Here is a 144,179-nt window from a genome sequence, read left to right as displayed (position 1 = left end):
GGGTATGGTGGGGGAAGGGCTGACTTAGGAACTTATTTCAAGAGTTGGAAAGTTTTTACAACTAACAATAAAAGTGTTTACAACTAAAGATGGAAAGAAAACTTGTCTAGTGGAGTAAATATTCTTTGGTTTGAAGTCACAATCACTTTTCTCAGCTGTTTAAATATCTGAAAAGAACTTAGTGCAGATTTAGATAAAAGCAACAAAACGTTTATCAGAAGCCTACTAAGTGCTAGGCTCTCCAATTATACTAGCTCAATTAATACCTCTAAATCATTATATGGTTTTCAAATTACTGCTTCACTGACAACTATTACCAACCTCTCCTTTTTATTAACTTTATGTAAGTCCATTATCTTCTCTCCATTATTCTCAGTGTTACTGAAATACATCATGATCTTTCCTCCATATTCATCGCTGTTTTTACTCCTAACTCACAACCATTTTCTCCTTCTGACCTCATCTCAGATGACTTTGGTGTTAATATTTATCAGATGCTTACTGTTACAAGTACATCACTACTTGATAGTAAACTCCATTCCCCAAAACCACATCTTTAGTTCTCTATCTTTAGTTTCATTCTTTGAGCAAAGTCACCTCTCCAAGAATAGAGAGTTCATGAATGACATTATACACTACTTCCAATTTTACTTTTGTTCCTACTCCTCCCTCCCTACTTTCCATCTGTCATTTTGAGAAATAAATACCCCTCTTCTTTCCCAAACTTAATCTTTACCTTTGCTTTTTTGAAGGATTCCCATCTTACGTGCTTTATGTGCCTTAATCCATCATTATTCCAGTTTCCTTAGAATCTTTTTAAGTCTCTCTCTTTCTACTCTTATCCTCTCCTTTGCCTAAAACCTGATAGAAACATTCCCTGCCCTGAAACTAAAACAAACAAAATCCTTTCCTCAGTGTTTTCACATAAAACCGTCAAATGTTACTTCTTTCTTTTATTGCCACTCTATTAAGAATTGTTGTGCCTTGGATTTTGATTTCCCATGTTGTCCATTCTTTCCTTCTTTCATTGGAATATAACTCCTATGGGTTTACAAGACCATAAACTTCAGAAAGGCTGACAGTATGTCTTATTCTTAGCATTTTGCAGTATGCCTAGACAATCAATAAATATTCATTGAATAAATATATGCCATCACCACTCCTGAAACTGCCTTCACTTAGGTAATCAATGAATGACTTCTTGTAAATGTCAAAGTGACCTTTCTTTTTTCTTTGTTTGTTTCTTTTTTTTTCAACCATCTCTATGACTTTTCTGCAGCATGAGACCCTTCTGAAAACTTTGTCTTCTCAAAACTCTTTCATTTATTAATTTCCATGTTTGTATTTTCTTTGTATTTTTCTTTCTGTCTTTCTGAGTAACCTTTATATCTCTTTGGTAACTTTTTTTCTACCTGCTCCATAAAGTTTGATGAACCCCAGTATCCTTTTCTTTGTCAGGTTTATCTCTTCGCTCTGTGGATTGCTGTTGGCACATATGAAGAATATATATGAGTATGTATTAGCCTGTATACATCAATAACCAAATGTATATTTTCAAAGATGTGTAATTAAGAGAGTGTGATATTGATGTAAAGATACACGAATAGATCAATAGAACAGAATAGAGAGTATGTAAATAGATTCACCTATACAAGGTCAATTAATATTTGACAAAGGCACCAATGCAATTCAGTGGTCAATCTTTTAAAGAAATGATGCTGAATCAACTGGATAATCATATGAAAAAAAGCATTAGCCTTGACTTGTGCATTAGAACATGCAAAATATTAACTTCACATAGATTTTAAACCTAAAAGGAAAAGGGAAATAGTTTTTAAGCAAAATTTTAAAGTTACTAAACTTAAAAAGAATTAACTGGACTTCATACAAATGAAAGACACCAATTATCAGAATATATCATTAAGAAAATGAAAAAGTCTGCAGACTAGGAGGAAATATTCTTATGCATATATTCAAGAAAGGATTATCAGTAATAATTTAAAAAAACCGTAAGTGAAAGACTTAGAGTCGTTCAAAAGTAAGATATATAAATGGCCAATAAACATATGAAAAGATTATTAGCATCATTAGTCATAAAAAATGCAAATTAAAATCACTATGACCTATTACTACATACCCAGTAGAATGGCTAAAATTGAAAAGATTAATGCTAAATACTATATGTTAAAGAGGACAGAGAGCCACTGGTTTTCTAATCCATTGTGTTTCTGAGGGTAATATGGTACAATCACGCTGACAAAAATATGTTGGCAGCTACTTATAAAGTTGAACATGGAACTATATTATGATGTAGCAATTCTACTTCTTGGTATCTACTCAAAAAGAATGAAAATATTTGTCTCCTGAAAAAACTTGTGTAAAAATATTCACTGCAGCTTTACTTACGGTAGCAAAGTACTGCAAACAACCTAAATATCCATCAGGAGGAGAACTGATAAACACATTGTGGTATAGTTATATAATGGAAAATTATTCAGCAATGCATTAATTTAAAGAGTTCACTCCTAATATACAAAGGTAAATCTCAAAAACTTCATGTTGAGTGAAAGAAGCCAGACCCCAAAAGCCTATATTATTCCATTTGTATGAATTTCAAGAACAGGCAAAAGTAATGCATAGAGATAGAAATCAGAATAGTGTATGGAGATAACAGTCACCCTGGGAGGAGGGTGATTTGCTCTGAAGGCACCAACTGGGCCTTCTGAAGTGGTGACAGTGTTCTGGCTGGGTCATTGGCAAGACAGTTGTATACACTGTCACAGCTCTTAGAGCTATATATTTTACTCTATTTTATTATATTTCTCTATTTCAAATGTAATGTATTAAATCGTGGATCTTTTTCCAAGATCTCAACTATTCTCCTCCTTCTGGCTTCACTCTTTTCGGTTGATGGCACCACCGTAATCTCAGTCAAACCTCGGGGATTGTGAGCAGAGCTCTGTCTCATTGTCACTCCCTCTGTTCTGTTTGTCACGATGCCTGTGGCTTCCGCTTCTAAATCATACCTTGTATCTTATCATCTGCATAGCTCTGCTGTCACTTAAAACGCTCTGCTACTCTTACATTGATTTTGATCTAATCTCTTGCTTTGAGGATCACTTCATTCTGTCTCTCATAGGACTTGGGCAAACCAGTGATCGTGTCAGTACCTGCCTAGAAGCTGCAATGACTTTTTATTGTCTGCGGCTGATTTTGAAAACTGCTGCCCCAAAACTGGATTCAGTCAACGAACGTGTTTGTCACTCATGTTTTCAAAATGTTTGAGTTTGTTGCTAACCATTGACAAATTGGGAGACCTCATATAAAACTCTGAATATCAGCTTCTCTGGCAGAAGTCAGTCTGACAATACTGCTGGAATCCTGGAATCTTCCCAAGCAATGCTTGTCTCCAGGGGCGGTGGCGCGCTCCGCTTTCAGGCACTGTGTGCGCGATGGCTCGTCCCGCCCCCCTCGCCCTATGACTGTTCTCTTCCGCAGTCACTATCCTTGCCTATGTTTAGGCTTTAGTAAGACATGAGAGAAAAAGTCTTCACAAATTGGCTCCTGTTTTCTTTTTAATATGTATTTACATGCTCCTTGAAAGTTTGCAGGTTTCTTTGATGACTTTCTTCCCTTTCTAGAATTCTCGTCTGCATCTTTACATCACTCCATCGTTCTGCTCCTCATGCATACCAATTTCTCCTTCAGCAAAACTACAACTCCCACATATTCTTTACAGATTAGTTAAAATGTACATTTTCTCTCACTCTTCCTCCCTGAAAATCACTACTTTACTATGTCTTATGTATTTCTGAACTAACTCACGTCACAGCATCATTTTGGCCCACATTTCTGATTTCTGCTGGACTCTTAAGAATTGGGAGTAGAGTCATATCATTCTCATTCTGAGCTCTCCAGGCACCTGGTATGTGCACTGCAAATTAGCTCGCGCAATAACCCTCAAAGGTGGATATTAATATTATTGCCCTATGGTAGTTGAGACAACTGTGGCTCGGGTCATATATCTGGCCAGTGAAGAGGGGTCCCTCTGACTTGGGTTTCTGTATTTTTCCATGAAACCAAACTGCTTCATTGAAATCACAGTGAAAGACATTAATATCATAATTTTATTCTAGAGAAGACTGGGAATGAACTTAAATAATTATATTTATTTAAGTAGATGCATTTCTATGTAATGAAAGTTATTTAACTATTATCAGAAAATTTTAAAAAGAAAATAACTTGCTACAGTGTAAGCCATTTCCTGCAGAGAAGCAGGCTCAGGCCCGGCATCGGAGCCCTGTACTACCACAGAAGTGCCTGGTACACAACAGTGCACGTGACAGGGAAGTGAAGGGAACAGACTTCCTTTTATCTTGCAATTTGGACACTTTGGTGAAAAATGACTCCCCCCCCCCAAATCTTAATGTCCTTCTTTCATTATGAGACTGAGTCCTGCCCCCACCTTCCCACCCGCTCCCCAGCTCTGAGTCTGAAAAATCACTTACCTTTCCAGTTTCTAGAGCAGAGCTTGACCAATCAGACAGGCCCACCATAGGTTTTGAGCAAAGGGCAGTGACACTGAAAGCCTGGGCTAACGAATCCATCTGTCCACGGTGGGAACAGCGGTGGCCACTCAAGGGGCAGCACTCAGTGTTGGCGGCCTGTGGTGTGAGGTGCCCTGTCTGTACTGCCAGCTTCACCAGACCTGATCATAGCATGATTTTGGCAATGTTTTTGGTTGAAGAGTCTCCAAGTCTGGTCTCTTGCCTTTTTGGGAAATTCTAAGAGCTACCTAATATCTTTCTAAGGAATTCTTTTCTGCTGTAATTAGCCAGGGTGTGTTTCTGTTGCTCCTAAAACTCCTGATAAATATAGCTCTGAAATGGCAACCTTGAGTGTCTTCTTAGTAGTTCCCGCTCAGAAAGGGTGGGGGTCTGCGCTGCATACATGGTACACATACGGTTTTATGAGCTCCTGTAGGTAAAGTTTTACACAGATAATGGCTATCTTCAACATGTACTTAAATTCAACTAAGAAGATTGAGTGGTTAAGTAGGGACAACATAGTAGTAGTTTTCAGTTCACTCTGACAGTAACATCAAATACTGCTGTAGCTGCCCTAATCCACTTCCAAATAGTAAACTTGGTTAACTGTCCAGTTGGTACAAATTTATAATCCCTCTGGTATCAAAAAAGGTTAGCAACATCATTGCAATAAGTTCGCAAACTTATTTGTCATATGTCATATATATATATATATATATATATATATATATATATATATATATATATATATATATACACTGCCCTCAGTTACTAGCACAGAGCTCCTAAAATCCTGGTAGTTTCCAAAGTGATAAGAGCACTAGGAGCATCTTTTGTTCTAATATTTGATTTTTGACTGGCTCCTGACACCAAGCTCAGAAATCCCTTGGGATTTCCTGGGTAACAGGAGTGTCTTTTTTTCCAAGAAGATGAATCTGAGAGGGCTCCTGGATGGGGGCCGGTCACAGGAAAGATGGAGCCATGATTAGAAACTTGGAAGTTTAGCTCCATTCCCCAGTCTTCAGAGAACAGGGAGGGGCCGGAAGTGGAGTTAATGAGGGATCACGCCTGTGTGATGAAGTTTCGGTAAAATTCCCCAAAGTCCAGGGTTTGGAGAGTTTCCAGGCGGGTGGACGCGTGGCGGTGCTAGGAGAGTGATGCACTCAGAGAGGGCACGGGAGCCCCACGCCCCTTCCCAGACTTGCCCTGTGCCTCTCTTCCATCTGGATGTCCGTCTTATCCTTTATCATGTGCTTTTATTATAAACTGGTAAACGTAAGTGAAATATTTGTCTGAGTTCTGTGAGCAGCTCTAGCAAATCAAATCCGAGGAGGGGTCGTGGGAGCCTCCAGTTTATAGCTGACCAGTCAGAAGCATGGGTGCAACCTGGACTTCAACTGGTATCTGAGGTCGAGGGAAAAGGGAGTCTTCTGGGACTGAGCCTAAACCTGCAGGACCTGCAGCTTCTACAGGGAGACAGGCTGAGAACTGAGCCTTAACCTGCAGGACCTGCAGCTTCTACAGGGAGACAGGCTGAGAACTGAGCCTTAACCTGCAGGACCTGCAGCTGCTGTCACAGTTGCTTGGTGTGGGGAAAACCCCCAGATATCCAGCGTCAGTGTTGCGAGTGTGGTAGTGGTGTCAGCATAGAGGAAAGACTCAAGAGAAAGACTGAGTTTTATTCTCCTCAATAGCACAATACATTATTATTATTACTCCAAAAAATTGTCTATTAGCTCAATTAAGAATAATAAAAGCGGGCCGGCCGAGTGGCGCGATGGTTAAGAACTGGCTTGGGATGCCAGAGGGCCCCGGTTCGGATCCCACATATGAGGGCCAGTGACACTGCCCTCCACAGCTAAGATGCTGAACAACAGCTCAACCTGGAGCTGGGCTGCGGTGAGTCGCCGGCGACGGCGTAGGCTGCAGTCCCTGTGGCAGTGGGTTGCCATGGGCTACCGTATGTAGCCAGCAGCCAGCGTGAGCGGCCAGCAGCCGCAGTGAGCGGCCGTCCAGAAGCCGGCGACTGGTCTGCCTCGCCCGGGAAGAGCGCAATGATGGTGCCAACTTGGGCCAGTGAAGCAACGTCCTCCACAACTAGACTGAAGAACAAAACAACAGCAACTTGTCTGTTCCCCTTCCCCCAATTCCCCAGCACTGTTCCCATTCCCCCAATTCCAATAAAAAATCTTTAAAAAAATAATAATAATAAAAGCTGTTTTACCTTCACCTATTCCTTCTCCAGTGCTCTTCCTTTCTTTACGTAGCTTCCACATTTCTGATCTGTATCATTTCTCTGGTTTCTAACGAACTTCTTTTGACATTATCTTGCAGGGCAGTTCTGGCAACACATTCCTTCAATTTTTGTTTGAGGAAGTTTTTATTTCTTGCTTATTTTCTAACGATAATTCCTCAGCTTGTAGAATTCTAGGATGATGTTTTTTCAGTTAACATTTAAAAACATTTCTCTACACTTGCATATTTCTTGCGTAACTTCTGAGAATTAGGATGTAATTCTTGTATTTGTTCCTCTATAGATAAGGTGTTTTTCCCTTCTGGCTTCTTTCCAGAATTTTTCTTTATTTTTGATTTTCTGCATTTTGATTATAATATGCCTAGGTGTAGTCTTTTGGCATTTGTCTTGCTTGGTTCTCGGAGTTTCCTGGATCTGTGGTTTGGCGTCTGACATAAACTTGGAGAACTTCTCAGTGACTGTTGCTTCAAATATTCCTTCTGTCTCTTTCTCTCTCTCTTTTCCTGTTATGCATATTTTATACCTTGTGTAGTTGTCCCACAATTTTTCGATATTCTGATCCTTTTTGTTCCATCTTTTCTCTGTTTGCTTTTCAGTTTCGGAAATTTCTATGGAGATATCCTCATGCTCAAACATTCTTTCTTAGCCATATTCAGTCTACTAATTAGCCCATCAAAGGCATTCTTCCTTTCTATCACAATGTTTTTGATCTCTCATTTATTTGGTATTCTTTCTTAGATGTTCCATCTCTCTGCCTATGATACAACTATTCTTTTTTTTATTGAATAAATTTGACATGAAACATTGTGTAAGTTTAAGGTGTACAGCGGGTTACTTTGATATAATTATATATTGTAATATGATTGCCACTGTAGCAATATTTATTACATAATTAAGTACAATATTATTTTCTATATTCATTAACTGTGTGTTCATTTGTTCTTGTATGCTCTCTACTTTATCCATTAGAGTGATTAGCATATTAATCATAGTTGCTTTCAGTTCCATTCTGACAATTCGGACATCCTTGCCATATCTGAGTCTGGTGCTTTCTCTGTCTCTTCAAACTGTATTTTTTACCTTGTGGTGTGCTTTGTAATTTTTTTTTTAACTTTATTGGGGAACAGTGTGTTTTTCCCAGGACCCATCAGCTCCAAGTCAAGTTGTCCTTCAGTCTTAGTTGTGGAGGGCACAGCTCAGCTCCCAAGTCCAGTTGCTGTTTTCAATCTAGGTGTGGGGGGCCCAGCCCGCCATCCCATGTGGGAGTCGAACCGGCAACCTTGTTGTTAAGAGCTCGTGCTCTCACCAGCTGAGCTATCATCTGGCTGCCCTGCTTTGTAACTTTTTGTTGAATGCTGTACATAATGTACTAGGTAAATGGCGTTGTGTTGTTATACATGCATCTTTAGTGCTGTGTGGGTAAGATGGGAACAGAGGGAAGTGTTCTTAGTCTTCTGATTATGCCTCAGTCTCTCAATGAGCTGGTGCCTCTGTTCTGTGAACTTTACAGATGCTTATCAGGTTCCCTCTTGGTAGGAAGGGATGGCCACAGGGGCTGGGTTAGGTATTTTCTTGCCCTATGTGGAAGACTAGAGTGGGCTGGAGTTAGGTATGTCCCTTCACCCAGGTTGGTTAGACTCTGATAAATCCCCGATAGTTTGGACTCTGGTGAAATAGTTTCTCTAGGGTAGACCTTGTTAAGAAGCACCACATGCTCTGGAATATTTCCATGTGGTTCTATTTCCCCTCTCCCTGCTGGAAGCACAGGGCATTTTCCTGATATTCACTGTGAACTTTGTAGAGCTCCTGGAGGTAAAACTCACAAAAATGTCTGGGCTCCTCTATGACTGGGCCCCCTGGAGTTTTTAACTCAGGCTTGTCCACACTGAGTGCTCAGTATTCGTCAGTTACAGGTTAGGTTTTCTGGCCTTGGTACCAGTTCCTACGTAGGTTTCTGTTCATGAGTTTCTGCTTAAGTTATGATTCCCTGTATTCATCTGTCTCTCTCTCTCGCTCTCCAATTTAGAGGGTAGTGGTTTGTCCTATGACCTCATATCTCTAACAGACTTAAAATGAGTTGTTGATTTTTCAGTTTGCTCAGTTTGTTAATTGTTAGGATGGGTTGAAGACTTCCAAGCTCTTTACATGTCGATGGGAAACTAGAAAACCAAATTCTACTTTTATAGTACTGAATTAACATGACAGTTAGTGAATTTGCTTAGCTTGGAAAGACCTAATTTTCAAACTGATGTATTAATTTCCTATTGCTGTTGTAACAATTCGCCACACAGGTAATGGCTTAAAACAAAGCAAATGTATTCTATGCTAATCTGGACATCAGAAGTCTAGCTAAAGCCCAGATGTTGTCAGGTCTGCATTCCTTCTGGAGGCTGTAGAGGAATTCTTTTTCCTTCTTTTTTTTTCAGCATCTAAAAGCCACCTGCATTCGTTGGCTTGTGACCTTTATTTTCCCATCTTCAGAGCTAGCAGTGTTGATCTGTCTTTGTTAAGCTGCCATCTCTCTGGTTCTCATTTGATTTTCTCTGTCTCTCTTAAGGATCTTTGTGATTACATTGGACTCACTGGGATAATCCAGGATCATCTGTTTTAATGTCAGATGATTAGCAACCTTAATTCTATCTGCAACTTTAATTCCCCTTTGCCACATAATATACTTATTTATAGGTCCCAGAGTTTGGGATGTAGACATCTTGGGGTGAGGGCATCTTTCTGCCTATCACAACTGATATGCTCTTGCTTTAAGGACAAATATAAGAAGGACGAGCCAGTTTTATTAACAAGCATGCAGATATTAAAAGAAAATTATTTGGTTGGGAGGCTAGGGTCAGTATTTGAAAACATGTAAGTATTTTTGGAACAACTTGAGTATGTGAATTTACTATGTCAAATATGAATTTTATGATATCTAAATATAGTTCAAGTATTCCTAGTGAAAAATTTAGCACCCAAAATACGACGTGCTGTTAAGTATAAAATATCTACTGTATTAGAAAGACTTTGTATAAAAAACAATGTACAATGTTTATTATAATGTTATAATAATTATATTTTGAAATTATTGGGCACAGATTGGGATAAATATATTGCTAAAGTTAATTTTATTGGTTTCTTTTAACTTTTTCTAGTGTGGTTACTAAGAAGGTACATACGCAGCTTGTATTGTAGTTCTACTGGGCAGAATTGATGTAGAATCATCACAATTTCACATTTCTTTATATTATTACTTGATCTTCCCCATACTCATTCCATATATAATAGTAAGAAAGCTGGAATGAAGATTGGCTGTAGTGTATGAACAGGCAGGACAAGGGTGGAACACTGCTGTTGGCTGCTCTTAGGGAAGGAGTATTCGAAACAGAGCACAGAAGTCGCCTAGTCTACTCCATGTGCTGGGTATCGCCTATTGGCAGCCCAGTCCATATCCATTATCTGTAATACTGCTTTCATAGTGCAGGATTGGAAGATTGGCCACTAGACTTAGGAATGTGATTGAGGTTCTGCCAATGAGATGCAACGGTGTGATTTTTTTTTTTAGGAGGCAGAAGGAAGGCAGACGCCATTCTCTTTCCTGTGCTTGTGATTTTGAGGGAGGCCGTACTCTATATTTCATTCCCTAGTCACCAACTTTCTGGGTAATGGCGGCCTTTAAGTTGGTAGCAGTTTCCTGATCTCTGGATGGCAGCTGTAGTACTATTTCTTTGTCACCTAGTGGCAGACCTCTAATCTCCCCCGCTTGATCTTTTCCAAAAATGTTACAAGCATTTAATGATCGGTATAAAGCATTTCTTTTTCTCATTCCTAGAATTCTTTCTATTTTGTACTAAATGCTGCAGCACTCCTCACTTTCAGATGAGAAAAATGACTTTCGAGATTTAATTCAGGTTAGAAAAAGAGTTTGTGGCGGGAGCTGAACTAGAATTACGCTCTCTCATTTCCTTTAAAATATTCTACATCTGCTCAGAGTAGTAAAAATTGAATACTGTAGTAGAAAATGAATGCTTGGAGTTGTTCGAATTACAGCTTTTTTTCTTAGTAGCTGTGTGACCTTGGGTGAGTCATTTGATTGTGATTATCAATCAATTGATTATATTCTCATAATTCTTATTACATAAGGTTATTGTAAATATTGAGATAATATTTATTAAATTTCTTGAAACATTGTAAGAAATTAGTGAATGCTCTTCTTTTACTTGTGTCATGAATATGAACAACAGCTGACTGCAACACTCATTTGCACTTAGAAATAAAGACAGTAAATGAAATTCCATGATCATTGGAAAGTATTTATATACAATGTAGCTCATATAGCGCTTACACAGTCGGTAATAAGAACACAATGTAAATCCTTGTAAATTGAGTTTAAAAGGCAAAGTCCTTCCCTTATTTTAAAAACTGATGGTTTATAATATATTTATATTTTAATGTGAAAAAGTTCCTTAATAGCATTTTGTTAGCTGAGGTACCGTACCTCAGTTAGATGTTATTAAATTTTTAAAAATGCATTTAGTATGTTGATAACAGTTCCCATAATATTTATTCTGACTTTCAGACCTCAAGGAAATAAAACATAATATTTACTCACTCAGTATGTACCTGAAGCCTCTGAAGGTTTTTGTTTGTTTGTTTATTTTGTCGTTTTTTTTTGAGAGGAAATGACATTATTAAATCTGTTCTTGTAATTATATAATTATTGATCTGTAGAGATTAGAACCTTAAAGAGCAAATAGGAGACAATTGCTATGGTTCTGAGAAGTTATCACAAGGATTTAAACTAATGTGGAAAAATGTGAATGAAAAGGAAGGACTGGCATTGAGTGCCATTTTGTAATAAAAATTGATGGAAATTGGAGCTTATTGACATGAGCCATTGAGGAAGGGCCAATGTTGAGTCCAAGTTTCCAGGATTCATATTTGTTCAGATGGTAGGTAGGTCAGCAGGAGAAGGAAGAGCAAGAGTATTTTCACAATTCAGGAGTGGCAGATATAATGAATTAAATTTATGTTTGGTTGCATTTGAGGTTCTAGTGGACGATACAGATGGAGATTCTTGGCAGGAACTATGAGAGAACACAGAACAGAGACGAATTGATCCCGAGGACCATTAGTGTTTCTGAAGAAGAATAGGCTTAAAGAAATAAGGGGGTATGGCCAAAGACAAAGTCTTAGTGTTTTTTTCATATTTTGGAACCCAGGTAAAGTAAACAACTTGAAGAGGCAAAGAGAGGGCAGTTAGAAAGACAAGAAAATAGAAACTGGATAATCAAATGTTAAAGGCAGATGGATTGGGAAAATTTTAAAAATCAGACAAACCCAAGCGTTTGTGAGGACGTGGATCAACAGGAAGCATACAGGTGGGGATATACATTTTACCATCATTTTAGAAATAGTATCACATTACTTAGTAAAGTTGAATAAGTACAGTCATGTGGTCCCACAATTCCACTCCTTTATATAGTCTTGAAACACTACAGATATACCTTTACATTGTGTAGACATAGCAACATGGTTTATGATGGCAAAAATCTGGAATCCACTCAATTTTTAATGTATGGATAAATAAATTGTGGAATACTTATATACAGAAATTATTGTACCTCAATGAAAACTAAAAAACAAAACAAAACTAAAGTTATATGGACCAATATGGATGAATGTCAAAAATAACACAAAGAGGAAGGCACAAAAATAATTCATATGAGTCTGCTTTTTAAAATTCAAAAATGGCAAAACTAAATAATATATGACTTAGAGATGCATACATATTTAATACAATCATTTTTAAAAGTAGGCGACTAACAAGTTTCAGAAGAACTTCTTTAACAATTCTGAAAAATACGGTTTTATAAGTAGACATATTTTAATTCAAATATATGTAACTTATGAAGACATACATCAGATATGTAAGGACCCAGAAATCTTATCCCTCTGAACTCCTTCTTAGGGAGTGATTACAGGAAGTAGTAATGTAAACCAAGGTAGATAAAGGCATATAGATCCAGGAATGGGCGGATCTAACCCTAGAGAATGGTGACGAGAAGCCTTAAGATGAGTGGGAGTTGGGCAAATATCTAAAATAACCAGGGCTTAGGAAGGAAAGACAAACTCCAGGAAACAGACAGTTAGTAAATAGTTAACACCAGAGAGATTTCTTAGTGATTAAATGGTGATTACATACATAGAGGGGGAGGGAGAGAGGATGGGAGAGAGAAGAGAAGAGAGAGGTTGGAAAGACAAGTGAAAAAGTAGAAATTATCGATTTAAGGAAAACAAATTTATACAGATAAAACTGCAATCATAATACACTACTTGGCTCTGTAGTCAACAATGATGTATGGTTATGACATAAACACTGATTGATTTAATAAATCAATAATTATTTAATTATATTATGAGGGTAGGGGGAGGCAGGTTGAAGAAAGAGACATATCTCCATCTAGCCTAATAAGGAGTCAATAAATAAAAAGCTCACCAAATAGTGATGTAAGCTTATTATTTAGAAATGGAGAAGCAATTACCTAAAGAACCATTTAAAATTATTTCCTCTAGAGAAGTTGTCTGAGAGATGGAAAGACATAGAGTTAGTGAACACACACTTTCATATAAGCCTTTTGGTACATTTAGAAAAGGCTTTTCTAATGTAGGAAAAAGGTACATTTATGCACCAATTTTTGATATTTAAGAAAATAATTAAAATAAATAAAAATTGCTCCAATTATAAATTCTCATGTTCATTTTTGTTTTGTAAAATTTCTCTAATGTTGATTGATCTTTTTTTGGTAAATGTCTCTGTCCTCAAAAATTTACAAAACAGAATTAATAGGTAATGATTTTTTAAAAGGGATTTACTTTGCAATGGGCCACCAACATAGAAAGCACTCTACCTAGAATCCAAGGCTCAGATCTACCTTGAATATTCCATAGAGATGAAGTAAATGGATGGTTGAAGTCCAAAGATCTTTCTGAATGAGAAAGCTAAGGTTGCATGTTCAGTATCTGCAAGAAAAGAGCTTCTTTCTCTGAAATTCTTCTTCCACCCTGGTCTCCATTACCAAAGTACTTCCTTTTCATACAGTTTTCCCATACACTCTTGGAATTGTGGTGCGTTAAAAGCCCTAAATGGTTACATTTACTGTTGTTTATGGTTTGTTGTCATGGTGACAGAAATAGCAACTACAGCAGGCAATTAAACTGACTTCATGTTATGACTTTGCTGCAAGACCAAAGTTCTAATTTTCCAGTTGTACTTGGATCTGAAATTTGGCTTCATATGAGTTCAGTCTGTCTCAGGACAATGAAGCCAAGTTTACATTGTGTATCAAATGGTCTAATGATCAACACTAATTTTTCAAACATGTCACACACTTTATGGACTGGAACATAATAGGATAGTAATAAAACTGTATGATTTATTTAATTTTTTTCTTTTTCTCTTCTTTTATCCCAAATTCTTCCCTTTATAATTTTGATTTTCCTTAGTTTTTCAATTGCTATTTGTCAATAAAGACTTGTTTTCCTTAAATCAATAATTTCCTCTTTTTCACTTGTCATTCTCTCCCTTTCTCTTCTCTCCTCTCTCCTTATTCAATAAAGAAAGCAAAGGCATCTTTGACTCTGTAAAGTTCAAAGATAAGAACTAATCAATCTCTAGTAATTCTTTCCATTCATTTTGTTTACTCTCTTTTAAGTTTCTCACCATGAGTGAGTTCCACTGATCTTATGTAAAACTGCTGTTCCTTAACCACAGACGCTGTAGATGTGAGGTAGACAGCTCTGAACTTGACATAAAGTACTAGAGCTCCTAAAAAGATGGGATGGCCATTCCGTACTCCAAGAATTGCATACTAATTGTAGTCTTGCCTTTGAGCTAACTGTTTGCTACCTTCTAACAGAAGTTGGCTAAACTGTTAAAAAGTAAAATCTGATTTTCTGTTAGGAGATGAGAGTGCAACTAGACAAATTTAACATATCTGATTATATGCACTAGATGTCAATTTGAATTTGTGAATGACAACAAGGGACCCAAAGTTACTTGAAGCATTCAGTCTACAGACATTTCATCACTACCATGACTGGTGATCTTAGAGTTTCAATTGTAGTTAAATCTGTACATATGCCTGCTGAGTTATCTGGTATTTTCAGAAAGAAAGAAAACAGTGCAATTGTTTTTAAGAAGATTCTCAGCTTGATTGTATTAGACTCAGGATATCATGTTTACCAGTAATGTTGGGTTGAGAGGAATAGAGTGATGAATTTCCTTGAAGGTTTGCTTGGTCACACCTGTGACTAAGGTTTTACCTGATACTTTCTGGGGGCATGTCAGCATACATGAAAGACAAACAGATGTGTGCTTTGGCATGTCACTCAATGTTGGAATCCAATTTGGAATTAACACTGCTTCAAAGATCAAATTGGGATGGCCACGGAACAATCCCTGTACGATGCGAAGGGGCTGGAGAATTAGGGTCATTGCCGGAATGGGGAGGAGCCAGGGAGCTGTAGTCACCCCTGCATTTTCTCATGAATTCTACAACGTAAGTCATTAACTTAAAATTCAATGTATTAATTGACCATACTCATCATCTCAAGGAGACATATTTCTCTTTTAGTGGGTTTTTTTTTTTTTTACTGCTAAAGGGACCCATATCCCCCAACCAGTCAATCCTAAAACATAGAAGTAATTTTTTATTTTTTGTACTCCATCATATTTAATAATTCATCAAATTGTTTTTCCTACCTCAGAAATACATCTGAAATATTAATATTCTTTCTTATGTCATCATTATAGAAGTTTAAATAATTATTACTGTGGAAAGTTTCTAATCACTCTCTCCACGTTTGTGCTTGCCCTTACTGATTCATTCTTGACTGAGAAACCAGAGGAATCTTTGTGAAAATAACAAATCTAACCTTGTCCTTTGCTATTCTTAAAACTGTGTAGTAGCTTCACATTGTCTTAAAATATCCCAAACCCTTACAAAACTGTCCACAGTCTGGTGTGTATAGCTTCAGTCTTATTTCATGTCACTTTACCTTAGTCCTTTATGCTATGAAACATCTGACCTTCTTTCAGATTTCAAGCATTAGTTACAGAGTCTATTGGTTCTGGGATGTTTTGTGTGGGGATGTATTTGTAAAGGATGCTATTATTACTACTTCATCCTCACCCTATTCCTAGTCATCTTTTCCTGTCACTTTAAGAATTAATTATTTAAGGAAACCTTCCTCATGCTTAGACAAGTTTAAACCCCAAGTTTTAACCCAATGCCTTGTACCCAGAACCTCTTTCCTAACATACTTCACTCTTCAATTTTCAGCTCAATGTCCTTATTTGACTCTAAGCCCCATGTCTAAAGGGACTTCATCATATCTTGTTCATATGGACCTCTTTTATTTCTGTTGTAAGTCCTGGAAAATACCAGAAGCTTGATAAATATTGTTTTAATGAAGTCGTATGAAATACATCAGAATGATAAAAAAAATGTGTAGCAGCATTCTTTAAAATGCTCAAGAGTAGAGATTTCAGAGCATTCTTATCTGTATTGTCATAATCCACATTTTCTTCTCCTGGTTTGCATATCGGAATTGTTTGTGAGTATATGCATGTGAAATGTTTGTGTGGGCGTGTGATAAAGGGTGGAAAGGGTGGAGGGTGGAAATAAGCAAGTTATGAGTGACAAAGGCAAAAAACAAAAACAAAAACAAAACCCCCACCTTCTTGGCCAGTAGTATAGAAGACACTGTGGGGTCAGTCTGCTTTCCTTTCATCTAAGGTCCCGCCATGTTCTGAAATCTTTTCTAGGCTTCTTGTATACTCTAGGAAATCAAAACAAAAATGGTTATAAAATGCAAATAGAAATCCTCTGGAGAATAAATCATAGCGTACCCTGATATCTTTGTCTTCCTTTAAAGCTGTGAGGATCTGAGAGAACATATAAAACCTTATCCCTTCCTGTGGTTTTAAGAAAATACTGAGAACAAAATACATATAACCTTTGGCACATACTTGTAGTCACTCCAAAGTAAATGTTTCCTCAATACCTTGTGGAAAAGTGATTTTGTGACCCCCTGCTTTTAAAAATGAGCTAGATTGTTTTCAAAGGCCACTTCATTGAGAAGTATGAATACTTCAGAAGAGAAGCAGCATCTTTCTCAAATTCTGTAGCTTAGGATAGTATTTCTCTTGAGATGTTTATAAGTTTAAAAAAAAATGAAACCCTACATCTTTCAGGGAGGGGTGGGTCACATTTGCACTGTTTCATACTTTTAAAAATTTGAACAACACAGATTAACCTAGATTTTCCAAGTATTTTATCATATAATCGAACTCTGGGGTTTCTGTGTATTTTGAATGCCTATTCAAATCTGGGTCATTCTAAAAAAATTGGAGAAATGCTAGTGTGATGAGAAAGAAAATTAGTTCCAAACTGACAACCTTATCAGCCTCTTTTTCCCCTTTGAGTATCCTAACATCTAGTCATCATTTATAAAGGACAACAATCACACCTATTGCCTAGTAGTGTAATGAGGATTTAATGAGACACATAGACCAGATTTCCTACTGAAAAATCGCATTTGATCTTCCAGGTTCCAAACCACAGGAGAAAAACTGACAAAACATTTCATATGAAAAATGCATAGTACATTTAGTAATTAATATTTCTTCAAAAGGGAGATATCATAAATTATATGATTGTAATTGCAAATTTGTGTAAATCCTTAAACTGCAATGTTTTTGACCCTGAGGTAACTTCATGGTGGAGGTTCTGTACAAATTCTAGCTGTGACCATCAAAAGGCATATGGCGGAAGGCAGCAGTCCCACGTGCGTGCACAGGGAGAAGACTGGCACTGCAGTCCAAATTCAGGGGCATGCACCTCACAAACGCCCAAAGTCACTGCGGACACTACTCAGGATGCTCTTTTACATTCATTATCACCCTCAGCTCATCTGCAAATCGTAAATGGGCTTCAAGGAATGAAAAGTCAGAAATTGGATGTAGCAAATGGACTTCTAGACATGTCTAGGAGTGGAATTGGAAATGACTGAATTTTAATTTCTTGTCAAAATTATGCCTGCACAGGAACCTGACCTTTCCCCCCTCATCACCCTCCTCCTGCCACCCAATACGCACCGCTTGCGTTTGGTCAAGGAAAATTCAAGCTAAGAGGAAAACTCAAACACAGCAGAGTAAACACAACATCCTCCTCCACCTAGAGAGTCCCACCTTGGAATGAATGATTTTTTTCCCCCCAAGAGATTTGAGTTATCAAATATGTGACCGTTTACAGGCTGTGGCTTCATTTCCAGGGGAGCTGACTAGAAATGGGAGTTATCTACACGAGTCTCCATTATTTCAGGTTTCAGTAATTCCCCACGTGCATTTTTGAGTTAATGTGTGAGAAACAGAAAAGTCAAATCATCATTTCTGTTATTTAAAGGCAAGAAAATGGTAGTAAAATTGACAGCTTTGAAATCATACATTGCTTTCCCTGGTTAGTTTCCAGGATTCACAGATCTGATTACATGTACGTGTCTCCATTACTCCTCAAAGAATAGAACAGCAAGTTAGCAAACAGCAAACATTGTGTGTAGATCTTTGGATGGGGTAAAATGCTTCTGTTGCATATCAAGGTGAGAGGAACACGGGGCACAGGAAACGCCTCTACCACGTGTGTGGGAGAAGCAGTTCATTGGGCGATGGGATGCTTCAGCTTCCGAAGTTAACGTCTGTCTTTAAGAAAGAATCACGTGTATCTGAATTATATTTTATTGTATGTATTGATTTTTGGCATATGACAAACTATCATCTTTGGTCTGAGTGCAGGACTTTTTTATGATTTTTTTAGTTATTCACATTTTTAGTTACTCGTTTAATAATACAGTGAATCCTTATGAAACTACTGGCCAAACCAACACTAGAACCTTACTAATAACTTACTTCTAAGGGCTCCACTGCTATGCCATTTCTCCATCTCCCCTACTCCAGAGATAAACATTATCCTGAATTTTGAATTTATTGTTTGTAGTGGATGCTGAGTTTGGTACTGGGTCATTATCTAAGACAGGAATTCATTTATCCAAGTGCTGGGAGTATTGGTGACTGGCACGTCTTCCTGCATTTCCCCCTTGGAATTGCCTGAGGGCCTCCTCATCCAAGGCCACTTCCCTTCTCAGCGGCAGCATGCATCCAGCCAGTGTCTGTGTGGGGTGTGGGTGGGTATAGGGCGCTGTTGGGCCTGTGCAGGTGCAGCCCCCTAACTCAAATGCAGGAGAACTGTAGGGACCACCCCAACTCCAGAGATCTCTGTGGGAGCTGCCGAGGCTTTTTGTTGAGACCATATCTCACTCCATCCAACCTCTCCTCCTGCCTTCACTTTCCACACAGAAGTCTCCATCTCAGGTTCTGTTTTCCAGGGAACCCAGTCTTTGACATTCTTCCTGTACTTCTTTCAGCTAATGATGCAGAAGCACTTGCACATTCATAAGCAAAAGAAATAAATAAAACAAACTGTGATGTAAACCTCATGCCTTATACAAAAAATTAATTCACAATGTGTAATTGTGTAAAATGTAAACTTGTAAAAGTTTTAGAAAAAAATAGGGTCAAATATTTGGCATATAAAAAGATTTTCATCATCATCAGTCTTTAGGAAAACACAGATTGAAACCATTACACACCTATCATAGTGGCTAAAATAAGAAATAATGGCCATAACAAATGCTGGCAAGGATACAACAATACTGGGTCACTCATACCGTGATGGTGGAGTGGTGTGGCCGCTTTTGAAAACAGTTTAACATTTCCTATGATACTAAACATGCAATTACCATATGACCCAGCTATTGAACACTCAGGCATTAAACCAGAGAAATGGAAACTCGTGTTCATTAAAACAAAACAAACAAGTTATACATGAAAATTAGCAGCTTTATACATACTAGCGAAAAGCTGAAAACAACCCAGATGTCCTTCTGGGTTAAACAAGCTGTGGTGCATCCATATCATGGAATATCACTCAGCAATAATATGGAAAAACTATTGGTACAGGCAACAACATGGATGAATGAACAGGGAGTTATGGTGAAAGGGAAAAAAAAGTCCCAAATGGTTGCGTAGTATATGATTCTATAGAAATTAGTGATTCTTGAAATATCAGAACGGTAGCAATGTAGGATCAGTGGTACCAGAGAATAGGGGACAAGGTCGGGAGACATGGTCACAAAAGGGTAAAGGAGGGATCCTGGAGGTGGGATTTTGTGTGGTTGCAGTCCTCACTGCACAAACCTCCACGTGAGATAACACCCCGTAGAACTAAACACACCCACAAAATCAGCACAAGTGAAACAGGAAATCTAAGATGGGTGGTTTGGATCAGCGTTCATAGCCTGGTTGTGATATGGTCCTGTAGTATCTGGAAGAAACCACATACCGGGCACACACGGTCTCTCTGCAGTATTTTTCCTAATTTTGAATCAGCACTATCTTAACATAATGTTTAATTTAAAAACACAGTGCTTGTTTTAAAATTTTATACCAGTACATACTATATATATTGCCTTTTGAGAGTTTTTTTTTCATTCCTTCAGATACTCTGCATCTCATTCTCTGACAGGTTAGATACCCTGATGTGTTCAGTCTCGCGCATAGATTGCTTTCTTTCTTTTTTTACTGCTCTTTAATATTCCAATATGACTACAGCACAGTTCCTGTGTATATTCTCCTCCTGGTTAGCCCTGTGCCTTTCCCAGCTCTCGTTATTGTGGGCAGTGCTGTGAACAGTCTTGCCTTGGTGCACATGTGCACATGTGCAGAAATACATGTGCATGTGTTTCTAGTTCATTGGTCTGCTACCATCATTCCTTCTCATTTGGGGTTTATTCTGTGCTCCATTTAAAAGAAAGTGGATTGTTTTTCAACCATTTTTCTTTTTAGTAAAGGGGAGCAGAATTTGTCACCACCACCCATCCCCCACCCCCAACTTATTTTGTCTTGAGCTGGAACTGGTATTTAAGCTGGTCGTTTGGGCCATTTCAGGAGTTACTCAGCTTTGCTGGGTATCTTCCATGCATACGGAAAGCATACATATTATTAAACTTCTGTTTATATTTCTTCTGTTAATCTGCCTCTCTACTATGAGGCAGGGGGAGTGGTTGTCTCAGCCAAGAATCTAGAAGGGTAGAGATTTAAGGCTATGCATTTCCTTCAAAATATTGTTTCTGCATTTTCCCACAGGGTGTGACACAGTGTGGTTATTTTTAGTTAGTTCTAAGTATTCTTTTAAATTTCTATTATATCACTTTCTTTTGTCATAAGTTGTTTAGAGAAGTTTTTTTTTAATGTCCAAATATGTGGTGGTTTATTTATTCATCTTTTGTTACCTTTTACACTTTTACCTGCATTTCATTGTCCTGAGAGAACATCATCTACATGATATCTACACGTTAAAATTTGTTACCTGATTTATAGCCTCGTAAATGACAAATTTTGTGAATGTGCTATATGCACATTCAGTAAATTTAAGAAGTTGTTCATTCTAATTTGAGGGCAAGGAAATCTATGTACCTGTCTTAGAATAAACTTCCTATTTTTATCATTCAAATAATACCTTTATTTTATTTTATTTTATTTGGCTATTTCTCCTTTCAGTGATTAATAGGATATTGAACTTCCCCTTTATATTAGTATATTTATCTAAACCTACCAATAGTTCTATCCATTGTTTTATTTGTATAATTTGAGGCTAGCTTATTGGAGATAAATGAAGTTAAAATTGTTATATATTTCAGTGAATTTAAATTTTGATCATTTATGTAGTAACCCAGAAAATACGTTTTGCCTTATTGTCTATTGTTTCTGAAATCACTGTAGCTAAATCATCTTTCTTTGTTTCCTAGTTACCTAAAAATGTGAGCCAGTTACTATGAATGTAGAAAATTTTATCTCATTCCTTTTGAGATAAGAATCAGCAACCAGTACCTTATTATACTGGGATTATCACTTGTAGTTGAAGATGCAACATGATTTATTAAAGATTTTACAGTAAAATTACTTTACATTAGACTTTATTATTTGTAAATATTTGTTTGCAAGGATATTACATTCAAAATGTAGATAGTTTTTAGTCATTTCTTCAATTATTTATAACTCATCTATGATGCAGTATAAGTCCCCTTTCTTATTTCCCTCTAAGCAGTTTCTTTTTTGTCATGTATTTGGAAGCAAAAATTACCCCTCCTTTAAAAAGTAAAAGAAAGAGCGTATATTTACTTTAAAATATTTAGTGATTTTGACTTTTACTCTTAGAATGAAAAATTTCCTGAATAGGGAAAGTTAGGTAGATTTATGTACAGTAGCACATTCTACAATCCAATAAGTCTACCACCATCTTTATAATGTTCTTTAATCAGACCTTCCTTATCCTGTCCTATATTACCATATACATTTTAGTCAGATAAATATAGAAATGGAGCTATAATTGGTCATTTAAGAGGACAGGACAACTACAGAATAAACAGTTCAGTGGCTGAGTGCCTAATGCATGAATAAACAAGGAAATGAAATGGTCCTCTTTTCCATTAAAATAAGCCAGATAAGTTAGAAAGCTTTGAAAGACAATGTTTTGGGCACTGTAAAACATCTAGCTGATGTCATTCAAAGCTACCCAAGCTCTAGAATACTGATTCTTTTATAAGTAACAAATTTAGGACTCTTTGTAAATAATCAGAATATTCTGAAGCTTTCCACTTTGGCAAACTTTCAGCAAAATCTCGGCAGAAAGTAAAATCACTGCTTTCCCAATTTGGTGGCTGTTTAAGGATTCAATAAAATTTTTGACCTTGTTCTGTTTGACACATTTTTTTCATTTGTTTAAACTGCTTAATTTTAAAAGAAGCCTAATGGAAACCGAACAGACATTGCCTGTCAATATGTGTCTAGTTTAACCTGCTCTTCCAAAGCGAAGTATTTTACAAGGTTAACAGCAATTACTGCTCAGAGCCTTTCAACTTTGTCTCCCAGGCACATAGCTGCCTCATCTATCTTTCAAAAGCATGATTCTAATCATGTAACACCGCCCACCTCCATCTTTAAAAAAACATGAGTGGCTATCCATTAATTCCAGATCTATATCGGTAATGTTAGACCTATCTCTCAAAGCTAGAACACCTCCTAACCAGGTCTGAATTTACATCTACAAATTCAGTCCACACTCTTCCCTTTCACATACCTAATACATATCAGAAATGGTATATATTCTGTCCTTAAAGCATGATTTCTCTTCTTGGCGGGCCCTGTATCCCACCTGTACACACTGCATTGTTAACCATTCTTTACTGCTCCCACCTGTACACACTGCATTGTTAACCATTCTTTACTGCTCTGCTTGGATAGGAAGCCTCCTCTTCAGGGAGCCCTGCTTTAGGCCCCACATAAGCTACAGATACTCTCTCTTTACACATCAGTACATCATGTGTGAAAAATAGAAAATCTGACTTCTATTATATTATGTATTTATACATGTCTTCCATTTCCCAGCAGCCTTTCAAAAATCACATGATTATCGTAAGACAAAAAAACAAAACAAAACATTTGACATAATTCAACACCACTTCATGGGGAAAACAAAAGCAATTCAATAAACTATTATTCCACAGGGAGTTTCCTCAACCTGATAAACTGAATCTATAGTCCCCACACAGTTAATGTCATACTTAATGGTGAAAGACTGAATGCTTTGTCTCTAAGATCAGGAAAACGTGGCTTTTACTACTTCTATGCTACAATATACTGGAGATTCTAGTCAGGGCAGTTAGGCATGAAAATGATATCAGAGGCATCCAGATTAGAAAAGTAGAAGTGAAACTTTATTAATGTGCATGTGATGTGACCTTGTGAAAAAAATAAAAAGTCCTATGGAATCCACTAAACTATTAGAGATAATGATTTCAGAAAAGTCACCAGAATATAAGGTCAGTGTATACAATCAATTGTATTTCTATACAGTAACAACGACCAAACCAAAATTGAAATTAAAAATGCAATTACACTTACAATAGCATTAAAAAATAGGAATAAATTTAACAAAATAAGTGCAAAACCTATACTTTGAGAACTAAAAGATACTGTTGAGAGAGATTTAAAATAACCTGAATAAATTGAAAGTCATCCTGTGTGTTTAAGGATTGGAACTCTTAGTATTGTTACGATGGCAATACTCTTTAAATTGACCTATAGCTGCAACACAATCTCTACTAAAATCTCTACTTTATAGAAATGTATAAGCTACTCTAACATTCATGTGAAAAGTCAAGGAACTGTGAATTAAAAAAAAAACTTTAAAGAGAAGAACAAAGTTGGAGAATTCAGAGTTCTCAATTTCAAAACTTATTAAAGAAGTTACAATAATCTAGAAAGTGTGGTAATAGAATAAAGGTAAAAACGAATGGGAAATAATTAAAAGACCAGAAAGAAGCCCTCACATTTATGGTCAATTGATTTTTTACAGGGGTACCCAGACTTATAAATGGAAAAATAATATTTTTTCAACAAATAGTGCTGGAAAAATGGATATGCATATATGAGGAAATCATGTTTGTATGTCTACCTCACACCATCTACAAAAACATCATTTCAAAATGGATCAAAAGTCTATAACAGCTGGTTTTATTTTCTTAAAAAAATATAGGCAAAATCTGTAACCTTGGTTTCTTAAATATGATACTAAAAGCAAAGGAACACAAGAAACAATACATAAATAGGATATCATCAAAAAAAAAAAAAAAGCTTTGCTCCTCAAAGGACAACATCAAGAAAGTGAAAAGACAATCCACAGAATGGGAGAAAATTTTTGCAAATTATCTGTTAAGGGACTTGTATCTATGATGTATAAAACACTCTTACAACCCAATAATGAAGATAAATAGTCCAATAAGAAAAGGGAAAAAAGACATATAATAACCAAAAAGCACCCGTAAAAGGAAGCTCAACATTATTCGCAATCAGACATGCAGATCAGAATCCCATTGTGATGCACGTTCCCATCTGCCAGGGTGACTGGAATCTAAAGACAGATGATAAAAAGCCTTGGTAAGGATGTAGAAAAACTGGACCCCTCATTCACTGGTGGTGGGGATGAAAAATGGTGCAGGTACTCTGGAAAACAGTCTGGGAGTTGCTCAAACAATTAGACATACAGTTACCATATGACTTAGAAATTTTACTCCTACATATATATGGAAAAGAACTGAAAACATGTTATGAATGTTTATAGAACCATTATATGCCCCAGCATGGGGAAACCTTGAAGACATAGTGATAAGTGAAAGAAGCCAGTCACAGTGGAGAGGGATGGTTCAAGTGTGTAGAGCTTCTTTGGAGGGCTAATAAACTGTCTAAGGTCAACTGTGTTGATGGACGCACAATTCTGAATCACTAAAGTCATTGAATCATATATTTTAAGAGGGCGAATTTTATGGTATGTGAATTATATCTGAATAGAGATGTTAAAAACGTAAAGCAACAGGATAAAACGTCACTGTTTACCACTGGGTATGAGAAAATGTTCTAGAATTGTAACCTTGGGAGTGGGATGGGAGCTAGTTCATTTCACGTATTTCAAAGGAAATGGATTTCATACAGGGAGTTGGGTGCACACAGAACTGTCCGAAGGACAAGGGAAGCCACTGTGAGGCACCCATAACTAGCTTTTAGGTCACAGATGCCACTGTGATCAGAAAGTCAGGAAGCTGCTGCCACTAGAGGTCAGAAAAATGCAGAAAATGACTGCCAGCATATCAGCTGCTCCCACATTCCCAAAGTGGGTGATTGGCAGGGGAATAATTCAAGCTACCCTTGTAAGAACTCACATCTGCCAGATCCTGTGTGGCTTTCACCTCTGGTGAAGGAAAATTCAGTTGTATATTCTGCTTTTCAAATTACATACAAGCCCATCTCATTGGCAGGATCTCATACATACATACATGCATGCATACGTACATACATACACATACATACACACATACATACGTATGTATATACGGCACGTATAGGCCAGCACAGCACACATGCCAGTGGGACTGTAAATGGTCATTTAATTCCAAATTGAACTGACTCTGTATTCATCTGCGCTACAACCTTACCAGAGGGGTTTACAGGCTAAGTTTTATGGGGCACCAGAGCCCCAGGTATAATCGTTGAATGCCGCATTCATCTTAGAAGAATAGATTTAAAAGTCATTAATTTTCCTGGTGATTCACAGTTGATTTTTGTTTAGGTCTCAGTTAATGCCAAACCAGTATCCACACTATTTTCAAATTCTGTTAGTCATGATTCGTATTGTAGTAAGTGGTGTAATCGCCTGCAATAAACAATTCTTTTTACTTCCTGGGGATACATACCTGGGGGTGTTTAGGTCCCAGCGGCTATCTGGCAGCCATTGCTAAACCTGTGGTCCCTTTTTTTCCCCTCAGATTAGTCGTCATAGGAAATTGCAGAGTTCTTGTGAATGTCTGTTCTATAAATGAATGAAAAGGAGCTGAGTATGCTCAATGTCAAAGATAGGAGAACAGATGAGAGTTACTTTCAGAAGAATTGAATAGGATTTGAATAAGAGAAGCTTTAGATTTACACACACCTTCCTAACTTTTATATAATCGCTGAACATTCATGTGTGCAATTTTATCTTCATTGGCTTTAGGTAATTCATTGGCTCTGAGTCACTTGATTTCTATTTCTTTCTTTCCTTCAGTCACTCACCCCTGCACCCTCTGCCCTTCCGTTTTTATGTGTCCCCTTCCTACTTTTGGCTTGCCTGTGTGGTTCTCATCTTTATTAAGTGGATGATTTTCTCAATAGGATGCTTTTTAGTATTTCCCTGACATTGTTTCACATCCTATCCAGAGTGTCAGCTTGCATCCTTGTAGCTCATATACACAATAGAATGTTCTCTGGGGGTGATGTGGAAAGGAAACTCTTGTGTGGTAGACAGAGACATAAATACCAGGGCGGTATGGAAGTTAGCTGACTGGGGCAGCTTTTGATCCTACTTGTTTATGTCAGGAGGATCATAAGACAAAAGAATGAATGAAGCAGAAGGAAAATCAGAGGGCCCTCTGTTTGTGGAGAGGTGCTAATTAATGGTTTCCTGAATAGAGAACCAGCGTGCAGAGCTTTTGATCTTGGCAGCTCCTAAAGAGTAGGACTGTGACTTCAAGTTTCAGGTTGTAACCACCTAAACAATAAGGGCTACATCTGTGCCACTGGCTTTATACAGCCCAGGGCATGCGTGGGCGGTCACACTGTGACGGATGTAGAAAGGGCTTCCAGTTGGCTCTAAAACTACATCTAATGAGACCAGTATCTGTGATGCTTCGACAGTGCCTTGGGTGGCTATCTCTCAACATGGAAGTGGATAATACTGCCTGTATGTCTGTAAAAGTTTATGAGATTAACATTGATAAGAATGATTCAAACTACTGCCTGCATCCCAGTGATTAAAGGATTAAAGGTAAAAAAACAAACCAAGAAATCATATAGGGAAGGAAATTGAATAAATACGATGAGAAAAAGAATTTCCAGTTGTCTGTCCTGTCCTTCCAACTGTAATTTATTTGTTCATTGCCACATACTGTATTTATTATGTACTTGTCAATCTCCCCTGCAAAACTGTAAATGAGTTAAGGTAGGAGGACACTAGATCCATACGCTATGAGATGGACTAGAAAATTCTGACTAGATTATTTCAAACACAACCTATGCTCAGTGCTAGCCGTGGAGCCACTGCAAAGAGCAGAATAGTGACAAATGTGGGGTAGTAGTTTACAGAGTTCAGGCAGGGCTTTGGCAAAAGATAAATCTATAAGAAACAGGTCCCAGTTTCTTTATTTTCTTCTTCTCACTGCTTCGCCTAGCTTCCAACATACTGAATCCTTGAACGTAGGTCAGAAGAGTAGGTAGGATTTTAATGGGGAGAAATAAAGATGGGAATGATTTTGGAGGGGACATCCTGAGGATTATTATTGGTGAAGTAAGTGAGAATGGTAAAGGCTATTAAACTATGTCATCCCAGAATATGCCTCTGGCACAAAAAATTATTTTGAGCTGAAGGCCGTTAAGAAGCAGCAAATTCAGGAAAAGCTGTTTCCCCCTCTGTTTACTGCCTAAAGGCAGCATATAATCTCCCTTGTACTGTAGACAGACTCTTAGCAGCCAGAGGCCCCAGAGGAATCTGCAAACCAACCATACTCCATGAGTTTGCTCCCATATGCTTACCTTCCACAGTTTGCGGTCCTTGGAAGCAGGACGCTGTTTTCCTTTCTGTTTCTCTACAAATGTATTGTTTTTTGTTGAAGATGCTATGTAAGCCAGAGTTCTAGCTGCCACTTTGAGTTACTTTTGTCAAGATTTTCCCCATGTGGAGACCACTTCATAGTCGGTGTAGAGACCTGATCTCCGCACTGTATTTCTGAAGTTGATGTTGAATAATATTGTATGTCAACTGTAATTATATATACATATAGTCATGGGACATGGAATAGAGAGTGGGAATGGAATCAATGGAATTGTAATAGATAAGCATGATATTGGGGGTGGGAGGGCAATACATGGGGGAAGAGGGGTTGTTACTTTGTGAAGGTGAAAAGGATAACTATTGCATTGTTCTGTACACCTGAAACTAACAATAAAAAAAAATATTTTCCCCATGTGATGTGTGCAGCACACATTAGTAAGCTTTTTCTCTCATTAATCTGTCTTTTTGTTAAAGAGCCCCAGCCAAAGACCGAAAATAGAGGTAAAGTTTTGCCTTCCCTGTACTAGTTAGAATACAGGATATGTAAAAAGAGAAAGAGTTATAACCTTGGCAAGGTGGTTTTGGACTGTGTTGTGGGTAGGGAGGAAGTGGTAGGGTAGAAGTTAAACTTTTGATTGAGGAGTTCAAACTTAATTCAGTATGCAGTGAGGAGTCACTAAGTGTTTTAATTATAAGGAAGTGACGAGACACAAGTTGCGCTTTACAGAGTCTACTTTGACAGTGGTGTTTAATCATTCATACCTGTTTATTAACCAATTATTTTAATAATAAAGATATATACATTAAATTCTGTGAGAGATAAAAAAGGATGACGTCACAAGCCTTCTGCTTTCATGAGCATGCAATTTAGAGAGCCATTCCAAAATGCACACTATGGCTGTGCTGTCTAACACAAGTAATACATGTCCTAAATGTATGGGAGGAATTGAGAGGAGGAAGGAACTGCTTCTGGTCATTTGCAGGACCAATTAGGAGGCTAAAACAAGAGACCAAGTGAGAGGAACTTGAAAATGTAAACCACTGAGGTACCTGCAGTCAGAGTAGAGAATGCAGAGAAAGAGATGTAAAAGTAGCCCAAGAGACTTGGTGCACCATTTTGATTAGTAGGGTAATGGAAATAAGAGTAAAAATAATTGGTGTTTTCAAGCCTAGATAACCAGGATTTATCCATTCTGTCATTCATTAATTTGGCACAAATTTATGTAATGGTGACCATCTGCTAGCATTATTTTTGTTGGTAGGAGACAAGAATGAACAAACTAGTTCTCGTGAACCTTACTGTGTAGTAGGGTTTGATATCACGAATAGAAAAACAGCATTGTACAATCAAAACTGAGAACCAGGAGGAGAGGTCGATTGTAAACTATTTCACTATTTTATAGTATTTTGAGTTTAATGAGCTGATGAGTTATGAGTTTAGACAGAGAAGAGGGCCAGGGAGATAGACACTTATTTGTTCAGTGTAAATAGTTCAAACCGTGAGGATAAAGGGGCTCATTAAAAGGAGAAAGTACAGAAAGGCAAAAATAGGGTTTAGCATAGAATCTCAGGAAATATCTATATTTAGGAAATGGAACGTTGAATAAGAGTCAATTAAGGAGACAAAAAAAATGGGGGATAAAAATTTGGAAACAACAATGAATACTGCAAATATCAAAAAAGATAATGTTGGGAAAAAATGAGTCAGCCAAGGAGCTCACATTGTTCAGTTCAACAGAGCATGTGAGGATATACACTGATAAACATGGCAGTTACACGGAATCCAGCAGTGGGGGCAGAAGGCAGACTGCAAGCCAGCCTTAGGTGGTAAGGGAAGTAGAGACTTGATAAGGCCTTGAGGGAGAGATAAACTGTGAGAAAGTTGTTTTAAGACTAATAGTCATTTATGGTCACAAGTAGAGGAAAAGGGATTTTTAGAGCCAAAAAGAAGGAGAAAGCAAAGTGAGAAAATAGCTAATCGGTCAAGGGGAAATTGAAAGGGTGAGATTGAGTGCACACACAGCCGTGGCGAGGGAGATGGGAACCCCTTCCACAGAAGTGCATCGAGGATGCAGAAAGAGCTGGTAATCTTAAGTCTGGGGGCAGTGAGAGGGTTCATTAAAGGAGAAAGTGCAGACAGGCAAAAATGGGGTTTAGTATAGAATGTCAGGAGATATGTACATTTAGGAAACGGAGTGTTGAAGAGTCAGTTGAGGAGACAAAAGAAGAGGGGTGGAAATTTGAAAGCAACGTTGAATGCTGCAAATATCAAAGATGAAAATACTGGAAAAAAATAAAACAATCAAGGCTGAGGAAAGTGCTTTTGTCTAATCCTGATACTCCTAATAGAGGGAGAATGGTATACTGATTTGGAGGGTGCTGGGATGAGTTTCTAAACATGAAAAATGATGACAATTTGAAATAAACTACAATAGCAAATAACTATTCAAGAGATGATTCAAACAATTACTCACCAGTCAAAAGGCTCAGTTGAAATTAGAGAGCATTTATGTGGAATGGACCAATGTATATAGTTTTATGATTTCCTCTCATAAGCGTTGGCTGCCTAGTGACAGAGAAAAAGGTCTGGGGGATCCCAATTCCCCTTTCTCATATTCTACCAGTCTCGCTACTGGCGGGGACGAGGGTGATCCATCTGGTGTCAGATGAGAGACAAAGCGTTTTTCTCTTCATGTTCTCCATGGTTTGTTTTACCTCTTTGATGAAAGGAGCTGTGTGCCAAAGTGAAGAAAGAGAAGTCACCAGAACATAAGCCCACTCATCTGTCACTGACAGTGTGTCAGACTTCCTCGGCCCAGTTGTGCTGATGACCGGGGATAGAGTTGCCAGAAACCTGAGGAGAAAAGTTCTCAGAACATTAAACCAAGTGGGGGTAATTTAGTTCATTTTCCCAAACATGGAGTCAAATGCCTCTTGAAGAGCAGCAGGAAGTCACAGTCAACCTTTAGAAGCTCTCCCTGTTGCATGGCGGGAGCCCCGAGGCCTTTGCGTCACTTTGCTCACTCTTCCTGGGGAGCTGGAAGACTTGGTGCCTGTCCATGCTGGTTGACCCTGTGGACATGTCCAGCTCCGGCCTTCTGTTGATGTTCCATCTAAAGGTGTTGAGCTTTAATGTGCAGGACTGTGACTCAGAGCTTAGGCTCAGCCTCAGAGCCCAGCTGGGAACAGCGTGAATATAGCCTTGGTCAGGAGTGAATGAGTCAAAAATATATAATTCATATAATAATTTAGACAATGAAGTAGCCCAACAAAATAGGGTGTTTTTTTTAAAACTTTAAAGGATATCATCTTTTGACAACACAAGTCTGAAGGGAGGCAATAGTCATTGTAATCCGTCCACTTAAAATTCTCACCAGAGAATTTTTAAACTACTATAGTCTCTCCTCACAATTAATTTTGCCAATAGTCAAGTTCCTAAGTGAGGCTGTCTCATTCAAGCTCAGCTCTATTCTTCCCCAGCAAAGGGTCTGTTGAAAGGACGCCATAGTAAAGCGAAGATAGGGCTCCTTTGTGTCCTTTGATGGAGGGAGACAGAATGGCATCAGATTGGGCTAGCATTAAGCACTATCGCTGCTACATGAGGAGATAAAACGGAAAGCAGTCAGTGTCTTGGAGTTGTTTTGAAGCAGAGGCCTGTACTCGAGCAAGGAATATTTGTAACTGGAACCGACTGTAGTCTGAACTAAGAACTCCTTTTGGCTGTGAGTCATGAATTCTGTGCCTGAGGTTGGTGTTATTGCTTCTGTTATCCAATATCTTGGTTCCAAAGCATATGCTGTTGGACTTGGGCACATTTATAAAAGAATAGTATAGTCTGCGTTTCTAGAACTGATGGAGACGAGGAAAAGGAAGGACTGCAGTATGAAGCGGCCTCAGCCACTTCCTCTGAAGGGAGAAAGGAAGCCATATAATATGTACTAATGGCTTTCTATGTACCTCACTCTTTCTAATGTATTATGTCATCATAAATCTGCAACCTAAGACTATTAAGCTCGTTTTTAAAATGGTGAAACTAAAGCTAAGTTTTTAAGAACCTTGCTCAGTCGCACAGCTGAAAATAGCAAGCCCATTTATTGAACTTGCCAAATTCATCTTTGCTTGGTTGGTCTCAAAGTATGGATGCTGGTCCAGCACCACTGGCATCACCTGAAAACTGGTTAGAAATGAAAACCCTCAGGCCCCATCTCAGACCTACTGCTTCAGAAACTCTGAGAGTGGGGCTGAGCAGTCTATGGCTTACCAAGCTCAATATACACGCTGAACTAGTGAAAAGTCCATGTTCCCTCCCATTTTACTCCTGTCTCCCCACTATATGAGAATATAAAAATTGGAATGTTCAACTGTTATGTATTGAGGACACTTTGTACGTATTATGTGTCCATAATTCCATCATCCATTTACTATTTACTTGTTTGATCATTCCATTCATTCATTCAGCAAGCACTGTATGTATAGAGTATTTAACACTGACAACAGAAAAATAAAAAGATTAAGACAAATTGTCTCATGTTAAAGAAATAGGGCAGGCACACCTGAAACAGTTATGTAACAACAGGATCAGTACCCAATAACTGACAGAATGCAGAATTCAGAGAATTCCTCAAGATTTTCAATGAGAAAGAGATGATGAAATTGTCATAGTAAAACTCCTGTTGAATACAGGACCCTAGTATGATTTGGGAGAAGGAAACTATTGAAAGGTGGTGGTGATGTTGGGGTGAGGGGGTATTCTAGGTGGGTAAAAGCCTAGAAAAATATTTTTGTTAACTTCAGAGCAATAGCCTGTTTCTTAGATAAGGAAATTGCCACAAAGCATTCACAAGAGGCAGCTGAGGTATAAAGAGTCTTAGACTCAGAATGTAGAAGCCTGGGTTCTACCCTCTCATAGCCCATGACGTTGGCAAACCCTCCATTTCCTCATTTGTAAAATCAAAGTTTCAGTACAGCATTTGTTGACAAAGTTGCTGAAAAGATTATGGAAATAATCTCTGTCAGGGTTTTCCAGTGTGTCCTTTATGTATTTGCTGGGGGGGGGGGGCGGAAATAAATTTGGAGAACAGTGGATTAAATGATGTGTTCAAGAGATTGTAACTCTCTCATAGGAGGAATCAGTATGTGCTACACCCTAAATTTAAATTTGTTTGAGGAGAACCTTTAAACATCTTCTAAGACAAGCATTTCAGAGAGTACCGTCTGAAAAATATGGTGATCTGCCTGGTAGTGTCAGGACACAGAGTGGAGTTTATGAAATCTTAATTTCATTGGATTTTTATGCAGACCAGTTATGTTATCTTAGATTTCAGTGCATCAGAATGGAAATGACACAGTAATACGAACACAAGGCCAACCATTCTAAAGGCCCACAGCTACAGCTCAGCCTTCACTTTATATGTATCTGAAAATGTTTGGCAACTTATAGTTTGTACAAAGTGCATCTGTTTCTGAAAGTGTTAAGCCTTTTGACATTTTGAAGTTGACAAAAACATATTTCATGATTGATGCAATTGAGAAATATAATCTATTTAAGTCTCATGTGATAGCAAATGTTACATAGAAATATTATATATGTGTATAATTATATGCGCACATATATACAACATGTTTTATAGAGACAGCCATCTCCAACTGAGTAATGTGATGGGTGGACATAAATAGGACAGGAATGTGTCCTGTATTTAGTAGTCAGTAAATACTGTTCACTTCCACTCTGTGTGCCAGTCACTGGGGAGCACATTTGCAGAACACGACAGAGCATCTTCCCACAGCTATTTAGGACCTAGTGGAGGAGAGCAATGCCCACGTGTACTGGAATTGCTAGGAGAAGGGTAAGCATCCCAGGGATTCCAAAGAAAGAAACAATCTGATGGGGAGGAGGAACCATGGAAAGTTCCATCAGGAAGGAGATCCTCAATATGGGCCTCAAAAGATCACATCAGTACATTCAAGGAAAAAAAGGATAGGGAGGAATTTCAGGAGAAAAAAATTTGTAGAGAGCATGGAGGTGTCAAAGTGCAAGTCCCATACAGGAAAAAGCAAATCAATTGGTGTAACTAGAGAATAGAAAGGGAATAAGGAGTAACAGGAGACTGGGGCTAGGAGTTAATGTGAAGCAAGACCGTGAAGATTGTTAGTGATAAGGTGAGCAATGAACACTTACTGTGCAGAGCATAGGGAGGTATCAGAGTGATTTGGAACAAGAAAAACACTTCTTTCAGAAACATGTTTCTGACTTCTCATGGGAAAATATATTCTAGTTGAGTCAAATATTGGATTGTCGGAAAAGTCATGACACATTTTTGCAACAAAAAACAGAAAAAACATGTCATGACTTTTCCGACAACCCAATATTTAAACATAAAAAATAATAATAGCAAAGTATGTATCGATAGAGCCCTTATAATATGCTGGGCACAACATAGTACATACCCTATGCCAAGTACTTCATAGATAGTGCCTCCTTTAATATTCTCACAACAAGAGGGAGAAATTCTCTTCCCCATTTTAGACATAGAGTAATGAGATTAAATTCACACAGCTTACAAGTACAGAGCAGAATTCAAATCCAAATTGGTGTGAGTCAACAATCTTAAACACTATTCAATGCTACCAACCATTAAAAAATAATAAAATAGGTAAAAGGAAATATGCTGAAAAGTTTTTGTTTTTGTTTTTACATCCGTGAGGATCACAAAATGATTTTCTAAACATAATATCAAAGTCAGGAAGGAAAATGATTAAGAAAATAAATTTTGATCGATATGACCACAAACACTAACACCTTCTATATAGAATAATTATAAACAAGGTAGAAACACAAGCAATAAATTAGGAAAATACAACTTACGTGACTGAAAAATATATCAATATCAAGAATTTCTAAAAATAAATAAGCAAATTGTAACCTCCCCTAATAGGAAAATGGGCAAAGGACACAGAACATTAGTTTATAGAAGGAGGAATACTATTGGGGTTATTGAGGGATAGACAGAGCATGGGGAAATAAACATACTCATGTAAAATTGTTTGGGGTGTAACTTTGCCCCGTCTTTCTGGAGTAAAGTTTGACAACATGCATCGTAGTGTAAAATGTGTGTTCTTTGACCCAATAATTTTAGTTTTAGATTTTTTAAAAATAAATAACTAGATACAGTTGGACAGATAGCAACAAAATAATTAAATTGGTTGGGAGAAAGGAGATTTTGCAGGATTAAATCAAAGTCTCATGAGTGTGAGAGATCAATCCCATTCAAATGATTTTTTTCTTTGGAATATACTGAGTAGATCTATGGTCCTTGGTGTTTCTCTGAAATGGGAGATTATGGGTATTACAGAAAGCAGTGAGCTAATGAGGGGCCATTGTAAAGTTTGGCTTGGAGACAGAATTCAAAGTCATGGCCCCCTTTTCAGATGGGATATATTGTGCAACCCTGGAATAGTCAAAAAGTTGAAGACTGCTTGGGATTGTAAAACTGCGTGCATTTTTTAAATACCATCCTCGCCTACATTCAGACTTGTTAACCCGAGGTCAGAGCTTTGAAATTCAGGTTTTTGGATGCATTTGTTTGCGTTTTATGACTTAAGGTTATGGCTATTAAGTCTTAGTATGTACCTGTTTATTCAGTAGGCAAATACCGGATACTGGGTACCTAGTTTTCTGGTTTCCAGCAACCGCCTGCTGCATGAGTAGATATCATTGTGGCCAGGTCTCCTGGATCTCTCTGTAAAATTGCAGCGTTTTCTGGTCATTTCTTGAAGATACATTAAATAAACAGTGAAGTCAAGAGATCAATAGTATTTGAACTTGAAAGGGACTAGAGTTTATAACCCCTGTGGTGAAGGAGGCTGTGCACCAAAGACATTTAAATATCTGGAAATGTTTCGTTCTCTTAAAACGCTATCTCAATTGTTAAAAAATAAACACAACAAACATTTCTCTGTAATTTAACATCCTCTTATTCTGTATCTCTTAACATAACTTTCTCACTCATTTGAATTTTTGCCAGTTACTGTCCTTGGTTCCTTATTATCTTCTCTATTGAACTAGGAGAAACTTCTAATCTTTGCTTTTCTCCAAGAAATAACTAATGCTGCACAATAGTTGTGTTTCCTCTGTATGGAGAATAGGAAGCAAGGAGCCTGCAGTAAATACTTCTAATTAAAGCTTTCCCCTGACAGATAGGAAGCAGCCCTTTCCTGACTGTGTACCCAGGGCCATTGTCATCCGTGGAGGATGGTAACCAAAATCTCATCAAGAATCTAATACAGATGTGCACCTCCCTCCTGAATCTGAGATACTAATTTGGGTTTAGACATTTAGCCTCAGCCAGTCGTATTCAACCATGTTTGGAAGACAAAAATTGAAATGACAAAGCATTAATAAGATGAATGTATCATATTCTATATTTTCTTTCAGTTTTGGTTTTTTAGTTCCGGGATGTCCATTTCAAACGAAACAGTTATATTTAGTCAGGGGTTACTTCATGTAAACATGATTTAGCTGCTTCTTAACACCAGCTACTAACACAGCATCAATCCAGTTCAGAATCTTAGCAGTTCAGTTTGAGAGGCAGCAGGGCTGGTTCATATGTGCTCGACAGCACATCTGGTCAGCTGCCACGTGGCTTCTCCTATTTCTTTCCTCCTCTTTTGTCCAAATCACCTTTCCCTGTGAGAGCTTGTCATCACTGCCTGAATGCCACCACTTTTGCCATCTCTACTGGGCATCATTATTTTTTCCAGTAAGATCTGCTATCCAATATTTATTTCCCTCTACTCTGTATCAGCCTGTCTTTGAATCTTTCTAACTTTGAGCTTTTATTTCGAAGAGGAAATAGTTTCTCTAATTTCACAGAGAATGTAGCAGTCAAAAATGTAGTCTATTTCATGGAGGAATTCCTCTTGTTTTCTTCTATTTCCTGCCTCTCTAATGGTTGTTATTTTTCTTGGTTTCTTGATTTTTTTTTTCTTGGCACATCTGTGTGTAGGTCCCAGCATCGCTGTTTTCTAGCTGTTCTGGTGCAGATGCATGGGGGCTTGATTTCAGGACCGCCTGTTGACTGGCAGAAAGCTGGTCTAGTGGAAAGCTTGGAGATGGAGCTCTTGCCTGAGAACATGTCCTCCCTAACTTTCCTCTGCCCTTTGGAGCCAAGATTTCTTCATGCGAGCAGATAGATGGACGCCCGGCTTGAGTCAAGCTCAGGGTGCTACAAGTGCTTCATGGAGGGATTTAGTGTTTACTTTCTTTCAGAAACTTTGGAGATTGTGCTCATGTACAATCCCTCCCTTATTCTTCCTCACGAATAGTCTGCTTTTTGCAAAATGCTTGTTTGAATGAATGAATGAATAAACAATGATCCCTTGAGGATGGCAGTTTGATATATTCCTCCCTGTTCCTAACCATAACCTAGCTCCTACTCAGTGTGGAAAGTTTTAAATCTCATGTGCTTCAAGTTTAAAACAAAACTTAAAAGGAGCTCCGGCATCATAAAGGGGAAATGTTACTTGCCAAGATTTCTACCGTTTTTGACTATCATCTTTGGGTTTTTTAATTAGCTTCAATAAGCTTTCGTGGGTCCTGTGTTCACATAGTCTACCAATACCCATATTGATAACCTAGACCACTAAGCCTGAAACTTTGAATTTTAATTATAGTAATAATTGCTAACATTTATAGAGAGCTTACTGTATGCCAGGCACCCAGCAAGTGCTTTATGTGGATTATTTTTATTTAATCCTCACAACAATCCATGAATGGGTATAACAGGGAAAACCGAATTCAATGTCTGAGCTAGTAAGTGGTAAAGAGCATGATTCCAAACCAGGCAGCCTGACTACAGTGAGCGCCACATAAACCCTTGCAATAAGATTCCTTCAAATGTTTAAAATAAAGACATTGCCCTTTTCAATGTTAAGTAACAAATCGTTTGAACAATACCTTACATAAACATAAACCTGTACTAGTTTCCCATACAGTCAACTTTTTCTCATTTATTCAGTCCTTTGTGCTTATATTCCTTTATTAAATCATTTATAAAGTGTTGTTTTAGACACATCCTTCTAGTCACTAGTTCAATAACCATACTCGGGAGTAAATGTAACCTTTAGATAGTCTTTTCTTGATGCTCATCTTCATGTCAAGGGAAATATGGGCAGCTAATACAAATAAACCCTTCTTCCCACGTGCCACATTTTAGTTTGGGAATCACATACTGGGTGCAGTTGGACTCAGATACCGCTTTCGTCAAATGCCAGCAGCATCCAACATTCACGTACGGCCAACTGTGTGGAAGCCATGTACTGGGTGCTGTGAGGGAAGGAAGCCGTACCTGGCTCTCCCTGCTGGACTCATATTGAACCGAGAAGCTAGGCAGACACACACACAGACGCCAGCCACTGGAATCCAGCACTGACTCTCAGATGTGCTTCATGCTGGGGAGGTTCGGGGACAGTCTCTCACAGACGGGTGGCTTTTGAGCTGGAATCTGCAGGGTGAGTAAGAGTTTAAAAGGCACAAAGGGAAAGTCTTCTAAGACCCATGAGAAAATGTGTCATTAAACAAATTAGATGCGTCCACCAGAAAATATGTGTCTACCTCTATCCATAGTTATCTGGAGAAAAAGTCAGATAAAACATGATAACTCAATTTATAAATTTCGTGAAGAATCTAGATTTCTGTATCTGGTGTTAACATTTTCTTGTATTTTTATAAAACTTAATTTGAAATAGTGGTTCAGAGCACATACCGTATAACCAGAGGAAGATGGCGTCATTTACATCCTGGCTCTGCTGCTCAGCAGTAGTGGGTGAGGTTATGTATTAACTCTGAGCACTGTTGGTATTTCACCATTTTATATGTATATGTATCTTTAATTAGATTACTAATTACTTAGAAGATTTTTTAAATCCTCAAAATAAGAATATGTCACATCTTTCTAATCCCACTATGCATAGCAAGGTGGTCAAAAAGTGCTAACAAAAGAATGAATGAATGGATGAACATGGCATAAATGAATCGAAGGGGTGAAGGAGGAGGGGTGATTCTACCAGTTATCTTTTTCAAGAACAGAAAACTCCCCTTGGAGTATTTCTGTAGAGTACAATAAAAAATTAATGTTTTAGTCAGTACATACCTCTGTGCTATAAAGACATGCTGTTATCCTGATAGTTTGAGTATTTTGGACATAGAATCAAAATACAAATCCTGTCCTGCTCCATCGGTCCTCTTTTAGAACTCCCCGAAATTTTACCAGAGTTTAATTGTAGATATTTTTCTTTAAAACTTTATATGAATTTAAAATGAGAAGGCAGTGAATTAAAATGAAAGGTGACATTTTGGGGCAAAATTAGCTAGCATTCTAAAGTGGCATGCATTAAAACAGTTGAATCTCCTTTAGGGCATGGAATCCTGCCAAAAAAAGATGTGTTTCTCCAAGGAAAAAGTGGAGAATTGCTTTTTGGAGAACATAGCTGATACCTTGAAAGGGTCTCCTGTAAATAGTCATAAAACATTGTATTACAGTGTTCCTCAGAGAACATTGAAATATTTGGATTTAGGTATGTAACTTTAATGGAAAGGTTACCTCCCGAATTGTGTGTGTTGCTGCTACATTACCTGTTTTGGAAATCTTAGTTCCCCCCATAATGTCTCTCTTAATCATGCTAAAAGAAATGTAAGGTGAGACTATCTATGCCACCCAGACAGAAAGGTAGTGGGAAGGATATTGGCAGGAATGATAGGAAATGACATTTATACTAAGTATGAAGATGCTTGCAGGAGAAAGATTAGAGCAGCCACAGATTCATTTAAGAGGAAAGTAACAAAAGAATTGAAGATCTGTGAACATTAACCAAGTTGAAAAAGTGAAGAAATTAGATAAAGAAAGTATTTGTAGAGGGGGTGCTGAGTTTAGAACTGATGGAAATAGGTTAAGACTTAGGTGGCTATGGAAAAATGATGCTAGCTGTACAATGTGGAGCCCTGTAACAAAGGGTCAAGAGTTTGAGTGTATGAGTTTTTACAGTGAATGAGTTTTTAGCAAGGGGAGAATCCTTCTACATGCTTTATATGTATTCCTGCATGTCATCCTCATTATAAACCTATGCAGCAGGCACAATTATTTCCCATTTTGCAGATAAAAATTGAGGAACCAAGAATTAAACGACCATCCCAGGTGACCCAGTGAATTAGTTAAAGAGCGGTTTCAATTCCTGGCTTCTCTACTTGAACCATTAGCACATGGCTTCAGAGGGGTGCCTCACTAAGGCTAACTCTTAGGTACTGTCAACTTTCATTTTGGTGGAATAACAGACTGCCCTTTTTACATAATAAAGACATCTGTTTTTGCATTCGTGCAGAGGTGAACTTGGGACTTTTCTCTATGTTTCTGTTCTGAGAGAATGCCACCAGCCATGACGCAGTGCCCAAAGCCTGCGAATTAGCAGTCTTTGTAGATACACTTACCTGTAAAGTTTTCACATTCTATACATGACCAAATCTTATCAACGTCACTTTAGATCCCCTGAATCCATCCCCTTCTTTGTTCCCACTGCTTCAGACTTTCCACACTTAGACTTCTGCAGTTTTTTCCCCCTAATTCTTTCTCACTCAGCCCCAATATATTTTCCACTTTGAAAACAGAGAAATCTTTTCAAAATATTGACTTGATGATATCTCTCTGCTTAAAATCTTAAATGACTTATCATGACTTGTTATAAAGACCAAACTCTCTAGCATTAATTAGGATAAACAATCTTAGCAAAGACTCTGCTAATTTCTGTGACTTAAGATTAAGTTTAGGGCCGGCCGAGTGTTGCGATGGTTAAGAACTGGCTTGGGATGCCAGAGGGCCCTGGTTCGGATCCCACATATGAGGGCCAGTGACACTGCCCTCCACAGCTAAAATGCTGAACAACAGCTCAACCTGGAGCTGGGCTGCCATGAGTCGCTGGAGCCGGCATAGGCTGCAGCCCCTATGGCAGTGGGTTGCCATTGGCTACCGTGTGTAGCTGGCAGCCAGCGTGAGCGGCCAGCAGCCGCAGTGAGTGGCCGTCCAGAAGCCGGCGACTGATCTGCCTCGCCCAGGAAGAGCGCAATGATGGTGCCAACTTGGGCCAGTGAAGCAACATCCTCCACAACTAGACTGAAGAGCAAAATGACAGCAACTTGTCTGTTCCCCTTTCCGCAATTTCCCAGCACTGTTCCCATCCCCCCAATTCCCCAATAAAAAAAATCAACAACAAAAATCTCAAATCAATAATCTACCTTTCCATTAAAAAAAAAAGATTAAGTTTATTCCTCTCCAATGTGATAGTCCAGGACAGGAGCTCAGGTTGCCCGTGGATATTGTACAAGCATCATTCAGGGCAGTGCAGCCACCTTTATCACGCAGCTTCCAGTGGCACCCTGCTCTCTTCACTGGGACGCACAGAATGTGGAGGAAGCACACCCATTGTCTTAAAAACCTGTGTGGCATGCACTGACATCACTTCTACTTGCATTCTGTTGGAGAATGGAAAATAATCATGTGGCCACACTTAATGCAAAGGACACTGGGAAATGTAGTGTCTGGCTGGGCAGCTATGCCCTGTTAACTTTAGAAAGGAGAGCAAATTGTAGCTTCCTCTGACCCGCCTTTCCCCAACTTCAGTCTTTACCATCATCTGTCTTGTTCTCTACTCTGGTCACAATTTTACATTTGCCCGTAAACACAGTATCTGTACTGATTATCTGCTGCTACTCATACTCCAGGTGTCAGGTCAGATGTTACTTTCTCAGGGACGCCATTCATCACCTGCAGATTAGGTCAGGTCCCCCTGTATGTACAGCACGTGGCTTATGCTCCTTTCTCTCATAGCACCTACCGCAGTTCTAATTTTTCCATTTTGTGCATGATTGTTTATTTAGTATATTTCTTTGCCACTAGATGTTAGCTCCTCATAATCAAGGACCCTGTTGACTTTCTCACAGCCTGTATTTCTGCCTAGCACAGTACTGACTAGGTACATAACAACTTATTGTTTCAATATTGTTTTTGGAGTTTCCTTTAGTAGTTTTGTCACATGGCATTGTTATTCTCTCTTTTTTTTTACATGAAATTATCTTTTACCACAACCTACATATACTTATTTAATAAGTATATGTTATTCTACATTAAGCACATGAATGGTAAGTGTGGTAAGAAATGGAAAAATGTGATCTTTGATGTGAAAGTTTTTATTTTGTAGTTGGGGAAAAGGCACAAAAAACCCTTAAATATAAGACAGCAGAAAAGAAGGTGTTGCAGAACAGCATAGAATTAAGCACAGAATAAGACTGATACAAAGTGTTACAGAATCTCAGAAGGTCTGCTGAGCGAAGGCTGCTGTGCTGATGGAAAGTTCCCTGGAGGAAGGAAGGGATGGAGCCAGACCTTCCCCTGCACCTGAAGGAGCAGTGCCCAGACGTTTGGAACACCTGTGGGTCTTTAGAGGCACCAGCCAAACTCCAGTCCTGGAGCCCGAGCTAGTCTGAAGTTACCCAATGAGTCCTTAGGCATCAGGAAAGTCCTTAGGGAACATCCTCTGACCACCTGCGACCTCAGAGTTTGGACTGGAGACAGGAACCACCAGTTGTTCTGGAATGTGCCTGAGCAATTATGTGTAGAATGGTTGGCATTCTATGCTGTTTAGCCCAGAGGCCCAGTATCTTGGCCTTACTGGAATATAAAATCTCCATATTTTAGTGGATTTCTTATAGTTTGGACAAAGTCTGCAGCCCAAAGGAACGTTCATCAGTATAAAAATGACTGAATGTTTTTAGATTCTGTAGGAAGATTTGTGGCCATTGAAGTTGCTAGAGAGTAAGACCAAAAATATACAACACATGGATCGTGAAAATACAGACATGCTCATATGCATAAGGGTACACCCAAAGATGAGAAAAAACGAAGTTCTCATCCTATCCAGCCAAGATTTAGCAAATGGATAACTAATTTTCCCTCTTAGTAAAGACTAATCATGACAGACCTTCATTGGCTACCCTACATCACCACCCTTACTCCCCTTTATCTTTCCTGGCAGAGCCCACCTCCTGGTTTAGAGGGTGAAAATGCCAGGGACTGCCCACTGGGAAAGCTTGCAGCTATCATATGACATCTGACCAGTGGTGGCCAACTAGGACTTGAGTGGGGAGAGGCTTTGGGAAAAAGAACTTCCCTTAGAACAAAAGCAGAGCCCCATACGAGGGGTGACCCCTTGTTCTTCAGTGGAGAGAACATGTTTGCCTGAGATCATGAAGGGTGACAGTGCTGGCATGCTGAAGATGGCAGGGAGCTCAGATGAAAAAATGAGGATGACATCAGTGAGCCAGGGCTCCATCGCTGGGCTGGCATCCCTGTCTGGCACCCTCTTAATGTGAGAGCATAACTACCCTTATAATTTATGCCACTTTTATAGTACTTGGACATCCTATTACCCGCAGACCAAAACATTGTATCTGATTATCTAATCAATGAGCTATCAAATTCAGCTGGGTAAAAATAAAAGGTAGTATAAGGATGAAAGTAAGGATTTTAAACTTGATTTTTTCAAAACATTCACTTCATATTATATTTGCTTGTTCACTAAGCTAATTCTATCCAGGAAATACAGTGTCAAAACATCAGAGGCCAAAAAATGCCGATTAGAGTTTTTCTCATCTATCTGAGTAGCTGAAGTAAATATTCTGGTCAAATTTTAGTTTACAGCATTCCAGAATTAATTGGTCAATTTTATTCATGAAATACACCAAACCATCCTTCTTGGTTCTCTAGAAATTTAGTTGAAATGTCATGTCCTCTTTATGTTGAATGTAGTAATTTGACCTCCAGAGAGCTGGCTAACAGTTGTACCAACTACAAAATCTGTCAGTAAAAACGACGTAAGCCAAGTAGTCATCTAGTAGTCATCTGCGTTGTTTGTAACAATGTCTTTATAAATCATATTCTTTATGCAATTTGAAAGGGAATCAAAACTACAAATGCCCAGTCAGGGGCAGGGTCTTGTAAGGCCCAATTCAAGAGACAGACCCTAATGTGTCAGCTTCATTAGATGCAGGGTCCATCCAACTCAGATAATCAGTTTTGTGTGAAAACATACCAAACACTTCAATCTGGTTCCTTAGATATTGGTATGAAAATTCATGTCTTAGGTTTCAATCCTAAAAACTAAAGTCAACTTTGACCTCAAAACCTGATCTGCAGGAAAAGGCTGTTGGGTGAACGAAGCTCAAGGCGACCTTTCTTCTTTTTCTAAAACTCTGCATCCCATCATTTTTCTTCCTACGATGTCTTTTGTCTGCAGCTTGTTCATAAAATCCATTTCTGACGGAGGAAAGAAACTAGGACATAATGGCATGATTTATGCTTCCTGCCGTCCCTACTTGGGTGATGGAGGCGCTTTGGACCCTGCTGGTTATTGGATTACAGCCTCTGTCCCTGCCCCCTCCGCCAGGGAGCCCCGTGCCCTGCCTTGATTTCCTGACCTTTGTGTTTACACTGTTTCCCCTCTGTGCTGTGTTCCCCTCAGCGTTATCAAATACTTCTAATTCCTACCCGCAGCCTCAGCGCTTCCTGCCAACTCCCAGAGGCCGTCAGGACATCCCTGCCTCTTTGGGCCGCACTTCCTCCTCAGCGTTTAACTGTTTCCTACACACATATGTGCAGTTTCTATGGCACTACCTACACTGTCTCTTCTGCAGTTGAAAAGCTTTGAAACCATAAGGCGTTTACCTTTCTCTTAACTATGAAAACAGGTTTTTTTAATGCAACATCTCTTAACTCATTCAGAGGAAGCCTAAGCGTGTGGATTCTTCCAACATGATTCATTTCAAAATGGAAAGTTTTCAGGAAGACTGGACTTTACCTACTTAGAGACTCAAGCCTTGTATTTTATTCATTTGTAATGGAATGTTAAAAAGGAGTTACTAATTTATTAGGCTTTTAAAAAGTGATTTAACTAACTCTACTTTCCTGTCTGTTCCCCAGGACATCATGCACTAATCGCACTGGGCTTGGATTGCTCTTTCATAACCTCTCACCCTACTAGAGTGTTTTCTTTCTTTTTTAAACATTTTAATTTTTTTATTATAGTTGATATACACCATTGTATTAGTTTCAGGTGTACAACATGGTGATTCAGCATTTATATGCCTCACTGAGTGATCCCACAATAAGTCCAGTACCCATCTGTCACCATGCATAATTATCACACTCTTGTTGACTCTCTCCATATACCGTTAAGTTACATCCTGTGACTTATTTTATACCTGGAAATTTGTACTTCGTAATCCCCTTCCCCTTTCCTGTCCATCTCTCCACCCTCCTCCTTTCTGGCAATCATCAATTTGTACTGTGTATCTTTGAGTTTATTTCTGTTTTATTTTGTTCATTTAAAAAAAATTCCACATATAAGTGAAATCACACAGAATTTGTCTTTCTCTGTATGACTTATTTTACTTAGCTTAATACTCTGTAGATCCATCCATGTTATTCCAAATGGCAAGATTTCATTCTTTTTTATGGCTGAGTAGTATTCCATTTCATATATATATATATATATATATATATATATATATATACACACACACACACACACACACACACACACTCTCCATAATTTTATACATTCATCTATTGGTAGAGTATAGTCTTAGGGGAGAGTCAGGGTCTTATATATCCTAGTACCTGCTTAGCACCTGGCCCAGACTGAAACATAATAGGTTCTTGATAATTCCTTTTGTTATGAAAGGAAAAGTTATCTAGTTCTTTAAAATATATGTTTTTCTTAATTTTTAGAGCAATTTATATGTAAAGATTAATTCTTAAAATCTGGAAAATTTAACTCTTCTGTATAATCATAATTATTTCCTCCATTGTTGATAGTTGAAGCTATATATATTTTAAAATGTGAGTTTAAATATTATATTTCATTTACTATCTAAAATGCATGGACTGCTGATGGCTCATTTTTACTAGGTTTAACTATCTTGATGGTTTTTTAAGCAAAATTTCATTTTCTTATATATCATAGAGATGGCAATTAATTTATCATTTGAATTTTTTCTTTATGTCACCCACATTTTTCTACACTTATCTGCTCTTTTCTTTCTTCTCTTTTTAATTTTTATTAATATCACAGTGTTAAAATAAAATACATGCATTTATTATTTCCAACAAGTGAGTCTCACTGGCTATATTTTTAGTTGTATTGCATTATATTGTATTTTTAATTTAGGTATAAATTAGAAAGTGAATATGCAAATAACAAATTCTTACTATTTTCACACATGCATTTCATTAAAGTAATTAATAAGTGGAGTTGGGCAGCTCCACACATGCTTTCTAAAAGAGAGAGGAATTGGAAGGGCTGGCCTAGTGGCTCAGTTGGTTAAGAGCTTGCTCAAGAGTGCGAGCTCTGAGCAACAGGGTCGCCAGTTCTATTTCCGGCCTGAGAAGAGCTGCTACTGAGCTGCCAACAGGTGGCAGAATGGCTCAGCTAAAATAAATAAATAAATAAAATAAAATAAAAGAGAGAGGAACTGGAAAGTTTTAAATACACTCAGCTTCAAATTCAGCACTGCATTTTATAGCTGTGTAATCTTCAGCAGTTATTAACTTCTCTGAACTTCAGTTTTCTCATTTGGAAAATGGATAACGTGATGACCTCAACTGGTTGTTGAGAGGGTTAATGGTATTAAAATATGTAAAGCACCTAAGACATGGTAGATGATATATCAATACCAATTCTCTATTCTTCATTGCATCTTTTGATGGAGTTTTTTTTAAGTTAGACAATTAACTATCAATACTAGAACTTGATTTTAAAATGGAAAAGGAAAGCTTTATTTAAATTATCTATTCCAAATGGTTTGTTTGTCTGTAACTAACTTATATTAAGAATATTCACAATTTAATGTTCGTATGTAAAAATTCGACATTTCATAGTAGATAAAAAGTGAAATATATATACATATATATATATTTATATGTGCATTATGGTATTATTCCTACCTACAAAAGAATTTGTAAAACTGAGGAAATTATTTAGGGAAATCAAAGGGGAAATGCACTTCTATTTGCATTGGGTGGATGGTTCAGGCACAACCAAACCTGTGTGTAATCAGAACAGGCAGTGAACAGGCGATGTCTGATGTCATAACTTTGAAGTTCTAGACACCTTGGGCATTTTAAAAGAATTTTCGCTCTACATTGTTTTAAATTTTAGCGCAGATAATTCTTGTTTTGCTTGTGACATTTTAATCCCATGAGTGTGGCAAACGCTGTGGATTGACTATTCCAAAGCCATTTGCAACCTTTGTTATCTTCTGCTATTGTAGAGGCTCCAAAGCTAGAGTTCAGATATTTATGTTCCCATACCCATTTACAGTTAAGGTTAACCAATTGACCCAGTTCTACACAAAAAGATTAAACTGAAGTCACTGGGCTTAACTGCTGAGAAGCCTTTAGAAGGGGCCATTTATAAAGGGCACTATCCTTTGGCTTTTCTCTTCCCGCTGATTGCTGCTTCCACCTGGAGAAAAGGCGTGAGTTTGCCAAAGCAGAAGCCACCTCTCAGCCTTGAGACAACATCCGTGAGGCCCTACCTGTACATGCTGAGAATAACTTAAGAGAAAAAATTAGAGTTCCCTGGAGCACTGGACTATTAATTCCTGACATCTGGCTGTCTGAGATAAATAACCTCTATTTGTCTAAGTCACTGACTGAACAGAATTTTGGTCACTTAAATCGGAATTCAATCCTGATACAAGTTTCCATTTAAACAAGAAGACAGAAAATGATTTAAAGACTATGTTCCCAATTGTCTCAAGGAAGATGCATTACTAGTACCATTCTAGATGCATTGAAATGAAGTCAATTTATTACATAAAATGGATGACTATTAGGGCATTAGGATGTATACTTCCTTCTAGATCAGGCTGAGAAAGACTGCATTAAACACTTGCTATGTGAAATGGAGTCTGCAGACCAAACAGCACAGGCATCATCTGATAACTTTATACAAATCTAGAATCTAAGAATCCCCCTTTTCCACATACCAAAGAATCTGCATTTAATCGTTTGAGTCCTGGCTGACTCACATATATTGGGTTGTCAGAAAAGTCATGACGCATTTTTGTAACGAAAAACAAAAAAAATGTCATGACTTTTCCAACAACCCAATACATTAAAGTTTTAAAATGCTAGATAGATTGTGAACTCTTTGAGGTGAAAAGACCTGTCTTTAAAAAAAAAAAAAATCTTGGTATCACTAGTTCCTGGTATAATGTCTTGATAGAACATAATAAGCCCAACCAAATATTTGATGAATGAAACATAACACTGGCTCAGTGTCCATCATTAAATTTCATTATATATTGGATTATCAGAAATCTAACCATTATGTGCAAAGCAGAGCTTATGGCTATGAGGAAATGAGTCATGGAACAGATACGATGTGAAGCTGGAAAAGTGGTTGAAAAGTTAGGATGTTTAGAATGAAATTAACAATAGGCTCTAGTTGTGCACTGAAATGTAATGTTTTAAAGAACATGGACCCCTCTCACATAAAGACTTAAAGATAGAAAGCCAGGGGCTAACTCATGGAGAGATGCCCTTGCCAACGTTTATTATTTTGCCTGGAACCATCTTGATTGATCTATTCTAGGTCCGTGGTTCTCCTATTTGGGAGGGTGATGGACCACTTAGCTGTGAGGAAAGCTAGGAATGCTTTCCCGGGAAAGTGCATTTATGCCAACAGGCGTGTTTCATACAGTTTCTGGAAATGCATAGACTCCCTGAAATCCACGTATCAAAGGTACAAAAGGACTTCAGAAACTGCTCCCTGCACAGAGTTTGGGTTTCCTTCATTACCAGGTGTGTGGGATGATGGTCTATTAAATCTAGAAATGGTTCAGAAAAAATAGATTGAAGTTACTTCCTCACTTATCCCAAATCCTAAATTATTTCTCATTTTAACTTTGGACTGAATGGAAGCGTGAGCCTTCTACTAGATTCTGCCAGTCTATCTGTGGGGCCTGTGCTGCATAATGTAAGTTGGTGTAAGAAATGAGCTTGTAGATACGCTTAGTTGCTGGACTGAGGAACATTTGGGCTCAGGCACAGGTGGAGTTTACCCATCTTAAAAACATATGAAGGTATGTTAGAGACTTCCTTTTGTTGTTATAAGACTTGTAGTATTAGTGAATATTATGGGTTGAATTGTATCCCCTTGAAAACATATTGAAGTCCTTCAAAGTAGGACTTTATTTGGAAATAGGGTTGTTGTAGATGTAATTAGTTAAGATGAAGCCCTAGTGGGGTAGGACGGGCCCTTAATCCAGTAGGATTGGTGTCCTTACGAGAAACACAGAGACCAACATAGGAGGGAAAACATCTCGTGACTACAGTATCAGAGGTTCAATCAGCTCCTCACAGCTGCGAGTCAGGCAAAGCCTGGGGCTACCAGGATCTGGAAGCGTCAAGAAGGACCCTCCCCCAGACACTTAGGAGGGAGCATGGCCCTTAATTTCCAGCTTCTAGCTTTCAGAACTGTAGGAGAATAAATTTCTGTTTTAAGCCACCCAAGTCTTGGAAATTCTCTTGGAAGCCCTAGGAAACTAATAAAATGGAGAATCCAAATCCTAAATTATAATAATTTATCTCAAAATGTCTGTCATGATTATTAAGAAAGGCATTCATTCAGAAAGTATTCCTTGATCTTCACTATGTGTAAGATACTTAGCTGTTTAGGATATCAAAGTAAAGAAAAAGAGTACTCCATGTTTAACTTGTCAGTCATGACGAGCATGCTGGCCGTCCCATTAAAAGTCCTCTAAAGTGTGTTCCTCTCAAGAGTTTCAATGAGGTAAAGCCATTCTTCATACATGCACATGCGAGTGCATAGCCATCCTTATTGTAGGGTTCTTATTTGGAGAGAAAACAGAGCCTAATTTGTATTTAAGTCACTTAGCCAGCCTGGGTCCCAGCTCTTTCATTAATAGAATGGGCATAAAATATTAAAGATCAAAATTTTCTCTGAGTTCTAAATTTCTATCAGGTCATAGGTAATACCTGATTGGTAGCTCATTTGCTCTAGGGTCTCATCTAAAATGGACTACAACTGTCTAACCTAGAAAAGAGAAAACAGGGAAAATAGCTCTTTTCAAATAACTAAAAGACAATAAATTGGAAGAGTCACTGTTGTATGTGGCTTCAAATGGTAGATGGGGACTGATAGAAATGGAATTGGACACAATATATGGGAGAACATGTTAATGATTTGAGCTTAAACAATATATTCTGACCCTTAAATTAATAAATTCTTTGTCATAAGAAGTGTTCACCTTAAACTTCTGTAGTGCTGTATGTCAACTATATCTCAGTAAACCTGGGAAAAAAATAAATGTTTAAGATTATTAAAAAGCATCTATCTGGACAGTCATTTCCCAAGAGGGTCTGAGGGCATTTCTAGCATTCCCAAGTTGCCTGGTGGTTTCCTGGGTCTCGTTTTCCAGATGCCTCGGGACCCAGAAGGGTGTATTGGAAAGATCATTCAGCCTGGAGATGGAAGGGAATTCAAACCTTGTATCTGTCCCTTAGCAGACTTAAGCTTAATTTCTGAATCTCAGCTTCCTTACCTGTAAAATACAGATATTAATACCCATACTAAATAATTGTTCTGTATTGCAAGTAAAATAATACATATAAAGTATCTACTCACCAGTTGCTGGGTCTTTTTCTTGCTCTACAAACATATGTATGTTTATACTGGCCACTGTTTACTGTATTGGGGTTCAAAAATACACACCTAGGAGACCAACAAGAGACCAACATTAAAGAATGTTTAAGAAAATTAGGAAGACCGGCAATAAAAGCATATTCCACCACATGTTAATATTTACATACATTCTCTGACAGCAGAAAGGAGGTGGTCAGGATCAGCGCCTCAGATCCTTTAACAGCCCAGCACCTCTAAGTCACTGATAGAGGGAACCTTGGACAGGCCACACAACTCTTTGATCTCCCGCCACAAAACAGAAATGATGACACTTACTGTGACCTGCCTTTCTTAATGGATCAGTGCAAGGAGTATATAGATAAGTAGACAGTTGCAGCAGAGGTGCATAGCAGCCATGGCTGTTTAATAACAGAGATGCATGAGATGCAATTCTGTTGCAAGTAGACACTTTTCAACTACAGATGCTATCATTGGAAAAATGTAAGGTGTTTTGAAATATAAGACAGTGATCAGCTCCAAATAAGTTACTTTTCTATTAAAGGCAAAGATAACGAGTAACCCTTTCCCCTGAGTAGTAGACATTAATAAGATGAGCAGCTTTGGCAGCAGGGCCGTGTGGCATTCAAAGATACCCTATCTTCTGCAGTTCTGGCAGTGCACATACCTGGGTAGTAGCAAATGGAAATCAGATGTGAAGAGCAGGAAAAACATTTGCGTGCTATCTTTGCACCTGAACTTTGAGGACATGTGAAGGGGCTGAACCAACAGCAAGAACGATCAACTAGAAAACAGGGAATTACAGTCTCAGGTGGGCACCCAGGGACAGGTGTCAGGTGTGGTGTCATAGAGCACATAGAAACAGATGGAGTAGGAGGGGGAGACAACGGCAGAGGAAGAAAGATGCTTTGGTCTCAGTAAAGGGCCTATCCACAGGCGACCCATGCATTTCATCAACTTCCAAACAAAAAGAAATTGGTCGTAAATATTAGACATACAGGCAAAGGTGTGTGGGTTCTGTGTATTCATAGCCCCATCTAATACTGCTAGAAATCCTGTTACTACACCCGTCAGGTCAGGTATTTCAAGCATGTCCCCAGGGATGTTTTCCTGAATGGTAAACATCTCTTCTCAGCTGATTCATAGCGTTAGACATTTTGTTCCTGCCCTCCAGATATGGCCACTCTACTCTGGGTTATAAAGTGTCTTCCGGCTCTGCTTTCACGTCTGCTGCTTATCTCCATTAATGTTGCTTGCTTTTCTACCTCCATTGTGCCGAATAGCCCCGCTTTCTGGCTGTTACTGTATCCACAGTATAGCTGCCTCAGGTAATGCCACTGTCATTCCTGTTGGGAGGCCTCGAAACAAGGGAGGTACAAATATTTCCACTGCATGTAAAGTATTGTTTTCAGGCAAGACAGAACTGTATTCCAGAACCTCCGTGTGATAAAGCCCTACCATGTTCTATATAAGAGCACAGAGAATGTCTCAGACTCTTTTCACTCAAAGAACAAAATGCTGGAATTTACCAACTAATATTTGATTTAGTTAATTATAACTTAAATGACATGAATATGTCACAAATAAATCAAGGAGGAGACATCGTATAATTTAATCAAGCTCAAATAGGGTGTTAATTTTTTAATGCGAAGAACCACTAAGTAATATAATAGTATCATATCACTTCCCATATTTACTACTAACATAAAACATGAAAATAAAGTTTATAGTCAATTTGCAAGCTTTTAGTCAACTCAGGCTACATTCTGTAGTGCCCCGTGAGCCTCCTGCACCAGCTGTTTTGCAGTTGTAGTGAATTTGACATGCTCAGAAATCACCATGGAATGCTCCTTATCCTTTGGAAATGCAGGGCAAAGTCTAAGGTAAAGAATTGTAGCCTACCATGCTAGAGAAAATCAAGAAAGACATGTTTCAGAGAGTATGTGAGTACAATTATTTTAAAGAATTCCAAAAAATGAGTAGCTGTAGTATTTAATAAGATCTAATTTCATATATATGTACTATATATATGACATATCATGTATATCATACATGCTAATTATACCATTTTCAGCTACTGTGAAATTTTGGGGACATAGAGAAAAACTGAAATAATTTTACAGTGAATACCTGTATTTCAGCCACATACAACGAACATTTTACTATACTTGCTTTATCATTTTATGTGTCCAGCTATTCATTCTTCTGTCAGTCCATCTATTTCTTTTGTTTTCTATATAGCTTTGATACTTTCTTAAGTCTACATAATATGGAAGTACACAGTTTAAGAGTCTAGTGTCATCTTCCAGAATATAATTGTTAGTTTCTCATCTGAGAGTCATGGATTTTTAACACTGGAAGGACTTTTAAAGTGCCTTTATTGTAATCACCTTCGTTTTTAGCTATAGAAATTATTGCGTACTGATTTTAAAGAGCTTGAGTAAGAGCACCCAACTAATTAGTAACTAAGCCAAGATTAGAATCCTTACTCTTTATTTTACAAAAACATGTTCTTGGATAGAAAAAGAAAGTTGTGAGGGGTTAGTAAGATAAGGAGAATCATTGAATGTGCTTTGTTAGGAAGCTGAAGTGACTTTAAGTTAATAGACCGACGCACATCTGAATTAGCAGTGATTTCAGAACGAAGTAGTTAAGTGAGTTAAGAGCTAAACATCTATGAAAATCCTCCCACTGCGTAATCAGACAGAAAACAAAGTCTGCTTAGCAAGCTCTAATTCTAGCCTAAGTCTTATACATGTGCCCGGCTTCTGAAAGTATGCAGTGTCATGGGGATGAAGAATTAAAGGCTAACTGAGTATTGGAAACAGGGAATTCGAGTGGGAGACAGAGAGCATCTGCTGCCTACATCCAGCTTGACAGATTCACAGACTGTCCCAAGAAGTACGGCTTCAAGAGCATAGAAGGTATATGTGGATGTAGTTGATACACCCTGTTGAATAAGAGACCCATTGCTGGAAGGGTACTTCCAGCTAACCTTCATATGACCCACACTCAGTTTGCATCGTGTCCAGGCACGAGCTTACTTACATAAGAGTTGCAACTCTGTTCAGAGAATGACTGTGTAGCAATTACTAAATCTCTTTGTCGCTTTGGTGTTTCCATGTTTTGACGTAAATTGTTAAAGAAAATTTGAAATCAATGGGTGAACAAATGTTAGAAAATTAGTAAAACGTGGAAAATCCTTTCTATTTCAACTCATACTTCAAAGTTGGCAAGGCAGAAAATGCAAATACAGGTTTCCTCTTCTTTTTCCTTCTTCCTCTCGCCTGCTTTAAAATTTATTTCTCCAGGACTATTTCCTCAGACTCAGCTGAGCAACTAATTTGTTTTCCCTGAGACTATAGCTTTACTAATTTACAGTGCTTAAGAACTTACTGGGAAACATTTAAAAGAGAATTTCTTGAGCCCGACCTTAAAAAAGGTTCCAGTCTTCTATATTTTTTCACAAACTCTCCAAGTAGTGCTTTAGGTGATTGATAATTAAGAGCTACTAGTATGAAGAATAATACATTATAGTGGTCTGTCTTCTAGTTCTGGTCCTATAATGATTATTGATTTATTGAGTGGTCCTATGTAAGTCACTTACCTCTAGAATTTATTCCCTGTGTATGCAGTAGATGCCAGACCTGCCTATGAAGATAAAACAAATTTTACTTTTATCTTATGGAGCTCTACTCTAGCACTACAAACAATATAATGATAATGATCTTGTAGGACGTTTGCAAGATTTAAAGTGTATTTAGGAACCTAATACAATAATACTTAGTGCTTAATAAATGGTGATTATTATAATTATAAAAATGTTCAATATTTTTAAGAAATAGGAATTAAACTCTTGTACTATTCAAGACTGACCCTACAAAGTGCTGAGTTCACTGAAGTATGTATGAATAGCAGGGCCATCCTCTAAATGCCCCCATTGATCATAGCTTTATCAGATTACTCATTCAGTGTAGGGTACCATAAATGAGGGTCATGTGGTGTACAGAGAAAAAGCAAAAGATAACAAAGAACATGTTTGGGTCAGTAGGCACAGGAGAAAGGCCACAGGAAATGAATACATTTTGCCTCAAAAAGATAAGATGTGGGCGTGTCAATCTTTTTTATTCAATTTCCTCATCTTCAAAGTGGGACCAAGTATTTCCATCTTCTCGGGTTCATGAATCAGAAATGATTGTAATCAAATTTGCCACCTACTAGTTGTACAAAATTAGCCCAATTTGCTTACCTCTCTGAACCTTAATGTCTTAGTCTATAAAATATAATCAAATGCTGGGAAATATCTCATAGACTGTGAGACTTCTCGGTGCATGATACACACTTAGTGTTCAGTGAATGTTAGCTAGTGGCGTAGACTCATCTGTTAGTTCCCCAGGGCGGCCAGAACGAAATACCTCCAACTGGGTGTCTTAAAACAGCAGAAGTTTATTGTCTTATGGTTCTGGAGACTGAAGTCTGAAATCAAGGTGTTGACAGGGCCAGTATTCCGCTGACATCTGTAGGGAAACCCTTCCGTGCCTCTTCCGAGCTTCTTGTGGTTTGCCAGCAATCCTTGGCATTCCTTGGCTTGCTGCTGCATGACGCCAGCCCCTCCCTTTGTCATCACATGGCATCCTTCCTGTGTGTCTCTCTTCACAGGGCCGTCTTCTTACAAGGACAGCAGGGTTGCTGCATTAAGGGCCCACTCTACGCCATCGGGTATGTTCTCATCTTAACTGATTTTATCTGCAACTACCCTAGTTCCAAGTAAGGTCACTTTTTTAGGGACTAGAGGTTAGGAATTCAATATAGCTTTTATTGAGGAAGATATAGTTCAGTCCATACGATGCATCACTGTCTACTAGGGTTACAATGAGGAGAGCACTTCACACATAAAAATATAAACGTCATATATAGTTTTGTTGTTTTTCATAAAAGCCTTCAGATAGATGAAGAAGAATTTTTGGAATGAGAAGGAATACCAAATATAAGCACATTTAAATCTAACCAAAACGACTTGAAATGACACTTTAGAAAATCATGGTAGCAGTGGTGTTGCGGAAATGACAGACTGCACCCTGTCGTTTTCTCCTTCTTTAGAAACATGTTGTTGGTTGCTGAAGTGTAGCTCAGGGACTTATTTAGTATTGGGTGCTTATGCTGGTCTAGAAAGAGCAAGTAAGACTGTAACGTTTCCAATTGCAAAGTTATTATCTCATTCTACTGTGTATAACAGATAATGAATAATACTATTTTACATATATATATATATATATATATAGCAATATTTTTTCTTGTTAGTGATATAAACAAGATTTCCTTTACGGTACAAAGGGTAACTATTAGCATCCTATTTTTCTTCTATAAAAATGGGAAAACTGGTATGAGAAACCTTGCCCACAAGTCCATGATTAGTAAAGAAAGTTTCGTATGAAAACTTGTCTGGTTTTTTTTTTGGTTGTCCATCTGTTTTTATTTTTGTTGTTGTTTTGTTCTGTTTATTACACTGGTAGTACTAGATGTGAAGTTCAGTAGTGGCAACAACAGAAGATATGCCCCAGACCCTCAGTGTAATTCTCCAGGGATCGGAGCTCCAGATGAGAATATAAGACCATGCATTTGTCATTTCTTTCTGACTATAAATTTTTCTTGTCAATTTCTTTTGTTCTTACTGCATTTCCTAAATTAATATCTAATTACCTTATAAGAAGTGGAAATGATTCTATGATAATTGGCTCCACTGAAATGATGAAACATATATATAAAACATAAATATGGATTTGTATCCGTATACACATAGTGAAAGCACTAATGATTTAATTTGTGTGCAGCAACCAATTATATGAGTATATGACTTTGGATTTACTCAAATCCAAATATAAACTCAATGGGATATGAGCTGAAATCAGTAAATGTCAGGTGCAGGCAGAGGAAACAGCATGTCAACATCATTCTGCTTGTTCTGCTGCTTCCCTGGAGAACACTCCGCTAGATTTATGGCATAATTTTACTGTAGTGGGTTGACTTACAAAAGATCTTTCCTATACAAAAATGCAAAAAAGTTATGTTCACCTTGGGAAAACATAAAGATGTCTTTAGAAGTTGTTTGCAGCTGGCCTTCCTTAACCAAATCCCACTGATTGGACAGAAGATGTGTTATATGCTAAGATGGAGCGGAAGTCCAAACTTTCAGTCACATTTGCAGAAAAATTACAAGCCAACATAGAAACATGTTAAAGGTTATTGAAATTGTAAAGCTTGCATCCTTTGAATATTTCTGCTTTAATGGATGTTCTTTATTCATAACCTCTCCAATGCATTTTCTTTGGAACACAAAAGAATGGCTTGTATTCTATTTTTTTTATTCTCATAAATTATTCGTTATTTGTCAGAGTCTGAAGTTCTAACTGATGTTTTATTTCCATTTACACCCACTCACCTAAACCTTTAGTTCCAAAATGGAACAGCTGCAAAATTTATGCACGACACAGTTTCTACATTTCTAAAGAATTGATTGCTAAAACACGGATTGGATTTCTGAAGGTCCATGTTATATGTTTGACTATATTTATGTGACTCAGGTAAAAATACTTAGCCAAAGTGTCAAAGATGAAAGAATGTGATGCAGAGAGTCTTAGCTTATAAGAAACTTCCAATTCCATAGATCTAGTTGACTGTCCTGTCTTCAGATGGGCCTCTCTACCGTTATTCCATCTGACTCACTTTAGTTCATTCCTCAACTCTGGACTTCCTGCTATGGGCTACCAGGAGCTATGAGGACTGCAGAGGAAGTGTAAGTCATGGTTCCAGTCTTAGGAAACTTAAAATAATGGATACTTTCCTTTCAAGAGTAAAGACATTTAAACATCTTGAAACAAAACAAACAACAACAATAAAAACAACTCAAACCCATGTGACTGTCAAACCCCTGTGTTGAAATGCCAAAATGCATGGTCCAGAAAATAAATGTAAAGGGAAGATTAATGTTTCTTTTCCTACTTCTAATTTAAAAGTTCAGTGATTTAAGTAGATTTTTTATGTTCTAAAGCCATCAATAAAACATATTCTATATAATTCATTAGATACCTTTACTCAAAAGTGCTTCCTTAGCTAGATATTTAACTTATAAGCTTATTCAGAAAAAAATTCAGTATTGAGTAGTTGGAAAAAAAACATTTTAGACCTATGTTGAAAAGCAAAAAGGATTTTTTTCTCCATGTCATACATGTGTATAATGTAAACGAGTACGAGTGAAGGGAAGAACATAGGCAGGGTTAAATTAACTCTTCGTGAATCCATGATATTTACAGTTTTAAGGCTTTCTTCTCGGTTTTCATTTTTCACTACTAGAGGACAAGCCCTAGATATAAACCATGTATTTCTTCTAACCACATCTTAGCATGATTTAGTCTCCTGATTCCTGATGTAAGGGAATTGCTAGAAGTAGATTTGAGAGGCAGCAAGGAAGCAAATTGGCCTCTGGCTGTTTTTCTTAATAAGAGTCTTACATTTCCTTTAAAAGGATCTACATCTGCTTAGTTTTACCATCTTCAGTGTTTTGCTTTATTCATTCTCACTCAAGTCTAAAGTCAATGTGTTCTATTGTGTTTGGTTTTCATCAGATAAGAATAACAAGTAAGAATGGATTATCTCTAGACATCCTACCTCATTTCTCCATACACCCACACACCCCCTCATGTACCAAGAGATAATTTAAAAACTTAATTCTTCAGTTTCTTTCCTATACCACTCCTAAAAGTTCCCCTAAAGAAAAAAGCAGATACATTCACTCCCAATAAGACATGAGGTGTGGTCAAAGAATATGGTGAATGTTTACATTTAAAAGATGTTACAGTAAAAGACACATTGCCATTGATCCCCTTGGAGTATTGCCAAATACCCCCCTCGCTTCGAACACACTTATTCCATCGTTCTTGCCACTTTCTGAAGCAGCTCTGGAAGTCCTCTTACGTGAGTGTCTTTACAAGCATTTAAGAAATGATGTGTGTAGAAAACGGCCTCAGAAATGGGCAGTTTCATCCTCCATCATGACAACCCTCCGTGTCACACATCGCTTCTGGTATGGCAATTTCTGTCAAATAAAACATTATGGTGTGTCCTTATCCACCTTATTCACCGGATCTGGCACCGTGTGACTTCTGGCTCTTCCCCAAAGTCAAAATGACTCAGGACATCGAGGCAGCCATGGCAGCACAACTAAAAACACTCATGAAAGAGGACTTCCAGAACTGCTTCAGAAAGTGGCAAGAACGATGGGATAAGTGTGTTCGAAGTGAGGAGGAGTATTTAGAAGGGGATGAATGGCAATGTGTCTTTTACTGTAATAATTTTTTTAGAATTTTATTGGGGAATTGGGGGAGGGGAACAGCCAAGTTGTTGTCTTTCAATCTTAGTTGTGGAGGGTGCAGCTAGCTCAGCCCCAAGTCCAGTCGCCATCCTGCCGCCTGCCTATAGCTTGCAGCAGCTCAGCTCAAGGTGTCGTGTTCAATCTTAGTTGTGGGTGGGAGTAGCCCACCATCCCATGTGGGACTCGAACAGGAAACCTTGTTGTTAGGAGCACGTGCTCTCACCAGCTGAGCCATCCTGCCACCTATTGGCAGCTCAGCGGCAGCACAGCTCGGGTGCAGCTCACTGGCCCATGTGGGAATCGAACCAGCGACCCTGTTGCTCAGAGCTCTCTCTCTGGAGCAAGCTCTTAACCAACTGAGCCACTCGGCCGGCCCTGTAATAATTTTTTTTTGTATTTAAACATTCACTGTATTTTTTTTAATCAAATCTCATATTACTGACTGAAAAATCCAAATTCCTTACTGTTCCATGATTAGATTTGAACTATGCAGCTTTAGAACAGGGAACTTGTCCATTTTACTTACTGCTGTATCTTCATTGACTGGCATTTAAAATATGCTCACTAAATGTTTGTTGAATACATGCATTAAAGATAGTCTTTAGCCAAAGGAATTGAATCTGAAGGCATTGGGGAGAAATGTTTTTTTGTTGTTCATGAAATACTCCATTTCTGTCTTTTTGTTGTTCATGAAATACTTCTTTCAGGGCCGCTTCCCGTTTTATGTAGTGCCACACGTAGCACCCTTCCCCGTCAGCTGCCTGCCCCCGTTTGCCCATCCTGATATTAGTGTAGAAATCTTCACCTCTAACCTGAGTCCGTATACAGGCGTTAGAAACCCCTCTGGGAATACTAGAAATGCAGTGTGTTTGGTGAATTTGGACACAGAATGAATTGCCAATGCTCCGAGCTCCCAGCCCCACCGAGCCTTCCATCTGCTGAGGATTAGACCTTTGAGCAGACAGAAGACACCTCTGTGAGGAGCAAGGATTTGTGATGAAGGAAAGGCAACCTGCGTCCCTGCTAGGAGCACCTGTGTGGAGTCTTCTAAGCAGTTAACTGCACTGGCGAACAACAGCACTGAGGCAGAGAACGTGGGCTTCAGTGGTTTGGGTGGTTGGTTGGCCTTGTGCCCTGGCTCTTGGCTCCTGAGTTGGAAGAGCCTAAGGGAAGGAAATATGAAGAAATTTCGGTGTCATTCCTCCCAGGTTGTATGAGGAACTTTTACCATTGTTGTGTAAGAAGAGTGCTCACTAAATATCAGTAAACAGGGGGACTGGCAGGCACTCACAAAGCCTTTATCTCCATACTGACTTCTGGGACGAAATCGCCCTTCCAGCCCCGCTCAGGACCCCCAGGAAACAAAGATACTAACACTGAAGTTCAGTGTCTTCTGGCTCAGATTACAGCCATGTAAACCAAGTTTTCTTTTCCAAACCAAATTCTAATCTTAACTGTCTAGTCCTTTCAGCGTGTGCGTGTGTGCGTGTGCGCATGCGCACGTGTCCGAGGAGTTGCGCCTCCTGCCCCAGCTTGCTTTCAGTCAATCTCTGACACTTCCCCCCTGCCTGCCCCGCCCCCACACCTTCCTCTGCATTGTCTAAGAATTGACAGCAGCTCTTAAATGAAACCATTTCACACACAATGGAAAGCCTTGAAGTCCTTGCGTGTCTGTGTCTGCTTTTGTCAAGGGGAACACAGCATGTTTATAAACATATGGCCTGGAGAGAAGGCTCAGGCAAGGAGCGCGGGCCTGAGGCCCACCAGCTTCCTGTTTGTCTCTGACATTATGTCGCCCCTGGAAGACAGTGGGGAGGTAACCTCTGAGAGAACAGCACTCATTTTCCTTCTTATAAATCCAGAGTTTGGCAAGTAAAATAAGATAAAACCTTCTAACTGCCTTCCTAATTGTGTAAAGTTCTTATGTCCACATTCTCCTCATTTACTTCCCTTCTTCTCTCTCAAAAAAGGAGAAAAAGAGATAGAGCTAGAGATAGGGGTTGGGATACGGGTAGGGATAGGGGTTGGGCGAGGGGTTGGAAAAGGGGCAGAGAGAGTTCTGCTTCAGTATTTTAATCTGGTAAAGACTATAATGTGTTGAGTTCATAGAGGAGAAACTTCTAAAGAAGATCACACAATACCTGCAGACTTGGAATTAACAAGCTTCATTTCCATATCATAAAGTGGCACAGCTGGCTAGATCAGTGTACCTGAAATGACTTTTATTTATCACAAGTCACAGCAATCCATGCCTTCATGCGGTTGGCACCTGCAGCACAGGAGGCACTATATTGGAGGTGTACGTGCTTGTTTTTTCCCTTTGAAGTAGAGGGGAGCCCACATGGACACAACGCTGAAGAGGTGTGGTAACTTGCCCTCGGTCACATTCTGGCGCATTCAGGGCCTCAGGCCGGTTAGAGTCCAACGCCCGTGTGGTCCTCTCACTGTGCAGTCTTTCCATATAGAGGTGCCTAGTGTCTGAGGCAGTGCAGAGATAAAGTGACAGATTTTGAGGGGAATACACCAAAACAAGGAAATCATCGCTGAGAAAACTGAGCAGCTAAGTACTTAACAAGAGTTCACTGTTCTTTTAATGAACAGCAGGCAGAAAAAAAAATTAGAGACTGGGGGCTACTGATGATATTTTGGAATTTAGCACATAGATAAGTGCAGAATGGGAAGAATAGTTAGTAAAATAATCACCTGACCCATTTTTATGTTTCTTTGTCATGTTGCAAAAAACAATGAGCAAAATCTTACTTTGGAGTAGTGATTTTCAGGTCACTGTGTCATTAAACTCTATATTTTCCATCTCTTGAAAGCCATTACTTAATAAATGGTGGCCAAAAAGATTTCACCTGCATACCAATTTGCTCTTGGTATATGTCTTCTCTTTGTCAGAAGCCTTCAAACAATATTGCCTTCTATATTCAGACCTTTGATTAGCTGATGTTTGTACATTTTTTAAACCGTCTCAGGATTACCTTAATATTCTGAAAAGTGTTCAGATTTCTCATCAAGCTAGTCAAACATTTAAACATTTTATTAGTTAACTGGCAATTTGCTATACAACCTCAGCTGTAGGTAATGCCTTTTAAATATTAAAATTATTTAAAATTTAATTTGGAGGACTTAGAACCTACTAAGCTTTAAAAAAATTACTGCCCACTCATAAAAATTTTTCTTAGTATTATCATTACCGTTTATACTTTATGTTGCTACAATACATACATTATTTAAGTCAACTCACATCATTAATTATTTATTACATAACAAAAAACACCTATCTTAATTTCTATCCATATTTTACACAAATCTGTAGTTTTATTAGTTTGCTAAATTTAGCAGAGACAAATTTACCACGATTTAGCCCTTCACTTACACAGACTCTTCCCTGGAAGGAGACCTAGCAGCGTTCAAAAGGTCATAATAATTTTTGTGAAGTTTGCAGTAGCAAGTAAGGCCTGTTAACGATAATCTGTTAAGACTGAGGCCTCTTTCCGTCCTCACATCCCCCCATGGCGGGTTTAGTGGGATACCTTTATGTGGTTTATGGTCACTTTATTGTTCAGGCAAGTAAGTGCTAACTGTCCAGATGCAAAGATGGCTTCTGGGCACCCGCTAATGCTCCTTGAGTCAAAGAGCAGAGTTGGAGATCCGTAGGTTGTCATCATTTCAAAGAACATTGTGACTACACTGTATAACATAACTTGAAATGCTCTGAAATCACAAGGTTGCTATGAAAGACATTTGATAGAAAATTTCTCCTATATTTGACAGCAACCCTGTATACCTTTATTAATGATGTGTGGAGTTAAGAGAAAATTTCTAAACTATCAAAAAAAAAGTGTATTCTGTGTTTTAACAAAGACTAAATTATCTTTTTATTCTCTCTAGAGAAAATACTACAAAATTATTATAATATAAAAGAATACAGAGAAAAATATTAGGGACGGACAATAAATTAAGAAAACTATATGCTTTTTCTGACATTTTGTTTCTTATATTTGTAACCTTTGAAAAATTTGGAGTTTATTGCTGTTCTTTCTTATTCTCAGTAAATATTTACATATAGCAATTTTGTACTTGCAATTTTATATTGTTTTTCTTAAAGGGATCCCGAGTTCTATAGGCTTCCTAATGACAAAACCTGGATTCAACCCTGCATGACAGGAAACCAAAATTATTCAATTTATTTTCCTAAGACGATTACACCTTTATTTCCAATTCAGTTAACAGAAATAAAGTTTTGTTTAAAATTCCTCCTTTTTTTAATTAGATTTTTAAAGATGAAGAGCATTTAAATAGTTGCTCTTCATATGGCAATCTGTTATTTGCTCAATAACCTGATGCAGCTAAATCCAAGCAATTGGTTTAGAAATTTGTGAGGACTCAATTTGCCAAGTGATAGAAATGAATTAGATTGCCTACTTTCACTTCCTCCTGGTTTCTGGTTATGCGTTTTACTAAGTAAGAAAAAAGAAACAAACACCTATCACAAATAATGTGCAATAAAATATAGTATATATTTTAAATTAGGACAGGCTTCCAGTTTCTTGGTGGTTTCACTTTTTCAAAATAGTGTGGGACCATTGAGAACATGTCTCACAGGGAAGCTTAAAGGGTTAGTAACATAATACCAATAAAAGGGCAGGGAAGAAAAGGGGCCCCTCAGAGAAAGTAGTGTTACACATGAGGTGTCCTGAGCAAATTGGATTGTTCCAGAAAGGCTGTAGGCCCTTAGCTTCATGAATAATCCTTTAAAAGCAAAGAGATCAATTCTCGAAGTGAAGTTACAGCTTGATGAATTACTTGAAACAACTGAATTTGGAATTCAGACCGTTAGACTTCAGAGATTCGGAACCGCTAACAACTACCATTTCTTACATTGTCCAGAATAACGTCTTCTTATTTTGTCATCTCACCATAAATGGGAGCTTATTAGGCTAAGCAGCTTTTTACGTACGTTCTGCAGGCATAATACGGGGGCTGCCCCCAGATAAAAGTGGGTATTGAATACGTTTTCTTGTACCACTGGCCAGAGCCTTAATTTTTTAGTCATTTCTGTTTCTTTCCTACCCACCCAATATCTTTGTTAAAATAATGTAACATAGCAGTTAACATTTTAAACATTTACTCATACTACTTATATATTATAAAATGATAATACTGAGAACATATTGCAAAGAAGTAAAATTTTTTCATACACTTTATTTCTTACCAACCATTGTGAATTTAAATCCTACTCTCACTTATTCAAGGCACTTTCCTAAATTCAAAGTCATTCACAAACACACTTTGGACTCCCAGCATTAGCACTTTGGTGCTTTAGAACAACTTTGACAGAAGTAGTATTCACAGAAGGCTCTCTCTAAATGTATTTGGGAAGTTTTTAAGCGTCTCTAACAGCTGATCAGAGACAAGGCATAAAGTTGCCTTCGATTAGGTCTTAGCGCACCCAGGTGGGGTTTCCAAATTGCACAGCGCTCTGCGCCCTGTGGCCTCAGGTAGAAAAGAGACATCTGCCTCAATGATAAATCTTGTCAGGAGGCAGCAGTGCTCCAGATCTGCCCAAACCTCTCAGAGGGTCTCTTCTTGGTAAGGTGCTTGTTTCCTCTAATTTCTCTACTTTTCTAAGAGTTCCTGTCCTTTAAAATAGCCAACAGGCATGAAAGCTAATGTTCACTAAAGTACATTCTTATATCAGTTGTTCAGGCTTCTGCTGTTTCAAAATTATTCCTTTCCAGAACCTTCTGGCACTAACTTACTTCTTAAAGGGACTTCACATTTTTATCATAGCCTTTATTTTTAAAAAGACTTGAATAGCATACTCAACTTTTAAAGAGCTTATTGAAGTTTCCTCTCGTAACTAAAGAGCCCACAGTATAAACAAAAACTCAAATACAAAGACTCTCGTGGTCACCAGAAAAATTATATTGCTGGAAATTGTTTAAATTCTACTAATGCAACCCATTCCCAGCTAAGTATAATGAATATTCTTATGGTTATTCTGTTATGAAAATAGTTTTCCTTTGTCTTCCCTGGTATTTATTGTTTTGAGAGCTCTTGGTAAGAGAAACACAGCCACACGTATGGATATAATTTTCTTTGATGCAAATTTCTCTTCATTTATTTCCCTCAACCTCCCATTTGCAAGTATATGTTGCTTTATGGAGCATCTGTGACACTGTTAACTTTATTTCTCCAAATAAATAGGATCATTTACTCTGATTCTGCTCCACCAGCTTGAAAAGTCCCCATGTAAACACCCAGGTATCTTCCAAATTAAAGCAAATAGTGAAGCCGTAAGGGCCCAGTGGAGAATGCTTCTGATGTTTGACTCGGCGGGCACAACAGCAGCAAGGGCTTGTGCTATGCCTCGCTCCAGTACAAAGGCGTTTCTTAGAATACGAGCCACACACCTGACTGGTGTGACTTTTTCAAGAATTCCAGAAGTAGCCTTTGGCTTCTTGAGTTGGAAAAAAGCCCTCTTATTTATATGAAGAATCAAAAGCTGTAAATGAGACCTTATCTTAGGAAATTATCCTTGGAAGCTTACTGTACAATATTTTGTTGTACAAAAACCCAGTTTCAAAGTTTCTTCCAACCATCGTTAATTGGAGGAAATTTTAGTGGGGATATTGAAAATGGTCTGTCCTAAAACTCTTACAGGGGCACCACCTCAGCTGCTACTTTTGTGTTGATTCACATGGCCATGACCTCTGGCATACTCCTGGCTATAGTCCCCTTACCAGAACCAGCCATCTGCTTTTGAATCACCTCCTCACTTACGGTAACGGTGACATACGTTTCTCTTCAGGATATTAACAAAATTCCAGATTCAAAATATGTGAAAGAGGCAGGAGCTCTGTGCGCTTTGGGGTGTTTCCTGCAGGTGAGCCCACAGTTTATTACTTTTGCTCTAGCAGTCACTGCCATGCTTCATGTACAGGAGGCCAGTACTCAGGTACCTGCTAACAGTCTCCTCCTGTCCCACTGGCCTGAGCGGCTCCTCACGCCAAGCAAGCCTTTACACTGCCACACAGTCATTATCGAGCATGTGAACTGGGCTGGAAAAGTCTTCGAATGCCCTCAGTTCCTTATAGAAAAAAGCTCAGAGTCATCAACCTGATGTGCAAATCCTGATCTGGTCTGGCTCATTCCTGATGGGCCTATCTCCTAAAGCATCGCCATTCTCTTGGGGCCTAATACCCTGCCTGTCTAAACACACCCTATGTACTCCCGCCTGTGCCCCGTGACTTGGGCTGATTTTATTGTCAGAAAGGCCTTTTAGTCCATAAATACCCTTCAGGTATCAGTTCACAGAACACCTTTCATGAAGACACCTTCTCAGATATCCCTACACACAAACAATCTTTCCCTCCTCCATATCACGTGGCATTTATAAGCATTATGAATTTATAAAACCTGCTGCGCGATTGCCTTACAGTCACTGAAAGGGGCTTCTGTGTCCTCCATTGCGTCATAATCTAGAACAAAGAGTTCTGTATCTTAACCATACCGAATTTTGTCACATTCTTCTAGTGCTCCCCCATTCAAGATCTAGCAAAGAACTTTACATATAGAATTTTAAATATATTTGCTACTTAGTTGAATTATCATCGCATAGCAACTTCTGATGGTACTTGTCTATGTGCAGGTAAAAAGTAGGGTTAGAGTGCTTGAATATATAAGGAACACTGTAGTTCACAAAACAGTGCTTCTGTGAGAATATGGTTGGCAAACTTTCCTACTCTTATTTGATTCCCTATAAAGTAGAGAAGTTTTCCCAGAATGTAGAAGACCTGATTGCTCAAAATAATGCATTGTGCTGATATACTTAAATGCCATTTCTCTTCAATGTCTGCTTATTTCAAAATAACAATTAAAATAATTGTAACCAAAAATCCAAGCACACGGGATACCAAAATATAAAGATAGAAAAGAAAGTGTCTTCATCAGTTTGGGCGCTGTAACAAAGAATCATGATAGGAGTCTTATAAACAGCAGAAATTTCTCACAGTTTTGGAGACGGGCAGTGTGAGGCCAGGTGGCAGCACAGTGGGCTCCTGGTGCGGGCCGTGCTCCATTGCAGACTGCCGACTTCACCCTGTGTCCTCACAGGGCAGAGAGCAGAGGGGAGCAGCCAGCTCTCCATGCCTCACAGGGGTACTCGTTCACAAGGGCTCCAAGCACAAACCTCGTCCAACCCTAATTACACCCTGCTACCTGAGACCGTCAGGTTACGGGTAGGGTTTCAGCATATGAATTTTGTGGGGACACAGACCTTCAGTCTATAACAGAGAATAAAGTGAAAATGAAGCCTAACCCTGCTTTTGTCCCCCATTCGTCCTTCCCAGAGGCACCCTTACCAGTTTCTTGTGTATCCTTACAGACCTCTCTCTTCTCTATCAGAATTGATATTGATACTCTGTTTTAAAAGTAGAATGTTTGCTTTGTTAGAAATGTTGGTTTTCCTTAGTTCATGTGACTACCAGTAAATTCCTAAAACCCTTCAACTATTCTCTGCAAAACAAGTACGTTCTCAGAGTCATGCGCTGCACCTTTGCCCTCACTGTCTGTGTTCACACGTACACAGTTAGAGGCTATTTGTCCTCTTGCGGAATCTCTAGAGCAGACAAATAAGGAAAAAATGAAATTATCGTTGGACTATCTACCACGTAGCCAGTGTAGCACTACATCAGGCAATCTCTATATTTTATATTAATCCTCACAACAAAACTAGATATTATTGCCTCTCAACCTGCGTGATGCAGGTTGAAGTTTAAGATTGCAGGGCTGGTCAGTAACTGAAATGCAATTCAGCACAGGTTTATCAGGCTCCAATTTCTGGTAGAATCTCCAAGTGTTGGGGGGATGTGACTCCATCACTTGGCTCTGTCACTTTCTAATTCATTCATTCATTTCCTTCCTTCCTTCCTTCCACAGTTAATCAATATTAAGTTATGTCATTTACATATATTTCAGATTGCTACAGAATTATTATAAAAAGTAAATGTATTTATTAAGTTAAGGGGTATTTCTATATAGATTGGAAAGAGAAAAACTTAAAAATGTTTTGGATGAAATTTTCCTCAGTATCTCACTTCTGAATTTCAAAGCCTGTAGAAATAAATTTAACAAAAGTCTCTGGAAAAAAATAGTCTCCTTGAAATTCAGATGCATTAAATTTCTTCTAAGAATTTCAGGGTTGTAGGCTTGTCATAATAGTAGCATGAAAGCTGATTCCTTATCCTAGTCAGTAAATGACTAGGAAAAGAAAGACGGCAGTGCGATGCAGTTGTGTTTGTCCTTGCCTGAGTAACTGGCCCAGAGTCCTTTTTGAGCTCTTCGTCTCTTCCAGTTTTTCTGCTATGTTGAAATATTAAGTTGTGTTTTTCTTATTTGAAACTTAGTTATAACTAAATGAGGTATAAACCTAATATTGATGTCTTTCTCATTTTTTAAAATATGAGGCTGTAATTAAACAATTATATGTTGATTTAACAGATATTTTAAGGAGATAAAGGCAAAATGGTATACTAGAAAATGTACTGAGTTCAGTCTCAGAATGTGACATGATTAAGTTTTTTTTTCCATATTTCTTTAGTCTGCTCATTCATTCACCATACAGGTAGACTAAATCTACATAGAATATGTTATTATGCATTATTATTATTACTGTTACTATTAATTTGCACCTTGATCTCTTATCTATAGAGAACATTGAGCCAGCTGAGCAATTTCCAAGGTCGTTTTAAGGACTAATATTCCATTGTATTTATTTGTCTTGAGAACTGGTGTTTTTAGACACTGCAACCTGACAGCTGGAAAGAAGAGGGGCTTTCTTTCTTTTTTAGGGGGCACATGGAGCTCCCTAGAGGGTAGTCTTCTTAGCCTTACTGTTTCCTTGAGTTCTCAGATTGTGGTTGGTACTGAGTCCTCCATGCTGCCTGGTCTCTGATTAAAATAAGACCTCTGGTATCAGAAGAAATGAATAGCAGAGAGTTCTGGCATGGAAGACATTTCACATTTCCTTTGACATTTGGGACTTGGAGTGAGTTATGGCACCTCACCACTGGTGATTTGATGACACTATCCATTTTAAACAATATCCTTCTCCTCCCTTCATCACAGGGCTACAGTTTAGGACATCATTGTCTTGTCTGAAAGACAGCTATGACTACAAGGATTAGCTCTGATTTGTTACAGAATTCACATGAAAGGTTTTAAATATTTAAATTCAGATACAGTGGAGGGCTTCCTATAATCACCAACCACACCTGATTAATAAGCAAGTAGAAATGTTGATGGCAAAATATATAAAGCCTGTTACTATTGTAATAGTTTATTCTTCTAAATAGTTTGCACAAGACCACTTAATGGAGGGGAATCAAGACATTAATTTTAAAGACTAAAAGAGGTTTGAACTTCTTGGTTCTCTGAGCTGACAAAACAGGTCATCTAAGTATATGCTCTCTCTGCAAGAACTAGAACGTCTATGGGAGAAATCATTTCCTTGAGAATAAGATCAATTTGCAACACATCCAACTCGAACACTGCAAATTTGCTCTAGGCAAGGGATCTTACTTCACATATTTTGGACTATCTTTCATCCATAATCTGGATGCTCTGCCAAGCATTTGTTCAGTATCATTAAATTGATAAATGCTCTTCAAGATACTTTCCACAATCATTCTCTAAACTCTGCTGAAATAGCCTTTCCCAGAATACAGAGCCATGAGAGGTATTGGAATGCCAGTCAGATTTTAAGATTTAATAAAAAAAGAGTTATATACATTTAAAGTTATAGATTCTATCTGCCAGAGGCAGTTTCTTTTTACCTTTTCAGTTGGATTTCTTAGTTGTCTCTGCTGAAAGATATGTATGCTAAAGCTGTAAAAACATAATAAACTCAAGTCAGTGTGGGGGTATAATGGAATTATGCTTTAAATTTAGTAATTGACTGCTCTTCACAGAGTTCCATGACAAACTGCAGAAGCTAGAAAGCTGTGTTTATTTCTATTGTGTTTCACTGTGTTTCCTCCAATGCTGTCTGATTTTTATCAATAGGGTGTTGACATCATTTCCTTTCTAAGTGGCCATTGTTTAATTTTGGTGGAGAGGCACAGGAAGAGGGCAACATATTTATTTATATAAAAGGCTCTAGTCAGGAAAATGTTTTCTTGGGGACTTTATTTCCTTATTGTCAAATGTGAAGTTCTTATAAAGAGATAGTGACAGTGTTTTACATCTAACACAAAAGCATGGTAGTTTGTTTCTGTTCATGGAGTTTTTACCCTCATATCACTTTTGATAGTCATTTTTTTATGTTGGATATTACTTTTTATCTTTTTCTAAAATCCAGAAAGATAACTCGGGCATTAGGATCCCCTAAAATTAAAAAATAAAGAAAGAAAAGAAAAAACGAAATTCAAATACATTCGTGTTTAGTGAAAATTGAGTTGTCTTCTATAATTCAACAGTCTATTCTTAGCACAAATCCAGCTAAAATGGAAAGGATTAAACTCTGAGTTGATCAAAAGATTGGAGGAGGCTTGGAGTTTCAGCTCAACTTTGAGTTTGAGCTAGAAAGCAGCACGAATGGAATAATGATGAGAAAGTATATGATTCCCTGAAGTACACTTTAATCCCTTTTTTCTTCTCATTGCCACGGTCTCTTTTTCAGAAATAGGGTTTGGAAAATAAGGGCAAAATATGATCTTTTGGATTAGCCTGGAGGCTATTTTTCTCTCTCTCTCTTAAATGGTAGTATAGTGTGAGGCATTTCCTTGGGCATTGGTGACTCTGAGGTTAATTGTTTCACATAGTAAAAATATTAAACATTTACTGATGCCTACCATGCCTTAATCCCTCAGCCAAGTACTTGACTTGCATGGGTCATTTTATCCTCACAACAACACTGGGAGAGGTCGGTTCGATTATCAGAGGACAAGGAACACTCAGGCTTGCCTAAGATCACACAGCTGGTGAGTCTTAGAGCTGGATTGAAAGCCAGGCAGCCTGACCTCAGAGCCTGCACTCTTAAAATCGTGCCTAATGTGAGTCGCTATTTACCAAGCCTGTGTGTTCTCAATGACAATCACTGTAAATATGTTTAAGAGAGCATGATACAAAAATGTATGTACTTCCACTCCCGCTGTCACCTCTGTCCTAAGAAAACAAACTATTTATCGCCAGGGTTCCAGGCACTGGGACATAGAGGTGAATCACGTAGAGGTTTTTCTGTCTTTCATCTATCAAGTCCGATGATGGAGGAAAGTACTCTATATAGTTATTTATTGGGTTATATAATTTCTAAATGTAACTGAGTTCATCTAAGATAATAAATGTGAATACATTCAGGAATACTTCTTTAATAGCTTTACATGTAGCTAACATGAAAATCTTATTTTTATGCAGTAAGCATAAGTGATGCCTATACATGATTGCATAATGATGAATTATTCATATTGTTCCATAAAGAAAATGTCTGTGCCATTTCATCAGGCAAACTGTAATGTCTGATTGGCAGGTGAATGATCATTCTAATCCCTATAGCATCCTAATGAACTTTCCCTTTAGCTCATTGTCTCAATGACACCACCGGTACTGACAAAGTAGCCTTTTGATGTAAAGAGCTTTGCAATGGAATGGGACACAGAAACCGTAGGCTGGCCGATCGTAAGGTAGTGTTTCTGTACCTCTCTAACCTTACAGTTACTGGGAATTGAGGCTGTGTCCTCATCTGTCAGAATATGGGTACATGCCTCCTGTGTCATGTAGTAGACAGTTTTAAGGATGAAGTGAGATGTTAAGTGCTCTCAGTACCAGGAGCTAGCACAGTGTCTGCCATAGATGGGCTGTCAGTGAACACATGTCTTTTGCAAAGGCCCCACATCTCGCCATATTCATGACAACGAGGCTGGCTTAGTAGAGTTTCTACACAGAATACTGTATTCAGCTGGCTGCTCCTAGCTTCTTCAGCACATTGTCAAAGATTCTATATGAGGGCCGGCTGAGTGGCGTGTTGGTTAGGAGTTGACTTGGGATGCCAGCTCTGAGCATCAGGGCCCCAGTTCGAATCCCACATATAGGCCAGTGACGCTGTGCCCTCTACAGCTAAGATGGTGAACAACAGCTCAACCTGGAGCTGGGCTGCCGTGAGTCACCGGCGATGGCCTAGGCTGCAGTGGGGCTGGCCGGCAGCGGGTGTGAGCTTTCGTGAGCTGCTGTCCAATGGCCTGCAAGCAACTGCCTCACCCGGGAAGAGCGCAATGATAATACCAACATGGGCCAGTGAAGCAGTGTCCTCCATAACTAGACTGAAGAACAAAAGGACAGCAACTTGTCTGTTCCCCTTCCCCGAATCCCCAACGCTGTTCCCCTCCCCCAATTCCCCAATAAAAATCTTAAAAAAAAAAAAGATTCTATATGAGCGGTTGCTGCACAAATATTGTGCTTATAAGGAGAACATTTCAAAAAATTAAAATAAGCACGCACACCAGAGAAGCCCTGACCTAAGTCCATCAGCAAATCATTCTTTCTCCTTGTCCATGAGCACTGAAATCAAATCTTCTTCAGAGGTTTTAAAATCCTATCTGTCGTGCTAATACAAACACAGATAGAGAAAGTGTTTTGCTCATAACCTGGTGTGTGATGGATGTGTCCTCTCTCCCAAACCATTGTACTTCCTGGGACACACAGTCAGCAGTGTCTGCATAACAGTCTATGGCTAAGTAGACCTGTGGCCTAAGCCAGCACTGATTCACGTTTAAGGAAACATCAGTCCAACGACATGAAACAATTATATGGATCTTTACTGTGGGTTTGCCTTCACAAGAAGTTCAGAAGATTTATAAGGCTCTTACATCAGCATAGCTTCTTAAAAAATCATTTGGAGACATGACTTCCATCTCCGAAGTTTCTGTGACAGGAGCACAGATTGTGCCTGATGCCTACGCGGCCCCTCACTGCTCTTCTCTGCTGTCCCTTCATCTGCTCCTCACACACAACCGTGCTATTCCCTGTGATGGGAAGTGTCATCCTTCCAAGATGCTGATGCTTCTAGAGCGCAAGCACCCCCTCTATAATTAGGGGAATAATGCCCTTCATCTTGTGATGTAGACTTACATTTATGGTTATTGTATATTGCAGCTCTCTCCTGCAAGCTTTTAAGTATTAAAATGAAAAGTAAAACTAGTCAAGTAATTATTTTCTCAAGCACTAATCGAGGAAACTTTCCTCACTGACCTGGAGCCCCACAGCCTCATCTGAGTCATTGTTGACAATGAAATACGAGTCGTACAACAAACGGGGTATAAGGGCATAGTCGGGGTTACTAGGGCAGGCCTGGTTTGGAGTCAGGGCAACTTAGTGCATTTTCTCTCTGTTTTTTGGTTGTCTTTTTATGTGTTTGTTTCCTTTACTGGATTGTGAGATCCTTGGGGCAGAACTGTGTCTTATTCATTGTTTTGTCCCCCAGGCCTGGCGTCTAGTGTAAAATGGCTACTCAATAAATGTAATAAATGTTCAGGAGAGAATAATTGGATGAACAAATAAAAATATCTATGGAAACTAATTTTTTTAAGATATTGAGGGGGGGGGGAGTGGGAAGAAAGGGGAAGACCAAAAGGAGAAAGAATTGCCTAGATTCATAGCCTACTAGCCGAAGATGCTGCTAGAAGTCTGAGTTGAGCTGTGTTAAAGATAGCCCTCCCTCCTGAACTCAACCCACTCCTCCCCTCCCCCTTTAAAAATCCATGCAGGGACGGCAGTCCCCACAGATCCATCTCATTCACTGTCTGGGAAGGAACATCAAGGCGGTTTTCCTTTGTGGCCTGTTGGTAGAGTAAGTAATTGGAGGCTCACAGACCCCATCTGCCTGGCTCAGGGCCGTAATCCCCTTCAGTGGGCTCTCAACCTGAGGACACAGGCCAGGTGGGCAGCCATCATGCTTACTCTTCTTAGCTGCCTGTTTCCTGGAAAGCCTTCCAGGTCTCCACCATCTCTCCTGTGAGTAAATAGCTAGTCTACCAGGCCAGCCAATTCTTTAGATTTCGCACGTCCACATAATGTCAAAAGTAGCACAAATCTGAGTCTTCTACAACTGTTCTCCCCGCTCCTGTACTTCACCATCACCAGCTAACACAGGGTCTTCCTGGCCACAGAGAGCAGCCTGCAGTGCAGCCGAACAGCTCAGTGAGAGGGAGAGCATATGAAGAGATGGGGTGTGGCTGAAGCGCCTAGATGGTAAATCCAGTTTTGAGATTGCAAAGGTGCTTTAATACCATAAACAAACACTATAAACTTTTTTAAAAATTCCATCTTCCTTATCTGATTGAGGCTGATCCAGGTTATCTCAACAGCTAAATGGCAGTGTATTTTAAATGAAACAGGAGGCAAACCTAGATACTTTATGTAACCGCAAGAACAGAATAAGGAGGGAAAAAGCACTCTACTGCCTTATCTCACATACAGAGTTCTTAGAAAAAATAGTGTTGTTCTCAAAGAAAAATGTTAGCTGGCCAATTGGTAGTTCTATGGCTTTTATAATTTACATACCAAATTTTGGCTTTACAAATGCAGTGAGATAAATTTGATGTTAAACTTACTCATAGTTTGGGTCAAGATAAACTGATGAAAACACAGCAAAATAACTCAGTGCACTCAAAATTGCTTTCCACTGATATCAAAATATAAGTTGAGATTGAACATTGAATGAACTAATTTGATTTTATAACATTTGACTCCCAATGAGGCATTCCCCTTTTATAGATAAAGGGCTACCAGCTGCATATTTACACTGCATACGCACTGATGTGATTTCAAGGGTCTCTCACCAGGTGCATAGCAGACATACCTGTCCCATGGAAATTCCTAAGAAACAGGTTTTCTGTCCCCTATTTTTCTTCTTTGTCTAAAGTTAAAGCCACATTTATACAAAGACAGTGGTTCAATGAATTAGCAATTATCTACAGTAAAAGAAAACTATACTGAAGAATTCAATGCATCATATAATCATTATTGAAGAGAGGAATCCAAAAGCTAATAATTTTTAATTCCAGCATAATCATTCTCTAGTACAGACTAGTTTATAATCACCTGCTATGATTCATGACCATTTAGTAATATATCACTTTCCTGATAAAGTTATAAATCATCAAATGTACAGCATAAAGAAAACCTATCTAATTGAAAGTAGAATTAATACAGACCAATGGTATTTTTTAAATGTTGGTTCAAAGAAATTGTGGTCATTTTATATTTTCCTAAAACACACAGGAAGTAGAGGTCATTTGTAAGAACAACTTTGTGCCATAATCAGTGGACATGAATAAAAAGAAAGACATTGATTTGCACGCACTAAGCAGTTTTAGAGAACCGCTGGTCTCGGGTGCAATAAGAAAATGAATATTCAGTCTTGCATAAAATTCACAGAATTAGTCTCAGGATATTACATTGCCTACAAACTCTTGCATAGTAGAAAGCACTCTAAAATACTAAATAACATTGAAGAAATGTGTATATAATGTGAGTTCTCCATTCAAGAGTCTAAAATTGGCCTACCTATCAATGCCATGATTCTTTCATTTGATGATAGTTACTTTTCACATTAGCTTACTTCTTAGCTCTCATCTTCAGGTCTTTTCATCTCTCATTTAGCTGCTGCAATCTCTTCTAAGACAGTTTCCCCAGTTCATATCCCTGTTTTATTGTGCTAAGTTGAATGACTTTATTTACCATCCAACTATGACATTAAATGATACAGCAGCTATCTGGACTAGTCACTGTCTGGACTAGTGTTCCTTAGGCCACTGCCACCCCTCAAACATCAACTGGCAGCCTACAGCTTTCCAGCCGTTATTCTTCATAATGATACCCTTAAGGTGGTGTAAGATTTGCAAGTATTTTCATTCCTTTCTCCAGTAAACATTTGCCAATTACCTGATGTGCAATGGCATAATATTCGTATTATCACAGAAAGACAAAATTACTTTTCAATTCAAAATTAAATAAATTTTATAATTTGTAGAAAATGCAGCCACAAACATGCGGAAGGTATCTTCAATCCTGACAGTAAATAACTGCAAATTTTAAAAATAAGTAACCATTGTTCAAATATCTCCAGTGATTAAACAAAATGCGGTGTTGAGGAGCATCTGGGATTATTATAATCGGCCCACCTTTCTTGGAGAACCATTTGGTTTTATGTTTTAAAAGCATTAAAATGTGTGCTATCCTAATCCACAAATTCCATTTTTAGGAATATTCAACCTTTTGAAAATAACAAACTAGAAACACTTCCTCTCTGTGTGAAGATTTTCATTGCACTTTTTTTACAAAAGTGAAAATAGAGGCAGAAAATGTCCAAGAATAGGGAAAAAGTTAAATTATTATGAAACACCCATTCAGAGGAGTATGAGGGGGCAATTATAATGAGAATTATGGATATAAAAATTATGGATAAGAAAAAAGGACAACATTGTATACATAATATGACTGCAGCTATGTAAAGTATATGCATTTGGGAGAGCTGGGATGGCAACACTTTCCTATGAGGAGGGAGGACGCCTTCATTTCTTGCTGCTTCCATCCTGCTGTGTGGGATACGTTACAGAGGCTTCTCTCACCTGAAGGAAGGAAAGTGCTGAGGGACAGCCAGGCCTAGGACTTGACGACTGGGCCCTGAACACCTAAGAGAGCTACCTCACCAGCCAGCCTGAGGATGAGTACTTGAGACTACTTCCGTGGGCTTTTATTTATTTAAGCCTCAGCTGCTGCGTGTTTCTGTTATTGTTTGTTTTAGGTGTATGCATCTGAACCTAATCCTAACTAACATGTAATGAAAACAATCTAAGATTCATTCTATGCTTATCAATAAGCAATTCCACGTTTTTAAACTACATATTAATATTTTTATTCAGAAAGTAGTTTGTTATACTACCTCACTGAATATCATACACTATTATTAAACTGCCTTAAATGTGTTATTTATTGATGTATTTACCAAAATAAATGCTATACTGCAATATTTTGTCGTTAATAATTAAATTCAAGTTTTGAAAATAAACTGATTCAATTCTTTTTTTGTTTTGTTTTCTGGTTTCCAGCTCATTTCCCACCCTAACAATGAGAGCAGTCCTCTGTTTTCAGTTTTTCTCTCTTTGTTTCAGAACCATCATGTTCCTCTCACGGGAACTGTTAACCCTGTTTAGTTTTGGCAGTCACAAAATATGTTCCCAGGACAAATGGCCCATGTACTGTGAAGTGTACACAACTCCCAGCTCAGAATAACGCTGCATGCTAACAAGCAGATGCATACAGCTGGCTTTTTAGAAGACTTGGCAAAGCTCACTCTTTGTTCAGCTTTCTTACAGTTAATCCTTACAGGATTTTTCTGAATATTTTACACTGACCTTGTTTATACAAGAACATTTAAATTGAGAAGAAAATAAATTAAAATATTGGGTTGTCGGAAAAGTCAGGACGTATTTTTTCTGGTTTGGGTTGCAAAAATGCGTCATCATGACTTTTCCGAAAACCCAACATATACATTATGTGTGTGTGTGTGTGTGTGTGTGTGTGTGTGTGTGTGTATGCAAAAATTAAGTTCCAGGGCCTTATTTTAACTTAGACCACCAAAACCTTGGTATTACCATTTCTAGAAATAAATATTGCAGATGCACTTTTAACAAATTCAGTATAATGAGGCATTAAATGTCAGAGATGCTTATTAAAATAAGTGCTAAGTTAATGGAATAAAAAGCAAAATGTAGATTTTATTTTGGCAGGCTGGCTAGAAAATATGTGAACATGAAGAAAAGCAAACTGCAAAGTTTTCATTTGGCTATATACAAAAAGACTAACATGTAATTTTAAGTAGTATTTTGCGTTAATTCTGATTTACATGGTTAAAAGAAAAGAGATTTTCCTTAAGAATTTATAATCTAATTGGTCACAGCTCAAAGAGACAGAAGGAAGGAAAGAGGGAGAGAAGGAAGGAAGGAAGGAAGGAAGGAAGGAAAGGAAAGGAAAGGAAGAAAGGGAAGGAGGAAGGGAGAAAGACAAAAAGGAAAAACAAAAACAGACACAATGATATGTTAACTAATGTTACAGTTAATTTCTCTAGCAAACATATATAAATATCAAGTAAATGCTAAAGCTGACATTATATATAAATGTATATGTATACACATGTACAAGGTGTGATAAAAATATGGTGAATGTTTAAATAAAATATTATTACAGTAAAAGACACATTGCCATTAATATCCTTCAAAATACTCCCTCTCACTTCGAACACACCTATCCCATCATTCTTGCCACTTTCTGAAGCAGTTCTAGAAGTCCTGTTTCATGAGTGTCTTTAGTTGCACTGTCGTGGCTGCCTCGATGTCCTGAATCCCCTCAAAACGTTTACCTTTCGTGATCATTTTGACTTTGGGGAAGAGCCAGAAGTTGAATGGTACCAGATCTGGTGAATAAGGTGGATGTGGACACACTGTCATGTTTTTATTTGACAGAAATTGCTGTACTAAAGTGATATGTGACATGGAGCCTTTCATTGTGATCAACAAATACAGTGAATGCTGCTGCTGAGTGCCATCCAACAGAAAGGCAGGGATCTTCAATACAGGTGGTGGCACATGAACCTTAGTAACAGTGTGTGACAAGTTTCAGCTTGTTCATTGCAGTCGGGTGTGAGCTATGGTTGAGAGAAGATGTGTTTTAAAGTGTGCCATAAATCATTCTCCATCATGACAATGCTCCATGTCACACATCGCTTCTGGTTCGGCAATTTCTGTCAAATAAAAACATGACGGAGTGTTCTCATCCACCTTATTCACCGGATCTGGCACCACACGACTTCTGGCTCTTCCCCAAAGTCAAAATGATTCAGGACATCGAGGCAGCCATGACAGCACAGCTAAAGACACAAAAGAGGACTTCCAGAACTGCTTCAGAAAGTGGCAAGAATGATGGAATAAGTGTTTGAAGCGAGGGGTAGTATTTTGAGCAGAATTAATGGCAATGTGTCTTTCACTGTAATAAATTTTTTTTATTTAAAGATACACTGTATAGTTTGATCACACCTCGTATGTATGTACACATATGAATGTGTGTGTGTGCATGTATGTGTGTATGTGTGTATGCATAATTTTATAAGCTAAAAAAAAATCTCAGAACCACAGATGAATTCCTTATAATTTTTGTTATATATATGAGCAATTAAAAAAAGAGGTTCAATATTGAAAAATGGTCCATGAAGTATTTCTTTATATTGGGTAATTTTATCAAAATTATACACAAGATTTTGAGTCAATTGATTCTGCACAATTTTTCATGATAGGTATTCCTTTGAGAAATTATTTACTAGTAAGATAACTCAGTAGGCACTATTTATAGCAAGCTGGTATGTGATAGTTAAAAGTTTTTTGAAAACTCCAATCAGGAATAAGCTAAAAAGTAATGTGTAGGGACAGTAAATTAAGAGTTAACATCGGAGGTTCAGCTAAAATGACCTCTCTCCTAAAAAACCTATCTTGACAGCCTGACCTGCTTTCTCTGAACAAACGTGGCAGTTGGTCTGTGCCTCTGATATGACACCTGGATCTTCTAGCTCACATTGTAATTATTTATGTAATTTTCCTAGGTTATTGCCCAGCCTCTAAACAGTCTTTCTTTCTCCAATTGGGTTCCTCTTTAATCTAGTGGCTTTCAAACTTGAGCACAGGAAAGGCTTGTGAAGCCACACATTGGCGGGTCCCCACAGCCATAGATTTTATTCAGTAGTTCTGCAGTGGAGTCCAAGAATTTTCATTTTTCCTAAGTTCACAGGTGATACTCTGCTGGTCCTAAGAATATTTGGAGAATCACTGGTCTAAACTTTTCTCTATCAAGGAGACAGAGAGGATGCGAGGGCAATCTGGCTGCGACATCCGTCACCCCATTGGTCGCCAGGATTGATTTGGTGGATCTGGCTGGGCGGGTGCCCCCTTCCTCCTTCACCCTCCATGTGCATCCCTCCTGAGGCTGTGTGCTCGGTCAAAGAGGACCACCTTCCCCAATAGAGAAGAGGACCGTTCTTCGGTCAAGGGTATACGAGTAGCTGCACTCCCCTGCTAGAACCTCCAAACAAGCTCTCAAGGAGACAGAGAGGGTTTTAAAAACAAACCTCCAAGGATGTTTCAGGAGTTCTAATGTCATAAATAGTCTACACTCCGAGGTGCTTCCATTCATACCACACTTCCCTAATCTGGTGTCTTACCAGTTCATTCCTTCTCACCCCAAAACCAGTCATAGTAGAGTTTGTGTGGGATTCTCAAATGTAATAAGCTTTCTTTCTTGTCAGGACCTTTACGTCTCTTCTTCCTGGGACATGATTTCTTCCTCTACCTTGCTAACTCATACTGATGTTTCAGGTATCAGATATTTCTTCTTTCAGGAAGCATTTGTCTCCATCAGAGGTGTTGCTCCTATGTATTCCCTTAGTGCTGTATTCCTATTTTAGCCTAGAAATAACCCAGGAGCTCCGCACTCAATGATAAGAGTTGGATGGACAGAGGCAGCATCTGTTGAGTTCACTGCTGCCTACACAGGACTGAATATGCACCAGCTGCTCAATAAAAATTTGTGGAGTAACTGAGTTACTTAATGAAGGGATGCCCTGGCTAGCCTACCAGACTGTGAGCTCATGGAATACAGGATGGGGTGTCTGCATCTGTGTCTTCCTTCATAGCATCCAGAATCGTTCCTTGCATGTGATAAGCCCTACACAGTGATGATTTGGCTAAAAGAAGAGATGGATGGATGTGGGAATAGATGGAGAAAGGTTAACAGGCAGCTCGAAAGGGGCAGTGTGGAAATGACACTCAGATACCTAGAACTAGGTACAGTTTTTAAAAAAAGTAAGTTGGGATCTTATATTTACTATGACAAATAAAACAAACTCTCTGACATAGATTCATTGAAGTCAGCCATAGAAGGAAAGCAATGGCAAATATCTGTCATAGAAAATTGAGAAATACATTTTTTGAAGAGGTTTTCCATCATCTGAAAGTTCAGGATTACAGAACATTAAACCTCACTAGGAAAGTATCCCTGGGAGATGGGTAGGCAGCGATGTTCCCAACAGAAATAAAATCCATATTAATAGAGGAAATGGCAATATTGCATGACATTTATGTAAGTAAAGAACCGTAACGCAAGACTATTCAGACCTTGGCTTCAGCTGTGGCTGCCATCTGGTAGGCCACAGTGTGGGAAAAATGAGAGCAGTGACACAGGGGAATAAATCATGGGCCTGGGAACTGGGGAACCAGAATCCTGTTCTTTATTATAGCTGCTGAGTTGCTGTATGAACTTGAACATGTTGAGTGCTTTAGTTTTCTCATCTGTGGAGTGGAGCTAATAAAATCTTCATTAGGACAATGCAGGAATGAATGAATATTGGTGAATACTGAAAGCCCTCTGGACGTGTTAATATTTTGAGGAAATCTCAGAAGCTGTTTCTCCCAGTCTCAGTTTTTCCCTGTATTCAAGTGTGGCTGAACTTCCTGTTATTTTGCAGTTGTATGAAGCCTGTGTTTTATATAAAACTGAATTTCCCAAGCTGCTGAGCACAGTGATTATTCTTGCCTTCAGTGAGAAACTCTGCAGATAACAGAAATAATTGGAATTGAGCAGCTGCTAGCTTTCCCGTTTTTAAACAATTATGAATGGTTTCATTTTGTGTATTATTTGCTGCTCTTACATCTCTTTTTGTACAGCCTAGAACTAAAGACTTTCTGTTTCGAGCCTATAGAGGTTACAAATATAATTAAGAAGCAGCAGAAATTGTTGGCACAACCTCCAGCAAAGATGGCAGGAAAAACACCATTGAGCAGGAAAGACAACTTAAACCAGCAACCATCCCCAAATATGCAGTACAGAAACGGGGGGAAAGGACACCTGGGGAAAACAGCACACGGGAAAGCCTGGCTGTCCCTCGGGGAGCTCAGCCACAGAAGCAGGCAGATGCAGCTGGTATATAACGTGGGCATAGAAGTGAGTATTTCCATTCACCCCTGGCTGCTATGGGACTGGCCTTGGCTCCGGTGCTGCTTAGGTTGGGTGAGCCTTTCTCAGGGCGTTTACTCTCTACCAGGCAGAACTTCTCTTAGTGGCCTTGCTCACGTGATCACCACAGCCAGATGTGCCGTCTCTTTCCATTTCCTTTCCCCGGGTTCTTCAGCACCTCGGTGGAGATGTCTCAAACCATTCCCAGGTGTAAATATCTGTTCTGTCCTCATGTTTATAAGAGAACAAAAGTCTCATTGTATCAGGATTCTTTTATCTCTCCAGCCTTATGTGAGCTTCTTGAGAACAAGGATCTTATTCTCCTTCATGTCCACACTGTTGGTTCCTTGCTCAGTGTTCCTGCCACATAGTCGATACTTTATAAAATTGGGTGGCCTCTCAGCCTTGGACAGGAAGGCCGTTTATAAAATGAGAGAAATGTGTGACTCGGTGCCATCTGACATCATCAAGTGCCATTATCATTACCTAAGACTAAGCGCATTTCCATTTTGTTAGGAGCATCCTCTGTGTTTATGAAAGCTCACGTACTGCGGCCTTCAGAATTCATAAGTAGCTGTTCTCTCCTCATATTACTACAAAGTCAGAGCAATAAAAGCATCTTACGTCACAGACTTGGCATTACATTAGCTTAGTGAGAACATTTCCCATATAAAGATCAATGAGAAAAACCCAGAGCAATTACTAATTAAATGGAGAGAAAATGTTTTTCTGATTCAGAGCCAGTTGATCATTTTCATTGGCAGTGTGTTTCAGCATCCCCCTCCAGCAAAGTTCCCTGATTTTTAGGGCCCTAACGATGTTGAATTTTTAGAAAGACTTGGGGTATCCTAATCCAAGAGATGAATCTGGGGTGGGGAGATGTCCAGTATTAGGCTAGTACAGTGCTTTGCATAGAGTTGTAGGCTCTCTATGGACCTTAAAAATATAAGATCTAAAGAATATAAGTATTTTAAAAACTCTGGTTTAACTATGCTGAAATAATCTGGGTGATTTCGAATTGAAGCTACCAGATACATTACATTCTTCAGCCAAGTCACTAATGGCAGTACTCCATGCCAGATGCTGAATTGTAGAAATTATGATGCTCGTTTATGAAATGATTCCCATTAAATAAAGCCCTAGTTTTCAAGAATGACTAAATAAACAATAATATGGACAACTTTGCCAAAACTGCATTCTACCGCAATTTGTTGACAGTACGAGACACAATTTTATAGAAGTAAAGAAAAAATTTTGCCTTTTAACATTTTTCTTTATCATCTCCTCAAAATGTGTTTTCTTCCCTGTGTGTCCTGTGTTATATTAGGAGCTCATTGCTCTCTTCTAAGAAATGATGAGGAATAGTTCAATGAGATTTTATTTAATCTCTAAACTAGTTTGTTGTCTCTCTCAGGTGAATTCTAGAGAAATTCAAATTTATCCAGAACATTTTTAAAGACTCAGTCAAAGCAAGTGCATGGAAATGATGGTCAGGCCTAAGAGATTAACCCAGGTGGGCCCTCGTTTCCTAGAGAGGTGCCTGCGTCGTCACTGGGAGTAGAATGTGCGAGGACAGGTTGGGTCTGCCGTCGATGGGATGCCTGGAAAGTGCATGAGTAAGATGGGGCAGCTACACACAATAGCCGTTTGACTATAACATCAAGGTCAATGATGAAGGTAGTCATCTGCCAATTTTCTTGATCCATCCACACACGGCCAAACTCTGCATGTCCCTCAAATTATTTGCATACATGAGAAGTTATAAAATATCGTAGAGGGTAATGAATTTGATACATAAATGAATATATATATATCTACATCTATAGCTGTGTATATATTGTCTATATGTCTGTATCATCTAGATCTATATCATATCTATATGTGTACATATACTACATATACCTATATATCTATATCTGTCTGTATCTGTATCTATATCTGTATCTACATCTATATCTGTCTGCAATTAGTGGTACTGAATCCTAGGAAGTAGAACTTGGAGGCCACAAAGCATAAAACAGAACACACACATTCTCTGAACTTTTGCAAAAACAAATCTCTCCATAATAAAAAATAAAATTAATATTAGTTATCTTAATTTTTATTTAAAAATATTAGACTTTTTCCTAATTATAAAATGATACATTTTAATTTAGAAAATTTTGAAAATATGCAAGCTATAAAAAAGAAAATAACACTCATTTATAACTCCCGCCATTAACATTATGTTGTAAATTATACTGGCCTTTTTCCTAGTGTAATAAAGCCTCTTGCAAAAATTGTATCACATCATACATACTGCTTCATCCATATCATATCATAACAGATATCATCATATTGTATCATATCATACAGACATATATATATCCATACTCATGTCATTAAACACTCCTGATGTGATTTTAAATGAAAGTACAGTTTTCCATTGTAGACTTGACCATAATTTGTTTAATCTCTATATGGATAGCCACTTAACTATAATAGATTCTCTTTTCCTCTGTTATAAACAATGTTCTGTTGAACATCTTGTTGGCTAAGTACTGCCCTCATCCTTAATTAGTTCCTGAAGGAAAATTCCTAGGAAGTGCTTATGGTCAGATATCTTGGTAAATACTGCTAATTTTATCTCCAAAAAAGAGAAACTATATATTTTTGTTTCTATTCAATTCAGGCATTTCATTTCATTTTTCTTTTTTTCCTCTATTTTTGTTGATATTGTATTTTAAAATTACTTTTGTTTTTGTTTGTTAGTTGCAAGAGATGGTGGAGACATTAAATTTCTTCATGATAGTTAGATATGCAGCAAACCGACTCTCCATGTGTATGCTAACTCAAAATGAATTTATTTTTTAAATTGTTAACCTTAATATGCTGAAAATAACATACTTGATTTAATTGTCATGTATTTAATATTAGTGCAGTTGACATGTCTTCATGTGTCTGTGCATCTTTGTATATCTTCTGTTGGAAATTCCTGTGCTACCCTTTGAGGAAGAGTATTCATCTGTTTGTGCATTTATCATTTTTTACTGATTGACAGCTTTTATATATTGAAGCTATCAATTCTTTGTTACTGTATATCCAATAATCATATTTCCTAGTTTTCTATTTGCCTTTTAATTATTTTTATAGTATTTTTAATGAAAAAAAAGACTGAGTACCGTATTTGCCGGTGTATAAGACGACTGGGCGTATAAGACGACCCCCTAACATTTCCACTCAAAATACAGAGTTTGTTATATACTCGCCGTATAAGACTACCCCCTCTTCCGCACACCTTCCACACACCAAATAAAAGGTAAAACAATATCAGATTTGATTTCAACATTTATATTTATATTCAAATGCTTATGACATGCAGGAAAACTGTCACAAGGCTGTATGTAATCAAACATATACATAAATCGCGATTCGCGATTTTGCGCTATCATACTGGGTGTATGGTCGGCTGTGTGCGATTTTGCGAGTGTGGTAAAATCGCATAACAGCAAAATCGCATAACAGCCGAGCATACACCCAGCAGCGCTGCTGATGCCTGAACAGTATGTGGAATGAAGTGGGCGGGCATCAGGAGGCCACTATGGCACGGGGCAAGCACTATGGGCAGTCTATCTGAAGTGTACCTGGCGTATAAGACGACCCCCCACTTGGAGGCATATTTTTCAGGGCCAAAAAATCATCTTATACGCCAGCAAATACGGTAATACACAACTTTCCCATTAATTTGAAGCATATTTTTATTATATATTAACCTGCATTATTATATACTAGCCATACTTGGTTCAATTGCAGGACTTTATGATATATTTTATTTTATTATCTGTTCATTTCTATAGTACTATAAATTGATACTATTTTCTGTTTCTTTTATAGAATAGTACTAATCTTTTAATGAATTTTAGATTTATATGTTTTATTATCAGTACATTTCCCACCACTTTATTACATACTTAAATTGTTTCAGTTATTCTTGCTCATTATTTCAAATAAACTTTTAAATAATTTTGTAAAGACTACCCTCACCAAAGTCATGTTAAAATGTTAATTTGTATTGTATTACATTATGAAATAGTTTAAACAGAATTGATATCTACATAATACAGTCTTTATTTCTGATAATGCATTATGCTTTTTACTTTATTCAAATAAACTTGTATGTCATTTAATAAAGTTTGCAGTCCAGAATTTTTATAGATTTCACTTTAATATTCTCTTACAACCAAAGTTTATTACATGGCATATCTGTCATAGTACTGAAATAATCTGTGCAAATTTGACTAGTTTTGATATTGTGGATATGTAACTGTAAATCCCTTACTGTTTTTGCTAAAACCCAACAAGAATTCAATAGCAATTAGCAAGCCTAATGTGATTATTATATGTAAACATTCACATATACTTAAGCTGGAAAGTCCCCTATTTATAAAAACAGTTTTAAAAGTCATTTGAAAAGCTACTACCAGATAAATGTTACGTTTTTTAAAAAAAATGATTAATTTTACAAACATCATTTGCCAGGCATTAGGATTAGTGCTGGTGGTATAAATATGGATGAGAATTTAATCCTGGATAAGATTTTTGTTGTTGTTGTTTTTGTTTTTTTGACATTGTAATTCTTTGTTTGTTTTTTTTTTAGGATTTTTATTAAAATATAGCTAACATACAATCTTATATTAGTTTCAGGTGTACACCATAGTTTTTCAACATCTATATAACTAAAGAAGTGATCACCATAAGTCCAGCAACCATCTGACACAGTATCACAATACTGCTGACTAGATGCCCTGTGTTGTATATCATGTCCCCATGACTTACTTGTTTTATACTTGGAAATTCAGACCTCTTATTTCCCTTCCTGTTTTCCCCCATTTTAAAATTTTTCAATTACAGTTGACATTCAATATGATTTTATATTAATTTTAGGTATAAAACATAGTGGTTAGACATTTATATAATTTAAGAAATGATCCCCCTGGCTAGTCTAGTACCCACCTAGCACTATACATAGTTATTATCGTATTATTGACTATATTCCCTATGCTTTACTTTATATCCCATGACTATTTTGTACTTCTTAATTCCTTCACCTTTTTCACCCTTCCCCTCAACCCTCTCTCATCTATTACCCCAACTAATCTAGTAACAATATGACACCATACATAGTTATTTCAATACTGTTGACTGTATTCCTTATGCTGTAGCCTATATCTCCATGATTATTGTGCATCTACCAATTTGTACTTTTTAATCCCTTCCCCTTTTTCACTTGCCCCCAAGCCCCTCCCATCTGGCAATGATCAATATGTTCTCTGAATTTGTGAGTTTGTTTCTGTTTTGTTTATTTTGTTCTTTAAATTCCACTTATAAGTGAAATCACATTGCATCTGTCTTTCTCTGTCTGACACTCAGAGACTCAGTACAATACTCCAGGTCCATCCATGCTGCCGCAGATGGCAAGAACCCATTCCCTTTCCTGGCCGAGCAGTATTGTATTGTATGTGTGTACCACCTCCTCTTTATCCATTCACCCATCGACGGACACCCAGGCTGCCTCCACATCTTGGCCATTGTAAACAATGCTGCAATGAACATATGGATGCACATGTCCCCTCAAAGTAGCATTTGGGTTTCTATGGATAAATACCCAGAACTGGAATCCCTGGGTCCTTCTTTGTCTCTTGTTATAGCCTTTGTTTTAAACTCTATTTTATCTGATATAAGTATTGCTACCACAGCTTTTATTTTTTTTTTGTAATTTCCATTTTCATGAAATATCTTATTCCTCTCTTTACTTTCTGTCTGTGTGTGTGTCTTTCAATCTCAAGCGATTCTCTTGTAAGCAGCATTATGTAAGGGTTTTGTTTTCTTATCCATTCAGCCCTCCTATGTCTTTTGTTTTTTGTTTTTGTTTTTGTTTTAAGATTTTATTGGGGAATTGGGGGAGGGAACAGCGTTGGGGAATCGTGGAAGAGGAACAGACAAGTTGCTGTCCTTTTGTTCTTCAGTCTAGTTGTGGAGGACGTCACTTCACTGGCCCATGTTGGTATTGTGATCATTGCGCTCTTCCCGGCTGAGGCAGATCGGTTGCCGGCCCTTGGACAGCCACTCAAGCTGGCTGCCGGCCACTCACGGTAGCTCACGGCAGCCCACTGCAGCCTCACTGCCGTCTACACCATGGACTCATGGCAGCCCAGCTCCAGGTCAAGCCGTTGTTCACTTGTTCACCATCTTATCTGTAGACGGTGCAGTGTCACTGGCCCATGTGGGATCTAAACCAGAGGCCCTGCTGTTCAGAGCTCGTGTTCCCAAGCCAACTCTTAACCAACGAGCCACTTGGCCGGCCCAGCCTCCTATGTCTTTTGATTGGAGCATTTAATCCATTTACATTGAAAATAATTGTTGATAGACAAGTAGCTATTGTCATTTCATTATTCATAATTTTGATTTTTTTTTCCTTCTTAAAGAAGCCCCTCTAACATTCTTTGTAATACTGGATTGGTGGTGATGAATTCCTTCAGCTTTTTCTTGTCTGGGAAGGTCTTTATCTGTCCTTCAATTCTAAATGATAGCTTCACTGGGTAGACTAATCTTGGCTGTAGGTCCTTGCTTTTCATCACTTGGAATATTTCCTGCCAATCCCTTCTGGCCTGCAAGTTTCTGTTGAGAAATCAGCTGTCAGTCTTATGGGAGCTCCCTTGTAGGTAACTAACTGCTTTTCTCTTGCTGCTTTTAGGATTCTCTCTTTGTCTTTACTCTTTGTCATTCTAATTATAATGTGTTTTGGTGTGGGCCTATTGGGGTTTTTCTTGTTTGGGACTCTTTGCACTTCCTGGGCTCGTATGTATATTTCCTTTGCCAGATTAGAGTTTTCAGTCATTATTGTTTCAAATAGGTCCTCAATCTCTTGCTGTCTGTCTTCTCCTTTTGGTACCCCTATCATGTGAATGTTGTTACACTTGATGTTGTCCCCGAGGTCTCTTAAACTATCCTCATTTTGGGGGTTGTTTTTTCTTTTTGTTGTTCTGATTGGGTGTTTTCTGCTACCTTTTATTCTAATTGCTGATTTGATCTTCTGCTTTCATTAGTTTGTACTTTGTGTCTATGAGTGTGTTCCTGTTTTGTTTTGCTTCCTCATTTGTTTTGTCCTGCAGATTCCACATATAAATAAAACCATGTGGTATTTGTCTTTATCTGACTTATTTCACTTAGCATAATGCCTTCTGGGTCCATCCATGTTGTTGCAAATGGCAGGATTTCGTTCTTTTTCTATTGCTTAGTAATATTCCAGTGTGTGTGTGTGTGTGTGTGTGTGTGTGTGTGTGTGTCTGTCACATCTTCTTTATCCATTTATCTGTCAATGGACATGTTTCCATATCTTGACTATTGTAAACAATGCTGCAGTGAACATAGGAGGTGCATATGTCTTTTCAAATTAGTGCTTTGTTTGCTTAGGATAAATGTCCAGAAGTGGAAGTACTGTATCATATGGTAGTACTGTGTCATATTTGTAATTTTTTGAGGCAACCCTGTAAGTGTACTGTTCTCCACAGTGGCTGCGCCAATTTAATACAATCCCACTAACAGTGTGTAAGGGTTCCCTTTCTTCACATCCCTGCCAACACTTGATATTTGTTGTCTTTTATAATTGCCAGTCTGACAGGTGGGAGGTGATGTCTCATTGTGGTTTTGATTTGCATTTCCCTGATGATTAATGATGTTGAGCATATTTCATGTGTCTGTTGGCCAATTGTATGTCATTTTTGAAGAAATGTCTGTTTAGGTCTTCTGCTCATTTTTCAATAGAATTGTTTTCTTGTTTTTTGATGTTGAGTTTTATGAGTTTTTTATACATTTTGGATGTTAACTCCTTATCACATAAATGATTTGGAAATATTTTCTCCCATTCGATAGGTAGGTTGCCTTTTGTTTTGTTGAGGGTTTTCTTTGCTGTGCAGAAGCGTTTTAGTCTGATGTAGTCCCTTTTGTTTATTTTTGCTTTTATTGCCCTTGCCGGAGGAGACATATTCAAAACAACATTGCTAAGGCAAGTTTCAGAGAGTTTATTACTCATGTTTTCTTCAAAGCATTTTATAGTTTCAGGTCTTACATTTAAGTTTATTTTGAGTTTATTTTTATATATGGTAAGGTAGTGGTCTAGTTTCATTATTTTGCATGTGTCTTTACAGTTTTCCAAATACCATTTATTGAAGAGACTGTCTTTTCCCCATTGTATAGTCTTGCCTGCTTTTTCATAGATTAAATGACCATATAAGCTTGGGTTTACTTCTGGGCTTTCTATTCTGTTCCATTGATCTATGTGTTTGTTTTTGTGTCAGTACCATATTGTGTGATAACTATAGGTTTGTAGTATAGTTTAAAATCAGCGAGCATATGTTGTTTTGTACCCTGAAACTAATAAAAAATGTGAAAATAAATAAAGTAAGGGAGCATAAACTTCCAACTTTGTTTTTCTTTCTCAAGATTGCTTTGGCTATTTGGGGTATTTTGTGGTTCCATATACATTTTAGGGTGATTTATTTCTAGTTCTGTGGAAAATGCCATTGGTATTTTGATAGGGATTGTATTGAGTCTGTAGATTGCTTTGGGCAGTATGGACATTTTAACAATATTAGTTATTCTAATCCACAAGCACAGTATATCTTGCCAATTATTTGTTTTGTTTTCAGCTTCTTTCAGTTGTGCTAATTATGATAAATGTTTTCTGACCCAGATTTTTTTTAAGTGAATCCATGATCGTACTGCCAAGCAGGTTCTTGTTCTGGCCAAAAAGGGTAGAGAAACCTTAATGAATATAGTAGACATTTAAGTGTCAATAAATATACAAGAAAGGAAAGAAGGAAGAGTAAATAAAGACTTTTCTGGGTGTAGGTATTGATTTTTCTCTGAAAGAGAAGGAAAAACCTCCATGGCAATCTGTATGTTTTCCAGACCGCTTCCCAGTTTATTCTGTAACTCAGCACATGCATAGGATGGCAGAGCCCTATAGAATCTGCTGCTTAAACCCGCAGCCCACAGTCCTAAAGCCCTGGTGAATTTGGAATTAGTTTTCTTTATCTTTCCCATGGCTAAATTAAAAACAAAACAAACAAAACTCTGCCCTGCAATCTGGTTTCCCTTCACAGCTATTTTCCTTGTTGTCTCGATGCCCATTTTCTTCATCTTTACCAGGAAAATATAAGCTTGGTGAAAATTCTAGGGAACTCGAGAGAAAAAATAAGTGAGATTTGCTTTCCTTCTCTACAGACTGCAGAACAGGATAAAATGGGAAATTAATTTCTGTTAAGTCATGTGATCATAGCTTTTGGGAAGCTGTAGCTTAGAAATAAATAATTTCTCCTAAATGTAATGTGAGAAGATTTTACCAAGAGACAAAAAGCTACTATTAGAATGGCAAGGAGTACGAGGGTGTCTGAATGAAACCTGTCCAGAATCCCTGATGTGTCTGCAAACCCCGGTGTTACTCAGCAGCCCGGGCCAGTGGCTAACCTGTAAGAAGGATTAAAGCCTGAGTTTGGCGCTCCCAGAAATCACCTTCTGGACGTGTCATTGTTGGAAACATTTTCTTTCCATTCTGGCATTTAACAAAGAGCTGGCAAACAACAAGAAGTGCACCATAAATCAAAGCTACAAGCAGGGCACAAGTTAGAGTCGGGCCATTGTGATACGAATATCCACAGCAATCCCCCAGAATTCCAGTGGATGAATGCAGTCATTAACATGAGCACGCAAAGACAGAATCCTCCTGCTTTTTCAATTAGTGCTTTCACTCAGAATTAGACCTATTGTGAGAAGACACATCATACGCCTCTCAGAAACTCCATTCATATGAGGAAGCATGAATAATCCATGAGGAGAAAGAGGTGGAAACTTGGCATCTCTGTGAAGAGCACAAATTCTTGCCTGTTTAATCTAAACTCTGTCACTTACTGAAGAAAATGAGCAGAAATAATTTTCTTCATGTCTCCCTACCTCAAAACATAGGAAAACACAACAGTTAAAAATAGAAAAACCTGTGATGTCTCTCAAATAAATAGAAAAACCGTCATATGCTGCCTACAGGTTTGGTTCTTATTAAGGTAAAAAAGAAGTCTCTGGACAGCCAGGGAGTGGGCAGCAGTGATGTCCAAAGATGGATATAATACTGAGGGTGGAGGGCCATGTAGGGTAAGTCAGAGGAGGACTTGGGGACTCACCTTCCTGATTGTGTCCTGTGGTCACCTCTGAAGAAGGACTCACAGAGCCTTCCATGTTAGACCTGAGGTATATACACAATACTATTCTACCAGATGCCAGCACATTTTTTCTGTAAAGAGCCAGATAGTAAATACAGGCTTTTATGATCGCTGTCACGACTCTTCACCTGTGCCATAAACAGTACTTGAATGAATGAGTGGGGTTGTTTTCCAATAAAGTGTCATTTAGAAAAGAGGTGGCAGGCCAGATTTAGCCTGTGGGTCAGGACTTGCTGACTACTGTTCTAGATTGTTTTGTTTTGAAGATGTTTCATGCTACCGAAGAGGATTCTTTATGCAATTTCTCCATGTACCATAAAGAATAGGAGAGTGGGGACTCTAAGGAACAAATACTGGGACTGACGAGAATATGGATGCATAGAGATCAGAAACTAGAGAGATGGAGAGTTTCAACACCTCAGAGCCATTGCCAATTTATCGAACAGAGAATAAGAACATTCTGTGATGACTAGTAAGGTCTTTAAAGCGAGAAGCTGCCACCTTAGACCATATAACCAGCTAAAATACACCGTGTACTCTGCACTGTCCAATATCTGCTTACTTAACTTCACTGATTGAAGTTTGTTAACGGTTTAGACACAGAGGGGACTAGAGGCGGATCAGAAAATATTATCCATGATTGATAGTTCATTGTATATACCATGTATAACTATAGATCTTATTGGAAAGCTCTGTTTAACCAGTCTCATTTTGCTGTTTAAAAAAATAAAAAAATTCTAAGTAAAAGATCCCGTTCAGATGTAGTTAAACATACCCCTCAATAGGCCATGTCCTACCCACCTAATGGAAAGATTTTGAAGCCAAAATGGACAAAATTGACAAGTATTTTTAAATTATTCCCTCATGTTTCACTTGCCTTCTCATTTAGCTCATTTCATGACCCCACCACGATAGCTACTCCCGTGGAAACATCTTAGCTCACCTCTCTTTCTGGTGGACTTACTTTGGAAACCCTACAGTAATTAAATCCAACTGCTTCCTCTACAACTGTATATGTTACATGACAAGACTAGAGAAAATTACGCATTTTGACTACTCCCTTCAGATTGAAGAGCAAAATCTCAATGAGTACTTAAAACTGAAACAGCCTGCCTACCGAGGAAACTCACTTTCTCACTCTCTAAAACAGCTATTGTACCTTCTCTGTGCACCTCGGAATATCCACCATCCCTGGCAGATAATGACCCTACTAGGCACATGAAGAAGCTACTGGCTGACAGAGGCTTCATCTTCTCCCAGCCGTCCCTCTACCTCTCGGGGCCACAGAACCCATCTTCTCTCAGGCAGCATGTCCATCGTGACCTAGAGCAGTCCCCCTTTGGCCTTTTCAAGGATTTTGATCCTTCAGTTATCTCATTTTATTCTACATCATCAATCCCCACCCCACTTCTGGGTCTTTTTCAACATCACACAAACCTGCCTTATGATCACCCAAATTAACTCTCCCTAGGCCCCATTAAGATGCAATTTCTCTGCTGTTTCCCAAAGCACATCTCATCAAAGAATTGTCTACAGCCTCTGTCTCCACTCCCTCACCTCCTATCAACATCTAGCACAATGTCTAATCCTTAGTGGACACATGTTCACTATTTATTGAATAAATCATAAATGACGCCCTTCCTCTAGGTTTTATAATGTAGTAGTATTCAGTATAATCTTGATTACAGTACTTTTTAAAATCTACTTTTAGAGACCCCTCTGGGTATAAGCTTGTAAAGAGCAAGATGGCATTTTCTGCATTTTTGTGCTCTAGAACCTAGCAGAATGCGTGGCACATGTTGGGCTGTCTATACTAAAGGAAGGAGGGAGAGAAAGAAGGCGGGGAAGAGAGAAGGAAGGAGGGAGGGGCTTATAATATATTTCCACTGTGTACAATCTGCTCTATAAATTTTCCTTTTACTGTATAAAAGATAAGAAAGAAGTAACTAAGATTGAATAGGGAGTGACTTTTCTGAAATTTCTACCTGGTCCAGTGTGATGATATGTAAAGGATCCAAAGAAAAGTGGTAGATTAAGAAACCATGTGGCAAACCAAATATAGAAGTCTATATACAAGATGGGGCCAACAGCTTCGGTGATACGTAGCAGGAGCTAGACATGTGAACGAGCATTCTTAAGGCTGGCGCCTCAGTATACAAGCTGCCTTTAAAAAAGAATCTCTGTACATAGATTCACTCTGCTCTTCTCCCAGGGAAGGGCATCGAAAAGAAGAATCTGTAGTTTTAAGGGCTGTACCTAGCAATTGGGCATAATACAAACATGAGAAATAAACAACCCACATTGTCTTGTAATTAAAGTAGTCAGATAGTTTTAGTTTTGTACATAGGCAATATATTTTCTAAAAATGACCACAGTACTTGAAGAATATTTTTTGTAGGCATTATATAGTTGTTCTTTTTATAAGATTGCATTCGCATTTGCTCCCATTGTGCTGTTCGTGTGGTGCCTGCTGCTCCATTTTTCTATCCCAGTCCATAGGGTGGAGTCAAGAAGACTTCTGGGGCCGGCCGAGTGGCGTGTTGGTTAACAGCTGGCTTGAGATGCCAGAGGGCCCCGGTTCGGATCCCACATATGAGGGCCAGTGACACTGCCCTCCACAGCTAAGATGCTGAACAACAGCTCAACCTGGAGCTGGGCTGCTGTGAGTCGCCGGTGACGGCGTAGGCTGCAGCCCCTGTGGCAGTGGGTTGCCATGGGCTACCGTGTGTAGCCAGCAGCCAGCGTGAGCGGCCAGCAGCCGCAGTGAGCGGCCGTCCAGAAGCCGGCGACTGATCTGCCTCGCCAGGGAAGAGCGCAATGATGGTGCCAACTTGGGCCAGTGAAGCAACGTCCTCCACAACTAGACTGAAGAACAAAACGACAGCAACTTGTCTGTTCCCCTTCCCCCAATTCCCCAATAAAATCTTTAAAAAAAAAAAAGACTTCTGAGTTTCCACTTCATGGTTATGCTGAGATCCATCAGGTACTTATCCAACAAATATGGGCTGGAACTTAGAAGGTGGCTGTAGGTTTTAGGCTCAGCATGTTCCTGGGATGGCTTCACCTGAAAGAGGCTTTCTAGGTGATATAGGGCAGATCAGAGAAAGGAAGGAAAGCGAGGGGAAACACCTTCACCTAATCTAAGACTTTCTTCACTCAGCTTGCGCTCTTGCTGTAATTACAAGCAGGGGTTCTGCAGCTAGGCTGCTTGTGTTTGAATCCCAGCTCTGGAACTTTTTGTGACCTTGGTCAAGTTTTTATTTATTTATTTGGACTCCATTTTCTCATCTGTAAAATGGGAATAATAACAACGCCTATTTTGTAGACATGTTATTAGGATTAAGTGATCTAATGTTTGTAATGTGCTTAGAAAGTAGTATCTACAAAGTAATATGTACCACTTACGTGACTGTTAAATGTAATAAATATTTTTAAGCAGTACAAAGACGTAGCCTACTGCAGATACTATCCTTCTTAGACAACAGGTAGACAAGAAAATAAGTCTTATCCAAGATCCTATCCAAATTAGGATCAGTTAAGAACAATAAACTTTATTATACCCCCGGGTCCTAGAATAATGCCTGGTAAATAGTAGGTGATCAGTGGATATTTGTTACATGAATGAGCATGATTCCAGGACATGGCTTTGGGCCAAGCAACTACTATCCAGCCTGAGGCCAGAATTATAATCATTCAAAAAAACATGACTGAGGTGCTATTGCCTCTCAGAGCAAAGTCCTATAGGTAGAGGTTAGGACAGGGTAATTAGAACCTGTGCCGTGTGCCTGTGTCACAGAAGATTACCACAAAACCATGCAGGCCCAGGAGTGGAAACAGATGGAAGTCAAAGCTTGAAACCAGTCAGGACAAAATCAAGTCTGGTGATGGATGAGTGACGGTCAGCAATAGATACAAAATAATACATTCTCAGCTTTTATAGGGACTCAAAAGGTCATCTAAATATGTTTCTGCTTGACCTTCAGGCAATGCCTACATGTCCAGAAAGTGAGTGTGCCTCATTTCTACAAATAAGAAAACTCCCTCCTGAGGAAACTGCTTTATTGCCAGATAATTTTAATCAGTAGATTATTTTTTGTTTCAGTATGCTAAACCCTAACATTATATGTTTAATTAACCCATTTTTTTCTAGGTCTGTTCTCTGAATATTCAAAATATAGCATAATTATCTTTCATATACTTGAAACCACAAATATAGCTATCTTGTTTTCCGTGAATCTTCTCTTTAGGGTAATTATTCCCTGTTTATTTAGGTGTTTTTCATTTATTTAAGTGTTCTTCATTAAGGAAGTTTATTTAAGTGGTTTCTTTGCAGACCGTTTACCTTTCCCATCACTGTCTTATGGATAATTGTTAATGTTCCTAACAAACTGTAGAACCCAGAACTGAAATTGTTTATAAAAACTAAGAAATAATAAATAATCTCTGCATAGGTGGATCCTCTATATGTATTGATAAATACTGTTTGCACTAGATTAGGCGTCAACAGAATTTTTCTGTTGATGGCCAGATAGTTAATGTTTTAGGCTTCAAGGTCCATAAATTTCTGTTGCAATACTCAATTCTGTTGTAACATAAAAGCAGCCATAGTCAATATATAAATGAATGAACATGGCTGTGTTTCAATAAAACTTTATTTACAAAAACAGACAGTGGGTTTTGGTTTGCTAATTTTTGTATTAGATATTCAGATGCTTTCAGTCAAGTAAAACTCTTAGCTTTTCTTCATATCGTGCTTCTAAGACCTCCATTGTTTACTTTGAAAGGAGTTTATTTTTATTCCTATTAAAATATTGTATGAGTAGATTTAGCTTATATATCTAATGTGCTTCAGTCGTTTAGATACTGATTCTGTTAGTACATGTAAAGGCTTTTCTTCTCTACATCATACCACCTGCATATCGATAACTATATCCTTTATTCTAATGCAAATTATTGGTAAGAATGTTGAATGGGACAGGGCCAAGGAAAGAATCATTTGCAACAGAACTCCAAGTAAGTAGAAATACATTAATAAACATTCTTTGGGAACATTTTGTTAATCATATATTATGGATTCATTTTACCACCCAGCCCATATTTTCACTTGATAATAACAGGAAGCTGTCAAATATATTGATGGACTGCAATAATAATATCTGTATCACTCTTCTAATATTATAGCTCTTTAGCTGAACAAAAGGATCTAAAGTGAAGATTTCATTGCATGAAGTTTCTCAGTAGCCCTGGTATATAAGCTTTTCAGTTTTCCCCACCTATTTAAGGCAACATTAAGTACAGTGTTTGAAATTTCAAGAAGTCAAATTGCAGCTCATACAATGAAGTTTCCAATAGGTAATAGAATTGGAATGGATTGTGTCACAGTCATGTGTTCAGAAGATGAAAGATAAAATTTGAGGATGACTTAGAGAGATTCATGTATGAAATAAATAGTGGAACAGATGACAAGTAAGACCATGTCTATGTCTGAGAGCTAAAAATCTAAGAATTTGTTTGGCCAAATAATTATCAAGGACTTAGCAAGGAAACAGCCTCTTGTCTCTCTGCTGATAACTTCTAGCTGGAAAGGAGGATAAATGCACAGCAAATAGTTGCAGCTCATACCTCACTTTCATTATCAGTCCTTTGTTATCTACAACTCCTGGATTGTGCTGGCATTGGCCCCAAAAGACAGGATATAGAACGAGATTGAATTTCTAACAGTTTGAAAGTCATGAAATATTTATTTTTTACACAGGAAAAGAGGAAGTGGAATGATTCTTTTATTACTCTTACTAGAAATATAGCCATTTAAATTAGGCCCTTATTCTAAATAGGATCAGTCCACAAAGGACACCAGATATCATCTTTACTTCACTTAGAATATTTCCCTGATCAGAATTTGTTGCAAGGATATTGCACCATTTTAATTAATAGCACTATTGTCTGAACTGTGTGTAATATCAAGAGAATGGACTAAGGCAAATCTTTCATTAAAATGTAAAAGGTTTATTTGTGATTATGTATAAGAATCTAACTTAGACAATTACTTCTCAAAGCTATTTTCATCAAAATCCATTCATTGAGTGAAAAGAGCTTTCTCTAAAAGCAAAATAAACAACAACAAACACAATCATTTTCTATCCTGAAATTATGTCAGCATTCAAAGCAACATAGTAACATGATTGCAGTGTGGTCATGAATGTAGTTTTATCAGAATTTCTAACCAAAAAAAATCTGCTTGATTGCTTATTTTAAAATTCATGTAATATGCTAGACACTTGGCAGCATGTCTTCTACCATTATGTTTATTTTCCATGAATCCTGGTGTGCATTTCCTGAGGGATAAAATACTTTTGACTTTTTTCTTTAGTATTCTTTCCTCCTCTCACCATAAGTCTTATTTCCAAACTCTTCAGTGCTGCTACAGATCAGAGAAGTCATCATTCTTAAAGTTCATGCATAGAGTTTGGGGTTTGAACCTTTTTATCATAATAATTATGGAGTGTGAGACAAGGAAGAAACCAAAGCAGAAGAAGACTGTATAACTTCTCTGCTGATTTTGCCATGTCTTTAATGACAAGAACATCATAATTCCTTTGTAAGAATGATGAGCCTGATTCTGTGAGTATGTGTCATTCTCACAATAAGAACAACCTTGCTTTACTTTGGGAAAACTGTTTCTCCCTAACTGTAATTACGTGATTCAGGTGGAGGCTGTCAGGCACAGTCCCCTGTGGGGACTGCTCTTTCTTACCCTAGTGATTATATAGGACATGGGTAGATGACTCAGGCTCTGTCAATCTGAATTTGTTCTGAGATTTTATGAGTTAAGAGCTATCTCTTCAAAAAGAGACCTGAGGTCACAACTGAGAGCCATGAATTATACTGAGTGGAGAAGGGTATGAGTTAAGATGCTCTTGGTTGCAATTCAGAGAAAAGAAATAAACTCAAATTCTTATACATATGGTGGCAGATGCATGGTGACATCAGAAAGAGCAGAGTAAAAACCTCCAAATATTCTCTGCTCAATAAAAGCAATAAGAATACTCACAAACTTTTTAAAAATCAACTGTTTTAGAACTGTGAAAATTAACCAAAGGTTTGTAACAATTTTGGAGTGTTTATTTAAGAAAAAGTGCCTGAATCTCAGTAACAGCAGTGAGCCTTGTGGCATTTTAATTAGTTATATTCCCAGATCCCTCTTCCAGATCCCATGGCACCTTGAAAACCAGCAATCTCACTATCACAGTGGTAACCAGCAGTCCAGCAGCCACTGAAAGGGGCAGAATGGAGACAGAGCTCCGTCAGAGCCCCATTGCCTGATCACTGTCAAAATTAGATCCATCTGGAAGTTCCATGGAAAATCCCACCCCAAAGCTTGTCTTTATTTGATGTGAACCTTGGTTTATCCAGTGTGACAGCCTTCTCCCTGGGAGCATTTGCTGGAGATAATGATCAGTGATTGTTTAACACGGTAGCTGCCTGATGTGGCAATATCTATTGGGGCAAACAACAAAGTGACCACTTTTTAAAAAAACAGCTGGAGAATAAAATGTCTGTGATGACTTTTAAATATTCCAACGTATTCCTGGGAATCTAGAAAGCTATGTGTACACATAGGTCTGTGTTCCTGCCCAGGAAAGATGAAGGAGTCTCTAAACACCTACCTCTGGCTTACCTTGAGGTTCATTTCCTGCAGGAAATGAAGGCTAAGGCAGAGTTGCCTGTCTGAGCACTGAAGGCGTGCCCCAACATGCATGCAGAGCCATCAGCAAAATGGTAGAGTTACTGATTCAGGGCATTTAAGGAAATCTCTCTCTAATCATTAGCTGACCGTTAAATTAATCATGCAGTGACTTCAGAGACTACATACAACAAATAATACCGATTTTAAAGAGTTAGTTCAAGAAAGGCAAATGAGTAGCCACAATAATAAGCAGCACCAACAGCAAACCCTGCAGGTGGGAGGTAATCTAATTTCCTGAGTTGGCACAGTATGTTCTTATTTAAAATGTCCATTTTTCAAACAAAAATTAGAAAACATAAAATGAAGCCCAAGAAAGTATGGACTATTCACAAGACAAATACACAAGTCAATAGAAAATATATCTGAGGAAACCAATGCATTGGATCTACTAAACAAAGATTGAAAATTGTTATTTTAAGCATGCTCAGTGAACTAAAGAAAACCATGTGTAAAGAACTAAAGGAAAATATGGGAATGATATCTCACCAAACTGAGAATATCAGTAATCAGATAGAAATTTTAAAGATAGATCAATTGAGATTATCCAGTTTGAGTGTCTTAGTGTGCTTGGGCAACTATTAAAAATACCACAGCCTGGTTAGTTTATAAATAACAGAAGTTTATTTCTCCTTGCTATGAAGGCTGGAAGTCTGATATCAAGGTGTCCGCATGGTCAGGTAAAAGCTCTCTTCCAGTCACAAACTTCTCATTGTATCCTCAGAGGATGGAAGGAGCTAGAGAGCTCTGTGGGGGTTCTTTTATAAAGAGCACTAATTCCACTCATTAGGGCTTTACTATCATGACCTAGACACCGCCCAAAGGCCCCACCTCCTAATAGGATCACATTGGACCTTAGGATTTCAACATAAGAATTTTAGAGTGATACAAACATTGAGGCCATAGCACAGGGAAACAGCATAGTCACAATCACACACTAGAAAATACATATTTAACAACAGAAGACAGTAATGGAGGAATATAAGATCAAAAGAGATATCCATAAAGCAAATAACAAAACAGCATACATAAATTCTACTTTATTAGTAATTACATTAAATGTAAATATATTAAAATCTCCAGTCAAAAAGTAGAGATTGACACAAGTTAAAAAAAACATTGTTCAACTATATGCTGTCTATAAGAGAAACACTTTAAATTCAGAGACAAATAGGTTGAATATAGAAGAATAGAAAATGATATATTATGCAAACAGTAACCAAAAGAGAGTTGGAGTAGCTATATTAATCTCAGATAAAACAGACTTTATGACAAATTGTTACTGAAAGAAAAGATGGATGTTTTATAATGATAAAAAGTCAATCCATCTCGAAGACATAACTATTATGTATATAAATGCACCTGACAACGGAAGCTTAGAGAAGCATGACACAAAATCTGACAGAATCAAGCAGAGAAATAGACAATTCAACAATCATAGTTGGAAATTTGAACTCTACACTTTCATAATTGATAATAGAAGATTAGCAAAAAAAAACATTAAGAGATTTTAACAACACTATAAAACGACTGGAGCTACACAGCCATTGGTAGAACAGTCTACTCAACAATAGCAGAATACATGTTCTTCTCATGTACACTTGGAATATTGGCAAACCATCTATCTGATAAGGGACTAGTCTCTGTAATATGTAAAGTACTTACACAACTCAATAATAAAAATACAAATAAGTCAATAAAAAGTGTGTGAAGGATAAGAACAGGCATTTCTCCAAAGAAGAAATACAATGGTAAATAAGCACTTGAAAAAGAGCTCAACATTATTAGCTCCAAGGAAATACAAATCAAAAACCACAGAGATACCATTTTCGTATCCACTAGGATAGTTAGAATCAAGAAGATAGACAATGATAGATGTTAGTGAGGATGTGGAAAACTTAGAACCCTCATGCAATGCCAGTGGATATGTAAATAGTGCAGCTGACTGGGAAAACACTTTGGCAAATCCTCAAAAGTTAAATGTGGAGTTACTATATGATCCGGCAGTTTGACTCTTTGGAATATACCCCAAAGAAATAAAAACATAGGTCCACTCAAAAACTTGTACAAAAATATTCACAGCCATATTATTCATAATAGCCAAACAGAAAAAAAAAATACTTGAATGTTCATCTACTGAGGCATGGATAAACAAAAGTGGTGTAGCCATATAATGGAATATTATTTAGCTATAAAACGAAATGAAGCATTGACGCATGCTACAATGTGGATTGTAGCATCATGCTATGTTAAAAAAGCCACATACAAAAAATGCCATGTTGTATGATTCCATTTATATGAAAAGGGCAGAATAGACAAATCCTTAGAGACAGAAAGTAGATTAGTAGTTTCCAGGTCCTGAGGAAAGCAGGGGAATGGAGAATGACTGCTAATTTATGAAATGTTTCTTTCCGAGATGATCTCATCTTCTGAAATTATTAGTGATAATGGTTGTACAACTTTGTGAATATACTAAAACGCACTGAATTGTACACTTTAATAGGTGAATTTTTTATGTGAATTATATTGCAATTAAAAAAGGAAAAACAATTTTATACATATAAGGCCAATGATACAAGAGGCTAGTAGTACAGTCTGAAGCTCCCTATGTTGTCAAGTACATAATTTTGAATCCAGGGGTAGAAGTTGCAGCTACAGAGCCATGTACATTGTAGGCAAATGTTCAGAAAGTAACATGGATGCTGGTGAAAACAAGGTAGTCAGACTGAAGAGAGCATACAGCTAGGAACGATGACAGATATATAGGGGGGAGATCTGACACTCACGTGGGGCTCAGCATGGCAGGCTTTTTCATGGCTTGGTTACCAGAGCCAGTAAAGTCTCCTTTTTCCACTTAAGCCATTGGCTTGGATTTCTGTCACTTGCTAGTAAAATTCTGGAATAATAGCTGTATTTAAAGAAAAACACTGCTTAAAATGATTTAAATCATTATATAACCCTGAAAATAGGAGTATATTGCATGGTGATGAGTGAAAGTGAAGATACAAGAATGTTGTATTTCAATATCATTGGCCAGAAAGTTGTTAATGGATAATTTAAGCTCAAATCCTTAATACAATTTTGAAACTTGAATACAAATGTTTGATAGGATCAAAGCTCAGAATGTTCAGGAAGAATATGATTGCATATTATCAAGTCTGATTGTTATGAGCAACCTGTGCTTGACTAATCCCTATGTTTTAATGCAGGGGCAAGCTCTTATATTACTGCTACTGAATTATTTTCTAGGCTACAGAATAAAGTACCTAAACTCTTTTACCCAAACAGAATAAAGTAACCCAAACAGAGGATTTCTTTCCACATATAAATATGGTTTATGTATCAGTTTTTTGAGAAATGAATGTTTATTTTCCATTAACTATTACTTTCTTTACTAAATGATTTGATTTGACATATTTTTAAAAATCTTCAGATATTTTTGTTGTTAATGAAATCAGTTCATCTAGTGATGTAATGCTAGGAATTTTCATTACATTTCCTCAAATGATGCGCTTAAGAGGTCATGCTTATCAACTGCATGATTTGAGCATTTATCAAAATGTGCCTGAGGAATGAAATTATAAATTATTTACTTACAGAATAATTTCTTTTATGCCACATAGGTTCAGTTAATTTTAAAGAATAAAACAATTGAATTTTATGCCTCCTAACCTCCGAGAGGAATGCATGATATCTTAAATTGGCCTGATTAATTTTTTCGTAATAAATGGGTATATAACTTCCTATCCCTAAACAAATAAATAACAAATGAAATGCAAGAGATGAGTAAATTTTCTTAGTTGACAAAAGAAGATGCATAGCATACACAACATTGACCTGATTCTAAATTATATCTAGAATAAGCATTCACTGACAAATGAATAAGATGAATGTGTAGATACACATAGACACACAAAAAACAGAGGCAGGCCTGTTGTTGATAAAATTTTAATGAACTATGGAAGTTCTATAGAAGAGGATTGTTATCCAAAAATATCTGGGTTAACTAGAGATCTAAATCTAATTTCCTAAGAAGATATGTATGTGAGTGTTTGAGAGAGACAGACAGAGACAGAGAGCGCGAGTGAGCAACAGAGACACAAAGAGAAAAGATAGAAGAGAGATGTATTTCGAGAAGTAAAGGTTTTAGTTGGGCTCTATGGGATGGGGATTAGAAGATGCCTGGATGGCAGCAGGGAGTTCCTGATAATAACAGTCTGGCATTTGCTGGTAGACTAAAAGTACAAAAGATCCTTTACTTTTTATAGGAACAATATACTGCAGGTTTGGGTAAATGCATTATTTCATTTTTAAAAACATATTTGAACATTTTCTTCCTGAATTAAAGTTACACAGAAAATATACCAATTCATACAACATACATGTAGCAATTGCTTTCTGTGTGCCACATAAAATAATTTACTGGTATCTTGCGAGTTCTCTTCCTACTTAAGTAGCTACTGACTCTACATGTATTGACTAATTCATACTGATTATTCAGCATTTGGCCAATTTTATGAAATTGATGGGACAGTCTTCTGGTCAATAGGAGCCAGTATTTAATACACAATTTAGAATATGTCTTTATAATTGGGGTTTTTGTCAGGAATAGATTTAATTTTATAATTTGTATATTTGGGCCCTACAATGAACCTGCTCACTCAGGATCTCCCAACAGTTAAGCTGAGTCTGTGTGGTAGGCCCGTGGTAGACCTAATGCAGCAGTACGAAGTTGAACATTACCTGCGGCACAGGAAGGATTATCTTAAATATTGGTAAGAAGAGAGCTGAGTGCTAAGGTGGCCCCCATCCCAACCTGATGGATGAAACACCTTTGTTTCCTGGGCACTATCACTGGGCAGGATTCTCAGTACCTACGGGCTGCCAGCTCCTAAACCACGAACATGTCTCCTTAAGAAATGTAGGGTGGCCTTGCAGACCCACTTCCAGCCGATTATTTGTGTCCTCATTTCATGCAACCTTTGCACTACTTGTTGCTGTTTCAGTGGTAAGCTGAAATGAGACACTTCTGAAGCCAGGCACTTCTGATTGGCCAGAATGAACTTTCTTGCCAAACTTCAAATCCAATCCAGCACTTTGTGGTGTAACTCAGCTCATTTGCCATTCCACAAAGTACATAGGATTGGTTAAAATCATTCTGTAGTCCCACTGCATTTGTCATAGTGAAGTTCAAATAAACAATCCCAGGCTATATTAAGGATAATAATCACATAAGTCTAAATATTCTTTAATGGAGCAAATGATATAAATATAAGACATTTAGGGAAAATAATATATACATCTAAGAAGTCTTTAGTATGCTGGATATACTGCTAAGTGAAAAACAGTTCTGTAGCCCTGACAGCCAAAGAAGGTCAGCATTGTTTGTCCTTGTAATTTCCTATGCATAAAAATATTCATAGAAAACCTCGCTCCCTTAGATTACCAACTACCTAATGCATAAAAGGTAGGAATGGCTAAAGACTCTCACTTTCTGCTCCACAACTTAGGTATAAATATCCCCAGGGTGCCTAGAGTAAGCCACAAAACAGATCTTAGGTATTCCCCTGAAACATCTGTTGTAATCAAGGATTTGGTAACAAGTTTAATATTTTAACTGGTTGTATATATTATATGAGGTGTGATAAAAAAATATGGTGAATATTTAATTTAAAAAAATTATTACAGTAAGTGACACACTGTCATTAACCCCTCTCAAAATATTCCCTCTTTCTTCGAACACACTTATCCCATCATTCTTGCCACTTCCAGAAGCAGTTCTGGAAGTCCTCTTTCGTGAGTGTCTTTAGTTGCGCTGTTGTGGCTGCCTTGATGTCCTGAATCATTTTGACTTTGAGGAAGAGCCAGAAGTTGCACGGTGCCAGATCCAGTGAATAAGGTGGATGAGGACACACCATAACGTTTTTATTTGTCGGAAATTGCCATACCAGAAGTGATATGTGACATGGAGCATTGTCATGATGGAGGATGAAGTAAAGACACTCACGAAAGAGGACTTCCAGAACTGCTTCAGAAAGTGGCAAAAATGATGGGATAAGTGTGTTCAAAGCGAGGGGTAGTATTTTGAGGGGGATTAATGACAATGTATAATATTTGTTTTTAATTTAAACATTCACCATATCTTTTGATCACACCTCTTGTATCACGTGTTTTCTCCTCAAAATCAGCATAGATATTTGTGGAGTAGAAGATAAAATTTATGTGGACTTTGGAGATAAAGTTCACAGTATCCACTCCCACTCTTATGACTTTAGAGCAGTGGTTCTCAACCTGTGGGTCACAACCCCTTTGGGGGTTGAACGACCCGTTCACAGGGGTCGCCAGGTATTCGTATGTGGGCGTATCTGCATGTGGGCCTGGAGACGGATAACGGAGAGGTGTCTCGGTTCCTAAGACCATCGAAAATATGTGTTTTCCAATGGTCTTAGGCAACCCCTGTGTAAAGTGGAGAACCGCTGCTTTAGAGACTTTAGAGATACATCGTTGACAATGTTTGAGAAGCAGTAATAGAGGATTTTAAAAGTAACATCAAATAGTAATTAGTTAATATTTCTCATCCTCATTAGAAAGCCCAGAGAAGAATGCATGACATTTAATAAAATATGCATTGTGTGAGATGCTGTTGGTGCCCTACCCAGGTGGTCTTTCCTGGGATGGTGAACACCCTGCCCAGCGCTTATAAGTATTGACCACTAATAGAACAGCTCAGAGCTGCCTCCCGTTGTGGCCAGCTGCCCAGCCACTGAGCTCCATCTTTCCCGGAGTGTTAGGGAAGGACCAGCTCTGGTGCGACTCATGTTCCAGGACCGTCTCTGGGGTCAGGGGGAAGCTGAAAGCTGAAGCTGGACTCCAGCGACACCAAAGCTTACCTTCCTCCTGCCGTCCTGCTCCCTCATTCTTTCTCACACGAAATCCTTCCATGAGCACTCCTTTCAGGCTGCACTTCTAGAAAACCAGTCCTATGCGTCATATTTCTGTCGGTCTCCACACCTCCTCTCCCAGTAACAGTGGGAAATGCCTGAAAGCTTCGGAGCTGGGCCTCAGTGTGCCCAGCGGTGCCTTCTGAGCGCGTGCCTTCCTTCCCCTTGGTTGCATCCGTCTTCACCTTTTCCTCACACCAAGGCCTGCATCCTCGATATCCCTTTAATCTCTGTGTCTTTGGCTGCCTCGCCCTTTCTCTTTGTTTGAGATCTGGAGTCAGTATCCCCATGGACCCGGACAGGCACTTCAGAGGTGACTTCATGCCCATTTCTTGGTTTCAGATCCCGTCTTTTGTGGACGTGAAGGATAACTCCTTAGCAAGTCACTCGGAAACAAAGACTTCACAGAATCTAAACCAGTGAGAACTGAGCCACTCTCTCTCTTTCTGGGTCACTTTGCTACAAGCCAGCACTTCAGACGCCAGTTCACCCAACAGGCAATTCTCCAAATGACCAATTTGACAAAATACTTGTTTCTTTAAGTATTTAGTTTTAATTTGGTGTTCAAAGCAGGTCCAGGGGCATAAGCAAATAGAATATTCCTATACTATTATTATGAGGCAAAATGCAAAACAGTCACCTAAAATTAAATGCTTAAAATAAACAAATAACTTTACAAATTGATTATTCCAAGGATTGTATTTGGCTTCTGGGAAATTGTTGGCTAATTGACTTACATCTGTTAGATATCTATGCTACATATTCTTTTTTTTTCCCTTGTATTTCCAATATTTTTTAACTAATTTCTCTCCGTTCATAATCATCTAAATGTTCTTAATGTTGGAAACATTGGGAGTTAATCTGCTCTCAAATAGGTCCAATTTCCTGTCATTTTCTCCTCTTATTAATATACAAATCACTTCCAGCTTAAATTTTAGTGCATCCTATAAGTAACTACTTGAGAAGTCCAAGATAAACATTTTGCTTTCTCCCTTAAGAATTCAGAGTTTCTTTCTTTTTTTTTTTTTTAGTTAAGACTTGCATTCTTGCCCACTGATGATGGAAATAAAAATTACTTCGAGCCAACCACCTTGGAAACACTTTGGAAGCTTGTATCAAGTGATTTAAAAAATGATCTGGCCCTTTGAAAAATTAACCCAATCTCTTAAAGAAATAGACCGGAGGACAAAGATAGATTGCTAAGATATTAACTGCAGCATTTTTATGAAATTTTAGATGAAAAGAACAGAAGTAGGGCTTGTTTCAGAATTAGATGGACTCAGGATTTTTAAATTGCTGTCAAGATTTCAACCTTTCTTTGCCTCTAGATTCTATTCTGCTTCTTGATTTTTTTATATGGTGATCCCCAGTATTCCTGTGTCTGCAATTTATTGACTCAAAATTTTCAGATGTTCTTCCCTGAACAAGCCTGTGGCCAAGGAGCAATGATATCTTGAGCAGCTTAAACTAAGTCAATCTATCTCTGGCATTTAGAGGAGAATCAACTCCACCCAAATCATGAGTTGAGAGTAAAGGAAAATTGGTGGTTAAAGGAAAGTTGTCATAAAAAGGGAGAATGTTTCCTAGGTGACAGAAATTAAAGATTCTTCCTCAATAATGATTTTTTAAAATTGTGATCAATTACTATGTAGTCATTAAAAACCATCTTGTTAAAAACACTTAAATATATGAGAAATGGTTAGGATAAAGTGTTACATTTAAAAAGCTTGAGGAAATAGCAAGTGTAAATGCCTGAGGTATTTTGACCTGTGAAGAATGAAGAGTTATATGAGCTCAAGCATGATAAAGGAGGGAAAAAATCTTGAGAAACAAGACGTGAGATAGGCAGAGCCCAGATAAAGAAGCATATTATAACCCATAGTACTCAGTCTTTTTGCCAAATTCAGTGAAAGACGTTGAGACATCACAGGGTTTTTAGCAAGAAGTTTGTGTAAGATAATATTTTTAAAGAACAACGAGACAAATGTGTAGAGAATAGATTATAGGGGAGCAAGTGTAGAGGCGGATATTTAAAAGATCTTCTTGGGGAGATCAACACATTGATATCTGTTTAGTCCTATATTTAATCAGTGTCCAGTGATCTTACCACCACATGATTACCTATGTTCTGCTATTTGGTACTCCACCATGTACACATCAATTCTTGAAGGGTATTGCAACTCTTTCTGTACCTAAGGTATACTAGGTTGTTTATGCTTGTAAAATCTTTATGTGTGTGAGGTTCAAGACAAAGTTCAAGATGGCAAACAATTTATAAACTTTCTATATGTTTTGTTAAAACCACATGCAACAGATTAGAAATTTTTTTATCATCAAATTCTCCATTAAATAACAAAGTGATTACGTTTTATTAAACAGACATTTTGGATCCTAAAATATTGATTTTATAATCATTGAGAAATGACTGATCCCGGAGTATATTTGTGAGAATACCATTTTGAATAGTTTAAAGATAATAGCATTCAAGTGAAAATTGATTTGAGTTACAGTGTTATCCCTGATGTTTTTCTGTGACTCACAAAATGTTTATAGATAGATCTGAGGTAAAACCACTAAAAAGATAAATAAAACAGTTTATTTTCCATGGTTAGGTTGTTCCTCTAAGTATATGTACAGTCAATTTTTATTACCTCTATATACAAATTTGAGAACAAAATATATTGAGATTTTTCTAAGCGAAAGGCACTGGGTACTTAATATTTAGCAAAGTCCTTTGCAATAGATAGTATTATTCCTATTTTAAAAAACAAACATGTAGGGGATAAGGAATTTGCTCAAGGTCTTTGCTAGTTGGTAGATCTAACCTTGATCTGTACATATATTGAAAAATCATAATTTGAAATGTTAATGTTCTTGCTGTGGTTTCATTGAGCTTTCAGCATCTTTTCATTGAGCTTTCATTGAGCTTTCAGCATCTTTTATTTTCTAACACTGGCTTAGATGCTTCTCTTCTGAACTCTTACATCACTTCATTCAAACCTCTGTCATCACACTCTTTCTACTGAATTTCAACAACCTATTTACTGTCTGTCTTCCAACAAGATCATACATTTCTTGAAAGCAGGGATCATGTCTTATTTCTTAGGCACATAGTAGACACAATAAGTAAATCTTTTTAAATAAATGATTATTTAAAATTATTTATTTTTCTGTAGTACCAGATGGGAACAGTAAAACTTTATCATTTATGGAAAATCTTCAGTGAACAGGAATAATATAATTTGCTAGTACTGCTCCATGGGAAGAAGAACTTGGGAGTGTATTTAAACATACACAAATGCAACATACAGAATTTTTTTTTTGTTTTTTGACACATGCCCATTATTGTATTACTTTTAAGGAGGCCTCTTTGCAACTGATCTCAAGTACATGTTTTTGAAGGAAAAAAAAGTGGGGATGGGAGGAATGAAAGGCACATAGGCAAATTGGCATCATTTGTCTTTGGATAACGTTTCAGCCAAAAGAGACTCAAGACTGTGTTGACATGGCCAAATATCATTTAATGCCACTTGTGGGCATTTCAAACATTTCATGGAAAATGTAGTTCTCAGGTTTCTTATTTAATAACACGGGCAGTTGCCAGTAATGAGAAAATGCCAAACCTATTTCAATTTTGAGGTTTCAAAATCTGTTTTACTCAAAATCAAATCTTTTCATATCCACTAAAATAGTTGCTACTGAAGACATATAGAAATGTGTTACTTATACACACATTTATACTTGGCACAGATAATGCTAAAAACTTATTTCAACCTGAGTATTGTTTTGTCTATGCAATCAAATTTAGTTGAAATGGATTTTGGTTCCTTAGCAAAAATATGATATGTAGAAAAAGAAAAGTTGAATTTTCAAATGAGATCCTAGAAAACTCAGGTTTTGAGTTAGAAGGCACAAAATGAATTTACTTCATTCAACAAATATTGCAAAGTAGTTTATTAAGTTGATTTCCTGGTAAAGTGTTGCATTTCTAATTTAGTCAACATACACCTTTTAAACACTTACCTGATACTTTGAGTACTCAACTAAAGAGATGCTGAGATCATTGAACTATGTTGTCACAGTTTTTCATATGTTGGTGATTTTGATTAGATTTGATTTTGATCTATTGGAATAAAATTGGATAGTTGATTTTTTATATGGATGTAATATTTTTCCTCATACAACAATCACATGTATTCCTCAAACTGCTCCAATTCAGAAAGAAATCTCATTTAAAGGTTTTATAGTAGCCTCTGAGGAAATAATTATTAATATTCACCTCTGCCTAACATTCAAATTACTGTACTCTTTCCCAACTATGTTTTATATCCTCTTTTTCTCCCTTTTCTTCTCTTAGCCTTTGAAGGCCTTTTGGTTGGTTGTTTATTTGTTTTTATTTTACATTTTCTAGTCCTCTGTATGTTATGATTTCTCAGAAATCTTGTGTTATTGTAACTTACTGCTTCTTATAAAGAATTGTAAACAGCATAGACTAACTGAAATCATAAAGTCATTCAATGGTCAAAGTCACTATCTGGCATGCTTTGGTTTCCTTAGTGTTTCCACAGGCTGTCAGTCCTGGGGTGGGGGGTGGGGCCCCAGGATCCTCAGGTTTCCTGTCCCTTGTCCTTATTGGGAGTTTCTCTAAACCAACCCCATTTACCATGGCGGACAGAATAAATGTAAGAACAGCCCTCACATAAGCAAAGGCTGGCTAGGAGCAAATTACAGAAAATAGAGCTAATGGCACTCACTGTGTGTCTCTCTGTCTCTCCTTCTCCCTCTCCCCCTCCTTCCCTCCCTCTCTTCCTTTCTCCTTTTCTCTCTCATATTTTCTCTTCATGATTCACAGAATCCCTCATCACCTTTGTGCAGAGCTGGCCTCAAATTGTCTCTAGCCTCATCCTAAAATGAGCATTAAGTGTTTTAACTAAATAATTTAATTTTTGTCAAATCAGTTTACCTTGTTGGAAGCAAAGGACTCCCATTATGTTAGGACATTGTTTCTACCCCTATTTATTTAATAATGTGTTTACCTCTTAGTCCCAGAATGAACACACACACACACACACACACACACACACACACACACACACACACACCTCCTAATGTTTCCGTTCTTAAGGCAACCTGCCACTACACAGTCTAGTAACAAAAAAAATTCTTGCAATCCTAAGTAATGGTCTGTAATCCCTGGAAATGTCAGGGTCCCTGGGGTCTTTGTAGGGACAGGGATGCCCTGGGTTCACCTGCAGTTCTTTCATGGTGTGTGCAGTCAACACCTGGAGTTGCCACACACATATCTCCCCTCAAACACATATTGGTTTGGTGGTTATTCTGCCAGCTTCTGTAGCACCAGCCACAACTGCTCCCCACTTGGCCACTGTAGTTTGCTGTATTGTACCTGTTGCCCTCTGGAGAGAAATCTCAGCTGTGATTTTCAAGACACAAGAAAGGTGACTTTTTTTTTTTTAATTCAGTACATCGGAGGAGAATTTTAAGGTAAACACGGTTCATCTGTATCTCTTTAAATCACAACATGTACATAGAATTCAGGCCAGCAATAAAGTACTAACAGGCTTGAAAGTAATAAGTATATTATTTTTAGGTTTTCTAAAAGGTTAAGAGAGTAATATGACAAATATGAATAAAAATACCATGTTGCAAAATGGAAATATTGTAGAACCTCTATAAAATGGATGCTGTAGCAGCAGACTCATGAACTTTTAAAATTAAGTTGCTTAGCTTCTCATAGCCTCAGTTTTCTTAACTGTGAAAGGAAGATTATGTCCTGAAGATTAAACAATTTTAATCAAAGTCCCCTAGTAAATTAATATAAAAACTGTCTTGTTATATAGCAAATATGTTTAAATTACTGGTAAATACAGAATATGGTGTTAGCCTTGTTAGCAAATAGAATAGTAGAAGTAAATCATACCCCTCCTTTATTTTGCATATTGCAGTCACACTAGTAGAAGAGACAGAGTCTATGAAATTTCTCAAATATAAGACAAATGGTAAGAGGAACTCTTTCAGAGGTACTATAAGCTGCTATAGTAACCGAGGCTTGGAGAAATATTTTAGTGGGTCTGGGAAGGTTCATAAGGACCTAATTTTTCATCTCAGTATTAAAGGGGAGGAGATACGGGGCAGGATAATAGATATGACAATTACAACCAGTAAGCCAATAATATCAAAATGATAAGAGACACCTGACTGTCTGTAGGCAGCCAACATGCTGTCTGATTATTTTCAGGGTAATGCTGAGACTAGCAGAAGGGAAAAAGACAGAAGTGAAAGATGTGTAGTATATATACACATTGCATTATTAAAGGATCGACTAGTTTTGATAGAGTTGGTAAAAATTAGGTTTCTAAATTTAAAAGAATATTCTGACAATAATCACTTGCCATAATAAATATCGTGCCATTAGGTCATACAGTAGAATAATTAAATAAAACGTAGTTGACTATGTATATGTGTGTGTTTTGTGCTCATGTGTTTATAATAGAGATGTATTATTTCTAGCCTCTGTGTCTACAGATATAATTCAGGCTACTGCGTTCTTACAGCCAACTGAATAGATTTGCTTAAAATTGCTTTGAATATTTAAACTGATTTTCCAGTTGAGGTAATGTGTACAGTGATTTCCTTTTCATTCATGGTGAACTTTTCTCCAAGCTGTTTGCTAAGAAGCAGCTTTATTTCTGGTTCTCTGAAAGCCCTGTGTGGCTTGTACAGCATCTCTCCAAACGGTCCTTGAGTTCAGACAATTTGAATCCCACATGTGGAGAAAACGTTTCTAAGTGAAACCTGACCTGCCCCTAAACTAGCTGAGCAGCAGCGTAGGCAGAGTCTTCACCGGAAGCGGGGAGGGCCAGGCGGAATGGAGGCGGGGCTCTAGGAGGCTGTTTCCATGGCAGCTGCGTGCTGATTCCGGAATGTGGTTGTGCACACTGACGCTCGCTGTTGTCTTAGTTTGGAATATCCGACATTTATTTGTGCATATGACACTTAACAGGTGAAATCTGACACCAAAAAAAAAGACTACTGTGAATCAATTTCCATTTTTACTTTGAGGGGAGAGGAAATGCTGCCATCTAAAGTCTTGCCATTGTCCCAGCCTGGAAGGGAGTGCATATGGAGTCAGATATTTGGGTGGGCGGAAGCCTCCCTTCTTCCTTTTGTGATGCTGGTCAAATTATTTCAAATGTTCAAATCTCAGTGTTTTTATATTAGTATGGGAATGATATTCCCACCAGTCAAATAGGGCTATTGTGTGTTTGAAATGGCATGATGTGTGCAAAGCACAGAGCACAGCTCCTCGTACAATAAATGTAAGCTAGCATTGTGAAAAGTAATTATAAATGTCATTTTAATGACAGTGTGTGAACACAGGACCTAAATGCTGTCCAGACAGGACAAGAGATGACTTTGAGGAAGTTATTTGGGGAATGACAAATGGGGGAGATACCCACTACTACTATTATTGAAATGGACAATTTGTCAGTAATTTACCCAAAAGTGGAGGTCTGCCATGCCTTAATTTTCTCTTTCTCATCACAAAATTATATAGATTTTTTTTGTTGCCAATTATATAAGTCTATTTGCAAAACCTTTTAAACTAAATTCTAAGGCTATAAGAGCATCTCAGGCAGTGTGGTGTAGAGATGAAGCCACTAATTTCCTCTTTGACTTTGAGAAAATAACTTCCAGTTTCTTAAATTATGTAGAAACATGACTGATTCTAATAATAATAATTGTATTTTAACAATTTTTCTTATTGTTCTGGGTTAAGTTATATAGTGTCTCCAAAAAATTACAAGTTATTAAAAGCCTTAGACGCTTCCATGTATTTCCTGCAAAAAAACACAGTGTGCTCAGAATGAGAATGTTAATGCAATCAGCATTAACGTCTGAGAGTCTTCGTTGACAATTAGGAGAGACAGTACGTTGAAAGTACATTAACCAGGTACATCTCACTCGTCGTTGCTCAGACATCTCAGGAAAAGAAATGGTGGCAAGAGACCTGCTGACTAAAACTTTGAGAGAAATCATACACAGAGGAAGTGTTCAATTTCCTTTGTTCTTTATGTGTTCTATAAATATTTCATGTATTTATTAAAGCTGTGTTATTGCTGGAAGCCAGCCTTCTCCCTTGTTTAATTCTTCCCCCATCCTTGAAGGGTGGAAATGTTTGAAATATAAGGAGTCTACATTCCATGTGCATATTTGCATGTTTTGTTAATAGATAACACATGAAAATTAGAGATGAAAATTTCTTAAAAGAAGAGAAAGGGAAATATTTAGGATGACTGGAAGAAAAAAAGTCTCACAGTGCCCTGGAGGTGACCTTGGAGCACTGGCATTTATCAAAATTCTGAATTGAAAATACGAGCAGTTCTAATAGAAATGAGAGTCAGCTTTTTCTTCTCACAGCTATGTTTGTCTTCCTTGGCCCATGTGGCAGGAAAGTCATGGTCCAAGGAGCTTCATTAGAAAGCTGCTTGCGGGTGGTTCATCACCAGTTGTATTTATTTCAATGCTAAAAGGGCAGATTTCCTGTTTAAATAGAGTGCATCTTTGAGGCTAAGGGACCACTATTAGAAACATCAACAAAACCATTCCATTTGCTAACATTTTAAACCCAGGAGCTGGAATAATGGAAGGAATCAATAAATCAGAAGTCAACATGAGTTTTCTTCCTTTGGGACCCAGAGAATCCTGTCGTTTCAGTCTCATCTGGGCTGTGAAATTGGCAGAAACAAGTAGAAATATTCCATCTGTTCTTTGGAGGACATAGATTTCAGCTTCTCTTTTTAACTCATGGACATTACAGAGGGACTGTATGCGACTTCATTTCACCCCACCATAATACCACGTGTGTTCTAAAGCACAGCATTGAGAAGTTGAAAATACATAGTTTGCTTCATGTTGAGGGGAAAATAACACAATACCAAAGTGAATACTAAAAAAAACCAATCCACACAAAGAGTTCCATAATCCATGACAAATTCCATGCTACGTTGTCTTCTGTAGGAAGAATCGATGCTGTTTAATGTGTGCCAGCAATGTTATAGGCATTGGACATACATTATCTCATTTATCTACAATTTCAGGAGTCTGCATTTTATTGAGAAGGAAACTGAGGCTCAGAGAGCTTGAGTCCTTGTCCAAGTTCACAGAGCTGGTGCATATGGACACCTGAAGTCCAGCCTATGCTTGTCTCTGGCACCTGATTATTTAGCCTATCCATCCTTTAATTAGAAGCTACCTGGCTGTACTTGTTTAAGAGCAAGGCTGGTTCAATCCTTACTGCCAGCATTCTCCTGAAAACATTTGTCTTCACTGATTGACACACCTGTATCCTGGAATAAGAGAATCACAGAAGCTTCAGGGTATTTAATGCTAGTGCTGTCATATAATGCCCAGTCTTCCAAACTGGCATGCTTTTGTGAATCAGAGAATGTGCTCATAATACTGTGCCAGGAAAACAGGTATAAATTGAGACTGGTCAAGTAAACTGAATGTTTGTTCATTTTCTTGTAGTTAATCTTGGCCAATCATCTGATGATTCACGAATTTTGTAGCATTATACCAATATTGAGAACTACAACTTAATGCTTGCTGCTAAGGTCCAGATTTGTTTATACACATTATCTCTATCAGCTGCACTGATTCTTTAGGTAAGAATTATCTCCATTTTACAGATGAGAGAACAGAGATTCAGAACAGACAGGTGAATTACAAAAGCATTTAATTAAGTCAAAACTTGGATTCAATCCCATTTTTCGAACATTATCCATTGTTGCTTTTTCTTTTGTGGTTCTTATTTCCTGTACCCCTAGGAAAAGCTTGCCAACAAGTGGCTGTGTAACCTACTTCACAATTATTGTAGTCATGTAAAGTTTCGCAGTTCTCAAGGGGGAACTTCAGTAGATAATTCATTTAATACATTTTCTCAAGATTGCAGAATAAGCAAATATGACTATCTTCCATCCCATTTCAAATTCTTAGAAATGATAGAATGTAGTTTTTTTTAAAGGAATAGATCAGTATTATCACTGGTAAACTACAGATAGTGCCACTAGCAGAGTAAAAGTTTTGAGTGATTATGAAAAAATGTAGAGTGGATGGGATCAGATTGTCAAAAGATCCACAGCTCAAGCCATTTGGGGGAAAGGACTGATGCAGAGGCAGGAGTGAGTCCAAGGCAAGCCATACGCAGAGACAGGGGATGCAAAGCAGAGGGTTTCTTTTGGCAATTGTCAGCATAAGTCATTGGGGCTCTGATTCAGAAAAGTCAGCAGGCTGGCACCTCCCCTTATGTGCTTTTTCTGATGAACAGACAGCAGGGATTTCCTTCCAGGTTAAGCAGTAGGATGTCGCCACCTGGGAGGAAGGACAGTGCAAGGCTGATACACAGTTGGTACAGACCACCTGGACCAGTTATTAAAATATTGTAGGATGTCTCTTCATAGGTGCCACATAGTCATCAGATAGCGGATCATTCTTGTTTCACACCAGCATTCAAGGAAAGAAGAAGAGGGAAGTAACAAAGGGAAGCAAAGACTATACTGTATTGGAAACTCTATTCAGTATGGTGCCTACATTGACAGCAGACTTTCGTAGACATGCCCAGAAAACTTTCACCACAGCTCCGGAGCCAGGTCTGTGTTATATGCCACCCCTAGTTTCAGTAAATAGTAGGAAATTAGCTTTTAAGACGATGCATTTCTCTGTCTAAAACTGGCTAAGCTATCACTTAGTAATTACACAATTACTTGTGTAATTGGACTTTTTACCTATAAATACCACACCTTTTATAATTTCACCTTTTTTGTGTTGAATGGTTGCAATACATAGAATTTCTTATGCTGTGTAACTCTCAGCACTATATCAGATCTATACTTGATAAGAATTTTCTATATATGTACATCCCAGTCACTGACATAACCAGTGAACAAGGCAAGGTCAAGGACAGAGCCCAGTGGTCACCCACTGACAGTGTTCTCCGAGAGAGAGAGAGAGAGAGAGAGAGAGNGAGAGAGAGAGAGAGAGAGAGAGTCATTTCAAGCACTTACATGTATGTAGATTCTTAGACAAATAAGTATATACTTGATTTACATTTTTATGCTTCTTTTTCCTATTATAGGAGGAGAACTCAAAAAGCTTAAACTTCTGGATTATATTCTGACTCCTGTCAATTCCAAAATACTAATGTATGTTAGGTTTTATTAGGCAAGGTATTTTGGGAGAGTACTCAGCTCCAAACTGAATAGTAACTTCAAGACCTAAATTTATTATGTTATGGTAGTATTCTGATTCTTTAAACTCTAAAATATTGATTAAAAATGCATCTACATTTTCATTGGCATTTTCCCCATTGTTTAAGAAACACTGATTGGAACTTTGTACTTACCTAAATCAGAGAAATTCTGTCAACTGCTAAAAAATATTCAGTTTATTTTTCTTTTCTTTCTTTTTTTTTTTCAAGCTAACCAGTTAATTTAGTATTGTGTAGATATAGCTAGATTTACTTCATGTGTACATTTGGGGTACTTAATATAATGAATTAGCTAATGCTTTATTTTGTTTAATCTTCACAAAAACTTACAATGAAGCAAATAACTCAGTGAGATAAACTAATTTATCTAAACTTGTACAACTTGTGAGCGAAAACTGTGGTTTCAATTGAGACGGGCTGAGACAAAATAGTTATGATTAATCAATAAACCATTGGCCCTTTCTATACATTATTTCTATTAATCTTCAGAGCAGTTGAAGTGGGGTTTTGTTATTGGTTTTGCTTTTCCAACATTTAAGAAGCTTCCATTGTTGGAAGAATTGCTCGCCCCCTGAGTCCTGGTGGGGACGCTCTTGGTGTAGAGGAGCTGAGCAAGCCAGGAGTTTCCAGCCTCCCTGGCAGCCTCCTCCCATCCCCGCTACTCATATGCAGCCTCCCGGAGCCTCAGTTAGGATTGTGGAGCTTTGCCACACTGCCTCTGGGATGAGAGCAACAACAGTGCCTGATGAGGACACTGATGGTGGCGGAGGCTGAAGTTGTATGTAAGTGACAATGGTATAAATTCACAGGATTATAGTTGGGTTTGGTGGCAGCAGCAGTGCTGTTCAGCAGCATGGTTTTGAGCATTTCTTCTGGCTGCTTAGCCTTGAGTCTGGTATTCCAGCACCCACAGTGTTACTGCAAGTCTCTCAATATTATTTTACAAACTAAAGACTCAGTGTAGAGCATTAGTTAAGAGCATAGGCCCAGATGTGTCACTTCCTAGCGGTGTGATGGTGTGTGAGGACTTCACACCTGTGTGCATCCGTTTCCTCATCTGTGATGGGGATAACAATGTGGAATGCAGTGAGTGCCTGGCATTTTGAAGGCTCCATGGCATGTAGAAAGCACTTCATAATTGTCTCACTATATTATCAGACTGATTTTCTCATTAATCAGTAGTCTGTTTCTTACAACTGAGAACTATCATTGAGTACTAATATATCTAGTTTTTATGTGAAAACTGAGACTCAGAGGAGTTAAAGTTATAAATTTAGAGAAAAGTGTGTGCAAGAATTTTAAAAGAAAATTTAGATCTCTCCGAACTCCAAACTTAGTTCAGGTCTTTCCATGTTTCTACTTAAAAGAAAATGGCATAAAATATTTTTATACCAAACAAATAGAAGTGTCCTCATTCAAATGCAGTTGACTGGTAAAGAGAAAAAGGTTTGACTAGAAAAATTTCCTTTAACCCTCTCATTGTTGCATTTAGGAGAACTTCTACAGATTGAAATTCCAATCTCCATTAAACCACAAGAAAAATGTGTATGTATAAGATATAGCATAAGCCCAATAACTTAATAATTCTGTTTATTAAAACTGTCTAGAAGTTAATCCTATTATAGCTATCTAGTGCTCTGGAAGCAGACAAGATTACTAAAACAGAATGCGTGTAGCTTTTCTTTAAACACTTTTTTTTTCTTCCATCTCATTTTCTTGGCTTCAGCATTCAGTAAGCTGCAATTCTCCACTTTCTTTCTGATACTAAATTTAGCAAGGTTAGCAGAAAACTCTAGATGTAAGGGCTTATCTTACTCCCTTACACTCACCAGGCAGAATTTCATCTCTCACTGTGGCTGAAAAAAAAAAAAAGTGCGTTCTGAACAAAACAGTCAAGTAATTCACATTTGAGCTCAGCTTCTTTTTGCTCTAGTAGAAAACTCTTTGTATCTCATCAAGGAAATCATCAGAAAAAGGACAGTCATATTCAACCTGGTGCTCTCTTTTGTACAAGCCCAGCCTCAAACGAATGTATTTATTTTTTTAAGATGATGCTATAGTGTTTTTCATGTCTCCAAAACTAATTATGATGATTGGATGAGAAGCCCAGGAAATAGTCTTTGATAGTACATGTTATTATTACATCACTTGCATACTTTTATGCAGAGGTAATCATTGAGCATCAGTACCAAATGTTTATTAAATTGTTTCTTTTAGAAATTGGGACATGGTTTTATTCTTTTGTATTCTGTGTTCATGCTTTAATTTTAACAGAAGACCAAAATATAACATTTCCATTTCTGTCTAATTGTGAATAACTTTGAATATGTTTTAAATGGGTATGCATATTATTTGCAATTTCTCCATATTAACTCATATTTTTCATTTATTCTTTCTTAAAATTTTTATTAAAAATGTAGCTAACATACAATATTATATGAGTTTCAGCAGTACACCATGGTTGTTCAACGTGTATATACTTAAAGAAGTGATCACCATGATAAGTCCAGCACCCATCTGATTCTATAACAATGTAATGGACTGTATTCCCCATGCTGTAGGTTACAGCCCCTGACTTATTTGTTTTATACCTGGGAATTTGGGTCACTTATTGCCTTTCACCTTGCCCCACCTTTTTAACTTTTCAATTACAGTTGACATTCAATATTATTTTATATTAATTTCAGGTGGACAACATAGTGGTTAGACATTTATGTAATTTAAGAAGTGATCCCCCTGAATAGTCTAGTACCCACCTGTCACTATTCATAGTTATTACCATATTATTGACTATATTCCCTATGCTTTACTTTACATCCCCATGACTATTTTGTAACTACCAATGTGTACTTCTTAATCTCTTCACCATTTTCACCCTGCCCCCCAACCCACTCCCATCTATCACCCCAACAAATCTAGTACCCATCTGACACCATACAGTTCTTGTAATATTATTGACTATATTCCTTACACTATACCCTACATCCCCATAACTACTTTGTAACACAATTTGTACTTAATGCCTTTCCTTTTTTTCACCCACATCCCCAAACCCCCTCCCATCTGGCAACCATCAAAATGTTCTCTGTATCTATAAGTTTGTTTCTGATTTTTTGTTTGTTTATTTTGTTCTTTAGATTCCATGTATAAATGAAATCACATTGCATCTGTCTTTCTCTGTCTGACATACTCCACTCAGCACAGTACCGTCCAGGTCCATCCATGCTACTGCAGATGGCAAGAACCCATTCCCTTCCATGGCTGAGCAGTATTCCACTGTATATGTGTACCACCTCCTCTTTATCCATTCTTCCATCAACGCATACCCAGGCTGCCTCCACATCTTGGCCATTGTAAACAATGCTGCAGTGAACATATGGGGTGCACACGTCCCCTCCAAGTACCGTTTTGGATTTCTTCAGATAAATACCCAGAAGTGAGATTACTGGGTGCTTCTTTGTATCTTGTTAGAGCCTTTGTTTTAAAGTCTGTTTTGTGTGGTACAAGTTCTATAATTGTTCTTGATTGTTCTATAATTTATTTGTAATTTTAATGTGTTCACAGAAGGAAGCAGGCACAGTGTTTATCTCCTCTGCCATCTTGGATTTCCCCTCTTTCATTTATTCTTATAATCACCAGTAAGGCATAAATTTGATTACCAACGCTGATAAAGTCACAGATTATTAAACCAAGCTAATATAAATTATTTAAAATAGCAATCTTCATAAAGCAACTGTAAAATGCATTTGTGTAATATTTGATAAGTGGTAGTCTTGAAATTGAGTCTTTTTTCTCTTTTACGACCTTACAGAAGAACTTTGTTGTTTGCAGTGTGCTTAAAAATATTAAAGTGCTTTCATATTGATTTTCTCATTTAATCCTATCAACTGTGTAAGCTTTATGTAGACGGTTTATTGTTACATTGTCAGTTGGGAAGATGCTGCCTAGAGAGGCTAGCTTGCATTCCACTCCAAGAAGGTGGGAGTGGGGGCTGGGCTGGAAGAAGACGGGCGATAAGTGGCAGCTGCAACTTACATCCTTATTCTAAACCTCATTTTCAGTATCTTTCCTGTTACAGCCATTTCTCTCATTCATTCACTGAGTGCATGTGAGAGTTTGAAAGTTAAATCAGTTGTTTCATCTCAGGAAACTGAGCCCCACCTGGAGACAAACCCCTATCCCAGGAACACTAGCGCCCCATGTATGATTTTGTTGGGTTTTTTGGTTTCTTTCCTTGCTTCTCTTGCTGGGCCTGAGAAGATAGCATGCATAACACAGTACTGGCACCATGTACGTGCCCAATATCTGGCTGGTCAATGAGTAAGTGATGCCTGGACGTGCTTGTGCTGTCTTGGAAAGAATACTCAACTAAGATCCGAAGTGTTTGCTGGAGGTCAGAGAACCCTGCAGAGCTCTTTTCCATGGCAAAATTCTAAGTAGAAGTTTTCTCCTAGATCAGTGAGGGGCCTGACAGGAACATTTAAATATGCTGTGAGGTTTGTCATTGCATGGCAGTTATGAGCCCCAGTCAGGGTCTTATTTTACCCTGGAGGCGAGTACTCTCTACCCTTCAGTTATCAGGCCTATTTTTTGTTTGTCTGTTTTTTCCATACTGTTCTTCCTCTGTGGAACTTACCTTAGTGACCATGGTTCCTGTCTCTGTGGAGCACCATGAAAAGTAAAATGTATTTAGATCAGCTGCTACTTTTTAAAAGGGAGCACTGCAGGCTAATTTGTAAGGCTGGTTGACCTGACTCAGTGAAATAATTTCTGCCCCAGAAAACTCATACTTTATCAAAAGGTGGTATTTTTAAAATGGGCTTACTGGTCTTGGTGCTGTTTTTGAGTTAAAAAAAAGAAAGAAAAGAGAAAGAAAAAAAAAACACTAATGAAGTAAAACAACCATTTCCTTCAACTTAATTTTTGGATGAGTCATACGATTTTTTTGTCTTTGTTAAGAAAAGTCCACATTAATGCCTGTAGCATAAAAATGTAAGAGAGGTGGCTTTCCTATTAGACCATTGAGGTATGAAGTTGCTTCTGTGTTTCGAATGGCTTAAATATATAGATAAGCATAATAGTGCAAGAGTTGAATAGGATTTCAGGTTTATAATGGATCTGATAATACGTTGTATGACCGACAGATGTAGAGGTAAATAGGGACAGATTTCTTATTCCTGGGGGCAGTAGTTTTTTTTTTTTTTTCATGTATCTTTATCCCTATAAACCAGCCAGGATTGTATTTCCTCGACCTATTTTCCTTTCTGGTTCAAAAGTGAGACTTCATGTGACATTTCAAATACCGAATTTTAAGTTATGTTTGCATTATTCTTCCACAGAATCTTCAGGAGCGAAGCATATAAACCTTTTTCAGAAGAAAAACATGGAATGAGAAAGTATTACCCTTCTTAAGGAAGAAAACAGCTTATAGTCAAGAAATTGCCTCCGTACCTAGATCTGTGACAACCAGGAATGAAAAGGTAAGGAACCTCAAATGATGCAGAACTCCCCTTTGTCTATTACAAGGTACTCATTTAAATAATTTACATTTATAAAGTTGTTTTAAATGATTATATAAAGTCATGAAATGATGACTAGTTGTCTAATTGGAAAATTAGTGGTGATTTATATATTGATTCTGGTTGATACATAAAACCTTCCTGGGCTCCAGTTTTCTTACATAACCTTGTATAATCCTAAACTAGATGATTTGTTTTTCCCTTTTCAGTTCCAAACTACAGTGATTTATATCTCTTTTAAAAGAGGCAAGTTAGTTTTACAAGTAAGTTATTTTCTTCTATAGTGTCTTAAATACCTCCATGAGAGAGTCTCATGTACAAGACCCTGCAAGCTGTAAAAAAAGACACAGCCTCCCCCCAAAGAATAAGAAAGCCTTAATAACTTTAAGGCGCATACAATCTAATTTGAAAAACAATGAATACAGAAAGAGATAACACCATAGAATTATTAGGTAGTCGATGTCATGAGTGAGTTAATGAGTGCTGTCTGATTGAATTATATGTGCAACAAGAGCTAAGATCGTAAGAAGAGCAACTATTTGGGGCTGAGTAGAGCTGGGATTCTTATGAAAGAGTGATTTGATCTGTGTCTTGAAGGATGGAGAGAAGTTTACTAGGTAAAGGGAAGAGCCGTGGCAATCATAGTTACTACCCTTAGAGCTTTACAGTCTGATAGGTGCTTTTACATAGTAACTTGACAAGATATTGTGACAAATATTCTTAGTGCTATTTTAAATGAAGAAACAGAACTATAAGAACTGAAACTCATATTCTGGTTTTTTGACTTCCAGTCTTCTGTTACCTCTATTTTAAGAGGAATCCTGAAATAGTATTATTTTTTAATTCTACTATTTTGTTTCACTTTAAGTGTTGTTTGGGATGGAAATAGAGGATTAATTAGTGTTTGAATTGTTCTGTCTTATTCTGCGTTATATTTTCATATGAAAAAGCAATATTGAAATTAAAGGTGATTGTGTATTGTTATTCTTATTTAACAGAAGAAGAAGCTGAAGCCAGTTGAATTCTAGGTAGGGATCAAAATCAGGAATGTAGAAAACTGCAACACATTAGACTGTGAATTTTGTCTTAAACAGGTTATAGAAGGAAAAACTTCCAGAAAAGCTGACTGTACAGTTTCTCTTTCACATACGGCCAACTATTATTTTTTTGACCCCTAAAGAGTTCATTAACCTTTATAAATCCTTTACATACACCTGCGAACTAATGTACCTAACTAGAAACTCTTAATTGCTATAATTATTTACAAATCAGTGAGTAGTTTTTTTTTAAATGTATTTAGGTGACATTAGTTAATAAAATTATATAAGTTTCAACTATACAGTTCTATAATGCATCATCTATATATTGCATTGTGTGTTCATCACCCAAAGTTAAATTTCCTTCAATCGCCATGTATTTGATCCTATTTACCCTCTTCTACCACCCCCTTCTCCATTATTCTCTGCTAATCGCTAAGCTGTGGTCTGTCTATGAGTTCTTGTTTGCTTATTTGTCTTGTTCATTTGTTGCTTTCAGTTTTTTTATCTCACATATGAGTGAAGTCATATGGTTCTCAACTTTTTCTGTCCGACTTATTTCACATAGCATGGAATCTCAAGATCCATCCATGTTGTTGCAAATGGCACTATTTCATCTTTTCTTATAGCTGAGTAATATTCCATTACATATCAATCACCAAACACCAAAATTAACTCAAAATGGATCAAAGACCTAAATGTAAGACCCACACAGAAGAAAACTTAGGTACTAAACTTATGGACCTTGGTCTTAAAGAGGATTTTATGAATTTGACCTCAAAGGCAAGGGAAGTAAAAGCAAAAAAATAAAATAAAATCAACAAAACAAAGAGGAAACCAACCGAATGGGAGTAGATATTTGCAAACAAATAAGGGGCTATGTATTTCAAAATATATAAGGAACTCATACACCTCAACAACAACAAAAAACGAATAATCCAATTAAAAATGAGCAGAAGACCTAAACAGACACTTCTTCCAAGAAGACATTACAAACAGCCAACAGATATATGAAAGGATGTTAAATTTCACTAGCTATTAGGGAACTGCAAATCAAAATCACAATGGGATATCACCTCACACCTATTAGAATGGCTGTTACCAACAAGACAAGTAATGAGTAGTTTTAAGTGCAAGCTTGTGCCCAGGTGTCAAGCTCGCTGCCCTAATGTCATCAAGAAAAATTACGAGTTGAGTATTTTTTATAATTATTTATCCATACATGCTATAATTACTTGGAAATTTCAGTTTTAAATATCTGCTATATAGTAGGAGGGAAAAAAATCTTCAAATAACAGACAATTCTTTGTTACATCAGGTAGGAATTCTAAAAGTCAGATTACTAGCTGAGTGTCTGCCTTTCTGCTGCAAAACAAAGTATAGGTCCAGAGGAGGATGTGTAGCAACTATTGTATACATTTGCAGAAAACTACAGGAAAGGAATTTTATGAAAGCAATAGCTGAACTCCTTGAAAACCCTAATGAGGGACTAATGAAATTTCCAGGCCTCTCCTCAATCAAAAGAAACAAGGGAAGTGTCACTTTGACATCAAAAACCAGCTTCTACATCCTTGAAGTCGTTTTCTTAAAAGGAACACAAAGCAGGAAATGGGGGGTGGAGAGGGGGGAGGCTGGAGAAATGGATAACAAAATTTGTGCGGTAGCATGTGATCCATTTTAACTATTTCAGCTGTTTATGTTACTAAATTTCATAACATATTTTCCCCATACTGAAAATGCCATAATGTACTTATATAATTTCACATTGAAGAATTCATTCATAGCATGCATTTTCTTTTTGAAATTAACAAGTTCTTTCTGTAATAGAAAACATTTTCTTCTGCCTATGGTCAGGTCTGCATATCCATGAAAGCTTTCATATGTTGAATCAAGTGGTAGAGAAGACCCAGCACAAAGTGGACTATCCAATGAGAGAGGATCTTTTCAATAATCCACCATTTATTTTCTATTTTTTTGCATCATAGAATTTGGTGTACAGCACCTCAGCTTTCATACTTTATACACAATGGGCAACAATAAGCATAATATCTCCTTTTTGTGCAATTATGTCAGAATTCTGGGGCAGTACTTACACACTCATGCTAGCTTGAAAAGAGACCTTTTCATTAAAGAAACTTTTACACTAGGTGTTCCATGACCTTTTGCAAAATATATTTGAATGTGAGTAGGAGTTTTCAGACAACCTGAACAGATAGATTTCTCCCTCCATAAGTGGTTCAGCAGTGGTGCTTAAACTATTTGTCTATGGCAGCGGTTCTCAAACCTACCAGTCTTAGGACCCTTCTATACTCTTAAAATTTGTTGAGGGTCCCCAAAGAGCTTTTGTTTATGTGGATTATATCTGTCAATATTTAGCATGTTACAAATTAAAGGAGGAATTTTAACTAAAAATAATGTAAATCCATGATAAGTGACTATAGATAACATAGTTTTGTAAAAAAAAAAAAAAGAAAGAAAAATAAAATCTATATTTTTCCAAAACAAAAAAGAGTATTTGGCAAGGATAGTGACTTTTTAAAAATATATATATTGTTTTGCTTAAAATTTAAAAAATATGACCTCATACAGGTTTTTAGTTGGAAAAGGGAAGATATATTTTAACAGTCTTTTAAGATAATTACATATATTTTTCTTTGCTACTTTGCCAGTACTTGACAAGTGGTAATTTCTTAAAGATTATTTGCACTATGAAATCTATAATCATATCAGTCAACTTTTTGAACTCTGTTACATTAAAATCCATTAGTTTAACTTGTACTTTGGCTATTTTACCATGCATAATTTTATAAAATTATACGTTTGTCATATGGAAAATTTACTGAGTTATATAGACCCCCCTGATGTTGACACATTTCTTTCATTATACAATATTTTAAAACATTATTTATTAATATTATCACTAACCTCATCAGAAAAGTCTTAAATATTGGAAGCTGTGCAACTCATAATGTTGAATACAAGTTTTTCTGAAGTTCTAAATTTCTTGATTGAATTTCTTCACTGGCAAAAATTGCTGTCAGTTTTTTCTTTGAAATGAGAGGCTTACATCATTCATTTTTGAGAAAGATCTGCCAGACACAGATATGTAAGTGTGAATAGTCATAGTTTGTCTGCCTGTCATTCATTGATTCAAGGAAAAACAGGGCTCCATGAAAAAAGCATTTGGTTTGGCCTGCAATGCAAGCAATCCCAGGGATGCTTTACCTTGTCCAACTCTTTCTTTGTGTGCACCCAGCAGAATGCAGAAGTGTGCTCTGTGTGTGCCCCCACTTTATCCCACAGGTATTTTGAAGGTCACATGATCTCATGGGTAAAGATTTAATGAAAATGAATGTTCTTTACTGTTTCATCAAGGACATCCTGAAGTGAACCCCACATTTTGTAAAGTTGTCACTGTGGTGATAACAATACATTGATGATAGTACCAGTCGGAGCCACTGCCTGGATTTGCGGAGGCGCAGCACTTTCACATATCATTGCCTTTTCACCATCAGTGCAAATATCAGCACAGTGAAAAAGGAGAATAATGTCATCATATTACTGTGTAATTAGTTTTTAACTCACTTTTCAAAGTGTCTCAGGAATTCCTAGAGGTCCACAAATTTTATTTTGAGATTGCTGATTTATAACATGAAAAGATTATAACCTCAAACTTTATCATTTGACGTTCATTCAAGGAAGTGTAGGGATTACACATGAGTTAGAAGTTTTCTGTTTATACCTACATATAGATATATAATACCCACATTAAAAATTTCTCACAAAATTGCATAACGATAGAAAATTTTATGAGCCTAAATGGAGCTAGACTTATTTAAGTATGAATATATCCATTTATTTTATTGGGATAATTTTCATCTACAAATACTTTGAATTTTTTCTACAGCTTATAAAACAAAACAAAAAAGTGTTTCTAAGAAAATCATGGCTATTCACACTAGAGTTAAACATATTATTTATTACTAATGAAACACCATTGCTTCAGATACTAACTGAATATCCGGAAGAGTTAAATCATTCCATGTTAATGATATTATATTTATTCTTCAGTTATCAATGATAACTAGTTTCATAATCTAATTATAATTAATTTATTCAATAAATTTCTGAGGCCCAGGGCTGGTGGAAGGGAGTGTGGTTATTGTACAAAGATAAGGCAAACCTCTGATAACTGCTATACAGGGCTAGATATAACTGAAGGTGGTAGGTGCTATCATAAAACTAATCTACAAAGAACTATGGAATTACAGAAGTGGAGGGACTAACTCACTCCACATGGAGAATCAGACACAGCTGCCTAGAAGGGGATAAACTTAGAGTTCATTCTTGAAAGGCAGATAATGAAAATAATAGCCACCATTCCAACTCTTTATGTGCTAGGCTCTGCTCCAAGCAGTCTACACTTACTGACTCACTTATTCCTCATAATAACCCAGTGAGTAGGAACAATTATTATCCCAATTTTACAGATGGTCAATCCGAGTCACATGTGGTTAAAAAATCTGCCCATGGTCAAGCAGCAAACAAATATTTGGAACCTATTTGGGACCCAAAAAGTCCAGCTTTGGAGTTTGTGCTTTTGGTCACTGTACTGTTCTGGAAACTAAAAGCACGTGGGATGCTTTCCAGGGCAGGGATCTGTGTACTCTGTGTTAGCATCCACTGTGTGTGCAGAGGAAAAGGCATGCTAAGCAAGAAATGTGTAGAGTCTGGTCAGAGTGGGCCGTATTCTGCTCTGTTTCCCAGGAAGCAAGGTCATCCTCCTCGGGAGGGAGAGGTGGGCAGATGGTGAATGTCGGACTTGAGTAGATACTTAAAGATTGAGAATAACCACAGCACTGTATGCAGGAAGGAAATAACTGCCTATAAATGCAGCTGAGGTTTAAAACCTCACATTTAGAGTGGTTTGAGCCTCCATTGTTGTTGATTTCTAACCAGGAGAGCTCAGAAATTGAGATACAAGAACGTACTGGGTTTGGTCCAGGGTTAACAATAAAATAGGGTTTTAGGCTATTTTTGAAGGACTGGCTGAAATCATGGACTTTGGGTTTAGACTGAATAGAAAAAGTCCTGACAGAGGAAATGCAGAGCTCTGCTATTTTATTTCTGACTTCTCTACCTATGAGAACGGCGTTCAGTCTGGAAATGGTAGAATAACATTGATGAAGACACTGAAGCCCAAAATAAATGGGTAGGTTGTTATGAGTGCATAAAGTTTCTAAATGAATGTATGTTGCCTGTTCCAGAAAAGAAAAGGAAATTAGAATGAGTTCCTATCAGTCTGACTGGGTGTTTAAATGCCAGTTTATGTGGTAGTGGGAAGACTTTTTACACTGTCTGTGCCTGTGCTTCCCTATCTATAAGTGAGGGTGATAGCTGCAATTTATTTCAGAATATTGTTATAAAGATAAACTGAGTTAAACCATGAAATGCATGGGTCGGTACTTGCCCAAGGTAAGTGCCATAATAGAAAAAGTTGATAAACTGGACTTCATCAAAATTAAGAATTTTACTTTTTGAAAGACCTGTTAAACATTAAAAAGACAAGCCACAGGGTGGGAAAAAATACATGGAAATTACATAGCTCATGAAGGATTTGTATCCAGAATAAAGAGCCCTTAAATCTCAATAATAAGGAGATAGATAGGTAGATAGATAGATAGACAGATAGACAGACAGATGAGATATAACATTTAAAAGACACTTCACTAGAGATTTGTCCATGGCCAATAAGCACATGAAAAGACCCAACATCATCAGTCATTGGGAAAATGCAAGTAAAACCACAAGAAGATACCACTACACACCTATTACATGGCTGAAAAACAAAAAAGAAAGGAGAGAAAGGAAGGCGCTGACAAAGCTCGCTGTGCTGGAAGGGATGAAGAGGCTTACATTAATGTTTGGAAAGCAGAACGGTTTGGCCCCTTCAGCAGCTCGTTTTGAAATTAAATATGCCATTATCATCTGACCCAGCGATTCCATTCTTAGATATTTACTCACTGAAATAAAAACTTTCATTCACATGAAAATCTCTGTGTGAATGTTTGTAGCAGCTTTATTCATAATTGCCCCAAACTGGGCACAGCCTAAATGTGCTTCAACTTGTGAGTGGATGGACAGCCTGTGGTGCTTACCTGCACTGCATCACCAGTCAGCAGTAGGGACAACCATTAATACTTGCACCAACATGGATGAATCTCAATGTGATATATTAAGAGAAAGAAGCCAGGTTCATAAAGCTGCATACTATGTGATAGCACATTCTGAAAAACCTGTAATATAAATAACATAAAACTGATCAGTGGTTGCCAGGGTCTGAAGGTCGGTGGAGGAGCATCAGGGAGATTGTGGAGTGAATAGAACTCTTTTATATGTTGAGTTTGTAGTTTGGTGATGGTTACCTGAATGGATGTATTTATCAAAAATCATGGAACTAGATACTAAAAAGGGTGAATTTTTACTGTATGTAAATTACACCTCAGGTTGTAAAAATCAAACAAGAAACCACCATGAAAACTACCACTCTCGAATACATGGGATGATCTAAATAAATCTACGTAGTGACATTTTTTTACTATCAAAATCTATTATTTCATGGCCTTCTGTTACATTAAACTAGAAAATTTGTTTTGGTAATTCGAAATTAAAACCTTGGTCTACTTTAAGGTGCTGAGACAAAAACTGTCTAACTGGGTTAAACACCATTAATGTGATTATGAAAACATTAATAAATGTCGATTTAAATGTTTTATTGAATAACTTTTTAAGAATACAAACTTTCAAAGATTTACCTTTTAAGGCAAAACTCTTCCCATGACAGGAAGCATTCCACACAGAGGTTGGATGACACTGTTTTTAGGGACCTGTAATCTTGTAGCAATATGTAATATAATTGGATATTTTTCAGTTATGGTCCTAGCCAATGGCTATAACAATCTGATGCTCAAAGAGTTTACTTAGAAATTACAAAAATATATATTTGCTTATACCAATGAAACCTGCATTCTTTTGTGGTGCCTGTCATTTCACTGTGTGATGGAAAGATCACAAGGTAACATTTGTATCATTTATTTTCATTAAAATAAGTTAGACGTATAGTATTTCAATTGTGTGGGGAACGATGGAGAAATTGAAGCATTATTTCAGATTAAACCTTCACTGAACTGTGGCATCTGTCTATATCCAGCACCAACAGCACTTCTAACCAACAGAAGTAACTTCATTTTTAAACTTCTTATCAAGTATTATGGTGGTGTGTAGACACAAAATAATTAAAAAATTAATACAGCATTTTAGATAAAACTTAGTGGAAAAGTGGTGCTTAATGCAATTTCACTTATCTGTATGATCAAGATGAATTTCTCGAAGCAGGTTGAGAAATTAGGCTGTAGAATAAGAAGTTGGTTTAAGACCTTAGTTTCATTCATTCTTAATAGTAATAATAATAGTAATAATAATAAAACCATTTAAGGTCTGAGTTATGGGGTCATCCCTTATTCCTAATACATCAGAACAGTGGTGTGAAAGACAACAGTTGACTAGCCTTACGAAAACTGAGTCTGGCAACTTTTTATTTAGGAGCAAATAGCTCTTTTATGAATGACAGGAGAAAGCTCACATGTACACACACAAATGTGACAGAAAACTTTTGTAAGTTGAATTGGAATTATAATAAATTACACTGAGTTTTTGGATCAATTTTTTTCCAGCTTTGAAGTTGTACAAAATATTTATCCTTAAGCTTACCAGCTTCAGGAGAAAAAATGTGCATGCACAAGGTGCATCTTTTTAGAAGACAGAAGTAGAGCCCATAACTTGGATGCATTAAAAACCTTGTGTGATTTATTATTCATGGAGAAAAATAGTGCGCCATCTAGCCAGAGATTTCAGATAACCAAGGAGAGTTTTAAGAAGACTGAAGAATAAAATGCCAACTTAATTAAAATAGGTAGGTAGGTAGATGGATAGATAAGTAGGTAGATAGAAGTAAAGGTGTTTGAGCCTGTCTGTACATATAAGGTTAAAATACTTCACTGATGATAGGTGTTTTTTAATAGCCTATTAATAACTAGTTAAAAATATCAGAATTAAGTTGTTTTTGTGGTATCTGAAAGTATTTCTAGTTTTTATTCTTTTTTGTAAGTTTCTTAAAGAAACAGTATAAGCAAAATAAAATTGTCCTGTTATTCTGGGTACTACTAACCCAGCTCCTTAAACAGCTTCACTCTCACTGCCTGAAACAGCAGATTATATGGGAAATGACCTGAGTGGGACATGGACTGCCACTTCTTGTTCTGCTCTCTCTCTCTGAATCAAATCCTGTCATAAGTCTTTTGGTTTTCATTAGTCACCAATCAGTATTCTTCTCTGAGGAAGAATTATCCCCCCAAAATCAATCTCAATCTCTCTTCCTCTCTCTCTCTCTCTCTCTCTCTCTCTCTCTCTCTCTCTCTCTCTCTCTCTCTCTCTCTCTCTCTCTCTCTCTCTCTCCCTCTCTCTCCCTCTCCCTCCCTCTCCCTCTCCCTCTCCCCCTCCCCCTCCCCCCCCACCCTTGTTCAGGCCTGTATTATTTCAGTCTTTTTTGTAATTTCCGTTGTTATAAAGATAGGAGAAACTGACAGAGTGCTCCTTCTGATCTGACAAGGCTAAATATCGTTAGTATTTCCAAGAGGCATTGCCCGACAGTCTTGAAAATCTAATGGAAGTAGTAATCTGTTTATTTCATACTTTTTGCTGGAATTACTTCAACTCAGAGTGGTTGTCATAATGATGGAAGACTAGATTGACAGTAAAAAGATTTGTCTTTGAAAAGAAAAATAAAGAAACTCAGTTTAACCAAATAAGTGCATTTTATTAGGTAGACCAGATCTTTCAACATATGGAGTACATATGGGAAAGCAAAATTAATAAAAGAATCATTGATGGTGAAAAGTTTGGGAACCATGTATTAGCCATCTTCCTCTTCCAAAGAGGCTTTCTCATGCCCTCGGACATCCCTCCTTCCCACCAGTCCCTGCGCCCCACCCCGCTGAGCATCATTTGGTTTCAGGACCAGCTACATAATTTGCAGGATCCAGTACAAAATGAAAATGTGAGATCCCTTGTTCAAAAAGCTGAGAAAATTTTTTCGTAATGGTACTGAAATACAAAGGTTTTTGTTTTCTTCTGCAGCCTCTCTCTTAGCTTGTCAAGCTATTTTTTAAATTTGCTATTTAATGTCATTCTAAGTATAGAAAAATTAAACTTTTAAATTATTAGCATGATTTTGCCATTTGCCTTTGTATTGTGCGAGGCTAATTCTAAATGTAAATATAAGAGCATGTACTCATACAGAATTACTGAAATTGCTCAATTCACAGTTAGTAGCTCACATGTATATGTTTTGTTCTTACCAGAGTAGTGGAAATGCTGCGCTAAACTTGCTGAACGATTTTTACCTCGCTTCCTGATACATGCATGCTCTACCACCACTCTCAGGTTACTGATGAATAAAGAAGGGTTAAAAGGAAATGGGATTATGGGTTTCCCTATCTGTGCCTTCCTTTCTGTGTTACCATTTTCACCATACTGTTGGCTAATACAAGGAAATAACAAATAAGAAAGGAATGATGGGGTTCCTTGACTGACTGCGTTTCTTAGGACGTCATTGCCTGCTTTCTGTGTTTGAAGCAAGTTGTGGTCTTTTTTTTTTTTTTAAAGATTTTTATTGGGGAATTGGGGGGAAGGGAACAGTGCTGGGGAATTGGGGGAAGGGGAACAGACAAGTTGCTGTCCCTTTGTTCTTCAGTCTAGTTGTGGAGGACGTTGCTTCACTGGCCCAAGTTGGCACCATCATTGCGCTCTTCTCTGGCAAGCCAGATCAGTCACCGGCTTCTAGACGGCCGCTCACTGCGGCTGCTGGCTGCTCACGCTGGCTGCTGGCTACACACGGTAGCCCATGGCAATCCACTGCCACAGGGACTGCAGTCCACGCCGTCGCCAGCGACTCATGGCAGGCCAGCTCCAGGTTGAGCTGTTGTTCAGCATCTTAGCTGTAGAGGGCAGTGTCACTGGCCCTCATATGTGGGATCCGAACCGGGTCACTCTGGCGTCCCAAGCGAGTTCTTAACCATCGCGCCACTCGGCCGGCCCAAGTTGTGGTCTTTTTTAATAGTTTCATTTATCTTTTTAAAATGTTTAATTTTTTTTCTACTTCCTTAAACATATGGAATATAGTAATAATAATTTGTAATTTCCTGGTCTATTCTATCATTTGTGTCATTTCTGAATAATTGACTTTTCTGTTCATTATAGATTGTATTTCTTTGATCCTTTGCATGCTGAGTAGTTTTTGTTTTGTTTCTTTACTGGATGGCAGGCATTGTGAATTTCACCATGGTAGGCACAGGGTATTTTTTTATTTCTATGACTATTTCTATATTTCTTGAGCTTTGTGCTGGGATACAGTTGTATTCAAAGTTTGATCTCTTCGACTCTTGCTTTTAAGCTTTGTTAGGCAGGTCTGGGGCTGCATTTATTCTGAGCTTAAGTTTTCGATGCTGTTGAGGTGAGACCCTTCTGTGTCCTGTGACTGATACCTCTGATTTTAAAGTGTCCTGCTCTGGTTGTTGGGCCAGCCTGTGTGAGCTACGTCCGGCCACTGTTTCTGACAGTCATGTCAGGTGGCTCTTTCCTTGGCCCTGGATAACTTTCTCACAGGCATGCACTGATCAGTACTCAACTGAGTGCTCAGCAGGGGCCCTTGGAGCTCTCTCTCCGAGGCTCTTCCTTCATGAACTTTTTTTCTGCTGTCTGGTGTTCTGCCCTGTGACTTCTAGATACTAGGCAATTCCTATTTGTCTGCAGTTCAGGAGACTACCAGGCTCTGCCCCGGTTTCTCCTCTGTATGCCATGGCGGGAAGCTTTGTCCAGGTAGGAAGCGAGGGCTATCGGAGGACTCCCGCCATTGTTTCTCAGCCCTCAGAGATCACTGTCCTTTTCCTGATGTCTAGCATCTTAAATATCATTGTTTCATGTATTTTGTCTGTGGGGTTTTTTTGCTTTGTTTTGTTTTTAGTTATTTCAGGCAGGAAGATAAATCAGGTCCCTGCTACTCCATCTTGACCAGACGCAGAAGTTCAGGCAATCTTGACGCTTTAATTTATAGATAATTTTTTTTGTTGTTCCTTAATTTCCTAGTAAATATATGACTTTGAATTGTAGCTATTATTTATTAAGCTAGTAATAAAGCTTTATTGGCTTTTTATGAAATTTTAACTTATTTTTATTCTGTGTCTTGGTTTTCTTTGTTCAGAAAAAGCATTATTGCTCAGCATAGTCTTCTGACGAAAAGCATTGGGGTTACTAGGGAGTGTATGAGAAGGGCAGAATCTCAGGCTCCATTCAGACATACTGAATGAGAAGCTTCATTTTAACAAGATCCTCAGATTAAACATGTTAAGTTTCAAGAAGCACCACATTATGAGGTGTATCTTAGAAGGCACCAGATCTCTTAGCTCCCTGATGGGAGTTCCTAGTCAAGGTGAAGGACCTTAACCTTCTATCCTGGGCACCTCTCTTGGACTCCAGCCATTATGCATTTGCACTGCAGCTCTGACAATGTCTAGGTGTGTGAATTTGGATGAGGAAATTTTTAGTCTCAGCTTCTTCATCCACAAAACAGAACAAATGACATCTACTTCATAGAAATGTTATAAAATAAAATTAGATATTACATCTAGCATCTGGCGCATAATAACTTCTAAACAAGTGGTAATTAGGATTATTATTAGATTATTATCCTGTAAGTTTCTGGAGGGAAAAGGTCATGTCAAGTTTCTCTGCATTACTTACAACACCTGAGAGAGTAGATACTTAATAAAGGCTGACTGATTGAGTGTGATGACATTTGAATACTTCTCTAGGTAATTAAAAAAAGAAATAGAGGTTAATGACACTACTCCTAATGAGTAGATTATACGACTCACTGTGCGCCATAATCATTGAAGGAAGAAATAGGGTCTCTACTTCATTCATGTTGGAAGGCAGAGTGTGCTCAACCCATTGATTTTCAATGTTCATCAAAACGAACTTCACATTAAATTAATCTCACCTTCTTCTTGTTCCATTTCAAGCAGGAAAGTCACTCTGCCTTACTGAAATTTTTTATTAAATGCTCCTGCCAAACTTTAATTAAATGTGCAATAGCCCTCATTACAGTGCCACAATTCACCTTAATTATATTGTCCAAATGATATATTTGGAGAAAATGACAATCTAAATAAGAGCGAGAGGAAATTCACCCCAACATGACTCAGTGTGTTGTTGCTCTTTAAATACAAAGATGATATAACTGCCCTGCAATTTCTATGACTCTCATTTAAAGATTTAGTTCCTAGACTTCTCCTCTCCCACCCAAGTTTGATGAAATATTGGAGCTAATCTACTAACACACTCTCAGGTTGTCCTTTTTTTATGACATGTGTGAGGCATTTTTGAGAAATTATGGAAGACTACACATGTAATTGGACCACAGTGGATGGACACAGTGACTACAAACACATTAAGAGAATAATCTAACAAATGGACATTTTAGGTCAGAAAATAAATTTCTTAAGCATTATTCAAAAGGTATGTACAAAATAATGTACAAGAAATATCAACATGATGTCTTAATTTTTGAAGTAATTTTCTAAAAGCAGACACCATTATGAAATTATTTTAAGGTTATAATCAACTTAATTGAAATATAAATCAAAGTAGTATATTCTAATTAGTGTTGGGAGTATTTGCCTTCATCTGAGAAGTTGTTGGCTTTGAAAAAGATCAGATATAAAATATTTTGTCTTTAAAAGAATCAGTTGGCAAAATAATTAGTAACTATCAAGTTTTTATATGAAAATTTGTTCTCCCATAAATTTGAAAAATATGTGACCCAAATGATTTAAATAAATAAGATTTTAGAGAAATAAATAAGATGTCGTTGGTTTATAGCTTAGTGGTTAAAAGCATGGACCCAGAAGCCAGACTGCTCAGGTTTAATTCTGCTACTTCTACCAACAAGCTCTGGGAGCTTTTGCATTTTCTTTTTCTTTCTGTGCCTTAGTTCATTTGTAAAAGCTGGGATAATAGTAATAATACTTTCCTCATTGGGTTGTTATAGTGATTAATATAATTACTATATGGAAAGAACTTTGAACAGTGGCTGGAACATAGTACACACCAGATAATTACAAGTTAGTATTATTGTTACAAAATATATAATTCTGCCTGTACTGAAAAAGGTCACTGTTGTATTTATAGGGACATACCTATGTTTCTCATGATAATATCCATTATGTGTTCTAGCTGATAGTTCCAATTGATAGCCTTAAATCTCAATAAAGTTTTGAAAATATTTAACAATGTGGTTAGAAATGTGAAAAGAATAATACTGAAGCTGGGCAATTGGGTAGTGATTAAAAGCATAGGTTGGAAATCGACAGATTAAGTATGAAATTAATAAACTCATTAGATCTGGCTGAAGGGCAGATGCTCAATAAACACTTGATGATAGTAGGTTGTGAACTTTTTTCGTTTTCTACTTTAGGACATTGGCATTAGATTCATTAGTTATATGTTGCCAGTGAATATTTATCAAATTACTGAATGAAGGAAACAAGGAATCAAGCATTAAAATAAATGACTGACTTAATAAAACAAGAATCATTAGAGGTCCTGGTTATTAGGTATAATTTCATATTTTTTTGAGCCAAAAAAATCAGATTTTGATTGTGTGTGTGTGTGTGTGTACATGTACACGTGTAGGTGTGCGTGTATATATGTGTTTTCACTTTTATATTTGAAAATTGTCACTGAAACCCAGCCTCAGCTATTTTTTTTATTGTTTCCTTTCCAGGTCTGTGCAAGTTTTTAACTTAGTTACCACTCTGCTTTACATCTTCCAATGTCTTTCTAATATTATTCACCATTGTTTAGAAGTCTAACCATGTAGAAACAGGAACTTGGGAGCTAGGTTTCCCTGCTATAGTCAGGAACATAAATACTTGAATTGGAAGGAAGAGACTATTCATTCACAATCACTCATTATTGAGTCCAATATGCCAATGAAAACATTCTCATTTTGTCTTTTGAAAGGTTTTTGTATGAGGTTTATTTTGTTATAAATAGTAAGGGAAGCCTACTTATGTAAAAGGATTACACAAAAAGAAAAGATTAATTGATAATTTTCTGAATACAAAGTTTGAGAAATTATATTGCTTAAAATTATATGAGTAACTTTGGGGAAAATAAATGAAAGACTGTGTAGTAAATGGGCTCTAATGTAAAAGCCATACTTACTGATCAGCTTAAGCCACATGTGTTATTTATAAGGTGCCCAAGGCAAAATTGTGAAAAGGAATCCTGCCTTTTCCATCCTCTCTTCATCTGTTAGTTTCTTTTCTTTGTGAAGTAGGTGTATTTACATGATGCCTGGAGTAGGCCAAAGTGGTCAGTAACACTAATATCACTAGATTCTTCACCACTGTAAATGGTTTGCCTCTCATAGCTATCTTGGCCCTTAGCCTTGACTTTCTCTTCACAGCTCTACATCAGTACAGGACTCAGGGACGTAGGATGTGTGTTCATTAGGCTATTATTTTTAATGTTTGTGTGTAACGCCTTTATTTTTAAGAAAATGAGAAAATGCAAATAAGCAAAAATATTAAAATTAACAATTATTATACTATGTTAACATTGCAAAATATGTAATTTCAGCTTGTTTCTAAGCCCATGCATATTCATAAATGAATGAGGTATGAATAAATGAATGAAAAAAAACCAAAATGAGAAAATGTGTGTGTTGTGTGTGTGTGTATACACACAAAACACACAACACACACACAAAACAGAGAGAGAGAGAGAGAGAGAGAGAGAGAGAGCATGCTGGTTTTTTCCTTCAACAAACTGATCATCTCTTAATAACAATAAATTAGAAATACATTGCCGGGGTCCTGCCTCGGCGTTCCAGTGAACAGTACCTGAAGTGGGGGGCGAGGTTTAAGGAAAAAAAGAGACAAAGAGACAAAGAGGGTCCGGGAGGACTGGAAGCATTCTTAGCAACAACCAGCCCCGAGTTTATTTTTCCTCCCCATTATATACCTCCAGAGTACATGTAATACAGAAGGGATGAATATGCATAACCTCATTAAAAGTACATCATTAGTTACCAACTAGAAACCTGAAGGTCAGTGGAAAATTTAGAGGGTCAGTTTCCCAGGAAACTATCTTCCCCAAACCCAGATAGCCCTCTCTATCTTATTGTGTCGCTTAAGGAACTGGCCTTCTCACCACATGCCTCAAGGTTAAGTAAGCATCCTCCAGGTGCAGAAAGGAGCAAGAAGCAAAACAAGTTATACTACAGTAAAGCCAGCCTGCATGGCTCCCAACATACATTATCATTAGGATACAGTTAATAGTAAAGAATCACACATATTTTCTGAACTGCAACTACCTACCTACCTCTCACTCGTGATTTGATTTTGATAGGTTGCATACAAAAAAAACAGTTTTATAAGACTTTTGCAAGATTAAATACAGAAAATACTCAAATCCCAAATATTTACACTTTGTCTTCATTGAATTCATAGAACTGGAGATTTTTATTATCTAATCCAGGAATCAAAACTCTTTCTGTAAAGGGCCAGATAGTAAATATTTGGGGCTTTGCAGACTATCTTTTGTGCAACTTCTTGACTCTGCTTTTGTAGTTCGAAAGCAGCCAAAGACAGTACAGTAACAAGTGAGCATGGTTTTGTTCCAATAAAATTTTATATACAAAAATTGACAGTGGGACAATTTGGCCAGTTTCACCACTATGCTCATTTTGTTGGTAAAATCAAGGTCTTGAAAGCTTAAAGAATTTTGCTCAAGTTCTCATAGCTAGTTAAAGACATAATAACTTCTAGGCTATGTGTTTATAAAACCCTAGTCCAGTGTTCCGCCTATATCCTGAAGTATTAACTTCTGTTTTTTTGTCCTTATCCAATGCTAATGGTATGCTATTTAGAAAAAAAACAAAACAAACAAAAAAAACCCCACTATAGACATACATTTCATTTCTGATATTTGATTTGTCAATTCTATTTTCGAAATGTACTTAGAACTACTTCCAACACTTGCTCTGTGACCACGGTGTCCTGAGTCCTGGGATCACTAATCACGTATGGATAACTGCAGTAGCCTTGTGCCTGCTCTCTCCGTGACAGCCTTTGACTCCTTCAGCCTTAGAAAAAGAAACAAGAGTGATCCTCTAACAGAGAGGCAGGGCGCTCCTAAAGCGAATCAGTCTTCATCATTGCATTAAGGCCCGATCGTGGAAGGCCTTCTATGCCTCTGACTTTATCTCCTTCCTCAGCTCTCTTCACTCATCCACAGCAACACTGGGCTCTACAGGCCGCCTGCCTCAAGGGTGCGTAGCCACACCCCATCCCTCTGTCTCTCCAGAGGGTCCTCAAATGCTGCGTTCTCAGTGAGGTCTTTTTTGGCGGCCACGTCTGAGTTGCAACATGTCTCACACGTACATAAAACACACACACACACACACACACACACGCAAGCACACAAACACACACAAACATTTTGTATCTCCTTTCTTGCTTAATTTTTCCTCTTTGGACCCCTTCCCACCAGGTCCATGAGTGCAGAGGTTTTCATCTGTGTTACTCACCACTTATCCCCAACACTTAAACCAATGTATGGCGTATAGTGATTGTTCAGTACATAATTGTATAATGAAAGAATGAATGAATATAAAAGGCTGGTTGATTCACAGCTAACCTTGAGTGCTGAACATACTGAATTCAACATTCAAAGTAATTGTTTTGAATTACTTTGTTTTCCCTCAGTGGTCTAAGACAGAGTTGGGTTTGAAACAGCTCTTTATTTCTATATCTGGAGAGGTGAGGGGACGGGGGTGTATATATGCTCTGGAGGCAGGCAAGCCTGGGTGTTTGAGGGAAGAGCCAGGTGACCAGGGTTGCTGGGATAGAGCAAAGGAGACCTGGTAGGAGATGGAGTCAGACGCAGTAGAAGGCTCGATCGTGGAGGGCCTTAATTCAATGATAAAAATCGATTCCATTTATTTATATAGATAATATTTGGAAAAAAAGTCTCCAATGTCAACTATTCCTTCCTTAAAAATACTTGAAATAGGATGATAGAATCGCAAATTCATTCTGAATCCCCAATAAACTTAAATTCTTGAATACAGATATATAATCTTTAAGAAAATTGTTATCTGAGAAGCAAAGAACCTTACTCCTTAACTTTTGAAGCTCCATTTCTGCAGATCTAAACATTAAGATTAATTTGAGAGGGTATGAGAATCTTGAACCTAGATTTTAAAAATAGTTCCCTGAAATGTGAACTAAAAAAATCCCATTAATCCGAACATAAGTTGGCCGTTGGAATGAATGGGAGGGAGCAGTGCTGTAGAAACCAGCCTGCAACCTTATACCCTTGGTAACTTGCCACATTTAATTTTAAAGGCATTTTCTGGCATCCCTCTCAGATTCTTCCACACACTATATTTACATTAATTACACTAAGAGACATAATTATCACTCATAGCTAATTTGTTTTTAAAAAGAAAGAAACAGCCCACAATAAGAAGCATGTTAAAAATAACACTGAGAATATAATTTAAGTATTAGACTTAAACCACTTAGTGTCAAAATACAGGTTTCCATCTAAGCAGCTTTAAATCTACATCACACAGCATGACTTGATTTGCCTGAGCAGTAAAAGACTAAACTTCCACAAGAAGTGGCCCTTGAAAAAATGGATCTATGTTTTTCTGTGTGTGTTTAATGTGGGGAAAAGAGTTAACTGCATTTGAGTGTTCTCTCTATATATATATACAATTGCACTTATGAAAAGATTCATCGATTATGCTCATTCCTTTTTTTTGTGATTATGCTCATTCTTAAGTAAACTAGTCAGTGGCTTACCTGAAATTAATAGATGAATGTTCAGATATGGAAATGAAATAGTTTTGCACTAGATGTACAGTACAAAAATCCCCAGCCATTGATATTTGAAAAGTTGTTTGAGATTTTGAAGCTTTTAAAAAATACCATAATATATAAAATATACATTTTTAACTTTAAACTCATTTAGTAATACATTTTTAAATCTTGATTTAAATGTCCTTGTGCTATGTTTGTGGAGATAAGAATGCTCAGTTTATTTTTATTTATCAAAATTTTATATTTTAACATTTTAAAAGAATTTAGGTTAAATTTTCTAGTTTTTGAGATTCAGAATAAGGAACTCAAGATACCAAGTTATCAGTGATAATAAACATTGCATCAGTTGAAAGTATGTGTTAAAAATTATAGGAAATGTAGGGAAAACTTTTAAAATGAACTCGAAAACTTTCTTAACTGAGATGTTATGGCAATAAAGGCACATGGCTTGAATTTAAAACTACCAGGTTGAAAGTAAAATAAAATTCAGGTAAATAAAGGCCAAAGAGCTCTTACCTTCACCCCAAATGGGATGGATGAGACATTTTGTGTGGAAATGAACACTCTTTTAAGACCATACAGTTGGGAAGAGTGGTGTGTATGGGTGTCGGGGAGACGAAAGCACCTGGCAGCCATGCCCATGAGAAAGCTCCCTCCATATCCATTCTGCACGTCACCCTCTGAGTACTCGCAGTGGTATCTAAAGAATTAATATCATCTCAAGACACAAAGTTGATTGATTTAAGGATAAATATACCTCCCCACACACACCTGCCATTGCTTCATTTAGGTATAAGCATGTGTCCCAATTCCAACCAATGGATATAAGAAAAATTTCCTGCAGATTTCTGGAAAAATTTTTCCTCAGAGATCATGGGAAGTGATGCACTTTCCCCCACAAAGAATGAGGCTCAGACCCTAATGCCACGGGCAGCAGTAACTATAAGGTTATTCAGCCTTAGGGTAAAACCAGCATTGCAGGTAAACAGAGCAAGAGGCAAAAGCAAGGAAGCTGGAATCGTTGATATGTGAACTGAAGACACAACTAATTGGAAAACCAGGCTTATTTCTGGAGTACT

Source organism: Hipposideros armiger, unplaced genomic scaffold (genome assembly GCF_001890085.2).
Source record: "Hipposideros armiger isolate ML-2016 unplaced genomic scaffold, ASM189008v1 scaffold_1, whole genome shotgun sequence".
NCBI lineage: Eukaryota > Metazoa > Chordata > Mammalia > Chiroptera > Hipposideridae > Hipposideros > Hipposideros armiger.
This window is presented reverse-complemented; position numbering follows the sequence as displayed.